General features: G+C 47.6%; 1 protein-coding gene across 11 annotated transcripts; it reads right to left on the bottom strand.

Moving 5' to 3' along the window:
• Nucleotides 1-242: 242 nt before the first annotated feature.
• RTN4 (reticulon 4) lies at nt 243-67,351 on the bottom strand. Of its 11 annotated transcripts, XM_077282687.1 has the most exons (10): nt 66,807-67,343; nt 54,478-54,513; nt 47,568-47,627; nt 44,286-45,557; nt 14,199-14,406; nt 7,113-7,251; nt 4,783-4,852; nt 2,424-2,470; nt 2,240-2,298; nt 243-1,364 (listed from the first exon to the last, which is right to left on the bottom strand). In XM_077282687.1, exons 1-10 carry the CDS (start codon nt 67,177-67,179, stop codon nt 1,322-1,324), a joined length of 2,307 nt encoding a protein of 768 aa, XP_077138802.1. In that variant the 5' UTR covers nt 67,180-67,343; the 3' UTR covers nt 243-1,321. The 11 variants fall into 11 exon arrangements, with proteins under 11 accessions (XP_077138802.1, XP_077138801.1, XP_077138803.1 ...); XM_077282686.1 differs by lacking the exon at nt 54,478-54,513 and having other exon boundaries at nt 44,286-46,391; nt 66,807-67,351; XM_077282688.1 differs by lacking the exon at nt 54,478-54,513.
• Between the last annotated feature and the right edge of the window lie 54,545 nt (nt 67,352-121,896).

Here is a 121,896-nt window from a genome sequence, read left to right as displayed (position 1 = left end):
CGACACGACCAGCGATCTCGCAGCAGGGGCCTGGTCGCTGGTACGTGTCACACATAGCGAGATCGCTACTGAGGTCGCTGTTGCGTCACAAAACTAGTGACTCAGCAGCGATCTCGCTATGTGAGACGGGGCCTTTAGAAGTGATACAATTAGACAGATAACCCACTCAGCCAGGTGAAATGCTGAACGTTCCTGGATGTTTGAACAAAAAAAAAAAAAAAAAAACAAGACATGAGATCCAATAAGTTTAAACAAGTTAAGGTCTACAAGCTTTATTGATACTTGTTTTTCTTTTATTTTTACATACAGTATCACAATGCATTCCATAGACTTGCTTCAGCACATTCCTGCAGCTCGGAAACACTTCACGTTTGTTATTTTATTTTATTTTTTTTTTTATTTGCAATGAGCGACTTTCACCCAAACAAATTTGCAGCGTTCAGCACTCGGTCCACAGAAAGCTGGTCGCTGTAAATGCGTTTGTGGAAAAACTCATCTCCAGAGCATTAAAACGTGGAAGGTCCCAAGCCTGGTATACATGACTACATTGTTCGTTAGACTAGTGTTTCTAGGAGTAGGATGTCCTGTAGGTGTATGTGCTATTGAGCTACACGTTAAGAATGTCATTTATGGTTTGTTTTTTTCCTAAAAATAAAAAATAAGGAAAGCACTGTGGGAGCGACTGACGGAGCCAAGCTCTCTGAACACACTATAGATATTGGCAATTGATAAAACAATAAAATCACAAGGTCGAGCTACCGTCATACCGAACAGAAGCCGTGGTCGTTTCTTTAGGTATGGGGGTTTGCTTTGTGGTGGGTTCAGTGCTGGGAGGGCATAAAATGCAGAGCGCTGTGCACCGGGGCGCCCGATCTACACTGAAGCAAATCTTCACTTGCTATTCATACACAGTGCAAGAACTTGTTAACAGTATGCCCATGAAAGCTCAGTAAGTCTACTTCTGAAGCACAATATACAGCATGCTAGAAAACAAAGACGAGTTCTGTATTAAACGGTGCTTCACACAGGAGAAACAGAAAAATAGTTTCAAACCCTTACATAGCAGCTTACAATACTTAGAATGAAACACATGGCAGTAAAAACAATAGTTTCTTCCTTAAACACTGCGTTGCAAAAAAAAAAAAACACAGGAAAAAGAAAAAATGAATTGGGGAGAACAAAAACAAAAAAAGGATGTGGGAGATTGCACTGCAATGTCAAGGCTGGTCTTCCCTGACCCACCCTGTGTAATCCAAATACACAGCGCCTAAATTCCGAGGCTCCTATTGGCGTCTGCGGCAAACGATTTGTTTAGTAGCGGTTAATCGGTTTTGCGTTTCAGTCCAGGGATTTTAGAGAGAATCCTATAAAGAAGGAAGAATAGGGAAATCAGTGCACACTGGCAACTACTCCTTTAATTTTATAAGCAGCATTCTCTGGAATAAGACATCGGACGGCAGATATCAAGGTATTCAGCTTCATACGACCTCCCTGACCATATAGGCAGCTTAGGAGGGAGATATTACTGACAATGTACGTCAGGCTGCAATAAATGGTGCCTGTTTTGTGGTCTTGTAATTACAGAAAAGGTAATACTCTAAGGCTAGGTTCACATTGCGTTAGGGCAATCCGTTTAGCGCATACGCTAGCGGATTGCGCTAACGCAATGTCCGAAAAGGGATCGTGTTTGACGATCCTGCTAGCGCAGATGCCCGATCTGCTCTAGCGAGGAACGGACCTCGGACGCTGCAAGCAGCGTTCGAGGTCCGTTCAAAAATAACGGGACATCGCTAGCGCATGCCAAAAATGGCATGCGTCAGCGATGAGTTAGCGACCCGTTAGCACATTGCGGTCAATGGGTGCGCTAACGGACCCGTTACATAGCGTTAATTGCGCCATGTAACGGAGTCCGCTAGCGGACACCCATTAACGCAATGTGAACCTAGCCTAATGTATGAAATATGGCTCCAAGTTGATATACGTGCACGACTGAGGCTGCAGCACCGTCATATGAGGCTCGTATAACTGGACCAAAGTGTGTGCCAAAAGCCCCGTACTGATCAGAACAGTAAATGTAGCAATGATGCAGCCTAGAATAATGAAGGTTATACGTCTGCTTATATCGCAGGGCGTGCAGGCTGCTATCAGAATACTGTCACTACTACAGCAGGATAACATTCAAGGTTCTAATTATTTGCACTCCCGATTTTAATCATTTGTATAAAATAAAGATACTTACAGTTCTGATACATTTTTAACATTCTTGTTTATGAGTGCTAGGTAGTGATCAATTTGAGTCTGGAAGAAAAAGGTAAAACAGAGTTTGTTATTTCAGCAAAAGGACAATTCTCCATGGAACAAGATAACTGGAGTGTGAGTGTGGGTGTGTGTATGTATATATAAAAATTATATTGCTCTCTTACCTGATGTCTTTCATAAATTACTGGAATACTGAACAAAGAAATCAGTGCTGCAAAAAAAATAAAATAAAATTAACTGAATGAAAAAACATTTGGCCTTCATTCAGAGTACAGTTTTATGTGCAGGTGAGCAGCTGCCATCGATCATTAAGGGGTAATCCAACAATTGTCTGACAGATGTAGCCAAGCCAAAAGGAACTTGTCACATGCAGATTGCACTGAAGTCTATGGAAAAGGAGTCACTTGCAACAGTAAAATCCAGCTCATTTGGAAACTTTTTTACAGATAGATTAGGTGGGAAGGACCCACATACACATCCGCTGTGTACGGCTACAGCCAATGTCTTCGAGTAGGCTAACTAAAGGTGTATGGGAGCCTTAGCAAACTCTTGTCTGTTCACAACCAAGAAGACAAAGGTGCAAGCAGAAGCCCCTCCGACGCCGCGGGCAGCTGTAACCAAGTGTGCGCACATCCCAGACGTGGAGAGTACAGTGCAGCCTTCACTACACTTATCCAGAAATGCAGTACTGTAGGCATGGCCACCATGTAAAAGGTTAGAACGATTGGATGGCTTCATCTACGCATCTTAAATGGAAACATTTTAAGCAAGAAGAGCTCAGGGAAGAAACTGCATGGGGCCCATCATTCAACATTGCATCACTTAGCGAAACCCTGCCATGACAGACCTAGATATAACTCAATTTTGTGTTTATACAGACGGGGTGTGCTGGCTCACTAATGGCCTTAGGAAGCAAGTGCATGCTCTTGGGTTTTAATGAGCCGTACTTTATTTCACCAATTAACCCTCTGGTGATTAGATCTATCCAGTGTTCGGAAAACTATTGTCACTTGATGTCACACCTATTGGACTTTAGCTTAACACAACACATGCGGCTGCTCATCTGCACACCTGAAGGAAACGCAGGATTGAGCACGATCATCAACACTTCTAAATTACTATTACGGATTTTACTCCGAATAGAAGAAGCACAGCAGCCATGATTCAGGGTGGGAGACAGCCACGTACAGTGAAAAGTACGGACAGCCAGGATTCAGTGTGGGGGCCATCAGGATTCAGTGTGGGGCACAGCCACGTACAGTGCAAAGCACGGACAGCCAGGATTCAGTGTGGGGACCATAAGGATTCAGGGTGGGGCACATGCTGTGAATTCTGCTCTTGGGCTCCCTCCGGTGGTTGTTGGTGGTAGTGCAGTTGTCTTGGGGTTGTAATCTAGGGCAGGTGTTTCTGCTGATTGCAGCTCTACTAGGTATTTAGGTGTGCAGGATCCATGAGTCCTTGCCAGTTGTCCATTGTTCTTGGAGGGATTGCATCTCTCTCTGGCTCCTCATGCCCTGCTGCCAATTCAGCTAAGATAAGTGTCTGGTTTTTTTTTCTCTGTGCACACATGCAGTGTGCTTTGCAATTCAGTGCAAATCATTGTGTTTTTGTCCAGCTTAGACTTTGTTTGGATTTTTCAGTCATGCTGGATTCTCAGGAGATGCAGATATACTTTATGTCTTTAGTTAGATGTAGAATATTTGTATTATCTGCTGTGGATATTTTTAGGATTTTAATACTGACCGCTTAGAATTCTGTCCTATCCTTTTCTATTTAGCTAGAAGTGCCTCTTTTGCTAAATCCTGTTTTTCTGCCTGCGTGTGTCTTTCCTCTTATACTCACAGTCAATATTTGTGGGGGGCTGCCTATCCTTTGGGGTTCTGCTCTGAGGCAAGATAGAATTTCCATCTATAGGGGTATTTAGTCCTCCGGCTGTGTCGAGGTGTCTAGGACGTGTTAGGCACACCCCACGGCTACTTCTAGTTGTGGTGTCAGTTTAGGGTTTGCGGTCAGTACAGGTACCACCTACTCCTGAGAGTCTCTCATGCGGCTCCAAGGTCACCGGATCATAACAGGCACAGCCACGTACAGTGCAAAGCACAGACAGCCAGGATTCAGTGTGGGGACCATCAGAATTCAGTGTAGGGCACAGCCATGTACAGTGCATTAGGATTTTACTGCGATGCCACCAACACTGAAGAAAGAAACCTAGGACAGCACAGATCATGGCGGTGTACGCTGCTATAGAGAGCAAACTTTGCTCAATCTTTATCTATTTCACTTTCATTGCAGACTCCTGCACTACAATATTTATTTTGTACAATTAGAAGTAGACTTTAATAATAAGGTTCAGTGCTAATATCCCCTCACAGCGCTCACAATGCATTAGAAAGCTTGGGATCCCACCCTATTCAGATGAATTGGGAAATGCATTGATACTACGGGGCTGAAGACGAAAATTAAGAAATGGGCTGATGTTTCAACAGTTACAGTCATAGGAAAAATAAAAGCGGTCCTACTCACCAAGGATCAGCAAGGTCAATCCATTAAACAAGGCACCAATATAAGTGAATACCCACATCAACACTGCAAACTGAACAGGAGACAGAGGTTAGTAAACTAATGAGACTGCACCACCATAACACCAAAGTACAATGATAGGAGATTCATTGTGACAAAGGCCAACAAGAGTCCTCAGTAACACTCGCTGCTGATCGGCCAAAAGTATAGTGACCTTTAAGTAAAACTTGAGAACATGATTAAACATGGGAGAGCGTCTGCAGAGTCACTTCCAGAGAGCGGCATAGGCCACGGCTGCATAGGGTTACATGGGATCTGCTAGGAATAGGACTGAAGTCTGCTCACATGCCAACATGTCCTCAGGTTACAGGCCAAGCCAGACGGTCGGCCATGTCACTGCTGCTCGAGTCGCTATCGTCACAGTGAGATTATCCTGTGATATACATTCCTCACTGTCATTAATGCTCCACGTATACATTATGTGAGGTATATGGGCACCTAAACCACCTGAGAAGTATGACCACAAGGACATGGGAAAAGCAGAATCTCAAAATGGTCCGATGAGCAACTGCGAGGTTTACCAGTTTCTCTGGATGCTGCGGATTTCACTCACTCAAAAAATACTGACAGGCGATAGAAGGAGGTAGGGATCTCAACCAAAGGGTGTTTGAGGTTGGGAAATCAGATCGTAAATGGCAGAGACCAACGTCAGCCAAAAAGTCTGTTTGCAGACACTTTAGGTAATCCCTGCATGTTGTGCAACCATGGGGAAAACAATTTTTTTGAGCACGCCGAAGTCACTCGGTTAGCACACAAGCATGCTCTGATAACACTTTATCCCAGCAAACATGTAGGATAATTTGTCCTTGAAGTATTTCAATGACCTTCCATCTTTTTACTGAAGGGATTTCAATGATCATTGTGATTGATGATACTTATTACATCAGTTCCATGATTCTAATGGTTGCCATTTCTTATGTAGTGTTCAAATGGAAAATATAAAAGACTAGCTGAAGAGCCCGGTGTTGTCCGGGCATAGTAACTAACTGTGGTTAGTTGTAACAAATTATAATGATTATCCTCCATCCCATAGTCCCGTGCCCATATACCCATCATACATATCCTCCATCCCACAGTCCCATGCAAATATACCCATCATACATATCCTCCATCCCATAGTCCCGTACCCATACACCCATCAGACATATCCTCCATCCCATAGTCCTGTACCCATATACCCATCATACATATCCTCCATCTAATAGTCCCATACCCATCATACATATCCTCCATCCCATAGTCCCGTACCCATATACCCATCATACATAGCCTCCATCCCATTTAAAGATAAGTAGCAGCCGACAGCACTTCAATGCAGGGGTACACGTTCCAATCTAATGGCCCAATTGGAAAGAAAGCACAGTCGAGTAGAAAAAAGGAACAGCACCCCATCCAGGTGATAGAAGTTAAAGCTTTATTCTGCCATGATGCAACATTTCGACCATTGTAGGTCTTTATCAAGCAAGACCTACAATGGTCGAAACGTTGCATCATGGCAGAATAAAGCTTTAACTTCTATCACCTGGATGGGGTGCTGTTCCTTTTTTCTACTGGACATCCTCCATCCCATAGTCCTGAGCTGGGTGGCGCTGAGCAGGGAATTCCTGGAGATGTGCTGTTATGTAACCTGGCAGTGCGGCTCTGTGTGCAGCCGCTGATAATGTGATTTTCTACGCCAGTAACAATAGAGCGCGGCAGTAATAGAGGGGGCGATTCATTTCTGTCATGTCTGGGGGGGCAGACAATGGCTGGAGCTTGTGTTCCCGGGGATGCTAGATTTCTGCCACCCAGTCAGTGTCAGCAGAGGTGTTCTGGAGTGGGAAAACTGTTGCTCAAAGCAACCAATCACAGCCCAGCTTCTTTTAAAACAGCTCTGGTGAAATAAAAGATGCTTAGTGATTGGGTGGGGTTATGTGGAGTGAGCGTGGAGATATAGAGAATCTATTATATACATATATAGACACACACACACACACATATATTTATTAACAACCTGTCTATGGGACTGCCAGACCAGCCAGCAGTCATGCTCGCCTTCATCCGGTAGTCCAATAGACTGAATGAAGCAAAGGTTGAGAACCTGCCCCTCAGCTTCACAAAAGATGGGGTTCTGCTGAGCCTGGGAATGACCCTTAATTGCTCTGCATCTAGACCGCTCAGTGACAGCACAGGGGCAACAGGAGAAATGTGATTGAACCGCAACGTAAGAAAAAAAAAAAAAAACCCTTTCGATACACATCTATCCACTGACTGACATTATTTGTGACACGTACCTTCAGAGAGTCCACCAAATCCTCCACCAGGAACAGGCGCCTCAGCTCCTTGATCGAGCTGTTGATGTGGGACAGGGCAATATTACAATACTTCTGGACCAGGTCTTCAGACACCGCCACATTGGAATCTAAATAGGCTCTAAAGAAAACCAGTGAAAAGACCAGATCAGTGCCCAAAATCCAAGCACACTTCTCACAGGATAAACAATGACTTAAAAATAACAATTTGACACTGTATATGCACATAGAGCAATCCAGGCTGAGTGGCCAACAGGTGTCGTACATATTAGATGGTCGCCCATCTAGGTACATAATGTATCAGCAGTTTCGACGCGTTTAGGAGAATGAAATAAATACAAATAAATATATATATCTATATATCCAGCAATTCCTGAATTATACCTCACTAGGCTTTTTTTTTTCCATACATAGAATAGCGAAGTGTTCATTGCCTTGGATATCTGGGTAACATGTCCGACTTACTGCGGACTTCCCTACCACCCCGCTGAACTGAAAACACACAACTAGAGATTCTTTTTTTTTTGCCACATATATCAATCATTATTTGTATACAATAGATATAGGACTTCCCAGAGAGCAAAGACTAATGACATCGTGGAGTGCAATGTCCACTGTCACTCAATGTCTTATTGCTTAAAATGCTGCTCAAAAAACAGATTGCAAGTCACAGGATTGGTGCACACAGGAGGCTGGTGGAAGCCCTGGATCAGGGCAACAGGATTCATCGCACACTCTGGGTTTGGGTGATCAACATTTTTTGCTTCCACGGAGAATGAATAAAATCTGCAACGCCATTATGCTGTGACAAAATAAAGTAAATGTTTCGACCCCACCAGGGTCTTGGTCATAATATTATTGTTTGTAGGGCAGGGTTACTCACGGATCTAGTGAGTAAAGTCCACAGAATAGAGTCTATAGGATGCTGGTTCAGGGTGTCTTATGTAAGGTGCTGTATTTCGCAGTTTTTAATGGCGCTCCTGTCACACAAGCCGCTAATACAGGGGCGCGGGAGCACAACTACAAGTGTGGAACTGATCTTCCTATACAGCATAATCTACACATCAATCCCCCAGCTTTAATATAGAAGAAGGACCACTTCTAGTGACAAATGACGGCAGCAGCTTATTTTATTACGGGCATTTTGGTGCTGTGACATACACCACACAGCCAGGCGAGCATCACTCCCACCACCCAACCTCACTTGCAGCAAATGTTATTAACCTGTGGCATACTTACCCCTCTGATCCGCCACCACTACTGCGCCGACACCACTCCGGATCGGTTTCTACTTCCTGGACATGTGACCACTGCTGCCAATCACTGGCTGTAATGTTAGTGAAACACCCAATACCACTATGGTACATGCACACAGAGCTGGTACCGTGTTACCCTGCAGCAAATACACTGAGTATGCGATTTTCTGTGGTGTGGAGCTTGAATCCACACAACGTCAATAAGTTTCCACTATTGTTAATGCATAAAGTGAGTTCTGCAGGATGCCTGCATTAAAATCCATAGTAAAACGCACAGATTTAGTCACAGATTTGTGGTGAATCTGCAGTAAAATCAGCAGCATAGTATCTGCATGTACCAATCCATTACCCCAATGCATAAGTATACTAATAGGTGAAACTATTTCCATCTCAAGCTCTTCTGGTTACCTACTCAAACCTCTACCTAACGCTTGCAAGTCCTGGAGAACTCGGCTGTCATCACAAGAACACAAGATCTGGGAGCAGCTTTTCTGTTGAATCCAGTGAGAAGCTATTAAGTGGTGATCCAACATTACCAGCTTCCCTCTCCGCCATCATCCAGCTCAGCTGTGAAGTAGGTTACCGAAAATAACTGCCCTCTGTAAAACGAGAACACTCCTTGGGACTGCGATCCCTCACACCCTGTGACACACATTCAGTGTAGGAAAGCACGGAGAATTAGCAGAAGACGACCCTGCTCGCAGCTTATGATATGTTCCAAAAGCTCCTGATGCCCACACCAAAACATGTCTGTGGGACCCATCCAAGGACCCAGCACATGTCAAAGGATGTCCTTCTGGGCCGTGCTGGGTGGGTACACGTTAGCCTGACTTCTCCCCATTATACAGTAAAGTGTAGTTTACTGAAAAGGACAGGATTTGAAACAAATAAGTAAAAATAAGATAAAAAAATAAAAGGTTCTTAAAAAAAAAAAAATACATAAATTCACCATGCTGTAAACCTTTAAAATGGGCGTTCATGACAAGCAATTCTAAGCTACGAAGACACACAAAGATGATTTCTCTCGGACATGTGAACACAGCCTGAGTAACACAGGGGTGGCTTCAATGATCTAAATTTTAGTATTAAGGGGAAGAAGAAACAAAAAAAACATTAAAAAACCCACCAAATCACAATGTTCTTTAGACGTTAAAAAGGGGTAATCCGTCAAACGTCCACATCAGAAGATTAGGGGAGCCTATGTCATGTGTTGTCCTATTATGAGGAGGACGGATGAATGTGCCCCAGCAGATGATTTCCATATACGTGATGTGACGGACCCCACTCGGCTCCTGACGCAGAAGGGAGCAGACCCGAGTCGCCCCTTTAGGATATAAGTTCAGCTAAACATTACTAGCACAGTAGGCTGAAATGCCAAAACAGGACTGCAGGGAGGACTACATTGAGCTAATGGGGATATTTTTGGTACAGAGGGGGAAGATGGGTCAAGTTGTAAAGGCATTCCTGTTCTGGTGACCTTGAGGAGTCATGTAGGCTTACCCTAAACTGTGCGGTATGTGGAGCATGTCTGCATAAGGGGAATTCACTAGAGACACTGTGGGGGTAACTAAAAAAAGGGCATCAACGGCAGTGTGCAGTGTCAGCTTCTACACAGATAGGCGAAACCAAAACTTCCATTGCTTAATTGTACCACATGGATCATCTTAAAAAAAGAAGGGGGGGGGGGGAATTAAAAAAAAAAAAAACAACAATTAAATTTTCCTTTATCCACAAACATTGTGCCTGGTAGTAAATGGAAAGTCACTCTACATGGTGTCAGACTGCGCCGCCTATTAATCACCACCAACTCCGACCTAGTAAAAATCAAAATGTAAAGAGTTACTGGCTCATTCATTTGGCAGGAAATTAGATATTTCTTAAGTGGAATTCCAAAAGCAGAGGTTTCAGTAGGGAAAAGGCGAGGGGATGAAAGGCTGACTGAGCGCAGATTCAGTATTTCAGCCTCCACCATTGGGAAACAAGACTACAGAATGGAGACAGTAACTCTGTGGCCTAAATATACTTGTATCATGGCTGCAAGAGGAATAACGGCAGCTGCGGAGCTCGGTCCCACCATGTATAAATATATGGGGGGGGGGGGGGTTCAGGGTACATCAAGTGCCACCTTATGTAACACGAGCAATGCTCTTTGCATAATAAATATTAATAGCAATGGGGAGATTCAGTGTGGGCACAGTAACAAATGCCTTTCACTTTTATGAATACATTACAGTCATGGATAAATCAGATGCTGCATGAAAGTAAAAATTAAAAAAAAAAAAAAAAAAAAAAAAAAAAAAAAACCACTGAATGGAGGAAAATATTCAGAGCACAGCGTGGTCTCCATGACCAGGGACAGACTGCTCCCTCATCACAACCGATGAGTTATGTCATTTACAAGTCACAGAAAGAACAGATAGTTTCCCGTATTATTCAGACAATATTTGACCTCAAGCCTATAATCATAAATTGGCCCCAGGCACGGCTCCATAAGACACCCCACATGGGCGACTCTGCCCTTGGATTAGGGTTAAAGTACAACATCATCCCGGCTTCACTAATATTACACAAAGATGTCTGCAGTGCGATGTCACAGGATGGTATAGGCATCGCAATGCGGCAGACTCATGAAAAAAATGTCTGCGGCAACCAATCACAATGCAGCTTTCATTTCATATTCTGATCTTGAACAATGAAAGCTGTGCTGTGATTGCTTGCTACAGGAAACCTAAAGAGAAGGGTCAGAAATGAAAGTTGCTCTGCGACTGGGAAAGCGTCTAAAAACTGTCCAATTTGTGTGACTCAATGCAAATTTTAACTTTGGCTCAACCGGATGCAACACAACCTAAGGGAAAAAAAGTAATAGGCAATGAATGAGAAATGTTCATTCATTGTCTTCTGCAATGTTGCTCACGTGACCCCTGAAATATGCCATGTAACCCAGGGAGGAAGACCGAGCAATAATTCCCAGACACAACCAATGCTTGCCAGTGGCATTCGTAATCAACACTGGTGAAACTATAGCAAATGGAAAGCAAAATCTCCTCTGATTCTGTCCATTGCATTAACGTTATCATTTACCCTGACCCCAGTTTGTATTAACGTTATCATTTACCCTGACCCCAGTTTGTATTAACGTTATCATTTAGGCCGGTTTCACACTAGCGTTTGCAGGAGCTGCGGACTTCCTCCGTTAAGCCCCGCCCTCGGCCGCACCTCCGCCTCTAGCTCCGCCTACTTCTGCATGCGGCCTGCGTACCTATCTTTAACATTAGGTATGCAGGTTGTGCGGCTGTATGCGGATGTGTCCGCAGGCGTCGTTTTGACGATGCGGAAAAAAAAAAAGAAATTGCTACAAGCTGTGTTCTACGCTGGTCGACGCATCGTCAAAACGACGCCTGCGGAAGAATCCGCATACAGCGGCACGACCTGCGTACCTAATGTTAAAGATAGGTACGCAGGCCGCATGCAGAAGTAGGCGGAGCTAGAGGCGGAGGTGCGGCCGAGGGCGAGGCTTAACGGAGGAAGTCCGCAGCCCTCCGCAGCTTCTGCAAACGCTAATGTGAAACCGGCATAACCCTGACCACCAGTTTGTATTAACGTTATCATTTACCCCGACCCCATCCGGATTGGGTACACCTTGTTGCAGTGCGATGGCCTTTACGCTTTTTATATATATATTTATAGCAGGGCATTTGCGCACGGTTTTTATCTTCGGATCCAGCGTCACCATTTTCCCTGATCCCCTACTGTAGGATCAGAGCCAGATGGCTAATGCTCCTAACAAAGATTACTGCAGGCAACAATAGCAAGTTACAGAGCCGATCATATGGCACTGCAGCAACATCTTCTCTGTCTTCTTAAAGGGTTTGTCCACTACTAGGATAACCCCTTCTTAAACGAAATGTTCAGCCCTGATAAAATAAAGCCTATACTCCCCTCCCGTGCCGTTACAGCGGTGGAATGACCCATGATGCCTAATCAGCGCTGGCGTCACAGTGAACATGAAGAGTAAGTCTATGCTGCAACTGATCCCGGACTTCCTCTTCGTGATCAGCTTTTCCAAAGGCGGAGACCATGACTCCAGCGCTGATTGGGCGCCAGGCATCACATGTTCCACATCACCACAGCCCTGAAGAGAGAGAGTGCCGACATTGCAGAACGGCGCCAGCACGGGAGGGGAGTATAGGCTTTATTATTTTATCAGGGCCAAACAGTTAGTCTAAGAAGGAGTTGTCCTAGTGTTGGAAAACCCCTTTAAAACATCCCGTTATTCCCTTTAATGCAGGAGGAATCTTCATTTATATAGCACAAGCTGCTGACCATTTTGTCCACATACACAGAACCATTCTTTAAGGGGTTTTCCACCTAACCCAAGCACAGGTGGGAAGCTGCTCCTGGAAAGTGCGAGTACTGTATGGCTATTTACATTACTGAAACCACTTTAATACAATTATTCTGTGAGCACAGGGTGTGAGTGTTCTCGGTAGCACATGTCCTATTTACACAGGACAGTATGCTGCCAAGAACGATGATTTTTAAGCAGGCTTAAAAATAATTTCACCTGACGAACGAGCGTTTTACTCGTTCATCGGGTGATTGGCAGGCGGTTTACATAGCCCGAGCGTTCCTGGGATTGCTCGTTTCCCATAATTGACCAGTATAAACGCTCCCTAAGATATCTAAACATTCATCTACATTGCTCAAGGTTAGACCGTCACTGAATAACGGCTTATCTAACAGATAACACATTTATAGCACAATGGGAAACCGTCCACGTGGAAAGTTTAGAAGTTTCCATGCAAAAGTCTATTCTGCCTCATTACTAATAATTATAACCCCGACCACACTATCTGCTTTCAGATGGACCCAGACACCAGAAGTTCTACTTGTGACAGTCGAAAAGCTTTACAGAAGATGCCTTTTCTTAACCAAATATTTAATTGGATATTTACTAATGGAAACAATGTTCTGTGTCCTGCTTGGTGCCTAACAGATTCATAGGCTATGTGCACACGTTCAGGATTTATTGCAGAAAATTCCTGAGAAAAACCTGAAATTTTCTGCAAGAAATCTGCATGCGTTTTTACCACGTTTTTTTCCAGACATTTCCCAATGCATTTTATAGTGGGAAATCCGCAAAAAAAAAAACCGCAAAATTAATGAACATGCTGCGTTTTTTTCCGCAAAAAAAAAAAAAAAAAACATGTGCACAAAAATTGCGGAATTCATTCTAAATGATGGGATGCTTAATATATGCTTTTTTTTGCGGTCTTATAGCGTTTTTATAACGAAAAAAACGTGAAAAATCAAAACGTGTGCAGACAGCCTTAAAGTACCACTGCCACAATGTTTTCAGTATTTTCTTTCTGCTGCAGCAGGAATAAGCTCCAGTGAATGGGACCGGCTGCCTGAAGGGCTGCAATTTAGGGAAACATTAATTGAGCATTTACACTGGCCCAATCTGTCAGATTCTTATGGTAAAGACCCATCACTCGGGATGATCAACCATTTCATTCACAATCCTCAGCCTCTAAACATTTGCCTGTCATCATTTGCCAGTTGCGAGTTAAGAACCAAAGCGCTGCAGGAGATACGTCATTACTAGGACTGGTGGGGGTCCCAGAGGACACCCCCTGTAAGCTGGGCTAATAACATTGGGTAACTGTCTTAGAACAAGTATCACCAAGGGGATTTATAGGCAATTTCTGATTCAGCAGTACAGTGTACGTTGTATTGTACAAGAGCACGGACCATTATGTGAATGGAGAGAAAAAAAGAAATCACGTGATAATGTGACTACACCACTTACTTGAATGGGTGTCCTTCATCGGATTTCTGAATGGCCTGCAGAACCCCTTTGTATATTCTAAAGCTGATGGAGACAGAGAGCAGGCCCAGGGCGATGTATGCAGCCACGCTGACAATGCTGAAGACGGTCAGAGACAGCAGCAGGAAGAGGCTGACACCGAACACTGCTCCCGACTTCTTAATGTCCCGCCAGTACAGGAGGTCAACAACTAAAGAAAAGGAGAACAACAACAACATCTTATTGTTAACATTGTTATTGATCACATTCTTTTCATCTATAGTGTTCACTACATGAAGCCGAGCACATACCAACAGTACATCTATGGCTGCCCCAAAACAAAAAGAAACAAAGGTTTGTTCCCTTTAGAAAGCTTTAGGCTAGGTTCACATTTGCTGTTGAGGCCGCAGTGTTTCATACGCAGCTGCAAACGCATGGCAAAATGCATGATAACGCTGCGTTTTTTTATCATCATCAACTTACGCATGATGGATAAAAAAAAAAAAAAACACAGCGTTTGCGTTGTTTATGTGCATGCGTTTGTTATGAAAAAATGTTTTAAGAATTTCCTTGACATGGGATTTCTGTATATAGACCCTTGTGCAAACGCATATACTTCCGTTCCTACAGACTAATGCGTTGATTTGACGCACTCCCTCCGCATGCGTATGGCGGTGGAAATTTGACCCCAAAAAAACAATTCTAACCTGGTGAGTCAGCCGCACACCGCGAAAATGCGTAAGCGAACGCGGGCGAACACATGCAACTGCGTCTACAATGTTAAAGATAGGAAATAAAGACGCATGCGGACGTATGCGTCAAACGCTGCGGACACATCCGCAAATGTGAAACCGGCCTTACAGATGGTAGCGATCATTATCAAAAGAAACATCAAATATTTACCACTGGAAACCCCACCGCTCGCTCCCATAGTCTCATCTTGGAATGGAAGTGATGTCCTGAAATCTGAGACCACGCGATTGTCAGACTGAAGCTTGGGATTCCCACCACTTCCGGCTGTGACCCAGACCATCAGAGCAGGGGGATTCCAGTGGTACCATTGCTCTTATAATGATCCCTACCCCCTATTAGTTTTCTAGACTAGTAGACGACCCCTTAAAGCAATGCAGCTTATTTACAAGTGCAAGAAAAGGATTGGGAAGGCAGAGTGTAATTGGGCAGAAACAGGGTTAACTGGAAAGAGAATCAAATACAGGCATACGAGTATAATATCCCCTGCAGGATCACAGACGGTGTCAGACAATGGGCTTCATTTGCTTCTAAATATGGTTTAGTTCACAGTAAGATAAACATGGCAAAGACTCATTACACAATAAGGGAACGAGCCAAACATGAAGGACAGCACGTGCTCAGCTCCACCATGTATGAGAAGTTAAGTGGATCCAGGCCTGCTTGTAGAGCCATTAATCCATGCCCCGGTGCTGATCGGCGGTCATTTAACAGCCGGTATTCACTGGCAGACTGCTCATCAGACGGTCACATCAGCCACCATAGTGCTCGGCAGTGCAAGTCTCTTATAAAGCAAAATGAACCACCGAGAACAATGATCATTACATCCAAGGAACGATCGTTTTGCTCGTCCGTCGGGTGATCGGCAGCCGGTTGACACTGCAAGATTTTCAGGAAATGAGCGTTCCTAGGAAAGTAGGTTTATGATAATCTGCCCCTTTACTATCACAGTGGTGACCAATAATCACTATACCACCTTTGTGTTAAAGGACTGGGCAGTGTCATCAAATGAAGGCATGTGCATGATGACATTTTGAAACTGAAAAGGCATGAACAACTACATCTGCTAACTTCCCATCCCCCGCCCCGAGAGACCACCAGCTGGCCAGTAGCACGCCAACATCTGACACTGGACTCTCCCCACTTCTAGCGGATCCCGGTTGTACAGAAGGTGTGACATGTGACCTCTCTGGGCTCTGCTGAACAGCGCTGGACCCACACAATTGAATGGGCTTACACACCGCCATTTATATGCCCCCATACACATTAGGTAAATGTCAGCCAAATCCGTCGGTTTTGATGGGACAGACTGAGCACCCATGTGTCCCCATCTCCTGACTGTCCCCTGATGATGTCAGGAAACAAAGATCAGAGGGTTGGATTTCATTGTTCCGATCGTTTACTTCTCCAGAAGATAATCTGCCACTGGATGATTTTGGCAGCGCCTTACAGTGAATCCATCACCAAATTGCTATTGTATTGGGAGCAACATGAGGTAGGGGCTAAAGACCTGGATTCCAGCGATGTATCACTTGCTGGTCTGTTTGTTGCCATTTTTAGGCTATGTGCACACGTTGTAGAATTGCCGCTGAAATTTCCACCGCAATTCTGCAACTCTCTGCCGCGGGAAACACGCATGCATATTCCCGCTAAACACTAGCGTTTTACAAGCGTAATTAGCTTGCGGAATGCTAGCGTTTTCCAAGCGATCTGTAGCATCACTTGGGAAACTGATTGACAGGTTGGTTACACTTGTCAAACAGTGTTTGATGCTATGCAGCATCAATAGTAAAAAGACAGAATGCGAAAAATTTAAAAAAAAAAGAAAAAAAAGAAATCGTGATATTCTCACCTTCCGGCGTCCTCCTCCTCGCGACGCTCCTGTTCCCAGTAATGACCCCAGATGACGTAGCATCACGCGAGACCGCTACGTCATCACAGGTCACTGTCAAGGCATTACTGGGAACTGGAGCAGCGCGAGGAGCGGGAAGGCTGCGGGGGCCGCCAGAAGGTGAGAATATCACGATTTTTTTTTTTTTTTTTACAGGTATATGGTTCCCAGGGCATGGAGGAGAGTCTCCTCTCCTCCAACCTGGGTACCAAACGTACATTATCCACTTACTTCTCACATGGTGGGCATAGCCACATGCGGGAAGTAAGTGAATCAATGCATTCCTCCTATGTGTGTGGAATCCCCTCGATTCCGCACAAAGAATGAACATGCTGCGTTTTTTCCGGAAAGCGATTCCGCCGTGGAAATAAATGCAGCATGTGCAAAAAAATGCTGAATGTATTAAAAATGATGGGCTCCTTATGTTAGGGTGCGTGTCCACTGTCCAGATTTACGGCGCTTTGGACGGAGCGGAAAACCTGCTCCACCCAAAGCACCGCCCCCTTCTGAACGCGCGGTGATCTCCGCACCCCATGCATAGAGCCCTGTGATTTACCTTGCGGCGACTCGGCAGACATGCTGCGTTCTAAGAAGACGCACCGCATGTCCATAAAAGCAGGGCCGCCGGGTGCGTGTTCGCACGCATAGTGGAGACGGGATTTCATAAAATCCCCCCACTATGCTGTAACATCTGGACGCTGCGAGTTGGACACTGCGGTTGTATGCAGTGTTCAATCTACAGATAATCCGGATGTAAACCGGCCCGTGGACACATACCCTAAGGTTTTTTTTAGCGTTTTTTCGGCGGAAAACAGCCGAAAAAACGCTAATAATCCTGAATGTGTGCACATAGCCTTATACAATCAGTTTCCTCTGCTGCAGATCTAGCGGTGCTCACAATGCTGAGCTCTGTATAACTCCACCCACATGATCGGTTGGCAGCTTTCTGTGCACATTGTGTATTGACAAAGCTGTCAATGTTGGGGGCGGGTTACACAACAGTTGACTAAGAGGCACCAGACACCTAGTCATGTAGTCATAATCTTCTGCTGATAAAATACTGATCTTATTGAAACTGAAACACAGCCTAATAAGTGACATCACTGGAATCAGGGTTTGTGTCTCTACATCATGTTGCTCTTATACTACACGGCAATAACAGGTTGACAGATTCCCTTTAACTTTAATGAAAAACAAATGAGTTAGTAACGTAAAAAGGACCTGTTCTCATAATAAAGCTACAACTTGGCACTAAACACCATCCATCCTCTCCACGGTGCTACTGGTAGGTATATATATATATATATATATATACATACATATACATACATATACATACCATACTGCTTACCCTCCTCTTCCAATGCCACATCCAGTCCTTTTCTAATAGGCAAATTCTCAGCAGATGATCATTACAGTAATGATAGTCATTGGGGATTGCAGCAGTATAATTGTGACTTGTGTAAAGAGAATATTCCTTTGTAGGTATGAGGAAAGGATAACCATGTGGATCCTTTATGCGCATGATGTAGATTACCTCTAGGTCCTAAAACTAATGCAGTCAGGCCAGAGGCAGACATAATCCGACAGGCCGGAAGGGGCTGCCGCCATTTGTTCTTCTGGCTCAGAGCAAATTCTAATGAGGCCGAGGAATAGAACCAGTCTATGGGGAAGCAGGGAATGAATGTCACTAAGAACACATGGCAGCGGGAAAATGACACCATGCTGACTCCGGTAATCATTAATCCACAAATTACTGAGGCCAGGAAAAGTCTGCAGCTCCGAACATAGAAGGCAATGACAATACTCCACTCGCACACAGCGCCTCACCAGCAGCCATTGCTCCACCGACAAAAGAGGTGGTCGGAACAGAATAAACCGTGTGCTATATTAATAATGGAACCAGTTTTATGGCCCTCTGCTTGGGTAGACATCAATACCAGTCCAGGGACAAGTTCTGATGCAACACCGGACATTAATATTAGCAATCATATAACGTCCAAGACCTGATACGTTGGGCACGTGCCACCCACAACCATTTGTGGTACCACTTCACATGACTGCCAGTTAAGGTTGTTATAGGACGTGTGGGGACTGGCCGGGCAGTATCATTGTCGTCACCAAATCTCCCATTCATTCAAGTATATCGACAGCTGGCAACTAAGGTGCCCACTAGTGAAATGGCCGATATGTCATTCAACTATGGGGCATTTTTTTTTTTTTTTCTCTCTTCATTTTTTGTTAGCCAATACTACATTTATTCAATGACTACCACTGCTGGAATATATAAAGGGTATCCACATGGCAATAGTAATGCAGATAGGAAGCAGCACAGAAAGGTGTAGAATATACTGAGCCTCTATGTAATAGCAGTGCTGTCCTCCGACAATCACAAAGTTACCAATCATCCCAGTCAGACGCAAGTAACCCCTCAGAGACCCTCCAAACACCGATCTTATGAGCAAGCGACAAAAATACGAAAGGATCAAAAAGGAGAACTTCTATAAAGCAGCTGCAGCTGGCGACATTCGGTAAGGAGGGATGTAACAGAAGTGGCATCTGCTAGCACTAAAAATAGCCGCCTGCCATGTACAGCTCACGCTGCGGGAACACAGAGCCCACTTTCCACCAGTGTCAGGAATACACTAGAATGTCACACAGATTTTACAGGATCAAAATGCAAAAAAGAAAAAAAAAAAAAAAAAAAAAAGCAAGAAAACAAAACTGGAATAATAGACAAAAGTAGCAGTGCTGCCTACAGGGAATGGAGGAAAAAAAAAAGTGCAAAAGCCAAATCCCCACTAAACATACAGGAGGACGGGAGCGGAGGGTAGAAGGGGCGAATGCACACATGTGAGCACACACAAAGCACTGACCGCTCTTGGAGTCCATCTTGGAGCTGCTCGCCTGCACTGGGACCGTCCACAGCTGACTGACTGGAGCTCCTATTACTTCCTGCTGGAGCTTTCAGGAGGTCACAGTGAACACACCAGTGCCGGCTGTGACACAGCCATGGGCAGAACACACCCCCAGACCCCAGACCAGCCGCATTCACTCCAAGCCAGCGCTGCACTCGCAAGCTGGACACAAGGGGGGGAGGGGACGGGCACAAAAAGCCTGCCAGGACCAGATCATACAGCAGCTCCAGTGAGGGTCTCACAAGTGTGCTACCAGAAGGCAGCCCAACTATGGGGCAGCAGCCAGAGAGCAACATATATATAGCATGGGCACAATACCACCTGTATGCTGCCCTACAGAGCCGGCCATGCCCTAAGGAAGCTCTAGTTCCCTTTGCTGGTTCTTGCATGGTTACTTTATAAGGGAGAAGGAGACGTCTGGCAGCAGCTTATCCATCCGTAGAACAAAGGATTGCCATTGTCTCCCGCAGTACATTGTGGATTAAGATGCTGCCAAAAATTAGATTTGTAGCAAGTATGAGGAAGGCTGAGAGCGTTGTATCCAGATACATACATCTACTGCATTTCTTCTGTTTGAGGAATGGCTGAGGTTCTGCGCACATTTAACCCTTTACATTGCAAAATCCAAAAAGGAAAATCTGCATCCTAGTTGCTTCATATGTACATAACTTGGACACAGAAGAAAAGGAAAGCCTAACAACTGCACAGCAGTACTACCTAACCTAAAGGGCACCCTCTCATCCCTAAACTTTTTGCCAGAAAAGTGAAAACCGAGCAGGAAAAGCTACTAGTCTACACCTAAACCAATTTCTTAGGAAACCAGCAGACAGCCATGATGTAAGTAATTGGCTTCTGTCATCAACAGCTCCCAACACCTGTGAAATGTACACAGAGGAGAAGATTACATGTAGTGGCCCAAATCATGGGTACAAAGAAATAGAATACGGGAAGCACTTGTTTCCCTTGTCGCAATCTTTCCCATGTTTTTGCTTTAAAATATAGATACAAAATCCCGACCATATTTGTAGCCTCTGAATGGCGCAGTAAGCCAGGTTTCATCCCTCTGCAGCTTCTCACGGCAGCACCGCATTCAACCTCTAAGTGAACAAACCTCCACCTGTGGTTTAGCGATAGCACCCCCCCCCCATCCCAAGGTGTAGCGGTAAAGGCCCCCCTCTCACCTGTGGTTTAGCGATAGCGCCCGCCCCCCCCCCCCCCCCATCCCAGGTGTAGCGGTAGAGGTCCCTCCTCTCACCCTCCACCTGTTCTGCAGTAATAGGAGTCTCCCCTCACCCTCCAGCTAAGGTGTAGTGATAGCAGTCCCCCCTCTCTGGCCACCTGAGGTGTAGTGTTACGGGCCACCACCCCCACACCGGAGGTGTAGCAATAGAGGTCCCCCCCCCCTCCTCTATGGTGCAGCACATGGAATTATGGAGGGTAAAATAAAAAAAAAAATTAATATATATATATATATTTTATTTTTTTTTTTTAAATAAATTATGTATTACTTTTAGATAAATGGATATCCCTGTTTTAGTAGTTAATGGGGTTGCAGCAGTGGGACCACGACAATGAGACATTATCTCCTAGCCTTCTTCCTTGAAGGGAACCTGTCACCCCGTTTTTTTCGAGATGAGCTAAAAATAGCGTTAAATAGGGGCAGAGCTGTGCTTTACATTAGTGTATTTTTTGTGCTTTTATTCCCCACCTATGCTGCCGAAATACCTTTGTAAAGTCGCCATTTTGGGCTGTCACTCACGCTGGTCTGGTCATATGGGCGTGGTTTCTCCCCCAGATCTTGCTCATCTTTCCGTTGGTGGCGTAGTGGTGTGCGCATGCCCAACAGGCGAATCCACTGCGCAGCTGAAGGAAAAGAGCGCGATCTGCGCTATTCAGCGGTTTATCGGTGGGCGCGGCCATCTTCCTGAGGCCGCGCGTGCGCAGATGGTAGTGCTCGGCTTCCCGGGGCTTCAGGAAAACGGCCGCCGCGATCTCCATCTGCGCACGCGTGATATCCCGCGGCCATTTTCCTGAAGCCCCGGGAAGCCGAGCACTACCATCTGCGCACGCGCGGCCTCAGAAAGATGGCCGCGCCCACCGATAAACCGCTGAATAGCGCAGATCGCGCTCTTTTCCCTTCAGCTGCGCAGTGGATTCGCCTGTTGGGCATGCGCACACCACTACGCCACCAACGGAAAGATGAGCAAGATCTGGGGGAGAAACAGCGATGTCACCACGCCCATATGACCAGACCAGCGTGAGTGACAGCCCAAAACGGCGACTTTACAAAGGTATTTCGGCAGCATAGGTGGGGAATAAAGGCACAAAAAATACACTAATGTAAAGCTCTGCCCCTATTTAACGCTATTTTTATCTCATCTTGAAAAAACGGGGTGACCGGTTCCCTTTAAGGCCAGCCTGCAAGACATGGAGTGGCTCAGCTGTCTCCAGATTCCCTGTAGTACCGCTAGCATCCAGTAGGGAGGGCCAGGCATGGCTTCTCATTATATAGGAGAACCATTTGTACATCTATGGTTGGCCAGCAAACTCATGTGTAATCCACTGCTCAGGCAGCAACCCTTGAGGGTATGTGCACACGCTGCGGATTTTGCTGCAGATCCGCAGCAGTTTTTCTAAAGTTTACAGTACCATGTAAACCTATGGGAAAAAAAACCGCTGTGCACATGCTGCGGAAAAATCCGTGCAGAAACGCAGCAGATTATTTTCCGCAGCATGTCAATTCTTTCAGCAGATTCCGCAGCGGTTTTCAACATGCACCAATAGGAAAGTGCAGTTGAAAACCCGCAGAGGAATCCGCAGAAGAAACCGCGATGAAATCCGCAGTAGTTTTGCACTGCGGCTTTTCCAAATCCACTGCGGAAAAATCCGCAGCAGATTCCGCAACGTGTGCACATACCCTTATAATGACTACAAAATGCCTGAGCTTTCCAGCACATTACAATCTGCTGTGAGGCATAAAGCACAAATCCCAAGCACACACAGTGTATAGGAATCACAGCGTCACACCACTGTATAAGCCACCTCCTAACCCACAGGATATTAGGACGTGTTCACATCTGTCACTACACAAGTAAACTGTCTAAAGTGGAAAACCCCTTTCATAATTAAAGTTCTACAATACAAAAACTATAGAAAGAATAATCTGTTTACACTGAGTAAATATTAATCTGTAAAACCTTACTGAAATCAAACTCAGAAATAGAGAAGCAGCAGAAGAGAACGTTACAGAAGATCTGCCACAGAAGTCACTGTAGGAAGTGCAAGGCCATGTGTGCACCGCAGTGACGGTATATGGCGCCTCCTCCATATGGGAGTATTAAATCCCAGTTATCTACTCCAGCTCATGTTAGCCGATTGTGAACCATTGGCTTTATGTTTATTACAGAACATGGTAGTAGCCCACAGACTCCAGCTAACATGTCAGGAGCTTCTGAACAATGAAATCCCCATCTCTGTCCGAGCAATTAACACCATTTTGAGGACTAAAATATACCAGGCCTCATTCAGACGTATGCATATGTTCACTAAAACAAAAAACAAAACAAAAAAAAAAAAAAAACACAAAATAATGGTCCGAGTGTCCTGGATCAGAGTTGGTCATTTTTTTTTACCATCAGTGATTTTCAAGGATGGATCAATAAATGACTGTTAATCGCAGCCAGCACATGGACTGTACATGATTTCCACAGAGCCATAGACTTGTATTTTATTTTTTTTATTTTTTTACTTTGCATCTGGGATTATGCTAAAAACCAGACATGGCTCTGATTATTGCACGGACAAAAAGACTAAGAAAAAAAAACAACCAATTAAAAAAAAAAAAGCTAAACATGTGAATAGCAACATAAATTGATATAGGTTTTATCCAGGAAAAAAATCACATGAAATACGGACGCCTGAATGAGCCAGCAGCTATGTTGGCCATCTCTTCCAGAAACGCTCCGGTCTGCATTGTTAATAATATTAAAGTTGCCCGTAAACATTAGCTCTCGATTGACCGTTTGGGCAACGACTGCATCCTCCAACTCTCCCATACACAGGAACAGTCGGCTTGGTTGAGAGCTCCTGTCCTCCTTATCTACCCATCAAATAAATAGGATCAGATATTTAAAGGAGTAACCGCCATTTACATTTTTTTCCCCCCCATAAATCAATAATACACGTGAAAATAAGCAACTTTGCAATATATCTTATCAGATAGATTTGCTTCTTTCTCTGCCAGAATTTAAAAAATTCTCAATTCTGAGGTAAAATCTGTATTCAGTGCAGACACTCCCATTACTGAGAGGAGATGGAGGAGGGGTGGGGGGCAGTCCAAGCCTTGCAGGGGCGCCCATCGGCCTCTAGATCCTCCCTCGACATAGAATCACATCAGCGCCACCAACTCACATCTCCTCACTAATGGACAGTGTCTGCACTGAAGACAGATTTTACCTCAGAATTGAGAATTTTGATAATGACTGATGAATTCTGGCAAAGCAGATTTCTCCTATGAGATATATTACAAAGACACTTATTTTCATGTGTACTATCAATTTATGCAATTAAAAAGGTGATAACTCCTTAAATCCTTATTTCACCCAACATGTGTAGAGTCGAAGGCCCTGTACAGATGATCCTGACAATATCAGCAAATTCAGGGTACTAGGACTCATGTAGACAACCGTATAACTTGGACGAGTGGCGTGCTGTCATTCTGAAGGATGGCAATTGTCCCCATGTTACTCTACGGGGCGGTGCACATGTCAGGGGAACAATATGCTTTCCCTCTCATCCGACTGCTGTCCAGTTTTCACAGTTTAACATTATAGAGGTGAAAGCCATCTTTATCTTGCCACCTCAGGAAAAAAAAAATTTGATCAGTGTGATCAGCATGATTGGACCGATTCTCAGATATGGAGAAAACAGTCGACCGCAGCTGCCCCGAGTGACTAAACGAGAAGGCCCCCCCATATTACATTTTTTTAACCACACACTACATGAGGAGTCCGGTTGAAAAAATTATCACCTACATAGGTGATAACGTGCTTATCAGTGGGGTCCGACTGTTGGGACCTGCAGATGCTCATGTGTGACTTTTTCGTCGTGGACATAGTGCTATGAATTTCTGTGCAGAAACTGACGTGTAACTGCAGAGCCTTAATTCTTTGTGCGCAATTCACTGCAGATTTTACAGCTCATAAGCCGATACATGTGAACATCCCCTTACAATTGAACTAGGGGATCAAAGGCAGAAGGCAAAATCCTAGTGTAGGTCGCTTTAAATTTCTGCTGCACCTTAAAGGTACCATCACACTAAGCGACGCTGCAGCGATACAGACAACAATGCCGATCGCTGCAGCGTCGCTGTTTTGTCGCTGGAGAGCTGTCACACAGACCGCTCTCCAGCGACCAACGATGCCGAGGTCCCCGGGTAACCAGGGTAAACATCGGGTTGCTAAGCGCAGGGCCGCGCTTAGTAACCCGATGTTTACCCTGGTTACCAGTGTAAAATGTAAAAAAACAAATAGTACATACTCACCTTCGCGTCCCCCGGCGTCCGCTTCCTGCACTGACTGAGTGCCGGCCCTAACAGCAGAGCGGTGACGTCACCGCTGTGCTGTGCTTTCACTTTACGGCCAGCGCCCAGTCAGTGCAGGAAGCGGACGGCGGGAGACGCGAAGGTGAGTATGTACTGTTTGTTTTTTTACATTTTACACTGGTAACCAGGGTAAACATCGGGTTACTAAGCGCGGCCCTGCGCTTAGTAACCGATATTTACCCTGGTTACCATTGTAAAACATCGCTGGTATCGTTGCTTTTGCTGTCAAACACAACGATACACGGCGATCTGACGACCAAATAAAGTTCTGAATTTTAATCAACGACCAGCGATATCACAGCAGGATCCTGATCGCTGCTGCGTGTCAAACACAACGATATCGCTATCCAGGACGCTGCAACGTCACGGATCGCTAGCGATATCGTTTAGTGTGACGGTACCTTAAGGCCACGTTCACACATCAGTGTTTGGTCAGTTTTTATCTCAGTATTTACCAAAACCAGGAGTGGAACAATCAGAGGAAAAATAAGTATAATAAATATAGATGTGGTAACTTGTTTCCATCACCCACTCCTGGTTTTGGCTTACAAATACTGAGGTAAAAAAACAAACAAATACTAAACGTGTGACCATGGCTTTAGATTCATTTACATGGGGCGACCGGCCCATCAACAAGCAAGGATCAACCATATACAGGCTAGTGGGTGCTTGTTTGCATGGTAGGATGAAGTGTGATGGGGGACAGAACAAATGTTAGTACAACCATTCTCTCCTTACAGGATCACATCACCGGCAGGACATATCTTCCTTCTACCAGGCGATGAGCTGCAGAGAATGATTATTGTTATGCCGGTATAAACTATCCAATAAACCTAATGAAGAAGCTTTTGCCCATTTGCTGCCTGGGTACTGGCTGGTATGTGTACATGGGCCAATCAGGAATGAGTGCGATCTGATAAACAGTTTTATACTCGAACCAATGTTATTCTATAGCACACGTCAGATTTTTTTTTTCCTTGGACAGAGCCTGTACAGGATGGGGGAGAACCGCAGCATGCCAGCTGTGGAAAGCATCGGCTTGCACTCTGACGACATCTGAGTGCAGTCCAATCTTCGCAGACTGACAATGGAGAAGATGGAGAAAGTCTCTCCATCTTCTCCTCATCCAAGGGAATCAGATCACACTATACTGACACTGATTAAACTCCGATCAGAATGTCATTAGCATAAAGCGTCCAGCGTCCAGATTCTTTCCAATGAGAGAATCTACAGCCATATGCACAAGCCCTAATACTCGGTCACAGACTCCCAGTCCATCTAGATGCACCTTAAGCATTTGTGCTTGATGACTTGATAAGATTAGCAGCTATTGAGGGGGTGGGGGGAATACTGCAGAGTAATGGACCTTTGCACTGCAGACTAATTCCTCCATAAAAATTGCAGTCTAGTCTGATAATCAGGGCAAAAGCAAAGGTTTCTTGATCCCTTGAAAAAAAGCCACCCTTGTGGGGTCATTTTTTTGCACCGTCCACACCCCTTCTCCCCCCCCCCCCCCCCCACACACACACATTATATGCAATAATTACAATCACTCCAAGACTGGATATGTATTGTGCATAGATGAGCAGGCCATCAGTGCAAGGGTTAATTTATAAAGGGCACTGCATATTCTAAGTGAGCATTATCTGTCCTGAGTGACCACATGATGGACACATCCCTGCCAGCAGGGGAGGCAGATTAGTGCCAGCAGGGAGCACATTACCCCAGATGATTCTCATGTAACTTCCAAGAGTCAGCAAAATACAGCGAGCAACTGAGGTACAAACAGTATAAAAGGTGGTGGTAAAATAAATGGTTAAATAAATGGTTAAATAAAAAAAATGGGAAGACGAGAGGGAAAAAAAAAAAAAAAAAAAAAAAGAAGAATTAAATCTGTAAGTCTGGTTGCTGCAAGTAAATGCACATACTCAGAGGCAAAAGCTGATTAACACGTCTTAGACTAAACCTTTCCTAAGGACAACAGTAAAGAAACAAGCAGCTGAGATTTCCTGCACCATTTACAAGGGTAAAAGAAGAAAGAAGGGAAAAAAAAAACCCTACGAACAGAACCTGTACCTTTTTCCCTCCAGGTGCTCAGCTCGCCTGCCATCTCTGATGAAGAATAAGCCCTTGGTTACAATGAGATCTGCAGCATACCCTGCAGCAGAGCCGGCGCAGCCTGCAAGCCTCACACATGGACTGTGGACTGGTGAGCAGGCAGATTACCCTCTGCTCCAGTGCTCAAGGGTCACCTGACTGCCACATGGGCGGGCAGCATGTGATGTAAACAGGAGCCGGCCACCAGGATCACTAGCCAAAATCACAAGGTTCATATGCCCCCTGCTGACAAGTAGTGACTGACTACAATATAGCACCTTCCCAGCTCAGGTCTATGGCCACTTTGGTTAAAGAAGCCCTCCAGCTCCTCCCAACAAAGTTTATATCCTCTTAATATATTGCAGTCATCATATTATATAGCGCTGTGTATTTACAATTGCTCATTTTCCCTTCTACCCAGCTATTTGTTCTCCTTTCTTTGCTCTATGTAGAAACCGGGAGTGTCTTGTCCCTGCATCAATCACCTCCTGACCCAACAGCTACCTCCTCCTTCACCTGCCAGGGACCTTTGCAGTGACTCATGACTCATGCAGGGAAAATTGATCTCCAGTTTCTAGAGCTTTGAAGGTTTCAGCTAGTTTTTAATCACATGATTCCCAATAACAAAAAAAAAAAAAAAAACGACAAATTAAAGGGTAGAAAGGGAAAATGAGCAATTGTAAGTACACAGTGATATATGATTGCAATATATTAAGAGAACAAACACTTTGATCGGAGTGTTTTTCTCTTTTTTTATTAAGTTATCCCCTATCAATTTGAAATCGGAAAATTCAGTGATCACTGAGGGTCTGACCACTAGGACCCCTAGTGATCTCAAGTACATCTGATGTCAAACACATGCACCGCCACTCTATAAGACAGTTGCAGAATACCGTGCTAATGCCGGCAGCCCCATCTACAATGAATGCAGCGGATATGCACACACTGGACCATCATTCTATGCTGATGGGGCTCTGAAGAGCCCCGTTCTCAGGATTGTTGGGCTTCCAATCAATAATTTAGCCCCTACCTTGCCTATTGATAGGCGATAGCCGATTACCTTCATTCAGACCCTCTAAGGTCAAGAGCACCGTAATACTGAAGGTGCACATTAGGATCAAGTCACACAAGCATATTGCAGCCATATTTGTTTCAGGCCAGGAACTGTGTTTGTAATACAGCAAATACGACCATAGTACGGTAATCGGAACCTCACCTTAATGCTGGCGGCATTTACCGGCTAACTGATTATATGCATGTGGGTATCTGACTCTCCCCCTAGAGTGGTCAGCACAGGAAAAAAAATTGATTGGCCCTGTTAAGGTTTCAATATGACCAATCCTTTGAATGCACTGACAGGAGTACACCCTCCTATGGAGTGTAAGCTAAATCCAGCACGTGGTTAATATAATAGGGGTCGGGAGAGGTCAGCCGGCAGCCATTTTAAGGGCTATGACATCCTTTATTCATGATGCACCCAATACTATGGCTCCATATTTATAATATATTTTATTTAAAGGGAACCTGTCATGTTGGAAATGTTATCTGATCTGGAGGCAGAATGTTATAGAACAGGAGGAGCGGATCAGATTGATTTATTGCAAGAGTTTCATTAAAACTTTCAGTTTGCATACGTGAGTCCAGGGTGCGATCCTATTCAGTGATGGACAGCCTTCTGTGTAGGATTCTGCATGCAGATAGCTGTCAGTCACTGGTAGGACCGCCCACTTGACTCGGGTGTATACAAACAGCAGGGATTTCCATAAATAAAATACAAGTTATACTGAATCTTTTCCAATAATCCAATATACGATTCTGCTCAGCTTCTTCACTGCACCATGGTGCCCACAGATGGACCTGCATGCACAATGTGACAGGTTGCCTTTAGAGGCGTAATACAGAGCCCATACACCTATAAATCCACTTATGCTCTACTCATTGCCATGGCAGATGGGTAAGAACTAGAAACCCTCCACACAGTACTAGGAGCAATGGAGAAATCGCCCTACAATCTAGAAGATCCACCACCTTTTGCTGCATGTTTGGACATATTGACTGATATGATTCAAGGCAGATCGTTATAATGCTGTGTGGAGAGACTGCATGGGGCTCTGTGCTACTAAACAGGTGCAGGGGGAGCTACCTTACAGGAAGTGATTTTCTAGGACCTCTAGTGATCAGAGTGTGGTGGTCTGAGGAGCCAGATCTGAATGGAGGTCCAACAAGTGCACATTTTTTTTTGGGGGGGAGGCGTTAGGTTAATGTGAATGAACAACAGGACACTGTTCCAGAGAACAAGCATTAGTAATTGATTTTGGATTCATACCACCAACTGAGTGGATAATTATAACGACCATAGAGCAGAAACCTTTTCATACATGATCTTCAATGTAGCTTTTATAAAACACCAACATTTTATAAGACAAAGACAGTGATCAGATTAAAAAAAAAAATAAATTATGAAAATATATATATTTTTTTTTTTTCCTGCATGGTGTAGTATTCCTTACTGAACTGCAGGTGGCGCTACAGTCACAAATTTCTACACCCGGACTGTACCAGGAGGAGTGGAGATGCTGCAGTTTTTAAAAAATAGGCTCAACCCTTTGCCCACGCCAACTTAAGGAGCTTAGGAAAAAAAATAATAATGATGTCTAAAATTGGCATCTATATATATTTTTTTAAACACTTCCCAAGCAATTTTTCAATTTTGCCTGAACCCTTAACTTTATTTTTTTTTATATTTTTCTGCCAACATGTTCTGCAAATAAACGAGCTCCCTTGTGGCTGAGTGGTTTTGAATAACACCATGTATTAACAAATGGGGGAAGAAAAAAATCCAAGCTTGGTAAAGTGGTGTAAAATAGGCAAATATGCCATTGTTTATAAAAGTTTTGCTTTTAAGGAATTTGTGGTGTTGTAAAAATGACCTGGAAAGACGATTCTCCTGGTCAGTAAGACCCGTAACATTTATATTTTTCCCCCATCAATGGCTCTGTATGAGGACTTGTATTCTCAGTGGACAGCTGACGTTTTATAAAGGTCGTTTGTGGGCACATACAATAAGAAAGTTGTTTTTCTTAGGGAGGTGTGGAGACAGGAAAACTGCAATCCCCATCCTTCAGGTTCCAGCATGGGTTAATAAAGGTTACATTTTGATAAACTGGATTTTAAAGGGTTATAGGAATGGCAAATATGTTTTTTTGTCAATTTCCTTATTTTAAAAGGGAATCTGTCACCCCAAAATTCACCTACAAGCTAAAGGCCCCGTCTCACATAGCGAGATCGCTAGCGAGATCGCTGCTGAGTCACAAGTTTTGTGACGCAACAGCGATCTCCGTAGCGATCTCGCTATGTGTGACACGTACCAGCGATCAGGCCCCTGCTGCGAGATCGCTGGTCGTGTTGGAATGGCCTGGACCTTTTTTTGGTCGTTGAGGTCCCTCTGACATCGCTGAATCGGTGTGTGTGACACCGATCCAGCGATGTCTTCACTGGTAACCAGGGTAAACATCGGGTTACTAAGCGCAGGACCGCGCTTAGTAACCCGATGTTTACCCTGGTTACCAAAAAAACAAACAGTACATACTCGCCTTTCGGTGTCCAGGTCCCTCGCCGTCTGCTTCCTGCTCTGACTGCCGGCCGGAAAGTGAGAGCAGATCACAGCAGTGACGTCACTGCTGCGCTCTGCTCTCAGTGTACAGCGGCACTGTCAGAGCAGGAAGCAGACGGCAAGGGACCTGGACACCGAAAGGCGAGTATGTACTGTTTGGTTTTTTTGGTAACCAGGGTAAACATCGGGTTACTAAGCGCGGCCCTGCGCTTAGTAACCCGATGTTTACCCTGGTTACCGGGTGCTGCAGGGGGACTTCGGCATCGTTGATGACAGTTTCAACGATGCCGAAGTCGTTCCCCTGATCGTTGGTCGCTGGAGAGAGCTGTCTGTGTGACAGCTCCCCAGCGACCACATAGCGACAAAACAGCGACGCTGCAGCGATCAGCATCGTTGTCTGTATCGCTGCAGCGTCGCTGTGTGAGACGGGGCCTTTAGGCCACCGCCATCAGGGGCTTATCTACAGCATTCTGTAATGCTGTAGATAAGCCCCCGATGTATCCTGAAAGATAAGAAAAACAGGTTATATTATACTCACCCAGGGGCGGTCCCGCTGCGGTCCAGTCCGATGGGCGTCGCGGTCCAGCGCCTCCCATCTTCTTACGATGACATCCTCGTTGCTTCCTGCCACAGCACAGGCGTACTTTGTCTGTCCTGTTGAGGGCAAAGTACTGCAGTGAGCAGGTGCCGGTTAAAGGGAACCTATCACCCCGTTTTTTAAAGATTAGATAAAAATAGTGTGAAATGGGGGCAGAGCTGGGCTTTACATTAGTGCCTTTTTGGTGCCTTTATTCCCCCGTTAGGCTGCCGAAATACCTTTGTGAAGTGGCCGTTTTGTCCTGTCACTCAAGTTGGTCAGGTCGGATGGGCATGGTCACAGCGCTGTTTCTCCCCCAGAATCCAGCTCATCATTACGTTGGTGGCGTAGTGGTGTGCGCATGTCCAAAGAGAAGATCCACTGCCCAGGAGATTCAAAACAGCGCGGGCTTCGCTATTTGCCGTTTACCGGTGGGCGCGGCCATCTTTCCTGTGGCCGCGCGTGCGCAGATGGAGCGCTCTGCTGCCCGGGGCTTCAGGAAAATGGCCACCGCGATCTCCATCTGCGCACGCGCGGAATCCCGCGGCCATTTTCCTGAAGCCCCGGGCAGCAGAGCGCTCCATCTGCGCACGCGCGGCCACAGGAAAGATGGCCGCGCCCACCGGTAAACGGCAAATAGCGAAGACCGCGCTGTTTTGAATCTCCTGGGCAGTGGATCTTCTCTTTGGACATGCGCACACCACTACGCCACCAACGTAATGATGAGCCTGATCTGGGGGAGAAACAGCGCTGTGACCACGCCCATCCGACCTGACCAACTTGAGTGACAGGACAAAACGGCCACTTCACAAAGGTATTTCGGCAGCCTAACGGGGGTGTAAAGGCACCAAAAAGGCACTAATGTAAAGCCCAGCTCTGCCCCTATTTCACACTATTTTTATCTAATCTTTAAAAAACGGGGTGATAGGTTCCCTTTAAGGTCAGAGAGGCCCAGAGCCTGCGCACTGCAGTACTTTGCTCTGCCCTCAACAGGACAGAAAGTACACCTGCGCCGGAGCGTGAAGACCAGAAGAGGACGTCATCGTAAGAAGATAGGACCGCCCCTGGGTGAGTATAATATAACTTGTTTTTCTTATCTTTCAGGATACATCGGGGGATTCTCTACAGCATTACAGAATGCTGTAGATAAGCCCCTGATGGCAGTGGTATGTGGTGTATGTATGTATGTGGTGTATGTATGTATGTGGTGTATGTATGTGGTGTATGTATGTATGTATGTATGTATGTATGTATGTATGTATGTATGTATGTATGTATGTATGTATGTATGTATGTATGTATGTATGTATGTATTCTATGGTCTCCCATGAAGTTAGACCATGGCCGTGCCTCCCAGGAGTGCCAGCAGAGCGGCGGTCTGGCTACCATGGTAACACATCAGGGTCCCGCATTTCCATTGATGTCAGAATGGCAGTGGCGATCAGAGCTAGTAAGGGTCAGATGTTAGTTATAAAAGTCTAGTCAGTATATAGCGTATGTGGAGCGAGATCTGCTCCTGAGCCCCCTCCACACTTGTGACTGACCACATGCACCAAGGGGGATAAAGGGAAGCAGTCACTTGATTCTGCTGTCCAAACCTCGGGCACCATGAATCAGAGGCAGGCTGCGCTTTCACAACCAGATAGGTCTCTCTTAAATGGCCTACAATTTTAGAGAAAAAAAAAAACAAAACACAAACACTGGTATGACTAGTATGACATGGCCCCCCAGACAGCTTCTTCCCGCACCCATTAGTTCTCCCCCATGTGTACAGAGCCGGACCCATAAACATAGATCTCCTGCACTTTACTAAACGAATGGCCTGTAGGGGGCGCTGTGAGAACACCAAACAAACCTGGAGCCACGCTCCCTCAGCTGTAGATTAGTTTTGCTTGCTAGCACATATCTTCATTGCGGCTTTAGGCTTAAAAGGGGATAAAGTCCTTCATGCCCCATTTTTTTTAGTTTGTTTTTCCTCCCCTTCTTCCAAGAGCGATAACTTAATTTTTCCACTGAGGTACCTGTATAGTGGCTTGTTTATGAGGGATGAGTAGTAGTTTTCAATGACCCCTTTAAAGTCAACATACAATGTACTAAAAAAAATGGAAGGGGGGGACTCACAGGCTGTAAAATTGTGGAAAGAAATACAATTCAGCCATTGTGTTTTCGTTCTTGTTTCTACAGCATATACACTGCGTGCAGAATTATTAGGCAAGTTGTATTTGGATCACATGATACTTTTTATACATGTTGTCCTACTCCAAGCTGTTCAGGCTTGAGAGCCAACTACCAGTTAAGTAAATCAGGTGATGTGCATCTCTAATGAGCAGGGGTGTTGTCTAATGACATCAACACCCTATATAAAAGGTGTGCTTAATTAAGGTGGGCTTAATTATTAGGCAACTTCCTTTCCTTTGGCAAAATGGGTCAGAAGAGACATTTGACGGGCTCTGAAAAGTCCAAAATTGTGAGATATCTTGCAGAGGGATGCAGCAGTCTTGAAATTGCCAAACTTTTGAAGCGCGATCACCGAACAATCAATCACCGAAACAAGCGTTTCATGGCAAATAGCCAACAGGGTCTCAAGAAGCGTGTTGGGCAGAAAAGGCGCAAAATAACTGCCCAGGAATTGAGGAAAATAAAGCGTGAAGCTGACAAGATGCCATTTGCCACCAGTTTTGCCATATTTCAGAGCTGCAACGTTACTGGAGTATCAAAAAGCACAAGGTGTGCGATACTCAGGGACATGGCCAAGGTAAAGAAGAAACAAGAAACATAAGATAAAACGTCATGACTGGGCCAAGAAACATCTTAAGACTGACATTTCAAAGGTTTTATGGACTGATGAAATGAGTGACTCTTGATGGGCCAGATGGAAGGGCCAGAGGCTGGATCAGTAAAGGGCAGAGAGCTCCACTCCGACTCAGACGCCAGCAAGGTGGAGGTGGGGTACTGGTATGGGCTGGTATCAAAGATGAGCTTGTGGGACCTTTCCGGGTTGAGGATGGAGTGAAGCTCAACTCTCAGACCTACTGCCAGTTTCTGGAAGACAACTTCTTCAAGCAGTGGTACAGGAAGAAGTCAGTATCATTCAAGAACATGATTTTCATGCAGGAGAATGCTCCATCACATGCCTCCAACTACTCCACAGCGTGGCTGGCCAGTAAAGGTCTCAAAGAAGAAAAAATAATGACATGGCCCCCTTGTTCAGCTGATCTGAACCCCATAGAGAACCTGTGGTCCCTCATAAAATGTGAGATCTACAGGGAGGGAAAACAGTCCACCTCTCTGAACAGTGTCTGGGAAGCTGTGGTGGCTGCTGCACGCAATGCTGATCGCAAACAGATCAAGCACCTGACAATCTATGGATAGAGGCTGCCGAGTGTCATCATAAAGAAAGGTGGCTATATTGGTCACTAGTTTTTTAGGGTTTGGTTTTTTCATGTCAGAAATGTTTATTTCTAAATTTTGTGCAGTGATATTAGTTTACCTGGTGAAAATAAACAAGTGAGATGGGAATATATTTGGTTTTTATTAAGTTGCCTAATAATTCTGCACAGTAATAGTTACCTGCACAAACAGACATCCTCCTAAGAGCCAAATCTAAAAAAAACCCACTCCAACTTCCAAAAATATTAAGCTTTGATATTTATGAGTCTTTTGGGTTGATTGAGAACATAGTTGTTGATCAATAAAAATAATCCTCTAAAATACAACTTGCCTAATAATTCTGCACACAATTCTCAAGTCAATTCTCCAGGTCAGAACAATTCGAGATATTTTGGTTAGAGCTTTGTGAGTGCTTAGTTTTTAGTTACACCATTTTGGGGTACATATGACATTTTGAAAGTTAATATTGAATTTTTGGGCAACTGAAAACACAATTTTTACATTTTGATTTTTCTCTTTTCAGAAGCAGAACTACTAAAAATTATTTCTTATATAAATTATACTGCATTATTTTAATGGCGGTTAAAAAAAACACATTAGTTTTTAAAGAATACTTTATTTTACAGCAACCTTCAGAAAACGCGTGCATGGGTGCGTGGAAGAGCACACCGCCAGGACTGCGCACGTTAAATGTCAATCAGAAATTGACAGCAGCATTTAACAGCAGCAAATGGAACACGAATGTGGACATACCAGTACACCCAGTGTCAGGATTGATTAAACCAGGTTTTCATGCTACAAGCTTTCACATGGGTCGTTTTACAGAAGTGCCTCAAGAATGAACATGTTGCTGTTATGGGGGGAAAAAAAACACAACAATGGCAATTTCTGTTGGAGACTAGTGGCTCCACAAGAGAAATTGACATGCTGCGGATCTGAATGAGCTGCAGGTGCAAACAGATGCACAGTGGATAAGGGAATTTGTAGAACTCCCATCCACTATGATGCAACATCTCGCCGCTGCAGTTTTGATGCTGCATATATGCGCAGTGTCAAAACTGCAGCAAATCCTGGTTGTGGGCACATACTCTAATAAAGGGGTTTGCTCAGTAGTGGACAGTCCCTTTAACCTTGCCATGAAAATACAAGCAGAGTTAATGCACTTTATAAAATGAACACCTGGCCTTTAACCTCCATTATTTCTCAGAACCTCATCCCTTCCCTCCCACACTGTCTGCACCCCCAATGCCCCGATACCGGCTGGATCATGCCATGTATACTACTCCACTTACGAGAAGAGGTGGCTGGACCATGCACTTTTCACCTCATGTCGCAGCTTTTTCTTCATACGATTGTTTAGCCCGCTCGTCTAATTTGTTAATTTTTTACATCCAATTTAGTTGGTACATGTCACCTCTGAAATGTATAGTGCTGTAGAATATGCCATAAAGATAGTTATTTTCTGCCCTACCGGTCAGGAGAAAATGTAACACCTGTGTTCCCTATAGGTGAACAAGGCTATTAGTTAGGATGGTCATATAACAGTTCTGCAAGCAAACTATGTGTAAGTTCGCACAATACATTTACATTACGGGTTTTTTTGCACACGATTAAAAACAAAAACGAAAATTCTTTAGCAATGTTCACACCGAGTATTCGGTGAGTTGTTTTTTACCTCAGTATTTGCCAAAACCAGCAGTGGAACAATCAGAGGAAACGTATCAGAAATGTCACCACTTCTGCATTTATCACCCACTCCTGGTTTTGGCTTACAAATACTGAGGTAAAAACCTCCCTAAATGCTCAACGTGTGCACGTGGTCTTAACCCCCTAATGACCGCCAATACGTCTTTTTACTGACCTGAGATATAAGAGACAAGCACCCCCATACAGGTGACAATCCAGCAGCTGTCCGCTGTACACTATAGCTGACAACTTGCTGCATCAGCCACGATCAGTGTTGTCACCGTCCATATCTGTTTAACCCCTTAGATGCTGCTGTCAATAGTGACTAGATCATATAAATGGTTAACAGTGTGGGAGCTTTCTCTATCCCCACCGGCGCCGTGAGATCATAATTGGGTGGTCCTGATGTTTGCCATGGCAAGTCACGGCCAAATAACGGCCTTAAGGTACCTTCACACGAAACAACTTTGTAACGATATCGCTAGCGATCCGTGACGTTGCAGCGTCCTGGCTAGCGATATCGTTTCGTTTGACACGCAGCAGCGATCAGGATCCTGCTGTGATGTCGCTGGTCGCTGAATAAAGTCCAGAACTTTATTTGGTCGTCCGATCGCCGTGTATCGTTGTGTTTGAAAGCAAAAGCAACGATACCAGCGATGTTTTACACTGGTAACCAGGGTAAACATCGGGTTACCAAGCGCAGGGCCGCGCTTAGTAACCCGATGTTTACCCTGGTTACCAGCGTAAAAGTAAAAAAAACAAACAGTACATACTCACCTGCGCGTCCCCCAGCGTCTGCTTCCTGACACTTACTGAGCGCCGGCCCGAAAGTGAAAGCACAGCACAGCGGTGACGTCACCGCTCTGCTGTTAGGGGCCGGCGCTCACACAGTGCAGGAAGCGGACGCCGGGGGACGCGCAGGTGAGTATGTACTGTTTGTTTTTTTTACTTTTACGCTGGTAACCAGGGTAAACATCGGGTTACTAAGCGCGGCCCTGCCCTTAGCAACCCGATGTTTACCCTGGTTACCCGGGGACCTCGGCATCGTTGGTCGCTGGAGAGCGGTCTGTGTGACAGCTCCCCAGCGATCAAATAGCGACGCTGCAGCGATCGGCATCGTTGTCGCTATCGCTGCAGCGTCGCTTCGTGTGAAGGTACCTTTAGAGTCTCCCGGCTACAGCGGTCTGTTCAGAAGTTAGCGACATTTCGGTGGTAAAAATAAACTTTTCATTTCTGTCATGTCACTTTGCATTAACCCCTTCATGACCCAGCCTATTTTGGCCTTAATGACCTCGCCATTTTTTGCAATTCTGACCAGTGTCCCTTTATGAGGTAATAACTCAGGAACGCTTCAACGGATCCTAGCGATTCTGAGATTGTTTTTTCGTGACATATTGGGCTTTATGTTAGTGGTAAATTTAGGTCGATAATTTCTGCGTTTATTTGTGAAAAAAATGGAAATTTGGCAAAAATTTTGAAAATTTCAAATTTTGAATTTTTATTCTGTTAAATCAGAGAGTTATGTGACACAAAATAGTTAATAAATAACATTTCCCACATGTCTACTTTACATCAGCACAATTTTGGAAACTAAATTTTTTTTTGCTAGGAAGTTATAAGGGTTAAAATTTGACCAGTGATCTCATTTTTACAACAAAATTTACAAAATCATTTTTTTAGGGACCACCTCACATTTGAAGTCAGTTTGAGGGGTCTATATGGCTGAAAATACCCAAAAGTGACACCATTCTAAAAACTACACCCCTCAAGGTGCTTAAAACCACATTCAAGAAGTTTGTTAACCCTTCAGGTGTTTCACAGCAGCAGAAGCAACATGGAAGGAAAATATGAACATTTAACTTTTTAGTCACAAAAATGATCTTTTAGCAACAATTTTGTTATTTTCACAAGGGTAAAAGGAGAAACTGGACCATGAACGTTGTTGTCCAATTTGTCCTGAGTACGCTGATACCTCATATGTGGGGGTAAACCACTGTTTGGGCGCACGGCAAGGCTCGGAAGGGAAGGAGCGCCATTTGACTTTAATGGAAAATTAGCTCCAATCATTAGCAGACACCATGTCGCCTTTGGAGAGCCCCTGTGTGCCTAAACACTGGAGCTCCCCCACAAGTGACCCCTTTTGGAAACTAGACCTCCCAAGGAACTAATCTAGATGTGTGGTGAGCACTTTGAACCCCAAAGTGCTTCACAGAAGTTTATAACGCAGAGCCATGAAAATAAAAAATAATTTTTCTTTTCTCAAAAATGATATTTTAGCCCTGAATTTTTTATTTTCCCAAGGGTAGCAGGAGAAATTGGACCCCAAAAGTTGTTGTCCAGTATCTCCTGAGTACGCTAATACCCCATATGTGGGGGTAAACCACTGTTTGGGCACATGCCGGGGCTCGGAAGTGAAGTAGTGACATTTTGAAATGCAGACTTTGATGGAATGCTCTGCGGGCGTCACGTTGCGTTTGCAGAGCCCCTGATGTCCATAAACAGTAAACCCCCCCCACAAGTGACCCCCTTTTGGAAACTAGACCTCCCAAGGAACTAATCTAGATGTGTGTTGAGCACTTTGAACCCCCAAGTGCTTCACAGAAGTTTACAACGCAGAGCTGTGAAAATAAAAAATCATTTTTCTTTCCTCAAAAATGATGTTTTAGCAAGCAATTATTTATTTTCACAAGGCTAAAAGGAGAAATTGGACCCCAATAGTTGTTGCCCAGTTTGTCTCGAGTTTGCTGGTACCCCATATGTGGGGGTAAACCACTATTTGAGCACACGCCGGGGCTCGGAAGGGAAGTAGTGACGTTTTGAAATGCAGACTTTGATGGAATGGTCTGCGGGCGTCACGTTGCATTTGCAGAGACCCTGATGTGTCTAAACAGTAGAAACCCCCCACAAGTGACCCTATTTTGGAAACTAGACCCCCAAAGGAACTTATCTAGATGTGTGGTGAGCACTTTGAACCCCCAAGTGCTTCACAGAAGTTTACAACGCAGAGCCGTGAAAATAAAAAAATCATTTTTATTTCCTCAAAAATGATGTTTTAGCAAGCAATTTTTTATTTTCACAAGGGTAACAGATGAAATTGGACCCCAATAGTTGTTGCCCAGTTTGTCCCGAGTATGCTGGTACTCCGTACGTGGGGGTAAACCACTGTTTGGTTGCACGTTGGGGCTCGGAAGGGAGGGTGCACCATTTGACTTTTGGAACGCAAGATTGGCTGGAATCAATGGTGGCGCCATGTTGCGTTTGGAGACCCCTGATGTGCCTAAACAGTGGAAACCTCTCAATTCTAACTCCAACACTAACCCCAACACACCCCTAACCCTAATCCCAACTCTAGCCATAACCCTAACCCCAACACACCCCTAACCACAACCCTAACCCAACACACCCCTAACCCTAATCCCAACCCTAATTTCAACCCTAACCACAACCCTAACCCCAACACACCCCTAACCATAACCCTAACCACAAGCCTAATCTTAAACCTATTTCCAACCCTAGCCCTAAGGCTATGTGCCCACGTTGTGGATTCGTGTGAGATTTTTCCGCACCATTTTTGAAAAATCCGCAGGTAAAAGGCACTGCGTTTTACCTGCGGATTTACCACAGATTTCCAGTGGTTTTTGTGCGGATTTCACCTGCGGATTCCTATTGAGGAACAGGTGTAAAACGCTGCGGAATCCGCACAGAGAATTGATATGCTGCGTAAAATACAACGCAGCGTTTCTGCGCGGTATTTTCCGCACCATGGGCACAGCGGATTTGTTTTTCCAAAGATTTACATGGAACTGTAAACCTGTTGGAAAACTGCTACGAATCCGCAGCAGCCAATCAGCTGCGGAGCCGCAGCCAAATCCACACCGTGTGCACATAGCCTAATTCTAAGGCTATGTGCACACGCTGCGGAAAACGCTGCGGATCCGCAGCGTTTCCGCAGCTGCGGGTCCACAGCAGTTTCCCTTGAGATTATAGTTCAATGTAAACCTATGGGAAACAAAAAACGCTGTGCACATGCTGCGGAAAAAACTGCACGGAAACAAAGCGGTTTACATTCCGCAGCATGTCACATCTTTCTGCGGATTCCGCAGCGGTTTTACAACTGCTCCAATAGAAAACCGCAGTTGTAAAACCGCAGTGAAATCCGCAGAAAAACCACGTTGAATCCGCGATAAGTCCGCAGCGGTTTTACGCTGCGAATTTATCAAATGCGCTGTGGAAAGATCCACAGAGGACCAGAATACCCTAACCCTAACCCTGGTTCTGAACCTAGTGGGGGAAAAAAAAATATATATATATATATATTTTCTTTATTTTATTGTTGTCCCTAGCTATAAGGGTGATAAAGGGGGGGGTCATTTACATTTTTTTTTATTTTGATCACTGTGATAGGTTTTCACAGTGATCAAAATGTACATTGAACGAATCTGCCGGCCGATTCGGCGGGCGTACTGCGCATGCGCCCGCCATTTTGGAAGATGGCGGCGCCCAGGGAGGAGACGGACCGACACCGGGAGGCTCGGTAAGTATGAGGGGGTAAGGGGGGGAGCTCGGGGGGGTGGATCGGAGCACAGGATGGGGGGATCGGAGGACGGGGGGAGCGGACAGGAGCACGGGGGAGCGGACAGGGGGACGGAGGGGGGTACCGGACAGAACGGAGGACTGGGGAGGAGATCGGGGGGGGGGCAGAACATGATTTCCAGCCATGGCCAATGCTATTGCAGCATCGGCCATGGCTGGATTGCAATATTTCACCATTTTCATAGGTGAAATATTGCAAATTGCTCTGATTGGCTGTTGCACTTTCAACAGCCAATCAGAGCGATCGTAGCCACGTGGGGGCAAAGCCACCCCCCCTGGGCTGAAGTACAACTCCCCCTCTCCCTGCAGATCGGGTGAAATAGGAGTTAACCCTTTCACCCGATCTGCAGGGACGCGATCATTCTGTGACACAGCATATGCGTCACAGGTCGGATTGGCACCGACTTTCATGACGCATACGCTGTGTCACAGGTCGGGAAGGGGTTAATTCCTGAAAATCACCGAAAGGGTTAATAAACTACCAGACAGCAGTTTTCAATATGTCGCTGGTGCAATTTTTAATACAGTATCACCTTTGGAGGTTTTCCAATATATGGGACCCCTGAAGTCACTTCAAACCTGGATAGGTCCCTCAAAAACATTTTGTTAATTTCCTTGAAAAAAAATGAAAAGTTACTGCTACAATTTTAAACCTCCTAAAAGGTATGTGCACACGTAGATGGAACCTCTGCGGATTTTTCCAGCACCTGTTTTGAGAAATCCGCAGGTAAAAAGCACTGCGTTTTACACCTGCGGATTCCTATAATGGAGCAGGCGGAAACGGCTGCGCATGTGCACTGCGGATTTTGTTTTCCATACGTTTACATGGTACTGTAAACTCATGGAAAACCGCTGCGGATCCACAGCAAAATCCGCAGCGTGTGCACATAGCCTAAAAGGATAACAAAATAAAATAACATTTTACAAAAGGTGCTGATGTAAAGCTGACACATGGGAAATGTTATTTATTAATGTTTTTGAAAAAAAAAAAAAAAAAACACATTGGGATCTGTTGAAGCGTTCCACAGTTATTACACCATAAAGTGACCCAGGTTCAAATTTACAAAATTTGGCCCGGTCACTAAAACATTTCAGACATTTTTTCTGTTTTCAAGTAACATGTAATAGCAGGCAGGAAAAAGCTTAAAGGAGCCGCCCAGTGGACTCTTCCTGCAAACCCAATCCTTTGCCATGCCAGTCAGACTAGGTTTCGTAGCCTCGTGTAATGAGGGGACCAGTCTAACCCTGGGGCAGCATGAAAATGTCTGTCAGGTTCCTATTTAATCAGGCAGCCATAACGCAACACTGTCCGTGTTTATAGAGAGCCTTGGGACAAACAACAAGCTCCATCAACATAGACAACTGTTTTCCCTGAAGACCAGCATGAAAATAGAACAAAGTACGAAGAGACCCAGCCCAGTGTTTTACAGGTAGATCAGAAGAGGCCTCCCAAAAAAAAAAAAAAAAAAAGCGACTAAGCACAGAATGACTGTTGAGACCGAGTACAGGGACTTGGTGCTTCATGTATAAACACTTTCTAATCTGCTAGGTTTCCATCTATCTCCACAAGTGATGAGCAAACATGCCCGGACTTGGTGTTATTGAAGCATGCTCATGTGCTAACAGTCTTTGGCATGCTCAAAAATATGTTCAAGTCCCCGCGGCTGCATGTCTCGTGGCTGTTCAATAGCCGCAACACATGCAGGAATTGCCCTTTTGTTAGACAATCCCTGCATATGTTGCAGCTGTTGAATAGCCGTGAGACATGTGGGCGCGAGGACTCGAACATTTTTTAAGCACACCGAAGACACTTGGTTAACACCAGAGAATGCTTGGATAGCACCTTACCCGAGCACGTTTGCTCATCACTAGGGTTGAGCGAAACGGGTCGGCCATTTTCAGAAGTCGCCGACTTTTGGCAAAGTCGGGTTTCATGAAACCCGACCCCTGTGTGGGTTCGGCCATGAGGTCGGCGATCTTCTGAATCTGGTATCGGAATTCCGATACCGAGTTCCGATATGTTTGCGATATCGGTATCGGAATCCACATTTAAGTGTAAAATAAAGAATTAAAATATAAAATATTGATATACTCACCTCTCCGGAGGCCCCTGGACATCGCCGCTGGTAACCGGCAGCCTTCCTTCCTAAGAATGAGCGCGTTCAGGGCCTTAGATGACGTCACGGCTTGTGATTGGTCGCGGCCGCCCATGTGACCGCCACGCGGCCAATCACAAGCCGTGACGTAATTCTCAGGTCCTAAATTCCTAGAATTAGGAATTTAGGACCTGAGAATTACGTCACGGCTTGTGATTGGTCGCGTGGCGGTCACATGAGCGGCACGCGACCAATCAGAAGCCGTGACGTCATGGAAGGCCCTGAACGCGCTCATTTTAAGCAAAGAAGGCTGCCGGTTACCAGAGGTGATGTCCAGGGGCCTCCGGACGGGTGAGTATATCAATATTTTATATTTTAATTCTTTATTTTACACATTAATATGGATCCCAGGGCCTGAAGGAGAGTTTCCTCTCCTTCAGACCTTGGGAACCATAGTATCCCATTGCACTGCATTGGGTTTCGTGTTTCGGCCGACCCCAACTTTTTTATAGGATCGCCCGATTTCGCTCGACCCGACTTTTGAGAAAGTCTGGTTTCGTGAAACCCGACCCGATCCTATAAAAATAAAAGTCGCTCAACCCTACTCATCACTAATCTCCACCCTTCTTGGCCCTATGAAGCCAGAGCTGTGAATCAAAGATGGGGTGGAGATGGAAGGAAAATAAGCAGGTGGGAAGGTGTATATAGATGATTGGCCACACAGTGAAGCACAGAGGAGGGACTTAGCTTGAACAGCCATCCTGTGCCGACAGTCCCTTTAAAAAAGGTATGGTGGAGAGGAAATCTAGAGACACATGCACAGTGTTAGTAAATTATTAACTAAGCCTGTAGACTGGCAGAACATGCAAATCATTACCTGAATTCTGGAATTTGCCAGATGCTGGAGGAACAGTAGCTGGAGAGCCCTCCTTATCTTTACTGCCAACACTGGTTTCTTTTGCCGGTATCAGAGGCTTAGAAACAGGTTTTTCAATGATGAAGGGATCAGACCCTGCTTTGCTGAAGTCCACTATATTATCATAACTTTCTTTTGTTTTCTCCTTCACAAACACGTCTTCCTTCACCTTAGGCTGTTCCTTCAGGATCTTGTCTTCCACCCATTTCGGTGCCTTAATAACTAAGTGTTCATCTCTAGAAGGTGCGGAAATCTCTTTAATAGGCGCAATAGTGGGTGGAATCTCAAAGTCTTTAAAGTTATCATCTGTTTCAAATTCTTCCATTTGGAGATGCTTTTCTGGTTTCGATATCTGGGCAATTGGTTCCTCTGCTACAATATCAGACACTTTCTCAGAGATGTAGGACTCTAGGTATGACTTAACCGGTGAAGGCTCCTTCCATTTTGTATCACTTATCTGTTCCTTTTCTGAGGCAATGTTCTGTTCAGTACCCAACATTGGATTAGCAGCTTCCTTAGAAATCACTTCAGCTTCCCAGAGCTTGTATGAAGGTTCGCTTTGCTCAGACTCCGGGGAGCTTTCATCAAAGTGTGAGGCAAACTGAGAATCAAACTCGCTCTTTAATGCCTTTGAGAAATCAGTAGCCACCTGCTCTGGTATGGTTTCCTTCACGAGGTCACACGCTATGGATATGTATGATGTTTCTAGCTCTTCTACTGATGTCTCCTTTACAGCTTCCACATGGACGGGAACTTGTTCCTGTGCCTTTGAGCTTGCTTTATTGATAGCTTCTTCGTAAGAAGGTGGCTTCTCAGACTCAAACTTTAGTTTTTCTTCATTCACAGGGGTTATGCGCCCAACAGGTGAGACGTCAGGCCGAGGGGCCACAGCATCAAGACCAACAGAAGCAGATGTGAGGGGAGCTTCCATGACAATGTCAGGCAAAACCGGTGAAGAAACCGTATCTGCATCCTCAAACAGTGCCACATTCTGTACTGAAGGACTGACATTTTCTTGTGAAACTTTAGCAGCAGTTTGGACCAAATCAATTTTTGGTTCATAGGAGAGTTTAAGCACACCAATGTCATAAACTTCACTTTCATATGCCTCTTGTACGATATCTGGAGTAAGCCCTTCAGGTTTGCTCGCAGCACTTTCATGGACAACATTAGTCGTGACATAGTCGACGTCTTGGTCAACAAGGAATGGGTTAACCGTTGCAACATTAGAACCTAGACGAGAAGAAGGGACATAAGATTTACGTTCTTCCATTTTTTTCTCATCAGTTATGTTGTCAGACACTTGATTTCCACCAAACGCAAATGGATTTGTCTGCTGTAAAGGAGCAAACATTTCATAATTTGAGGAATCTGATGTTGCCTCAGGCGAGGCTGGAGAAATATCATCTGATATATCTACATCCATTTCTTCATTATATTTTTCTTCTAATTTTATAGTTGGTTCAAAACTCAACACAGCAATGTTGCTTTTAAGGTCTACAGAAGCAGCTTTTGGTGCAAATTTAACATCATGGCCCCCTGTGCTTGCAAAAGGCTTAAAATCCACATACTGTTCATCAACACCTTCTTTGAGATCTGTAAACTCTTCATGAGGTGGCCCAACAGATTTAAGCATTCCTGAAAACATCTCTTTAGCAGACTGGCCAAATAATCTTGTGGGGTCTGCAGAAGCAACTTCAGGAATAAATGTCGGGTGTTCGATAGCATGACCTCTCTCAGAAAAGAAAAGGTCTTCCATTTTGTCTTTGTGGTCGGTGACTTCTGCGAAATAACATTCCCTGCCACTACTCAACTTCTCTACTACAGGGAAATCATCTATGTTTCTTGACATTGAATGTACCGCATCACTAATGGGATCTTTAAGAGCTTCTGGTGTAGTGGAGTCAGCAGAAAACCCGACAAGCTGCTCTTTGGAAGAATTGGCAGAAAGAGGAGGCAAAGAATGAAAGAAAGGAGCAGACTCAAGCAGCAAAGACGGAAGCTTCTCTTGGTCAGCAGGCATAGTACTAGAAGGCTGCTGGAAATCCATTACATCCATTACAATGTCTGTGACAACGAACAGAAGAGGAAAAAAAAGAGTTCAGTAGCAGACAGAAGCAAGTTACGGTATGTCACAGTAATCTCAACAGGCAAGAGAAAAGACCGAGATGATGTCAATGTCTAACGGATCAGCACCAGTCACCACAGATTTTACCAATGAGTTACATCACTGGTTCCTAAACTCCAGTCCTTAGGGCCACCAACACATCATGTCGGGATTTCCTTTGTATTGCACAGGTGAGAGACCCTGTGGCAATTTCTGATGCCTGGATATGGTAATTATTCCATCATCTGTGTAGCACTAGTGGAATCCTGAAAACATGATGATATATTGGGATGCAAGGACTGGAGTTTGGGAAACAGTAAGTTACATAAATGCTCCTTCACTAATCTCCTGGTAAACAATATAACGCGTTATGGATATTTGGAGCCCTTTAGATATTTTTCACATCTATGCAAGTATTCACCCCCCCCCCCCCCCCAATGTTCAATGTACGCAGGCCCTGAGTAACCCAAGTGGGGGAGGTTGTATGGTTTTTTTTGTACCTTCAACTGTATAGAATACTGCAGTATGACTTTTTACAATAGGCCCCTATCACTTATGCATGCATGAGTTTACATATATACATCAGTTGTACGACTCGTGAGTCTAAATTTTTACCATGAAAAAGGTCTGACGTTGTGGTTTTACGGATGTTTTACCATTGGCATATGAACGAACTAAAGCAATGATTGCTAAGGAAGAGTTGTAGGCTAAAATTTGAAAAAAAGATGTTGTGACATATGGGCCCTGAAACCACACCCTGTGAAAGGGGATGTCAACACAACCCATGTCATTATGCCCTACTGGGAAATACAGATGTCATGGGGGAATGGGCCCTGCAGAGACCACACAAGGACAGAAGTCTGCCCAGTTGAGCCCTTCCTATGATAGCAACTCTTGGATGGGGCGTCAGGGGTGTGGTGATCAGACGATTGCCTTTCCTACAAGTGTAGACACTTTATGAAGAGCGGCTTTATAGTATTGAAGGTGACAAAGAGCCGCAGTGTAAGCTGCAACACGTGCATCTGTTCTAAGATCTGTGGTGAGCAGTACACATGGATGTAGTTAGAGAATAGAAAGCTTATCTACACCTTCAGCTATAGAGCAAGAATGTTAGTGGCATGAAGTACAGAACTTGCCTGAAGAGGAGGAGTGCATCAGAGGTACAGATGAAGCAGGAATAGGAAAGAGGTTCACATCTGAAAAACAAATACAAAGACCTCAGAAGAATTACACACAACGCTCCGCAACGAAGAGAGAAAGGATGTAGAATATCACAATCACAATCTAGAAAGTGCATGTCAATCAAAAAAATAAAAATCATGTGACTGCATTTTAATGGGAGTGGGGGAATAAAGCATAGCATACAGCCATATCCTTCCTACCAGAAACACCAAAGTCATGACGGACTCCAATATGGAGGGTCCATTGGGCGCCACAGGTGGTTGTCATGCAAAATTGTGCTGTGGGGATCGTTTTTATAAGTAATAAAAATGCAGTTGTGCAGTCTAATACTAATCTCCCCAATGTTACCTTTACGATGAGGTAGGAATATGCAGTCACACCTGAGTTTTGGGGATTTTGACTCAAACACTTCATACATTCCCAGTCATGAGACACTCACCCCTTCCTGTACATTAATATGTTAGGAATTCTAGATTGCACCATATCCGATCAGAAGTAATGTGAAGAAGCAGGCACAGTCCTTCCCACGCCAAGAGCATTTTGAGCACATGCAAGAGCTGACTTTGCCTTTTATTTTATAGTATGATTTCTATGGTTAATATATTGTAACCTTATATCACAGATCTAATGCTATTGATTTAAGCACTGGTGTGCGGTTTCTCCTGTCCCCAGGACGCTTTTCTCCATGCCTCAGAGCAGCCGAGATTGGCCTGCTGCCACCTTCTTCCGGGACATGACAGCATCCTGAGACTCTCTCGCAGACTGATGGTCGAGAGATTGCAACGAGCACCAATTTCTCATGTACAGCGAGACCTCTTTAAGATGGCCATACAAAACTGCATTGAACAAGGAGCTCCTAAAAGGGCGGTCTCTTCAGAAGATGGCCAATTTGTGCAAATATTACCAAAATTGAAAAACATAGAAAACCAGGTCTGGATAAGAGCGTCATTCTCAAAGACACAGCCATATAGAGTGGTTTCATTTTGTACCTTGCACAACTGAACACAAAAATTGTGTCCAATGCATTTTAACTCCAAGTTGGGGCTCAGTCACATCTAATGATTCCACAGATGTGAAGACATTTAAAAAAAAAATAAAAAATGTCTCCACCTTCTCTATTCTTACAGTCTGACAATTGAGCCACACCCAGATGTCCTCCGAGTTGGGGCCATTTTTTCACAGACCCACTGACTTGCACTGCCGATTTTGATCCGACCCTCAGCATCAGGTAAATCTCAGATTTTTTTTTTTGCGGATCTTTCAGTCCGAAGTAGAAAGGCTATAGAAGAAAAAATAAAAATGCGGACATGTGAATGGCCTCATAGACCATCACAGATACTAGTGCAATCTGAAAAACAGGACTGATGCAAAAATTGGACGCATGAACGAGCCCTGAAATTAATATGGCAGACAATATGCCCGCATATCTGTACCGTGGCGTGTGGATCGCCCACACATTAACACTGTGTATGCTGTAGTAACAGTGCCACACTAACCTTATAGGCATCTGTATAGTGTAGGAAAGTTCAGGATTGCAGAAGTGACACTTTCTACTGGCGCAAAATGCCTTGTGGCAACCAAGGGACAACCAGTAGCCAGTCTACTATAACTTTAGAAAAAAAATTAGTGGGCAAGTGACACTAAGCACATGACAGAAGGAATGCCCCATCTGTAGGACTCCACGTCCGGTACGGTGATTCATCCTTTCCTCATCATGTACAAGCATGAAATACAACAATACTGCAGTTCCCTCTTTCCGTTAGATTTGAGCAGAAGTTTCCAAAACTAAGTACAGAAATGAGACTGTCGCATTTCCACTTCTGCTTTATAAAGGCCACAAGCTGAGCAACAAGGGGAGCTAAACATGAAATAAACCTGTGTGGCCACTTACAAGCAATTTACTTCATCATATGGAGAGCGATCAAGATGGAAATAGAGAACGTATCCAAGTCAATACTTGTCCGGTAATAGGTTTCTAATCAGACACCCAGTCCTGGAGAAAACACTTTGAAAATGTGATTATATGAACATATTGGGAGAGACCCGTCAGTCTGAGAAGCAGGGTGAGAAGAATCCGCATGGACCGGCCTCAGACAGGTCATCTGAGATGCATGGTCCCCATTACGGCTTTTCAAAATAGGTTTTCTCTGGAACACTGCAGTATTTTAGAATATAACAGATGACTGCAATAACACAGCCCGTGTCCAATTCATGCGAGCCGTGGACCTGTCAGCTCACATCTGGCAGGTTTCCTTTAAGGCCAGACTTGGTAGATTTATGGTGTGAAGTCCGCACCATGTTTTCACAGCACAACCCTGTAAAAGTCCCCAAAAATATATACACTTGAGCTACCAGGGAGGCTTTACTTGTAGAATTGTGTATTGGGCCTTGTCCATCCATAAAAATGTTTGCATTTTTGGTAGATATTTGATGTCTCGCAAAGGGCTTCTAAGCCAGGTTTCTCCGCACTGGGACATTGGATATGCACAAAGTATACTTTTTCACATCAGGCCTATACAGCCATATCACTACCATTAGTAAATTCCTCCTGGCAGGTTCCCTTTAAGGACCACCACAGGAGGGTCAAGAACAGAGCAGCAGGGCCCATGTCAGATGGTTGTGGGGAACGTGGTGTAAAAAAGCAGCAAGAAATAAATGGAAATGGCTTAGTAATCGGACAGCTGCCATGGGCCACATTTCACTTGTGATTTATTGTAGATTTGGCCATTTCTTTGCACACAACAGAGGCCATTGTCAGAGATGTTAGAAAGTACAATGGTGTCATCTCATAGGACTAGGGGCGATGTGTGACTGCTGTTACATAATCCGAAAATCACCATATTACACAACTTATACTGAAGGAGATAGCAGAAGTCTCACAAGAAGACAAACTGGACAACCACAGGCAAGAGGACGTGGACTATGGGAACTGGACAACCACGGACAAGAGGACGCAGACTATAGGATGTATTGTGAGGAAAGGCTGGAAACACCCATCATGTCACACAGGACGTCAACTCATTACAACCCCCAACATGGACGCACAGGCAGGAAATGGACGCACAGTTCCTCCACACAATTATTTGGAGGGGGTGAGGGGGACATCGAATGTACGATTAGGAGGAACTCTGGTTGGTAAAGTTATTACGTGGCACTATTACTGACTAAGGGTACGTTCACATTTGCGTTGTGCGCCGCAGCGTCGGCGCCGCAACGCACACGAAAACGCAGCAAAACGCATGCACAACGCTGCGTTTTGCGCCGCATGCGTCCTTTTTTTCATTGATTTTGGACGCAGCAAAAATGCAACTTGCTGCGTCCTCTGCGCCCGGACGCGGGCGCCGCAGGGACGCATGCGGCGCAAAACGCAAGTGCGACGCATGTCCATGTGCCCCCATGTTAAATATAGGGGAGCATGACGCATGCGGCGACGCTGCGGCGCCCGACGCTGCGGCGCCGACCGCAAATGTGAACGTAGCCTTAAGGGAACATCTGCTTAACAATTATTATTTCAGATACTTACTGTCAGGGGCACTTTGTACAATTTGACACCATTATAGTAGAAGGAGGTAAGTGTATGGTAGTATTGTTTCTGGGAAACTAACGGCATTGCAACATTTTTTTTTATTATTATTATTTTTTAACAATTCGCATTCAACATAGATAATGGTGACAGAATTATAGGGTGTTGGGGAGCACAGCAGGAAAACACTGGGGAAAAAAAAAAAAAAAAAAAAAAGCAGCTGAAAGTAATAAAATGGGTAAAGAGGAGTCATGGACTGAAGAAGAATCATGGTGGTCTTGGCTGGCCAAATGGAGAACGTGAGGAGCGAACATCTTGCGAGGCATGGGATGTAACTGTTGGGCATTTTGCCTGCAATTACATAACATTATTACTTATGTCCCATGCGCTTTGTCGCACTAACTTAAAAACTAGCACTCACCGATATTACATACCAATCCCCTCTGGGCTTGTTACAACTCTCTATGGCTGCTCAAAAAAAAAAAAAAAAAAAAAAAAAAAAAACAAAGTATATGCCCCACAAAACCCGATGCCTCAAAAACAGTCAAGTCATGGAAAAAAACAAATGCCAACGGCAAAGATTTGCAGGCATCCATCTACTATATAATTGTCTAAGGGTCACTTCCGTCTGTCTGTCTTTCTGTCACGGATATTCATTGGTCGCAGCCTCTGTCTGTCATGGAAATCCAAGTCGCTGATTGATTGGTCGTGGCAAAACGGCCACGACCAATCAGCGACGGGCACAGTCAGGCGGCAAAATGGCCGCTCCTTCCTCCCCGCAGTCAGTGCCCGCTCCATACTCCCCTCCAGTCAGCGCTCACACAGGGTTAATGGCAGCGGTAACGGACCGCGTTGTGCCGCGGTGTAATGCACTCCGTTACCGCTGCCATTAACCCTGTGTGACCAACTTTTTACTATTGATGCTGCCTATGTGGCATCAATAGTTAAAAGATCTAAGGCTAAAAATAGTAAAACAAAAATAGTTATATACTCACCGTCCATCGGCCCCTCGGATCCAGAATCAGCCTTTCCCGCTCCTCGCATTGCGGTCTCGCGACATGATGACGTAGCGATCTCGCGAGACCGCTACGTCATCAACTCGCGAGACCGCAATGCACTCTTGGGACCGGAGCGCGTGAGGAGCGTCGGTTACCGCTTCGCCTGGATCTGGGGCCAACGGAAGGGGAGTATGTAACTAATTTTTTTACTTTCATTTTTTTTTATGATATGATGCCCACATTGCTATATAATATGTGGGCTGTGCAATGCACCGCATGGCCTGTGCTATACACTCCGTGGCCTGGTATATACTACATGGCCGGCCGCGAACAATCAGCGACAGGCGCAGACCGGCTGCGAATTTTGGCGGAATTTGAACCACGTTTCGCTAATCGGTCGCAGCTGGCCGAATCCTGTGTATTCAATGTATTATTCTAAAATCTTCATAAATAAACTACATACATATTCTAGAATACCCGATGCGTTAGAATCGGGCTGCCATCTAGTTTTTCTTATATTTGTAGCGTGACATAAGAGGACCAGGTAGCTGTGGATGACCAGTCGATACGATGACCAGTGCTCAGAGGTGACCGGACACAGGACATGGTGAACTTTCACCTGTGAGATAACAGGATGCTAGATCCAGGTACAATCACGTCAGTTCAGCTCTCTAGAAATCCGCTATCAGATTCCTCCATATAATGCGATACTAATGATTTCACCAGAACGCACCATTTCTGCATATCAGATTTGCTTTCTTAAATGAAGGAAATTCTAACCAAGGCTTTAAAGGGGGGGTTGAATCAGCAAAATCACAAGCAGGACAAAATTTGTCAGATTGCCAGTAATTACCTCCCACATGTACCAGAACGGCTGTGCCAAATGCACAGCAAATTTATCCAGAAGATTTCAGCCCTTAGATTCTGTAAAGATTACATAAAAAAGGCCATTAATCCTAAAATACAAGCTAAAGACTTCTTATAATACTCAGTTTTTTGGGTTTTTTTTTTTTTCCTCTCTTCATTCTCGTAGTCTATGGTTATTGCCACTACCAGATAAATGCAGTGTGACAATTATCCTTATCCTTTATTATTATTATCCTTTGGAGCCTGTGGCAGGTAAACCACATATATAACGTGCCATCAGCTCCAGTGACTGCACCACATCTGTAGAAACTTATGGTGGACGGCTCGCAGGGTGGGCAGGGGAATCCACGCTGCTCTACAGATGGCCGATTCATATCTATGCTCACATCTGTGTCATGGAGCCTGCATGACCAGCACATTCTTCTGGCAGATCCTCCCACGGTAGCTGTAGATTTAACTGTCAGTTTCCATTGCTAAAGGAATCTGACACTGATGTGAACAGGGCCCTGGTCAACAAGATCCTTTACGATTCCTTGAGATTTATTAAAAACTTATCTGTCAGATGTGAAGAGCATTCTCTTGGGTTGGGGGGGGGGGGGGGGGGGGGGAGATTAGTGACAGGTTGTACCAGTGGTGTTTTCTTTAAACCTACTTCTGTTACTTAACAGGTGGCCGCACATTGAGTCACTGGGATCCCAGTAAAACATAGTAAAAGATCCATTGGTGAGGGTCAAGGGGGCCTTAGTCCTTCACCGAGATAACGTTTGGATCAGATGCTTGTTCGGAAATCTCCCTTGCATAGTCTAACTGATCTGATCAAAGGAAAAGCCTCATCAAATCTGCAGACCCCATGACAAAACCCCGCCAACCCCAATATAAGTCAATAGGGGCTAGTGGTACAAGAACTGCACCACGGTTTGCGCTATGAATGTAAGCCATGAAACAGATTTTAACAGGGACTTAAAGGGAACCCATCACCCCTCCCCCCAGACGTTTAACTAAAAGAGCCACCTTGTGCAGCACTAATGCTGCATTCTGACAAGTTGGCTTTTTAGTTACAAAGGCCTGCACACGCTGAAATAAACAAACACTTATAAAATGTGCCCCTACATACCCTGAAATCGTCCCGGGGGCGGGACTTTCCTCCCTAATTAGACGCAGCACAGCCGTCACTCCGGAGCTGAGCGCGCCGCCTCCTCTTGCTGCATTATCGTCCCCGGCGCCTGCGCTGTAAGGTTGTTTCCAGACATGCGCAGTTGCACTGCCCTTCGTACTTGAAGGGTCCTTCCTGATGGAGGGCTGAAATAGGAGAGGAAGTCTCCTCACCGCATCCCGTTCACTGGTACAAGCTCCAATGGCGTAGCTCCCAGTTCATGAGAAATGTCCTTGTATTTTAGCTTTAATGGCCAATAAAGTGATTGTATTGTAGGACATAATTATGGATGATCAGCAATATTGTCATTATCTCCACTTTACCTTCTCCTCGAAGATATTGTGCTAAAAATGTATGCCCTGGAAACAAAATAGAAGATGCAAGTCAGACAACAGCCAAATGAGGGTGAAAGCAGACACTGAGCCCTAAAGCCGTGATTTAGTATGAACGCCACCGCCCGGCTAATGCATATAATGTCTGTGCGTACGCTGGGAACATGAGAGCGGAGGTGTAGCATTAAACATGAATGTATGAGCCCAGGCGTCAACTACTCCAAAATAGCCCCTACACTCCCCTACTACTGAAGAAGCCCCCTGTGACGATAGCATTTAATCTTAATTTTCCAGACGTAAATTCAGTAGGCTAGGAGACATTATCTTTATATTGACTTGAGTTTGTGTTTATCGTTGGTTGGTCAAGAAACATACTATTGTTCGTATGTGCCTTTATTGTTGACTTTTGAGTTGATGTTTGTTGTACCTTATTGACCGATATCATGGATGACAGGGACGCAAAGTAATTGAAAAATAGATGTTTGTTAATATGTTGGTTACACATTGCAAAAAGGAGAGCTACTTTGTTGTCCTACAAAACAGAAAATGATGAACTATGAAGATTGATTAAATGTTCAAACAATGAGAGTTAAACTCATCCCACCTTCATGATCTGAACCACAGAAGTGGGAATAAAAAGGGATTTTCTAGCCTTCTGAAAGAATCAGAGCCTCATTACAAAATCACAGCCAGGAACACTCTGGAGAACAGCAGCCAGGACATCATGGCTCCATCACGAGGGACACAGATTTGACATTCTACAGGATGCCAGCTTAGGGGTCCACGGCCCCAGCTGAAACAATACAGATCTGATCCATTAACCATCACTGAACCCCTTGATAACTTTGGGGAAGCCAGGATTTGGACCCACCGGTCACCTGAGCCTTAAGGATATGTTTGAAGAATCTAGGTTGGGACAAACAGGCCACCAACCTCACTGCTGTGTCAGCTTCCCAAGCTTGTAGTTACCTCCACTGTTGCTTACAAACGAAAAATAACCCCCGTAAAATGGAATACTTTATTCAATGATGTACTAAAAAACCAAACCCCTATCTAATAGGTCAGTATTGAGGGGGCAATAACCCCGACATTCATAGATAAACACCCTATACTGGAACAATACCAGAGATAAATAATATAAATGCCCTATGGAAGTGATATAGCGTTAGTGGTATACAGTATATAGCTAAAAGGGTGTATGGATGTACGTGCACTACCCCTACCGATCAAGCAAATATTTATTTGCGACCCTAGGGTCTCTTCCTACCTAGGTGCGGGGGTTGGCACCCTAAGAAAAAACGAGAGTGGCGCCCCCGCTCGTAGGATGGCTATCCCTGGTCTCCTATAAACTCCCTATAAGGGATAGAGTGTGAAACAGAAGGCCAGGTGGCTGTCAATAACTTGTAAAAATATGTGATACCACTAATACAGCATACCAGGCCCACACCCCGCAATGTGCTGTAAGGTAGGGATAGATATAGAAACTAAATATCACTTGATATAAGATGATAAACTGAAATCATAGGACAAATAATATCTAATGCACATCTATAATATAACGCTGGGAGCGTCACTCTGTCCGAAGCCTTTATAGACTGCGCAAGCGCAAGCGCCGGCGCAGTCTGGACCCCACAGAGCAACGCTCCCAGGAGATCGCGGTATGCGTAAGCGCTGAACGCACACCGCGATCTCCAACAGAGAAACAGGGACGAGCCAGGAGGCGGAGGGTGAGTATACTTACCTGTCCCGTTCCACCGACGCCATTCCGGGCCATGAATATCCCCCTGCTCCCGGAATCGGCGCCTGCGCAGTCCGCGCTTTCCGGCGCCATTTTCTTGAAGACACATTGCAGTGTGTCTTCAAGAAAATGGCGCCGGAAAGCGCGGACTGCGCAGGCGCCTTTTCCGGCACCAGGAGGACACAGAAAATCTGTTCTCCTGGTGCCGGAAAAGGCGCCTGCGCAGTCCGCGCTTTCCGGTGCCATTTTCTTGAAGACACACTGCAATGTGTCTTCAAGAAAATGGCGCCGGAAAGCGCGGACTGCGCAGGCGCCGATTCCGGGAGCAGGGGGATATTCATGGCCCGGAATGGCGTCGGTGGAACGGGACAGGCAAGTATACTCACCCTCCGCAAGTAACAAATTGCTGTGCCATGAGGCTGTGGCACTTCATGCCACAGCTATTTGTTACTTACGCCACATACGTCTACAGCCACCGCACCCAGCACAGCCACGCACAGCCGCCGCACCGAGCACAGCCGCCGCACCGAGCACAGCCGCCGCACCGAGCACAGCCGAGCACAGCCACGCACAGCCGCCGCACCCAGTACAGCCGCCGCACCAAGCACAGCCACCCACAGCCGCCGCACCCACCACAGCCACCGCACCCAGTACAGCCACGCACAGCCGCCGCACCCAGCACAGCCGCTGCACCCAGCACAGCCGCCCACAGCCACGCACAGTCACCGCACCCAGCACAGCCGCCGCACCCGGCACAGCCACGCACAGCCGCCGCACCCGGCACAGCCACGCACAGCCGCCGCACCCGGCACAGCCACGCACAGCCGCCGCACCCGGCACAGCCACCGCACCCGGCACAGCCACCGCACCCGGCACAGCCACGCACAGCCGCCGCACCCAGCACAGCCACGCACAGCCGCCGCACCCAGCACAGCCACCCACAGCCACGCACAGCCGCCGCACCCAGCACAGCCGCCGCACCCAGCACAGCCGCCGCACCCAGCACAGCCGCCGCACAGCCGCCCACAGCCGCCGCACCCACCACACCCAGCACAGCCGCCGCACCCAGCACAGCCGCCTACAGCCACGCACAGCCGCTGCAACCAGCACAGCCACGCACAGCCGCCCACAGCCACGCACAGGCACCTACAGCCACCGCACCCAGCACAGCCGCCGCACCCAGCACAGCCGCCGCACCCAGCACAGCCGCCGCACCCAGCACAGCCACCGCACCCAGCACAGCCACGCACAGCCGCCGCACCCAGCACAGCCACCGCACCCAGCACAGCCGCCGTACCCAGCACAGCCACCCACAGCCACGCACAGCCGCCGCACCCAGCACAGCCGCCGCACCCAGCACAGCCACGCACAGCCGCCGCACGCAGCACAGCCGCCGCACCCAGCACAGCCACGCACAGCCGCCCACAGCAACGCACAGCCGCCCACAGCAACGCACAGCCGCCTACAGCCACGCACAGCCGCCCACAGCAACGCACAGCCGCCCACAGCAACGCACAGCCGCCCACAGCAACGCACAGCCGCCCACAGCAACGCACAGCCGCCTACAGCCACGCACAGCCGCCGCACCCAGCACAGCCGCCGCACCCAGCACAGCCACGCACAGCCGCCGCACGCAGCACAGCCGCCGCACTCAGCACAGCCGCCGCACCCAGCACAGCCGCGCACAGCCGCCCACAGCAACGCACAGCCGCCGCACCCAGCACAGCCACGCACAGCCGCCCACAGCCACGCACAGCCGCCGCACCCAGCACAGCCACCGCACCCAGCACAGCCGTCCACAGCCGCCGCACCCAGCACAGCCACGCACAGCCGCCTACAGCCACCGCACCCAGCACAGCCGCCGCACCCAGCACAGCCACGCACAGCCGCCCACAGCCACGCACAGCCGCCCACAGCCACGCACAGCCGCCGCACCCAGCACAGCCGTCCACAGCCACCGCACCCAGCACAGCCACGCACAGCCGCCGCACCCAGCACAGCCGTCCACAGCCACCGCACCCAGCACAGCCACGCACAGCCGCCGCACCCAGCACAGCCGTCCACAGCCACCGCACCCAGCACAGCCACGCACAGCCGCCGCACCCAGCACAGCCGCCCACAGCCACGCACAGCCACCCACAGCCACGCACAGCCACCCACAGCCACGCACAGCCACCCACAGCCGCTGCACCTAGCACAGCCGCCCGCACCCAGCACAGCCACGCACAGCCGCCGCACCCAGCACAGCCGCCGCACCCAGCACAGCCGCCGCACCCAGCACAGCCGCCGCACCCAGCACAGCCGCCGCACCCAGCACAGCCGCCGCACCCAGCACAGCCGCCGCACCCAGCACAGCCGCCCAAAGCCACACACAGCCGCCGCACCCAGCAGCGCCACCGCACCCAGCAGCACTCAGCACAGCCGCCCGCACCCAGCACAGCCGCCCGCACCCAGCAGCCGCCCACAGCCACGCAGCCGCTGCACCTAGCACAGCCGCCCGCAGCAACGCACAGCCGCCTACAGCCACGCACAGCCGCCGCACCCAGCACAGCCGCCGCACCCAGCACAGCCACGCACAGCCGCCGCACGCAGCACAGCCGCCGCACTCAGCACAGCCGCCGCACCCAGCACAGCCGCGCACAGCCGCCCACAGCAACGCACAGCCGCCGCACCCAGCACAGCCACGCACAGCCGCCCACAGCCACGCACAGCCGCCGCACCCAGCACAGCCACCGCACCCAGCACAGCCGTCCACAGCCGCCGCACCCAGCACAGCCACGCACAGCCGCCTACAGCCACCGCACCCAGCACAGCCGCCGCACCCAGCACAGCCACGCACAGCCGCCCACAGCCACGCACAGCCGCCCACAGCCACGCACAGCCGCCGCACCCAGCACAGCCGTCCACAGCCACCGCACCCAGCACAGCCACGCACAGCCGCCGCACCCAGCACAGCCGTCCACAGCCACCGCACCCAGCACAGCCACGCACAGCCGCCGCACCCAGCACAGCCGTCCACAGCCACCGCACCCAGCACAGCCACGCACAGCCGCCGCACCCAGCACAGCCGCCCACAGCCACGCACAGCCACCCACAGCCACGCACAGCCACCCACAGCCACGCACAGCCACCCACAGCCGCTGCACCTAGCACAGCCGCCCGCACCCAGCACAGCCACGCACAGCCGCCGCACCCAGCACAGCCGCCGCACCCAGCACAGCCGCCGCACCCAGCACAGCCGCCGCACCCAGCACAGCCGCCGCACCCAGCACAGCCGCCGCACCCAGCACAGCCGCCGCACCCAGCACAGCCGCCCAAAGCCACACACAGCCGCCGCACCCAGCAGCGCCACCGCACCCAGCAGCACTCAGCACAGCCGCCCGCACCCAGCACAGCCGCCCGCACCCAGCAGCCGCCCACAGCCACGCAGCCGCTGCACCTAGCACAGCCGCCCGCACCCAGCACAGCCGCCCACACCCAGCACTGCCACGCACAGCCGCGCCACATACAGCCGCCCGCACCCAGCACAGCCGCCGCACCCAGCACAGCCGCGCACAGCCGCCGCACCCAGCACAGACGCCCACAGCAGCCGCCCAAAGCCACACACAGCCGCCGCACCCAGCAGCGCCACCGCACCCAGCAGCACTCAGCACAGCCGCCCGCACCCAGCACAGCCGCCCACAGCCACGCACAGCCGCTGCACCCAGCACAGCCGCCCGCACCCAGCACAGCCGCCCACACCCAGCACTGCCACGCACAGCCGCGCCACATACAGCCGCCCGCACCCAGCACAGCCGCCCGCACCCAGCACAGCCGCCCGCACCCAGCACAGCCGCCCGCACCCAGCACAGCCGCCCGCACCCAGCACAGCCGCCCGCACCCAGCACAGCCGCCCGCACCCAGCACAGCCGCCCGCACCCAGCACAGCCGCCCGCACTCAGCACAGCCGCCCGCAATGATGGGGGCGCAGGATGGAGCAGCACGTGATAGGATGGGGGCGCAGGATGGGAGCACATGACAGGATGGGGATGCAGGATGGAGCAGCACATGACACGGTGGAGCAGCACATGACAGGATGGGGCGCAGGATGGAGCAGCACATGACAGGATGGGGATGCAGGATGGAGCAGCACATGACACGGTGGAGCAGCACATGACAGGATGGGGGCGCAGGATGGAGCAGCACATGACAGGATGGGAGAGCAAGATGGGAGCAGCACATACCAGGATGGAGACCATACACCAATATAAATGCTCGCCACCCGGGCGTAGAACGGGTTCAATAGCTAGTACAAGGTATAACAAGCATAGTAAAGGGCTGACAAGTATACAGTCATAAGAAATACTCATGCCATAGCAAATACTAATGCCATAAAAAGAAATAACCAGAACAAGCCCCCACCAAATGTACCTGGATATAAATAGATTAATACAATCAGCTCAATAGGGAATGCAGTAAGTAGTAGAGATACATATTAGTAATAGTTATAGTATAATAATAATAATAATAATTTTATTTATATAGCGCCAACATATTCCGCAGCGCTTTACAACTTATAGAGGGGACTTATACAGACAACAGACATTACAGCATAACAGTATACTCATCTGCTGCAATAATCAACCCCAGCCGATCATTCATCCAGTAATAGTGGCTCACAAAGTGAATCGGGGCAAAAAAACTCCGCAGAAAACCTCTCAACTTCTGCGGAGTTTTTTTGCCCCGATTCACTTTGTGAGCCACTATTACTGGATGAATGATCGGCTGGGGTTGATTATTGCAGCAGATGAGTATACTATAACTATTACTAATATGTATCTCTACTACTTACTGCATTCCCTATTGAGCTGATTGTATTAATCTATTTATATCCAGGTACATTTGGTGGGGGCTTGCTCTGGTTATTTCTTTTTATGGCATTAGTATTTGCTATGGCATGAGTATTTCTTATGACTGTATACTTGTCAGCCCTTTACTATGCTGGTTATACCTTGTATGTGCATTAGATATTATTTGTCCTATGATTTCAGTTTATCATCTTATATCAAGTGATATTTAGTTTCTATATCTATCCCTACCTTACAGCACATTGCGGGGTGTGGGCCTGGTATGCTGTATTAGTGGTATCACATATTTTTACAAGTTATTGACAGCCACCTGGCCTTCTGTTTCACACTCTATCCCTTATAGGGAGTTTATAGGAGACCAGGGATAGCCATCGTACGAGCGGGGGCGCCACTCGTTTTTTCTTAGGGTGCCAACCCCCGCACCTAGGTAGGAAGAGACCCTAGGGTCGCAAATAAATATTTGCTTGATCGGTAGGGGTAGTGCACGTACATCCATACACCCTTTTAGCTATATACTGTATACCACTAACGCTATATCACTTCCATAGGGCATTTATATTATTTATCTCTGGTATTGTTCCAGTATAGGGTGTTTATCTATGAATGTCGGGGTTATTGCCCCCTCAATACTGACCTATTAGATAGGGGTTTGGTTTTTTAGTACATCATTGAATAAAGTATTCCATTTTACGGGGGTTATTTTTCGTTTGTAAGCTATTTTGTTCTTCCCTCAGTTACATATTTGTTGTATAGTAAGTACCTCCACTGTTGCCACAGCGTGTTACCCTCGCCCAGTGTGATGAGCCCTGGTCCAAGCAATCTCAGGCCAGCGATCGAGAGCACCCACTGACCCCCCCCCCCCCCCCCATCTCCATACCCCCCATGCAACACCTTAACAGGGCTCAGGACACGCTTGATACCAGGGCTCAGGACTGGCTCGTCTGGCCCAGATGCTCCGCAACATGGGCACACAACTACTGTGGTGCAGACATCAGAAAATGAAGGCCACATGCTCCCCCATGTCTGAAGCAATGTTCCTAGGCAAGAAATGCTGTGTCATACACCAAGTGTTGGAGCACAAACCAGGGGGAAAAAAAACAAACCTGCTTTCAGCACAAAGTTAGCCACAGGCTGCATATTTCAGATCTGTGACATGCATCCTGCACTGAAGATCATTGATGAGGATCACAAAATGGCAGCCAACTCCTCAGGATGTAATTCTGTGTCTAGAAAACATGCTTTGCAAACTAGCATGAAAAACAAAAGTACTGGCAAGTGGCAATGTACCTAGAAAGTTCTGAAAGGTAACCTGTCAGATGGTCCATGCTGACAAGCCATGGGCAGCATAAATCCAGGAACAGATCACCCATAGCAGACATGTGGGTTTTACTCTAAAAGGCTGCAGAAAACACACTTAAAAGATGAGGGCCAGGGACAGGAGACTCAGATTACTAGTGACAGAAGTATGTCTCCATCAATTTATAGCTGACAGAACTGCATCACTGACAGGTCAGTCCCCAGAGGTGTTATAGGGAGAGCCCCGTCACTAGCTGGAGGGGTCATACCTCTGTGACTGTTCTTTTAGTTACCTCGCCCCTGGCTGCCATCTTAAAGTAGATTTTCACATACATAATCAGCAATAACGGAGCCGGTCTCCCATCCCCGTGGGCCAGATAGTATGGATCATTTACTGGTTGTCTTTAATTTTTTTTATTTTTTTTTTATTATCTAGGACAAGAAATGCAATTAATATTAAACTATACACATTACTGATCTCAGCCTCAAAGTTCCAGTTCTCAGGCTTCAGTACTCCCCGATTTCCGGCAGCGGTGCCACGTACAGCCACATAATCACTTGTGCCATACATTTTACCATCACCAGTGTTCTCTGGCAGGGGTATAAGACGCTGGCGGTTCATCTCCTCCAATAATAGTAAGTATATTGGAAATCTCTACCCCCAAACCTTATTTCCTTCTACATCTGTGGGACTATCGGGACAGCAGATTAGGGTGCTGGCTTCAGCAGAGGTTCGTGCATGGGCACCTGAGGTTGCAGCCGTTTCAGGAAAAGCAGAGCAGGAGGTGTAATGGCTTCCGTAACCTGACAATGTAGGCGCCGACCTTTCACAGGGTTTTCTTTGTTCACTCACATAAGTAGAAGGATCTCTGGGAAACTGTATGAAATCTGCACATTAGCCATGATAAAAGGCTTTCTCTAAAGGGATTAATGTCATGTACAGAAACACCCCGGAGTAACCAGAGGACGCCGGGCCACCAAAAGTTCAGCCAGCGTTAGTCATGTGCAGCAAACATTAGGCCGCCTCGTGCCAACTCATTAGCTAAAATGTTTACTTGGAAACTGTATCAGAAGGAATATGGCGGTGAGATGTCATATTCAGTTACAGATGGGCCAAGTGCTGCAATGCCATATATAAGATGTCACCGATGGGCCTATCTCCGGGGACAAGGCAGTCAATGTCTCCAGAAACGTGACACTAGTGCCAAAGTTTAAAGCGGTAATGAGGCCATACTAGCTTCTGTATTGGGTGGTGAGAGGGGCCGGAAACTCAACGTCTAGAAACTCGTGAGCAGGCAACAGGCATCGTGCCCTTGTCCTAATGACAGGTCCACAATACCAACCACTTGCACAAGCGAGGGGGGAGATATTTGTACATGTGACATCACCACCCGTGGCCATAGCGAGTAAGGCCGATCGTTCACCTGCCCTATTGTAGTGACCACAGCCGATATCTAGAGACATTACTTGCCCCGGTCTCCAGAAGCACAATGCCTGATGAACTTGTGACGTTACCGGCCCCCACACACCCTATAGAAGTGATCCTCTCAGTTACATCAGTAGTACGATGTAGCAGAATGAAGAATGGGGGTTGTAGTGGGTGGGGTACAGGGTACTAGCCCACTAATTGACATACAGAAGGTTTATGCTTGCACGAACAAGGGCAGCCATGATAGTGGCCAAATCTGAGATACAGTGGTCCATGGCCATGTGGGATATTTAGTCATTGTGGCCATTGACAAGTCAAAACTGGAGATTACCGTGCTCCATACAAGTGCTAATTTCTTCAAATCTGTCAGTATCTTCCATCGAAATAGATTTCTGATTAGCGACCTGACTGCACATCTAGGCGGGGTACCGAGCGCAGAAGAGCGGCCTTTGGAGTAATAAGAAATGCGCATCTGACAACATGACACGCTAAGCTGTAAGAATCTGGGAGAGACAAGCGCTCATTGTATTTCGGTGTTTGTGCCACCGAGGTCTTGTGATGGTGAGCGCGGCCGCCGCGATGGAGCAGCTGTATTCACATCAGACAAGCTGATCGGCGGAGAAGCTCTGCTGCCAGCTGGACACACGGGCAATATTGTGCTGGGTCAGAGGGGCACACCGAGTCCGCCAAGGCAAACACCCCACAATGTAATCTGGGCCCTATACTACATCAGCATCACAAACATACAAAAAAGGTTTATTCCAACAGCTGTAGGATAGAAAACAAAACCACCTACAGAGGGGACTGGTGAGCAATTTAGGATATTCTTAGCATTTCAAAGTATTATAGGGTTTTACATTTTCGGGAAAGTGGACTCCAAATCCTCTAACATACCTAAAACGGCATGCATCTACACAGCAAGTAATCACGGAGCTCAGAAGCTGTAGATGGCTCACGCTGCTGAGCTCTATGATTGGCTACAGAGGTGACGGACGCCATCAACGTGACGTCACCGCTGCAGCCAGAATGCCGATACCCGAGAAGCAGAGGGGAGTGAAAGTACCCGCTTTGTTATTTTTGAGGGTCCACTTTCCTGAAAGTTGTAAATCCCTCAACCATCACTAGGATGGACATTTCCCAACAATCATTTCTTACTCTCATAGCAGAGGTAATTGCTGAGGTGGAAAAGTCAGTGTCAGGCACCTAACTGGAGTTGTGTCTGCAACGTGAAAGTGGAGGTCTGGAAGCCTCGTTTAGCGCTATAGGACACCCCATGAGAAAGTGGCCTACAGTGCGAGGACCTCAATAAAGAGTGGACTCATAACTTACTAACGAAGTCACCTTTCAAATGGGCCTTAGAGCATAACGAAGACCACACTACCTGTAGAGAGTGACGGGGGTGGTCCTGGTCCCCTCAGGAGCCATCCTGGTTATACAAGGCAGCTGCAGAAACACACAGGACAAGTACCAGAGACCAGTACACCTCAGCGGCCATGTGCCGTCCCACCTGACCCAGGACCCCATGTTGGCTCTGTACAGCTACGTATGGTCTATTTTATAACTATTTGTCCATTTAGAAAAGGTGTTCCGAAGAGTAGTTTTTACCCATCCGAAGAACAGATCACATCCAGATTGACGACTCCACCGACTACTGTGGACCGTCCAATGGAGAATGAACAGAGGTGGCATGTAAGCCTGACCACCGCTCCATGCAAATGCGGGGCAGAATCCCTATTCTAGGGACTGGCTGCACCTCAGCAGTGCAACACCACTCATCTAGAAAAGTTCTTCTTACAGAATAAGGCCCAGTTCAGGGAGTGCCACCTATAGAAAGCTATCCGTCGTCTGAGTGACCGCATGGCGGTGGTTTAGGGTCAATATACTTGACAAGTTCCTCCCAAACATCAGGCCAGTCTCAGGCGCATTGGCTGCTGCCCTTCAGATGAGACAGAACTCCTGCACTCGTACTTTCTATATTAAGAGAAAATATAAAGAACAAAGACAATCAATAGTACAAGAAGCATGCCGGCTACACAGGACTCCAGACATGGCACGTTACTAGAAGGACGATGTGACGCAGATTTCTACTGCATACCCAGTACGCCATGGTGATATCCAGAGGGACATGATTGGGGGGGGGGGGGGGGTGTCGCCTGATACTCCGCACCCCACCCCTCAACACTTCTCCAGCCATGAATTAGGCCTCTCCCAGCAGCTGGCACACATCAGTCCCCACCCCACCATCTATTCTGCACACTCACTGCCCACACTCCACCCGTCAGACCAAAACGCATGAGCAGGCAAGGTAGAAAGCTAGATATAGTGAGTAGACACAGGGTGAGGGGGCAGCACCCTGCATGCCAGTGGGTGGGCACACGGCAGGCTTGTCTACGGCCCTCGCCTCATCTGGAAGAGGTATCTGGTGTCCGCCACATCTGGACTCCTCTGCCCACACAATACAGAACTGGTGGACATGAGCTAATGGGAAGCCATCCGATAAGGTACCCACCCCCCCATAAATAGCTGCAGAACAGTGGACACATACCACATCTTCATCACTGTAGCAGAGCACAATACCAAGCAGGCAGGGGCGAGGGGTTAATGTAAAGAGGTATTATTACAATTTGGACATTATCCTGATCAATGGAATAGGGGATAACTTCCCGATCGATGGGGTCCAACAGCCAGAGACCCCCCTGACCCCGGATTAGAGCTCTGAAGCTCCCTGTGTGACTGGAGCGGTGCTTGATCACAAGCTCTGCAGCTCCATTCATTCCTATGGGAGTGGCTGCACCTGTAAATGCATTGTGTCTGGTATTGTAGGATGGGGCAATACCAGGCACAGCCTGCAGACAAGGGTGGCGCTGTTCCTTAGAAGAAAGCAGCCATTTTCCCCTCTACTCCTGGCAGTGGCAGGTGAGGCTGGCATGGTGACTCAGCCCCTCTGGGGATGGCATATAATGGGCTACATACACACATGCTCGGGCATCTGACCTTCACAGGATCTTACCCACTGAGCCGGCCTTGGAGGGGGCGCTGCGCGGTGCGGCCGGCCGCTCCTCCTCCTCGGGGGCGCTGGGGATGAGGGGCGCGGGGGGCAGGTCGCTGCCGATGCTGCTGGGCTCCTCTTCCTCGGGTGACGGCTCCAGGCTGTCGGAGTAGCTCTTCCGCTCCTCTTCATCCTCCGCCACCGCGGGCTTCCCGGGGAAGGAGACCTTGAAGGTGGGATGAGCCAGCTGCCCCGCTCCCCCGGTCAGGTCCAGCACGTCGTCCATGTCATCCCAGGGCTGCACCCGGTGCTTGGCCTCCTCCGCTCCTCGGTGCTGGTCCGAGTCATTCCCAAAGCTGCTAGATGATGTTACAAACGAGGACTGGTCCTCCATGGCGGCTGCGGGACGGATACGACCGGCTGGACAATGCGAGCTGCCGGCTACGGAGAAGTGCGCCACCCGTGTGTGAGCGGCAGGGGGACCGGAGCGATAACAATACAGAGGGGGGAGGAGGAGGCGCCAGCCACGCCCTGGTGACTCACACTCTGCCCGGAGCCTCAACATGGCGGGGATGCTGCGGCCCCACCCAGGCTGCCAGGAGCCAACCAGCCGCGGCACTGGGCGGGACTACACGCTCTTGACTGACGACCTGTTCTACCAATAGAAAGCTAAGAGGGTGGGGCCTCAGGGCTTACCTAGCCAATGAAGAAACGAGTTCGCGCAAGGATGGTGGTTGTCATGGTAACAGACAGGACCCGCTGCTCCTCATTGCTGCTGCCGGACGCGCAGACATTCCGCAACTGAGGGGAGGCTGTGCCGGTGTCTCCATGTTCAGGGAGGGTGATGGCGCCGTAAGCCCCGGCTGCCAAGTGTCCAGTCATCATCCCGTGACACAGGCCTTCTCCCAGGCCCTGACCATGGGGCACAGGGACCAGTGTGCCCGGAACATAAGGACCGGGGATATCCTAATGTCAAATTGTGTGTCAGCACATGAACTGTGAAGTCTACCATAAGAGCGGGCATATCGTGACTGAGCGGCTGCTGGAGGCGTCTGGCCCCGGTAATGGCTGGGGGTCCGCACTGTGGGGTCCGGCGATCAGTGGAACCTGTCAGAAGGTTTTACCCCTGGAAACCAATTGTGTAACCCACTGAAAGATCAGCAGGGTGGTCCCGGTGTGACCCCAAAGTGCGGCCTCAGCAGCGGGAAATGGCATTGTGGTGTGAGGCTGTACCGACAGCTCCTCAGTCCCCGGTATTCCGGATAGCAGCCCCCTCCCCGGCTGACTGACAGCTCCTCAGCCCCGGTATTCCGGATAGCAGCCCCCTCCCCGGCTGACTGACAGCTCCTCAGCCCCGGTAGTACGGACAGCAGCCCCCTCCCCGGCTGACTGACAGGTCCCTGTATTCCAGATAGCAGCCCCCTCCCCGGCTGACTGACAGCTCCTCAGCCCCCTGTATCCCGGACAGCAGCCCCCTCCCCGGCTGACTGACAGCTCCTCAGCCCCCGTATCCCGGATAGCAGCCCCCTCCCCGGCTGACTGACAGGTCCCTGTATTCCAGATAGCAGCCCCCTCCCCGGCTGACTGACAGCTCCTCAGCCCCCGTATCCCGGATAGCAACCCCCTCCCCGGCTGACTGACAGGTCCCTGTATTCCAGATAGCAGCCCCCTCCCCGGCTGACTGACAGCTCCTCAGCCCCCATATCCCGGATAGCAGCCCCCTCCCCGGCTGACTGACAGCTCCTCAGCCCCGTATTCCGGATAGCAGCCCCCTCCCTGACTGACTGACAGCTCCTCAGCCCCCTGTATCCCGGATAGCAGCCCCCTCCCCGGCTGACTGACAGCTCCTCAGCCCCCGTATTCCGGATAGCAGCCCCCTCCCCGGCTGACTGACAGCTCCTCAGCCCCCGTATTCCGGATAGCAGCCCCCTCCCCGGCTGACTGACAGCTCCTCAGCCCCCGGATAGCAGCCCCCTCCCCGGCTGACTGACTGCTCCTCAGCCCCCGTATCCCGGATAGCAGCCCCCTCCCCAGCTGACTGACAGCTCCTCAGCCCCCTGTATCCCGGATAGCAGCCCCCTCCCCAGCTGACTGACAGCTCCTCATCCCCCGTATCCCGGATAGCAGCCCCCTCCCCGGCTGACTGACAGGTCCCTGTATTCCAGATAGCAGCCCCCTCCCCGGCTGACTGACAGCTCCCCATCCCCCGTATCCCGGATAGCAGCCCCCTCCCCGGCTGACTGACAGCTCCTCAGCCCCGTATTCCGGATAGCAGCCCCCTCCCCGACTGACTGACAGCTCCTCAGCCCCCGTATTCCGGATAGCAGCCCCCTCCCCGGCTGACTGACAGCTCCTCAGCCCCCGGATAGCAGCCCCCTCCCCGGCTGACTGACAGCTCCTCAGCCCCCGTATCCCGGATAGCAGCCCCCTCCCCAGCTGACTGACAGCTCCTCAGCCCCCTGTATCCCGGATAGCAGCCCCCTCCCCAGCTGACTGACAGCTCCTCATCCCCCGTATCCCGGATAGCAGCCCCCTCCCCGGCTGACTGACAGGTCCCTGTATTCCAGATAGCAGCCCCCTCCCCGGCTGACTGACAGCTCCTCATCCCCCGTATCCCGGATAGCAGCCTGTCATGACTCTCAATGGCGAGAGAACATAGCCCAGCATATATGAGAACTAGCTCTTGGAAGATGGAAACTATACTGATCATGAACTAAACCTGCCGCACAACTAGAAGTGGCCGGGTAGCATGCCTACGTTTTTTATCCCTAGATGCCCAGCGCCAGCCGGAGAACTACCTAATCCTAGCAGAGGAAAAGACAGTCCTGGCTCACCTCTAGAGAAATTTCCCCAAAAGGCAGACAGAGGCCCCCACATATATTGGCGGTGATTTTAGATGAAATGACAAACGTAGTATGAAAATAGGTTTAGCAAAATCGAGGTCCGCTTACTAGATAGCAGGAAGACAGAAAGGGCACTTTCATGGTCAGCAGAAAAACCCTATCAAAACACCATCCAGAAATTACTTTAAGACTCTAGCATTAACTCATAACACCAGAGTGGCAATTTCCGATCACAAGAGCTTTCCAGACACAGTAACGAAACAGCAGCTGTGAACAGGAACAAAAATGCAAAAACACACAAGGACAAAAGTCCAACTTAACTGGGAGTTGTCTGGTAGCAGGAACATGCACAGAAAGGCTTCTGATTACATTGTTGACCGGCATGAAACTGACAGAGGAGCAAGGTTATATAGCGACTCCCACATCCTGATAGGAGCAGGTGAACAGAGGGGATGATGCACACAAGTTCAATTCCACAAGTGGCCACCGGGGGAGCCCAGAATCCAATTTCACAACAGTACCCCCCCCTCAAGGAGGGGGCACCGAACCCTCACCAGAACCACCAGGGCGATCAGGATGAGCCCTATGAAAGGCACGGACCAGATCGGAGGCATGAACATCAGAGGCAGTGACCCAAGAATTATCCTCCTGACCGTATCCCTTCCATTTGACCAGATACTGGAGTTTCCGTCTGGAAACACGAGAGTCTAAGATCTTTTCCACAACGTACTCCAACTCACCCTCAACCAACACCGGAGCAGGAGGCTCAACGGAAGGCACAACCGGTACCTCATACCTGCGCAACAATGACCGATGAAAAACATTATGAATCGAAAAGGATGCAGGGAGGTCCAAACGGAAGGACACAGGGTTAAGAATCTCCAATATCTTGTACGGGCCGATGAACCGAGGCTTAAACTTAGGAGAAGAAACCCTCATAGGGACAAAACGAGAAGACAACCACACCAAGTCCCCAACACAAAGCCGAGGACCAACACGACGACGGCGGTTGGCAAAAAGCTGAGTCTTCTCCTGGGACAACTTCAAATTGTCCACCACCTGCCCCCAAATCTGATGCAACCTCTCCACCACAGCATCCACTCCAGGACAATCCGAAGATTCCACTTGACCGGAGGAAAATCGAGGATGAAACCCCGAATTACAGAAAAACGGGGACACCAAGGTGGCAGAGCTGGCCCGATTATTGAGGGCGAACTCCGCCAAAGGCAAAAAAGCAACCCAATCATCCTGATCCGCAGACACAAAACACCTCAAATATGTCTCCAAGGTCTGATTAGTCCGCTCGGTCTGGCCATTAGTCTGAGGATGGAAAGCAGACGAAAAAGACAAATCTATGCCCATCCTAGCACAGAATGCCCGCCAAAATCTAGACACGAATTGGGTCCCTCTGTCAGAAACGATATTCTCCGGAATACCATGCAAACGAACAACATTTTGAAAAAACAGAGGAACCAACTCGGAAGAAGAAGGCAACTTAGGCAAGGGAACCAGATGGACCATCTTAGAGAAACGGTCACACACCACCCAGATGACAGACATCTTCTGAGAAACAGGCAGATCCGAAATAAAATCCATCGAGATGTGCGTCCAAGGCCTCTTCGGGATAGGCAAGGGTAACAACAATCCACTAGCCCGAGAACAACAAGGCTTGGCCCGAGCACAAACGTCACAAGACTGCACAAAGCCTCGCACATCTCGTGACAGGGAAGGCCACCAGAAGGACCTTGCCACCAAATCCCTGGTACCAAAGATTCCAGGATGACCTGCCAACGCAGAAGAATGAACCTCAGAGATGACTCTACTGGTCCAATCATCAGGAACAAACAGTCTACCAGGTGGGCAACGATCAGGTCTATCCGCCTGAAACTCCTGCAAGGCCCGCCGCAGGTCTGGAGAAACGGCAGACAATATCACTCCATCTTTAAGGATACCTGTGGGCTCAGAATTACCAGGGGAGTCAGGCTCAAAACTCCTAGAAAGGGCATCCGCCTTAACATTCTTAGAACCCGGTAGGTACGACACCACAAAATTAAACCGAGAGAAAAACAACGACCAGCGCGCCTGTCTAGGATTCAGGCGCCTGGCAGACTCAAGGTAAATTAAATTTTTGTGGTCAGTCAATACCACCACCTGATGTCTGGCCCCCTCAAGCCAGTGACGCCACTCCTCAAAAGCCCACTTCATGGCCAAAAGCTCCCGATTCCCAATATCATAATTCCGCTCGGCGGGCGAAAATTTACGGGAAAAAAAAGCACAAGGTCTCATCACGGAGCAGTCGGAACTTCTCTGCGACAACACCGCCCCAGCTCCGATTTCAGAAGCGTCGACCTCAACCTGAAAAGGAAGAGCAACATCAGGCTGACGCAACACTGGGGCGGAAGAAAAGCTGCGCTTGAGCTCCCGAAAGGCCTCCACAGCATCAGGGGACCAATCAGCAACATCAGCACCCTTCTTAGTCAAATCAGTCAATGGTTTTACAACATCAGAAAAACCAGCAATAAATCGACGATAAAAGTTAGCAAAGCCCAAAAATTTCTGAAGACTCTTAAGAGAAGAGGGTTGCGTCCAATCACCAATAGCCTGAACCTTGACAGGATCCATCTCGATGGAAGAGGGGGAAAAAATGTATCCCAAGAAGGAAATCTTTTGAACCCCAAAAACACACTTAGAACCCTTCACACACAAGGAATTAGACCGCAAAACCTGAAAAACCCTCCTGACCTGCTGGACATGAGAGTCCCAGTCATCCGAAAAAATCAGAATATCATCCAGATACACAATCATAAATTTATCCAAATAATCGCGGAAAATGTCATGCATAAAGGACTGGAAGACTGAAGGGGCATTAGAAAGACCAAAAGGCATCACCAAATACTCAAAATGGCCCTCGGGCGTATTAAATGCGGTTTTCCACTCATCCCCCTGCTTGATTCGCACCAAATTATACGCCCCACGGAGATCAATCTTAGAGAACCACTTGGCCCCCTTTATACGAGCAAACAAATCAGTAAGCAGTGGTAACGGATATTGATATTTAACCGTGATTTTATTCAAAAGTCGATAATCAATACACGGCCTCAAAGAGCCGTCTTTCTTAGACACAAAGAAAAAACCGGCTCCTAAGGGAGATGACGAAGGACGAATATGTCCCTTTTCCAAGGACTCCTTTATATATTCTCGCATAGCAGCGTGTTCAGGCACAGACAGATTAAATAAACGACCCTTAGGGTATTTACTACCCGGGATCAAGTCTATGGCACAATCGCACTCCCGGTGCGGAGGTAGTGAACCAACCTTGGGTTCTTCAAAAACGTCACGAAAGTCAGACAAGAATTCAGGAATCTCAGAGGGAATAGATGATGAAATGGAAACCAAAGGTACGTCCCCATGAGTTCCTTTACATCCCCAGCTTAACACAGACATAGCTCTCCAGTCGAGGACTGGGTTATGAGATTGCAGCCATGGCAATCCCAGCACCAAAACATCATGCAGATTATACAGCACCAGAAAGCGAATAACCTCCTGGTGATCCGGATTAACACGCATAGTCACTTGTGTCCAGTATTGTGGTTTATTACTAGCCAATGGGGTGGAGTCAATCCCTTTCAGAGGTATCGGAGCCTCCAATGGCTCCAAATCATACCCACAGCGTTTGGCAAAGGACCAATCCATAAGACTCAAAGCAGCGCCAGAGTCGACATAGGCGTCCGCGGTAATAGATGACAAAGAACAAATCAGGGTCACAGATAGAATAAACTTAGACTGTAAAGTGCTAATTGAAACAGACTTGTCAGGCTTCTTAGTACGCTTAAAGCATGCTGATATAACATGAGTTGAATCACCACAATAGAAGCACAACCCATTTTTACGTCTAAAATTCTGCCGCTCGCTTCTGGACAGAATTCTATCACATTGCATATTTTCTGGCGTCTTCTCAGTAGACACCGCCAAATGGTGCACAGGTTTGCGCTCCCGCAGACGCCTATCGATCTGAATAGCCATCGTCATGGACTCATTCAGACCCGCAGGCACAGGGAACCCCACCATAACATCCTTAATGGCATCAGAGAGACCTTCTCTGAAAATCGCCGCAAGGGCGCACTCATTCCACTGAGTAAGCACAGACCATTTGCGGAATTTTTGGCAGTATATTTCAGCTTCATCTTGCCCCTGAGACAAGGACATCAGGGCCTTTTCCGCCTGAAGCTCTAAATGAGGTTCCTCATAAAGCAACCCCAAGGCCAGAAAAAACGCATCCACATTGAGCAACGCAGGATCCCCTGGTGCCAATGCAAAAGCCCAGTCTTGAGGGTCGCCCCGGAGCAAGGAAATTACAATCCTGACCTGCTGTGCAGGGTCTCCGGCAGAGCGAGACTTCAGGGACAAAAACAATTTGCAATTATTTTTAAAATTTTGAAAGTGAGATCTATTCCCCGAGAAGAACTCAGGCAAAGGAATTCTAGGCTCAGACATAGGTGCATGAACAACAAAATCTTGCAATTTTTGTACCTTTGTGGCGAGATTATTCAAACCTGTAGCTACACTCTGAAGATCCATTTGAAACAGGTGAACACAGAGCCATTCAAGGATTAGAAGGAGAAAAATAGAGGAAGGCTGCAGTATAGGCAGACTAGCAAGTGATTCAATTAAGAGCACACTCAGAACTAGAGGAAAAAAAAAAAAAAAAAAAAAATTGTAGCAGACTTCTTTTTTCTCTCCTTTCTCAGCCAGTAATTTAACCCTTTTTTGGGCCGGTCAAACTGTCATGATTCTCAATGGCGAGAGAACATAGCCCAGCATATATGAGAACTAGCTCTTGGAAGATGGAAACTATACTGACCATGAACTAAACCTGCCGCACAACTAGAAGTGGCCGGGTAGCATGCCTACGTTTTTTATCCCTAGATGCCCAGCGCCAGCCGGAGAACTACCTAATCCTAGCAGAGGAAAAGACAGTCCTGGCTCACCTCTAGAGAAATTTCCCCAAAAGGCAGACAGAGGCCCCCACATATATTGGCGGTGATTTTAGATGAAATGACAAACGTAGTATGAAAATAGGTTTAGCAAAATCGAGGTCCGCTTACTAGATAGCAGGAAGACAGAAAGGGCACTTTCATGGTCAGCAGAAAAACCCTATCAAAACACCATCCAGAAATTACTTTAAGACTCTAGCATTAACTCATAACACCAGAGTGGCAATTTCCGATCACAAGAGCTTTCCAGACACAGTAACGAAACAGCAGCTGTGAACAGGAACAAAAATGCAAAAACACACAAGGACAAAAGTCCAACTTAACTGGGAGTTGTCTGGTAGCAGGAACATGCACAGAAAGGCTTCTGATTACATTGTTGACCGGCATGAAACTGACAGAGGAGCAAGGTTATATAGCGACTCCCACATCCTGATAGGAGCAGGTGAACAGAGGGGATGATGCACACAAGTTCAATTCCACAAGTGGCCACCGGGGGAGCCCAGAATCCAATTTCACAACAGCAGCCCCCTCCCCGGCTGACTGACAGCTCCTCAGCACCCTGTATCCCGGATAGCAGCCCCCTCCCCAGCTGACTGACAGCTCCTCAGCCCCCTGTATCCCGGACAGCAGCCCCCTCTCCGGCTGACTGACAGCTCCTCAGCCCCCATATCCCGGATAGCAGCCCCCTCCCCGGCTGACTTACAGCTCCTCAGCCCCATATTCCGGATAGCAGCCCCCGACTGACTGACAGCTCCTCAGCCCCCTGTATCCCGGACAGCAGCCCCCTCCCCGGCTGACTGACAGCTCCTCAGCCCCCATATTCTGGATAGCAGCCCCCTCCCCGGCTGACTGACAGCTCCTCAGCCCCCGTATTCCGGATAGCAGCCCCCTCCCCAGCTGACTGACAGCTCCTCATCCCCCGTATCCCAGATAGCAGCCCCCTCCCCGGCTGACTGACAGGTCCCTGTATTCCAGATAGCAGCCACCTCCCCGGCTTACTGACAGCTCCTCATCCCCCGTATCCCGGATAGCAGCCCCCTCCCCGGCTGACTGACAGCTCCTCAGCACCCTGTATCCCGGATAGCAGCCCCCTCCCCAGCTGACTGACAGCTCCTCAGCCCCCATATCCCGGATAGCAGCCCCCTCCCCGGCTGACTGACAGCTCCTCATTCCCGTATTCCGGATAGCAGCCCCCGACTGACTGACAGCTCCTCAGCCCCCTGTATCCCGGACAGCATCCCCCTCCCCGGCTGACTGACAGCTCCTTAGCCCCCGTATTCTGGATAGCAGCCCCCTCCCCGGCTGACTGACAGCTCCTCAGCCCCTGTATTCCGGATAGCAGCCCCCTCCCCGGCTGACTGACAGCTCCTCAGCCCCCGGATAGCAGCCCCCTCCCCGGCTGACTGACAGCTCCTCATCCCCCGTATCCCGGATAGCAGCCCCCTCCCCGGCTGACTGACAGCTCCTCAGCCCCCGTATCCCGGATAGCAGCCCCCTCCCCGGCTGACTGACAGCTCCTCAGCCCCGTATTCCGGATAGCAGCCCCCTCCCCGACTGACTGACAGCTCCTCAGCCCCCTGTATCCCGGACAGCAGCCCCCTCCCGGGCTGACTGACAGCTCCTCAGCCCCGTATTCCGGATAGCAGCCCCCTCCCCAGCTGACTGACAGCTCCTCAGCCCCCGTATCCCGGATAGCAGCCCCCTCCCCGGCTGACTGACAGGTCCCTGTATTCCAGATAGCCGCCCCTTCCCCGGCTGACTGACCGCTCCTCAGCCCCCGTATTCCGGATAGCAGCCCCCTCCCCGGCTGACTGACAGCTCCTCAGCCCCCGTATCCCGGATAGCAGCCCCCTCCCCGGCTGACTGACAGCTCCTCAGCCCCATATTCCGGATAGCAGCCCCCTCCCCGACTGACTGACAGCTCCTCAGCCCCCTGTATCCCGGACAGCAGCCCCCTCCCGGGCTGACTGACAGCTCCTCAGCCCCGTATTCCGGATAGCAGCCCCCTCCCCAGCTGACTGACAGCTCCTCAGCCCCCGTATCCCGGATAGCAGCCCCCTCCCCGGCTGACTGACAGGTCCCTGTATTCCAGATAGCCGCCCCTTCCCCGGCTGACTGACAGCTCCTCAGCCACCGTATTCCGGATAGCAGCCCCCTCCCCGGCTGACTGACAGCTCCTCAGCCCCCGGATAGCAGCCCCCTCCCCGGCTGACTGACAGCTCCTCAGCCCCCGTATCCCGGATAGCAGCCCCCTCCCCAGCTGACTGACAGGTCCCTGTATTCCAGATAGCAGCCCCCTCCCCGGCTGACTGACAGCTCCTCATCCCCCGTATCCCGGATAGCAGCCCCCTCCCCGGCTGACTGACAGGTCCCTGTATTCCGGATAACAGCCCCCTCCCCGGCTGACTGACAGCTCCTCAGCCCCCATATCCCGGATAGCAGCCCCCTCCCCGGCTGACTGACAGCTCCTCAGCCCCATATTCCGGATAGCAGCCCCCGACTGACTGACAGCTCCTCAGCCCCCTGTATCCCGGACAGCAGCCCCCTCCCCGGCTGACTGACAGCTCCTCAGCCCCCATATTCCGGATAGCAGCCCCCTCCCCGGCTGACTGACAGCTCCTCAGCCCCCGTATTCCGGATAGCAGCCCCCTCCCCAGCTGACTGACAGCTCCTCATCCCCCGTATCCCAGATAGCAGCCCCCTCCCCGGCTGACTGACAGGTCCCTGTATTCCAGATAGCAGCCCCCTCCCCGGCTTATTGACAGCTCCTCATCCCCCGTATCCCGGATAGCAGCCCCCTCCCCGGCTGACTGACAGCTCCTCAGCACCCTGTATCCCGGATAGCAGCCCCCTCCCCAGCTGACTGACAGCTCCTCAGCCCCCATATCCCGGATAGCAGCCCCCTCCCCGGCTGACTGACAGCTCCTCATTCCCGTATTCCGGATAGCAGCCCCCGACTGACTGACAGCTCCTCAGCCCCCTGTATCCCGGACAGCAGCCCCCTCCCCGGCTGACTGACAGCTCCTTAGCCCCCGTATTCTGGATAGCAGCCCCCTCCCCGGCTGACTGACAGCTCCTCAGCCCCTGTATTCCGGATAGCAGCCCCCTCCCCGGCTGACTGACAGCTCCTCAGCCCCCGGATAGCAGCCCCCTCCCCGGCTGACTGACAGCTCCTCATCCCCCGTATCCCGGATAGCAGCCCCCTCCCCGGCTGACTGACAGCTCCTCAGCCCCCGTATCCCGGATAGCAGCCCCCTCCCCGGCTGACTGACAGCTCCTCAGCCCCGTATTCCGGATAGCAGCCCCCTTCCCGACTGACTGACAGCTCCTCAGCCCCCTGTATCCCGGACAGCAGCCCCCTCCTGGGCTGACTGACAGCTCCTCAGCCCCGTATTCCGGATAGCAGCCCCCTCCCCAACTGACTGACAGCTCCTCAGCCCCCGTATCCCGGATAGCAGCCCCCTCCCCGGCTGACTGACAGGTCCCTGTATTCCAGATAGCCTCCCCTTCCCCGGCTGACTGACAGCTCCTCAGCCCCCGTATTCCGGATAGCAGCCCCCTCCCCGGCTGACTGACAGCTCCTCAGCCCCCGGATAGCAGCCCCCTCCCCGGCTGACTGACAGCTCCTCAGCCCCCGTATCCCGGATAGCAGCCCCCTCCCCAGCTGACTGACAGCTCCTCATCCCCCGTATCCCGGATAGCAGCCCCCTCCCCGGCTGACTGACAGGTCCCTGTATTCCAGATAGCAGCCCCCTCCCCGGCTGACTGACAGCTCCTCATCCCCCGTATCCCGGATAGCAGCCCCCTCCCCGGCTGACTGACAGGTCCCTGTATTCCGGATAACAGCCCCCTCCCCGGCTGACTGACAGCTCCTCAGCCCCCTGTATCCCGGATAGCAGCCCCCTCCCCAGCTGACTGACAGCTCCTCAGCCCCCTGTATCCCGGATAGCAGCCCCCTCCCCAGCTGACTGACAGTTCCTCATCCCCCGTATCCCGGATAGCAGCCCCCTCCCCGGCTGACTGACAGGTCCCTTTATTCCAGATAGCAGCCCCCTCCTCAGCTGACTGACAGCTCCTCATCCCCCGTATCCCGGATAGCAGCCCCCTCCCCGGCTGACTGACAGGTCCCTGTATTCCAGATAACAGCCCCCTCCCCGGCTGACTGACAGCTCCTCAGCCCCCATATTCCGGATAGCAGCCCCCTCCCCAGCTGACTGACAGCTCCTCAGCCCCCTGTATTCCGGATAGCAGCCCCCTCCCCGGCTGACTGACAGCTCCTCAGCCCCCGTATCCCGGATAGCAGCCCCCTCCCCGGCTGACTGACAGGCCCCCGTATCCCGGATAGCAGCCCCCTCCCCAGCTGACTGACAGCTCCTCAGCCCCCTTTATCCCGGATAGCAGCCCCCTCCCTAGCTGACTGACAGCACCTCATCCCCCGTATCCCGGATAGCAGCCCCCTCCCCGGCTGACTGACAGGTCCCTGTATTCCGGATAACAGCCCCCTCCCTGGCTGACTGACAGCTCCTCAGCCCCCATATTCCGGATAGCAGCCCCCTCCCCAGCTGACTGACAGCTCCTCAGCCCCCTGTATTCCGGATAGCAGCCCCCTCCCCGGCTGACTGACAGCTCCTCAGCCCCCGTATCCCGGATAGCAGCCCCCTCCCCGGCTGACTGACAGGCCCCCGTATCCCGGATAGCAGCCCCCTCCCCAGCTGACTGACAGCTCCTCAGCCCCCTTTATCCCGGATAGCAGCCCCCTCCCCGGCTGACTGACAGGTCCCTGTATTCCGGATAGCAGCACCCTCCCCGGCAGACTGACAAGTCATTGCTCTGGTACATCAGCATCTATCTATCTATCTATCTATCTATCTATCTATCTATCTATCTATCTATCATCTATCTATCTATCTATCTATCTCTTTTGCTAATACAATGAAATTGTCCCCTGCACATTCACTTAAAGGGGTTGTCTGGCCCTAGAGTACAAGTCTGCAGTCCTTCTATGTGAACCTGCACATCCTCCGCGTTATGAGGATTCTCTGGTGTCAGGAGCTGGTGGTGACCACAAGTGCGTGATTTGCATACTTCCGGCCACATTCTGACTAGACGTGTCTGGCCTTGCTCTATCCACTTTTATTGAGTGAGGCTGGGCACTCCTAGTCGGCACGTGACTGCATGTAGGCAAAGCACATATTCACCATCACTCATCTGCTGGCACCAGAGAATCCTCGCAGTGCGCACTGTGCACACTAGGAGGATTCACACGTCTGCAATCACAGAGTTGTAGCCTAAGGCCAGAGAACACCTTTGAGAATGGCACCCCTATTAACCAATCTTAAATGTGTTGTCTGCTACCACAATGAATGTGCTCATGGTGGTCTTACAAGGTTCCTCTACAGTTTCTGTTCCAGCGATTAGCCTGACCCTGGCACCCCAACATGTAGCTGATTTTATGGTAAAAGTTCATGTAGAACATTTAGATAAATGAACGTCTAAAAAAAAATACTGGTACAGTTTACAATGGGATTCACTCGTAGAGGGGTGGACCCCCTGTAGGATGACCATACCCCCTGACGGGTTGTCTTCTCGGGGAATACAGACTTCACCTGTGGTATGCAATTATAGCATGTGACGCTGTATGTAAACGCATTGTTTGCCTGGAAATATATTCATCTCTTAATGCTTAAGGAAAGACAGAATGAAGAAGTGTCTGCTCTGGGTCCGAGGCTTAGACATATTGCTGATTAATGAATACAGTGCATATCACCATTGACCGTTTTTAGGACTTTCTTATCCATGTGGTTTTCTTTAAAAAAAAATATCATCTTGTCCCGTGATGTAGAAAGCAGAAGCAAACATAAGATTAGTGATGGGAGGTCATAAAATCCGGAGTATAAAGCTTGTAACGAGAGCGCATTACATGATTATAGGGTTCGGGGCCTTACTGATCTCAGGATGCGGCCGTTGGGTATATCAGTGTCTCTGGGCCTGGAAATGCTGTCCTCAGGCTACAGTGACTCATTATAAACAGACATTTCCTGCATGTTGTAAACCCTTTGTTCTCTCCCACGTGGATCACCGTCACGAGTGATTGACACACGGACAGTCATTCATTCTTTGTAGGAGAATAGAGTTAGTAAAAGTCAGTTGTGGAGCAGGTGATGACTCCGAGCTCTGATATCAGCCGGCCGCTATGGAAAGAATGCCAGTGCTATCATACGGATGGAATGAGCCGACATGTATGCTGGCTGTATACTGTGCGTGCACCGCGCAGGTTATAAATAAGCGGGATGAGCTTTTCTATTAGACAGACCCAGGCTATGCGCTGTGTTAGAGGATACAATGGGATGGTTTTCATCCACCAATGCCCTCCGTTAGCTATTGAGAATGATTTTCTGGAGGCCCACCGATGTGCATAAAACTCAGTGGACATCTTGCATGTTTTATTATTTTTTTAACCAGACTATATTCTTTAGGTTATTAACTTCTCTACATGACACACAGAATTTTGGAAAAAAAACAAAAACATTTTGAAGTACCCTACTTCATACAGCAAAAATGCCGGCATGCCAGACTTGGGATAGTGAATAAAGCTGTGGCCTTTGTCACTGATATATGTGCGACATTCGGCGAACTTGTCACAGCGTTCGGCTAAGTGCGGTCACCGGTCAGATTAATAATACTACCTGCAGATTAACCCCATATCTGCATGGTTAATAGCTTTTTTTCTGGTGACGAGTTTCCTTTAAACCTGTGCGCCTTTCTCAAGCCATGAATCCTTCGATTCCAGATTAAAGAGATTCTGTCAGCACAGAATGACTGTTCAAACCAAGTACAGTCGATGGGTGCATCATGGTGGGGCCAAAGATTTACCTAGACCTTTACCCCTGCTTGTTTTTCCTCTATCTCCACCCCTTTCTGCTTTGATTGATAGTTCGGGATTGATAGGCCAGAGAAAGGCAGTGATAGATGGAAAACAATCAGGTGGGAAGATGCACTTAAATGTTTGGCCCCGCCATAGTACACCAAGCACCTGTACTTGGGTTGAACAGTCATCCTGTGCTGACAGAGACCCGTTAAACGTGCAGCATTTAAACACCCTGCGTGGAGTATTTACTGTTGAGATTACAATATATATAAAACCCGTTAACTCTTGCTCTGCCTCCTGTGCGTCGTTGCATCCTGTGTACTTGCTAGTACCTTACACTTGCACTTGTTTGCTTCCAGTCGTCGGGGCAGTGCTGGGGATCGCTACACAGTGAGTGCACTGTAATCACACCCAACGCTCCTTCACTGATATCCTATCAGCTGTGTGTGTGCAGTACGGTGTGTCGGTCACGTCAGTGGTGGGGGTGATTACAGTGCACTCACTGTGGAGTGAGCCCCAGCACTGCCCCGATGACTTGAAGCAAATGTGCAAGTGTAAGGTACTAGCAAGTACGTGGGATGCAGTGACGCACAGGAGGCAGAGCAAGAGTTAACGGGTTTTATATATATTGTTATCTCAACAGTGAATACTCCATGCAGGGAGTAAGGGGGTGTAAACATACAGGCCCACAAAGTGTATATTACAATAAAGTAAATACAACGGGTGAAATAACGGGTTAACTTATCAGTCTCTGGTTCCTGGACGATGGTGGCTGAAAAATCCCACAATGGCACCATAGAAGGCCTGAGAAATCTCTGGAGGAAAGTGTAGCACTGTCTCTGTACGGTGACAAAGTATCCTGTCTTCTTTCACATGGTCTTGTGATCCTGGAACGGGGTGCTGAACGGGATAAGGTCTGCTGCATGGCTGAGGAAGCACAAAGTCCCGGACAGGAGGCCGCAGTCTCACTGTTGCGAACTGCGTGCAACGCCGGATCAGCGTCACCGAGGGAGTCCGAAGATGTCAGACGTACCAACCGATCAGTGCTACTAAGGTCGGAGGACAACGGGGAGTTAGTCTCGGAGAATGCACAGTCTGTGTGCGCAGGGGATGGAACGCTGGACAACGGGCCTGTCAATTGGCGTTGGTCAGTGGAGAGGGAGTCAAGCTTCTTCTGTAGTGCACACTGGGTATCCGCCAAAAGCCCTGTTTCCGTGAGTGCAGTCCCTCTTATATCACACCCAGCAGTCAGGTGTAAAGGTCTGCTCCGGTCAGAAAGTGTTTCCCCCGGCAACAATGGTGACAGCCCCGATAGTTCCGGCCGGACACGCAAGAGAGACCACTATTCAGGTCCATCTTCCTACACAAGGAGGATATAACCTTGTCTTCTCCCTGCAGCTGCACTCCCAGTTAAAATGCTGCACGTTTAAAGGGTCTCTGTGAGCACAGAATGACTGTTCATACCAAGTATAGGCGTAAGGAGCATCATGGGGGGCCAAACATTTATATACACCTTCCCACCTGCTTGTTTCCCATGTATCTCCACCCTTCCCTGGCCCTATGAAGACCGAGCTGTCAATCAATGAAGAGAAGGGTGAAGATAGAGGGAAAACAAGCAAGTGGGAAGGTGTATATAAATGATTGCCCCCCCATGAAGCGGAGGGACTTAGTTTGAACAGTCAGGATTGTAATGTGTGTTGGGGTCTCTCCCGGTGGCAGATTTCTGATGAAGGAGGGATCAAGCATGTAGGCATTTGCAAAGCTTGTGTATGGGGATGTGGGGAGAGATAGTGTGTGGCCATCAGATATCTATGGCTATGGCTTGTTTCACCGCATTTATACTGATGTTGCGGGGATGGGCATTATGATTGTGGTGTAACATAGGGGCCCAGAGTAAGCTTCAACCTGCCAGTCAGCAGATAAGTGGTTAAATTAAAATAGCTCTCATTCTACCACTATTCTCCAGCATGTTAAGTCAGCATGCAACCTACAATAGCTATCATTGTCGGAAAGCATTCTGCCTTTCGTGCTTATTGTGAATGAGGCCATTATGTCATGCAGGGTAGGACCGAGCTGTGCAAATCAGCTTTATAACCAGAGAAGACATTGCATCTGTTCAAAGAAGTCCCAAAGGTTTCCTACTGCAGAAACACAAAGAGGATGTATTTGAGGCAGATTCATTTTAGTAGCAGGTCGTCACTGCCAGTATTTAAGGAATGAGGTCAACGCTTGTTCTGGAGGGTCGCATGATTCAGCAGGATGACAATCCGCTCTCGCTGTCATATTCAGAAGTGTAGACATTACTGAACGTGGCCACGGTGTCCACAGAACAGCAGCATTGTAGTCACTGGCATCCTACCCATACCCAGATAAACGCCACACTGTGCCCACAACCCTGGCTGGCAGAGGTGTATTAAGGGTCCAGGGAACCTTTGTCCCCTGGGGGCCCAGATCCCGTCTATCTGCATGTGCTCGTGGCTGCGCTGTGTTGACTCACAGAAATCTCGCACATCAATTTCGTCAGCTGAAAGTTTATGGCCAAATGGAGAATCCTTGACACAGCCCAAAACCACAGCGGCCGTTAGCATCTGCTGTTTTGTGATAGTTTCTCCAGCAATCACATGATTCTGCATCTGAAATAGCTGTTGTCAACAGATCAAGTGTTCAGCTTGTGCTTTTAGTTTATTCCCGCTGCTTCCATGAGTAATCCATTTTTGGGATTTTTGGGGGGAAATCCATCATACAGCTCCAGAGATTTGCACCTTTTTAGTTAGTGCTAATTATTCTTCTCTTTGCCAAGGGGGCATTGCTCATAGGATTCCCTGAGGGCGTGTCTTTAGGCTTTTCTGTATAATTACCAATAAGCCACGCCACCTTGGAAAAGACCATGAAAATAACTAAATAAAAAGGACCATAATCTGGAAGAGGGGAGCTCAGAAGGTAGGCTCCCTCCTCACACGGCACATGCCAGAGATAACTATATAAACACATACTAGATGGTGGCCCGATTCTAACGCATCGGGTATTCTAGAATATGTATGTAGTTTACTTATGAAGATTCCAGAATAATGCAATGAATACACAGGATTTGTCCGGCCGGGCGCGACCAATCAGTGAAGAGTGGTTCAAATCCCGTGCCAATTCGTGGCCGGACTGCGTCTGTCGCTGAATGTTCGTGGCCGGCCGTAGTATATAGCACAGCCACGTAGTATATAGCACAGCGACGTAGTATATAGCACAGCCTACGTAGTATATAGCACAGCGACGTAGTATATAACACAGTCCACGCAGTATATAACACACCCCACGTAGTATATAGCATAGCGATGTAGTATATAACACAGCCCATGCAGTATATAACACAGCCCACGCAGTATATAACGCAGCCCACGTAGTATATTGCACAGCCACACAGTATATAACACAGCCCACGTAGTATATAGCACTGCGACGTAGTGTATAACAGCCCACGCAGTATATAACACAGCCCATGCAGTATATAACACAGCCCACATAGTATATAACACAGCCCACGTAGTATATAGCACAGTGACGTAGTATATAACACAGCCCACACAGTATATAACACAGCCCACGTAGTATATAACAGCCCACGTAGTACATAGCAGTGTGGGCACCATATCCCTGTTAAAAAAAAAACAATTAAAATAAAAAATACTTATATACTCACCTTCCGGCGGCCCCCAGATCGAGCCCAGGCCTTTAGCGATGCTCCTCGTGACGCTCCGTTCCCAGTAATGTCTTGCGGCAATAACCCGTGATCATGTAGTTATTCCATGGCAAAGAACTAATATCCATCTCCTCTCCTCTCTTCACACAGGTATGCAGTGAATATCCCCAGCTCTCCCTGGATCCTGAATGCTCTGTATCTTGCAATGATTTTCTGTGTGTCAGCTAGCACCCTGAATGGTATGCAGTGAATATCCCCAGCTCTCCCTGGATCCTGAATGCTCTGTATCTTGCAATGATTTTCTGTGTGTCAGCTAGCACCCTGAATGGTATGCCGTGAATATCCCCAGCTCTCCCTGGACCCTGAATGCTCTGTATCTTGCAATGATTTTCTGTGTGTCAGCTAGCACCCTGAATGGTATGCCGTGAATATCCCCAGCTCTCCCTGGACCCTGAATGCTCTGTATCTTGCAATGATTTTCTGTGTGTCAGCTAGCACCCTGAATGGTATGCAGTGAATATCCCCAGCTCTCCCTGGATCCTGAATGCTCTGTATCTTGCAATGATTTTCTGTGTGTCAGCTAGCACCCTGAATGGTAATTTCATGTCATTCAACTCCTGTGCTAGAATTCATCATCAGTTACATGGTTTACAGTACTCACTGTTGTAGCTCCAGGGGGGTCTCTGTAGATGCTTATCGCAGAAGAGGTGTTAGTATAGAGATGTTATCAGGACTGCATCTTTGATCATCTATCCACACCAGGATGTGTTGAGCAGCTGTCCCTAATTTATAACTAACCAGCTCCCATAATCCCGCTGTCCTCTCCCTGCACTGGGGGCCTATTCATTTAGATTCATTCTTAGGGGTGCACGCATGTGTGGGGTCGCACGCATTCAGCAAAGCATCGCATTAGCTAAACATCAAGTTATGGCAGTTATTCCATGGCAGTTAGTCAGGGCAGGAGTCAGGTAACCCACACTCTGCTCTCCCTTCTATCCATGTGCTTTATTCCTATCCTCCTGTGTTCCCTTGCAATCCATGTCCACTGCCCAATCCCCCCTCCATCACAACTCATATACATCAGCCCCTCTCTCCTTCCCTCTCCCATGTACAGCTCCCATGCACTTCTCACCTTCCTGAAAAACCTCAGTCCATCTTGCCAAAACACACTGCACAAAAAACTTCTTACAATTCCAAAAACTTCTTGCTTTTTATCTTCCTACTCCTACTGATTTCGGGAGACATCTCCCCCAACCCTAGTCCACCATCCCACAACCTCAACTGCTACCCTACCTCACATCAAAACCATTCTAACTTTATTAATATTACTTGCACTCCCTCATCTCTTTCTTTTAATTGTGCCCTTTGGAATCCACGGTCTGTATGTAACAAGCTAACAAGCTTCCTTTCCTACACAACTACTTTCTGAATAACTCTCTAAATCTATTGGCCCTCACTGAAACCTGGATCCAGGATTCTGACACGGTCTCCCCTGCTGCCATTTCCCATGGTGGCCTTCAATTCTCCCATTCCCCGAGACCCACAAACAGACCTGGTGGTGGAGTTGGCATACTCCTCTCCCCACAATGCACCTTCCAGGTCATCCCACCAACTCCATCATTCTCATTCCCTTCTTTTGAAGTCCACACCATCAGGCTCTTCCGTCCTCTCTCCCTCAGAATAGCGGTCATATACCGGCCCCCAGGATCACCCACCCACTTTCTGGACCATTTCTCTGCCTGGCTGCCGCACTTCATGTCCTCAGAACTCTCAACCCTTATCCTAGGAGACTTCAACATCCCCATAAACAACCCTACTTCTACATCTGCATCTCAGCTTCTATCACTAACCACTTCGCTTGGCCTCTCACAGCTCTCAACCTCTGAGACACACAAGGACGGTAACACCCTTGACCTGGTCTTTGTCCGGCTGTGTTCAATCTCCCACCTAAATAACTCACCGCTTCCCCTCTCTGACCACAACATTCTCTCCTTCATGCTCACAAATCCTCGCTCACCCCAGCAACCTCCTACCTACCATTCAGTCAGAAATCTACAAGCCATAAACCCTCATACACTTTCAGACTCCTTACACTCATCACTGTCCCCAATCTCCTCTTTTTCCTGTCCTGATCTGGCGGTACATCACTACAATGACACTCTTAGAAGCACCCTAGACCAAGTAGCTCCCCTCACCCTTAGAACCTCCAAACACAGAGTAAAACAGCCCTGGCTCACATCGCAAACCCGATTTCTCCAGCGATGCTCTAGGAGTGCTAAACACTTATGGAGGAAAACTCGCACACCAGAAGACTTCATACACTTCAAATTTATGTTAAAAACCTATAACTCTGCCCTTCACATCGCCAAACAGACCTACTTCACCACTCTGATCTCCTAACTATCCAACAACCCCAAGAAACTTTTTTACACCTTTCACTCCCTCCTCAGGCCAAAAGCTCAAGCCCCTATCACAGACATTTGTGCTGATGACCTGGCCTCCCACTTTATAGAGAAAATAGACAATATCCGTCAGAAAATCCGCTCCCAGACACCAAGTTCAGCAACTCTCATCCCTCCCTGCATCTCCCCTGGCTCACTCTCCACATTTGATCCCATCACAGAAGAAGAAGTCTCCAGGCTCCTCTCTTCTTCTCGTCCAACTACATGCTCTACTGACCCCATTCCCTCTCATCTCCTCCAGTCTCTCTCTCCAGTCGTCACTACTCACCTAACTACAATCTTTAATCTCTCACTCTCCCCAGGCATTTCCCGTTCTCCTTCAAACACTCTATCATTACTCCGTTACTTAAGAAACCCACCCTCGACCCATCCTGCACAAACAACTACAGACCGGTCTCCAATCTCCCCTTCATCTCTAAACTCTTGGAGCACCTAGTCTACTCCCGCCTTACCCGTTACCTCTCCATTCACTCCCTCCTAGACCCTTCACAGTCCGGCTTCCGCCCCCTACACTCGACAGAAACTGCACTCATCAAAGTGACCAACAACCTTCTGACAGCAAAATGTAACGGTGACCACTCTCTGCTCATTCTTCTCGATCTTTCGGCAGCTTTCGACACTGTTGACCACCCTCTCTTACTCTCTAGGCTCCAGTCGCGTGTCATTAAGGACACTGCTCTCTCTTGGTTCTCCTCCTATCTTTCTGACCGTTCCTTCAGTGTTCTGTTCTCTGGCTCCACTTCATCTCCTCGTCCTCTCAATGTCGGGGTACCCCAGGGCTCAATCCTTGGCCCCCTTCTCTTCTCCCTCTACACGGCCCCAATTGGACAGACCATCAGCAAATTTGGCTTTCAGTACCATCTTTATGCCGACGACACACAACTACAGTTAGGTCCATATACAGTATATTTGGACAGAAACAACATTTTTCCAATTTTGGTTATAAACATTACCACAATGAATTTTAAACAAAACAATTCAGATGCAGTTGAAGTTCAGACTTTCAGCTTTCATTTGAGGGTATCCACATTAAAATTGGATGAAGAGTTTAGGAGTTTCAACTCCTTAACATGTGCCACCCTGTTTTTAAAGGGACCAAAAGTAATTGGACAATTGACTCCAAGGCTATTTCATGGGCAGGTGTGGGCAATCCCTTCGTTATGTCATTCTCAATTAAGCAGATAAAGGGCCTGGAGTTGATTTGAGGTGTGGTGTTTGCATTTGGAAGGTTTTGCTCTGAAGTAAACATGCGGTCAAAGGAGCTCTCCTTGCAGGTGAATCAAGCCATCCTTAAGCTGCGAAAACTTAATATATATGGACCTAACTGTATATACGTCATCCCCTGGCCTTACTCCTGCTGTACTACAGAACACCACTGACTGTCTGTCTGCAGTCTCTGACATCATGTCCGCTCTCTATCTGAAACTCAACCTCTCCAAAACTGAACTTCTTCTGCTCCCACCATCTACTAACCTCCCTAAACCTGACGTTTCCCTCTCCGTGGGTGGCAACATAATAACACCCCGGCAGCAGGCGCGCTGTCTGGATGTTATGTTTGACTCCGATCTCTCCTTCACATCCCATATACAATCTCTTGCCCGCTCATGCCGCTTACACCTAAAGAACATCTCTAGAATCCGCCCTTTTCTCACTATAGAAACAACAAAAACCCTCACTGTTGCCCTGATCCACTCCCGCCTGGACTACTGCAACGCTCTATTAATTGGCCTCCCCCTCACTCGACTTTCCCCTCTCCAGTCTATCCTTAATGCAGCAGCCAGGGTCGTCTATCTAGCTAATCGTTACTCAAACGCGTCCGCTCTTCGCCAGTCATTACACTGGCTGCCCATTCATTACAGGATACAATTCAAAGTACTTGTTCTCACCCACAAAGCTCTCCACAGTGCAGCACCCCCTTACATCTCCTCCCTCATTTCTGTCTATCGGCCTAACCGACCTCTGCGCTCTGCAAATGACTTTCGACTAACCTCTGCACTAATCCGTACCTCCCACTCCCGACTACAAGACTTCTCCCGTGCTGCCCCAATCCTCTGGAATGCTCTACCCCAAGAAATTAGGACCATCCACAATTTGCATAGTTTTAGGCGCTCCCTCAAAACACATTTGTTCAGAGCGGCCTATCATGTTCCCTAATCAGTTATTTTGTTTGTGTGTAGCCCATTCACTACTTCCATCTATCCCTCACTCCCTGAAGATGGCTGGACCATCATTGTAAATACATTTTTGTAAATACACACCTGTACTTTGTATTTCCCCACCTCATTGTAGATTGTAAGCTCTCACGAGCAGGGTCGTCTTGTGCTGCTTTAATTATTGTATTGTTAACATTGTTACTTATGACTGTTGTGTTTGAAGCTGTTAAACTGTAAAGCGCTGCGGAATATGTTGGCGCTATTTAAATAAAGATTATTATTATTTATTATGATTATTGACTGCTACGTCATCTGGGGTCATTGCCGCAATGCATTCTTGGGACCAGAGCGTCGCGAGGAGCGGGAAAGGCTGCCGCGGACGCCGGAAGGTGAGAATATAATGTTGTTGTTTTTTAATTATTTTTAACATTATATGTTTTTACTATTGATGCTGCATAGGCAGCATCTATAGTAAAAAGTGAAGCGGTGTTTAAATCCCACCCCAATATCGCTGATTGGTCGCGGCGACCCGGGATTTCCGCAACAGACAGACAGATGGAAGTTACAGACAAACATACGGAAGTACCCCTTAGACAATTATATATATATAGATATACATATATACAGCTGTTTGGTAGACATTATCATATAACATGTAATTTACTGATAAAAATCTCTTCTTTTTCCATAGTAAATCAGTGAGCTACCTCAGTCAGTGATTGGCTTTTCTGTAGGATCATATATACTAAGCTGTCAGTCAATCACTGATAGAACCGCCCAGCTGACAGTCAATCACTGGTAGGACCACCCAGCTGACAATCACTGATTGGACTGCCCAGCTGTCATTCACTGATAGGAATGCCCAGCTGTCAGTCACTGATAGGACCACCCAACTGTCAGTCAATCACTGATAGGAACGCCCAGCTGACAGTCACTGATAGGACCACCAGCTGACAGTTAATCACTGATAGAATATTTTGGCCAAGATATGCAAGCTCACAACCCTGTATTTTTGGAGGATTTTTAGTCCTTTTTTGTGGCTTCGCTATTTAGTTTAGTGTTAGGACTCGCAAGAGTGAGGACTCTTTGTTGTGAATTTGGTTTCTGGGCTCCCCCGGTGGTCACTGGTGGTACTGAACTTGTGTGCTTCATCGCCTCTGTTCACCTGTTTCCATCAGGATGTGGGAGTTGTCTATTTAGCCTTGCTCCTCAGTCATTTCTATGCCGGCCAACAATGTTACCAGAAGCCTTTCTGTTGCATGTTCCTGCTCCTAGACTACTATCAGCTAAGTTGGACTTGTAGTCCTAAGTTTGTTTTGCATTTTTGTTCCAGTTCTCTGTGTTTGAATATTTCTGAGGCTGGAAGCTCTTGTGAGCTGAAATTGCCACTCTGGTGTCATGAGTTGATATTAGAGTCTTAAAGTAATTTCAGGATGGTGTTTTGAAAGGGTTTTCAGCTGACTGTGTAGTTCCCTTTTCTGTCTTCCTACTATCTAGTAAGCGGACCTCAATTTGCTAAACCTTTCTTCATACTTCGTATGTCAATTTCCTCTAAAATCACCGACATTATATGTGGGGGCTACTGTCTGCCTTTTGGGGAAAATTTCTCTAGAGGTAAGCCAGGTCTGTATTTTCCTCTGCTAGGGTCAGTCAGTTCTCCGGCTGGCGCTGGGCGTCTAGGGATAAAACGTAGGCACGCTACCCGGCCACTGTTAGTTGTGCGGTAGGTTTAGCTCACAGTCAGCTCGAGTTCCCATCTTCCAAGAGCTAGTCCTTTTGTATGCTTTACTACGGTCTCTTGCCATTGAGAACCATGACAACTCTTGTCTTGGGTTGTGAGCTTGCATATCTTGGCCAAAATATCGACCAATACCTCATATATTATGTACACTGCTCAAAAAAATAAAGGGAACACTTAAATAACAATATAATTCCAAGTAAATCAAACTTCTGAGAAATCAAACTGTCCACTTAGGAAGCAACACTGTTTGACAATTAATTTCACATGCTGTTGTGCAAATGGAATAGACAAGAGATGGAAATTATTGGCAATTATCAAGACACACTCAATAAAGGAGTGGTTCTGCAGGTCAGGACCACAGACCACATCTCAGTGCCAATGCTTTCTGGTGATGTTTTGGTCACTTTTGAATGTTGGTTGTGCTTTCACACTCGTAGTAGCATGAGACGGACTCTACAACCCACACAAGTGGCTCAGATAGTGCAGCTCATCCAGAATGGCACATCAATGCGAGCTGTGGCAAGAAAGTTTGCTGTGTCTGTCAGCGTAGTGTCCAGAGGCTGGAGGCGCTACCAGGAGACAGGCCAGAACACCAGGAGATGTGGAGGGGGCCGTAGGAGGGCAACAACCCAGCAGCAGGACCGCTACCTCAGCCTTTGTGCAAGGAGGAACAGGAGGAGCACTGCCAGAACCCTGCAAAATGACCTCCAGCAGGCTAGAAATGTGCATGTGTCTGCACAAACGGTTAGAAACTGACTCCATGAGGATTGTCTGAGTGCCCGACGTCCACAGATGGGGGTTGTGCTCACAGCCCAACACCGTGCAGGACGCTTGGCATTTGCCACAGAACAGGATTGGCCAATTCGCCACTGGCGCCCTGTGCTCTTCACAGATGAAAGCAGGTTCACACTGAGCACATGTGACAGACGTGACAGAGTCTGGAGACGCCGTGGAGAGTGACCTGCTGCCTGCAACATCCTTAAGCATGACCGGTTTGGCAGTGGGTCAGTAATGGTGTGGGGTGGCATTTCTTTGGAGGGCCGCACAGTCCTTCATGTGCTTGCCTGACTGCCATTAGGTACTGAGATGAAATCCTCAGACCCCTTGTGAGACCAAATACTGGTGCGGTTGGCCCTGGGTTCCTCCTAATGCAGGACAATGCCAGACTTCATGTGGCTGGAGTGTGTCAGCAATTCCTGCAAGATGAAGGCATTGAAGCTATGGACTGGCCCGCCCGTTCCCCGTACCCGAATCCGATTGAACACATCTGGGACATCATGTCTCACACCATCCACCAACGTCACGTTGCACCACAGACTGTCCAGGAGTTGGCGGATGCTTTAGTCCAGGTCTGGGAGGAGATCCCTCGAGATCATCCGCCGCCTCATCAGGAGCATTCCCAGGAGTTGTAGGGAGGTCATGCAGGCACTTGGTGACCACACACACAACTGAGCATCATTTCCTTGTCTTGAGGCATTTCCACTGAAGTTGGATCAGCCTGTAATTTGATTTTCCACTTTGATTTTGCATATCATTCCAAATTCAGACCTCCATGGGACATTAATTTTGATTTACATTGATAATTTTTATGTTTTATTCTTCTCAACATATTCCACTATGGAATGAATAAAGATTTGCAACTTGGAATATTGAATTCAGTGATATCTAGGATGTGGGATTTTAGTGTTCCCTTTATTTTTTTGAGCAGTGTATATATTTTTCTGCAGCTTCTTTCCAAGAGAAAAGGTTTTGCTGCTGAAAAAAAAGTTGAAAAAATTATTTGTGTGAACTTACCCTTAAACGGACTTCTGGGAGAAGTCTGTGTTCGGAGTTTAGCACCAGACACTAAATGTCTGGTATGAACCTGAAACTTCGGGTTCGCTCATCTCTGATCAGGAGGAGATGCTATTATTTTAAGATCCTACACACTTGTGATTCTTAGGGTACTGTCACACAGTGGCACTTTGGTCGCTACGACGGCACCATCCGTGACGTTCCAGCGATATACATACGATCTCGCTGTGTCTGACACGCTACTGCGATCAGGGACCCCGCTGAGAATCGTACGTCGTAGCAGATCGTTTGAAACTTTCTTTCGTCGTCAAGTGTCCCGCTGTGGCGGCATGATCGCATCGTGTAACAAAGATGTGCACGATATTCTCCACCTGGGTGTGCTGATTCCACATCGCAAATACGTCATGAAATTATCGCTCCAGCGCCGTGCATTGCAAAGTGTGACCGCAGTCTACGACGCTGGAGCGTCACGGATCGTGCCGTCGTAGTGACCAAAGTGCCACTGTGTGACAGTACCCTTATGCGGATGTGCAATTTGAGCCATCATGGATCCACAAAAGGATTAGCCCCATTGTCATGTACTGGACCAATCTGTGGCCTTTTATTTGCCATTAATGCAAATGAGTAGCAGTCAACTTATTTACACAGGGATTTTTTTTTCCTGCAGCAATGTGAAGATTTTCTATTGCATTTAAAAGAAGTTGCAAGTCCCCAGTCAGGTGTGATGCGAACTTCAAATCTGCAGCTAAATGCATGGCAAATCTGACATGTGGGTATAAGGCATTTTAGGCCACATTCACACAGCAGTATTTTAGATCAGTATTTGTAAGTCAAAGCCGAAAGTCGGTGAAAAATACAGAAGTGGTGACGTGTTTCTTTTATACTTTTTCTTTGATTGTTCCTTTCCTGATTTTTTACAAATAACTGATGTGAAATACTGACCAAAATACTACTGTGAGAATGTAGAGTAGTGACCACCAATACGTCTTTTTACTGACCACACATATCAGAAAATAGCATCTCCCCACTGGTGACAATGCCGCAGCTGTGGACTGTACACTATAGCTGACACCTTGCATTATCTGCATTGATTGGTGATGGCACCAACCATGGCTTTTTTAACCCCTTAGATGCTGCTGTCAATAATGACTATGACATCAAACAGAGTGTGGCTTCTCCCACTTTTACCCCATCAGTACCCCGAGACCATGATTGTGTTGTCCTGATGTTTGCCATGGCAATTCATGAGCAAATAGTGGCCTTAGGGTACCGTCTCACATAACGATTTACCAACGATCACGACCAGCGATACGACCTGGCCGTGATCGTTGGTAAGTGGTTGTGTGGTCGCTGGTGAGCTGTCACACAGTCAGCTCTCCAGCGGCCAACGATGCCGAAGGCCTCAGGTAACCAGGGTAAACATCGGGTTACTAAGCGCAGGGCCACGCTTAGTAACCCGATGTTTACCCTGGTTACCAGCGTAAAAGTAAAAAAAAAAAAACAGTACATACTTACATTCCGGTGTCTGTCCCCCGGTGTTCTGCTTCTCTCCACTGTGTCTGTGCCAGCCGGAAAGCACAGCGGTGACGTCACCGCTGTGCTCGCTTTCCGGCCGGCCGGCGCTCACAGTGCAGAGAAGCAGAACGCCGGGGGACAGACACCGGAATGTAAGTATGTACTGTTTGTTTTTTTTTACTTTTACGCTGGTAACCACGGTAAACATCGGGTTACTAAGCGCGGCCCTGCGCTTAGTAACCCGATGTTTACCCTGGTTACAAGCGAACACATCGCTGGATCGCTGTCACACACAACGATCCAGCGATGACAGCGGGAGATCCAGCGACGAAAGAAAGTTCCAAACGATCTGCTACGACGTACGATTCTCAGCGGGATCCCTGATCGCTGCTGCGTGTCAGACACTGCGATATCGTATGGATATCGCTGGAACGTCACGGATCGTACCGTCGTAGCGACAAAAGTGCCACTGTGTGACGGTACCCTTAGAGTCTCCGGGCTATAGTAACCTGTCCAGAAGCTAGCGATAGTTAGGTGGTAAAAATAACATTTGTCTTCATGTCATGCCACTTTCTATTAATTCCTGAAAAGCACCCGAATGGTTAATAAACTATCCGACAGCAGTTTTGAATACGTTGAGGGGTGCGGTTTTTAAAATGGTGTCACTTTTGGGGGTTTACGACATTTAGGTACACCAAAGTCACTCCAAAACTGAACAGGTCCCTAAAAAAGTAAGTTTTGTAAATTTGCTTGAAAAATTGCTGCTACAGTTTTAAATCTTCTTACATCCTAACAAAATAAAAGGATATTTAAAAAATGGTGCTGATGTAAAGCAGACACGTGGGAAATGTTATTTAATGACAATTTTATGTGGTATGACTGGCTGGATTAAAGGGAAATCATTCAAAATTTGAAAATTGCTAATTTTTAGAATTTTTTTACGAATTTCTGATTTTTTTAATAACTAAACGCAGAAAATATCGACTTAAATCTACTGTTATCATAAAGTACAATGTGTCATGAAAAAACAGTCAAAATCAATTAGATCTGTTGAAGCGTTCAAGAGTTATTACCACATCATGTGACACTGGTCCGATTTGAAAAATTTGGCCCGGTCACTAAGGGGTTAAAGTGAAAGTTTAGATTTTGGACATTTTTATCTTCACAACAAATATAGCCTTTTCACCATTTTTATGTAGTTTTTTTTCCAACTTTTGACATTTTGCAGGTGTTTACTCGACAATGTGGACATGGTTTCTATTATTCTGATGGTTTTGTTTAATTCATTGAAGTGTCACCTTTTTTTGTGCAGTGGTACTTCTGTGCCTTTAGTGGCGTACACAAACTTTTTTCTTTTCACAGTTAGAGACTAACGTGCAGCATTTCAATGTTTATTGCAAGGATCATGCAGGATTTTACTCTAAAAAAAAATTAAAACAAAGCAAAATAAGCATCTTTCAATTTGCGCCTAATTAATGGTGCATTATTTTAATGAACTTGGTGCAAGTCCAGTGAAAACAGAAAGACAAGACATCAAAAACACTGAAAGGGAATCTGACAGCTGATGCATACTACTCGATTCACAGGCAGCATGTATCAGACAATGGCTGTATAAACCCAGCCGGGTATGTATCACTCTGAAACGCTGCGGCATTTTACAGAAATACAGACGCATGGGAGACTAGTCAGACAGATGGGACCTTGGCAGCTTCTCCCCCCTCTGCCCTGGAGTGACAGGTCTCTACCTATACTCACACACAGACCTGTCACTCCAATGCCCCAGGCACAGAGAAGTCGCCAGGGACCCATCTGTCCAACGAGTTTCTCGTGCGGTTTGGTCCCGGCATCTTTTATAGTATGTTTTTTTTTGTTTTTTTTTAATGAAACGCCACAACATTTCCAACATACCTGGCTGGGATCATACAGCCAGTGTCTGATACATGCTACCCGTGGATAGCATCATGTATCAGCTGTCAGGTTCATTTATAAAAAAAAAGTGTAAATGATGTTTGGACCTTTGTCTTGTGATTGCATTACATAATCCGCCTGCCCGTATATATCGTTCCTTGCACGGTATGGGTGATGCATTATCGGTGATCATGTGCAGGGTATGGATGGGGAGCTGCTCCTGCCACCTCCTCACACCCTTGGAATCCGTCCCGCTCATCATTATCGTTCCTCTTTGATGACGGACGGATCAGACCTTGATCAAAGCGTAAACAGGAAATGATTCCACACCCAACATTATATCCCGGCATAAGCAATATGAATTAAATATTATAATTATAAGTGCGGATTATGGACGACCTGTTCTCCTACATATGTTCATTCTCTGAGTGTAGAAAGCCTACAACAACATCAGAAAGTGTAATACCGACACAACCAGTTTCTACCGTTACACTACACCCTGGAAATGAAAGAAGCTCCTCCAAAACCCCGAGTTCCCATTGTGATTATTCATCCAGTCGTTCAGACCTGATTATGTCCGAGCCTTTGCTTAGCAACAGGCGCTGCAGGGATCCGAGGACACAGACGGATCTGCACCCTCCTGTGGGGATCCAGATGTGCTCGCTGGGGGTCTGATGAGGGGACATGCACCAGCACACAGAGGAAGATTTTCATAGATATCAGAGCTGAAGTTTGATATTTACTTGAGTTTCTTTAGTTTTTCTTAAGAGGATTCCATGCTATCCAAGTAAACAGCTTAGTCACCATTTTCACGTATCGCTCCTTTGCATTTAATATAAAACACTTTCAGCTGCATCACGTCTAATATAGTGTACTTAATTACGGTATATGTACAAAATGTCAAACCTGGGGTTTGTATGTCGGGGAGACCGGACAAAAACTAAGGGTACCGTCACACAGTACCATTTACATCGCTACGACGGCACGATTCGTGTCGTCGCAGCGTCGTATGAGTATCGCTCCAGCGTCGTAGACTGCGGTCACACGTTGCAATACACGGCGCTGGAGCGATAATTTCATGACGTATTTGCGATGTAGAAGCCGTTGGTTACTGTGCGCACATCGTATACAACCTGTGTCACACGATGCAATCATGCCGCCACAGCGGGACACTAGACGACGAAAGAAAGTTTCAAACGATCTGCTACGACGTACGATTCTCAGCGGGGATCCGGATCGCAGTAGCGTGTCAGACACAACGATATTGTAACGATATCGCTAGAACGTCACGAATCGTGCCGTCGTAGCGATGAAAATGGCACTGTGTGACGGTACCCATACTGATAAGTCTGCTTCATATCACTTGTCTTATCTACTGCTTTATTCCTATGTCCTGTTGTGCATAAATATGTGATTCTTCAGATTTTGTCTTAAGGTACCTTCACACTAAACGACTTTGCAACGATAACGATAGCGATCCGTGACGTTGCAGCGTCCTGGATAGCGATATCGTTGTGTTTGACACGCAGCAGCGATCTGGATCCTGCTGTGATATCGCTGGTCGTTGCTGAAAGTTCAGAACTTTATTTGGTCGTCAGATCGGCATGTATCGTCGTGTTTGACAGCAAAAGCAACGATGCCAGCAATGTTTTACAATGGTAACCAGGGTAAATTTCGGGTTACTAAGCGCGGCCCTGTGCTTAGTAACCCGATATTTACCCTGGTTACCATTGTAAATGCGGAGCGCCCCCACACCGCCGCAGGGCCGAGGGGTACCCGGAGCCGGGCCTCTGGGATCTCAGTCCTGGGGTTGTCACGGTGGCTAGACCCGGTCCGTGGCCCTGTCTGTCAGTGGGGGACGTCCGGTGCAAATGAGTGATGTTATAGCGGTGGTGTAGCGGTGCAGTCGTGGGGTGCAGGTCGCGGTAAATAACGAGGACACCAGGTTGCAGTCTCTTTACCTCTTTACTGGAGATCTCTGAGTCCTCAGTCCAGAACACGGTTCACCAGGCTGCGCAAGTCCGGCCGGTCCAATGGCACCTCCAGAGTTCTCTTCACAGGTGGAAATCAGTGCCTTCCTTCTTAGCGCTGTGTGTTGTAGTCCTTCCCTGCTGTGCTCACGGAAAGTACCCCACAACTGTTGTGTCTGTTTCTTAAGTTCCCTCACAACTCGATTAACTGGTCTTCTGCTAATCTTCCGTCCCTTCCTGATATTACAGTAAGAACGGCACCCGTTTGTCAGGTAGGCCTGGAGTTCTTCCGGGACCCTAGAGACGCCCCTCTCTGTTATGACCCCAATGGCGAGGGTCTCAGAGGAACGTGGAAGTCTGCAGAATACAAAAATCCAGCTCATAGGGCAGTGGTAACTGGGTTGACCATATATCTACTCCTAACGCCAACACTAGAAGTAGCCGGGGATCATTCCTACGTTGATTCTAGATGACACGCGCCAGCCGGAGAATCTAGCTACCCCTAGTAGAGGAAAACAAAGACCTTTCTTGCCTCCAGAGAAGGGGACCCCAAAGCTGGATAGAAGCCCCCCACAAATAATAACGGTGAGGTAAGAGGAAATGACAAACACAGAAATGAACCAGGTTTAGCACAGAGAGGCCCGCTTACTGATAGCAGAATAAAGAAAGGTAACTTATATGGTCAACAAAAACCCTATCAAAATCCACACTGGAAATTCAAGAACCCCCGAACCGTCTAACGGTCCGGGGGGAGAACACCAGCCCCCTAGAGCTTCCAGCAAAGGTCAGGATATAAATTTGGAACAAGCTGGACAAAATTACAAAACCAAAACAAATAGCAAAAAGCAAAAAGCAGACTTAGCTGATATAACTGGAACCAGGATCAGTAGACAAGAGCACAGCAGACTAGCTCTGATAACTACGTTGCCAGGCATTGAACTGAAGGTCCAGGGAGCTTATATAGCAACACCCCTAACTAACGACCCAGGTGCGGATAAAAGGAATGACAGAAAAACCAGAGTCAAAAAACTAGTAACCACTAGAGGGAGCAAAAAGCAAATTCACAACAGTACCCCCCCCCCCTTAGTGAGGGGTCACCGAACCCTCACCACGACCACCAGGGCGATCAGGATGAGCGGCATGAAAGGCACGAACTAAATCGGCCGCATGAACATCAGAGGCGACCACCCAGGAATTATCCTCCTGACCATAGCCCTTCCACTTGACCAGGTACTGAAGCCTCCGCCTGGAGAGGCGAGAATCCAAGATCTTCTCCACCACGTACTCCAACTCGCCCTCAACCAACACCGGAGCAGGAGGCTCAGCAGAAGGAACTGCAGGCACAATGTACCGCCGCAACAAGGACCTATGAAATACATTGTGAATAGCAAACGACACAGGAAGATCCAGACGAAAAGATACAGGATTAAGGATTTCCAATATCTTGTAAGGCCCAATAAAACGAGGTTTAAATTTGGGAGAGGAGACCTTCATAGGAACAAAGCGGGAAGAAAGCCATACCAAATCCCCAACGCGTAGTCGGGGACCCACACCGCGGCGGCGGTTGGCAAAGCGCTGAGCCCTCTCCTGTGACAACTTCAAGTTGTCCACCACATGATTCCAGATCCGCTGCAACCTATCCACCACAGAATCCACCCCAGGACAGTCAGAAGGCTCCACATGACCCGAAGAAAAGCGAGGATGGAAACCAGAGTTGCAGAAAAAAGGCGAAACCAAGGTGGCGGAACTAGCCCGATTATTAAGGGCAAACTCAGCCAACGGCAAGAATGACACCCAATCGTCCTGATCAGCTGAGACAAAACACCTCAAATAAGCCTCCAAAGTCTGATTGGTTCGCTCCGTCTGTCCATTAGTCTGAGGATGGAAAGCAGACGAAAACGACAAATCAATGCCCATCCTACTACAAAAGGATCGCCAGAACCTGGAAACGAACTGGGATCCTCTGTCTGACACAATATTCTCAGGGATGCCGTGCAAACGAACCACGTTCTGGAAAAACACAGGAACCAGATCGGAAGAGGAAGGCAGCTTAGGCAAAGGAACCAAATGGACCATCTTGGAGAAGCGATCACATATCACCCAGATAACGGACATGCCCTGAGATAGCGGAAGATCAGAAATGAAATCCATGGAGATATGTGTCCAAGGTCTCTTCGGGACAGGCAAGGGCAAGAGCAAACCGCTGGCACGAGAACAGCAAGGCTTAGCTCGAGCACAAGTCCCACAGGACTGCACAAATGACCGCACATCCCTTGACAAGGAAGGCCACCAAAAGGACCTGGCCACCAGATCTCTGGTGCCAAAAATTCCCGGGTGACCTGCCAACACCGAGGAATGAACCTCGGAAATGACTCTGCTGGTCCACTTATCCGGGACAAACAGTCTGTCAGGTGGACAAGACTCAGGCCTATCAGCCTGAAATCTCTGCAACACACGTCGCAGATCCGGAGAAATAGCTGACAAGATAACTCCATCTTTAAGAATACCAACAGGATCAGCGACTCCAGGAGCATCAGGCACAAAGCTCCTAGAAAGAGCATCGGCCTTCACATTCTTTGAACCTGGTAAATACGAGACAACAAAATCAAAGCGGGAGAAAAACAATGACCAGCGGGCCTGTCTTGGATTAAGGCGTTTAGCAGACTCGAGATACATCAGATTTTTGTGATCAGTCAAGACCACCACACGATGCTTAGCACCCTCGAGCCAATGACGCCACTCCTCAAATGCCCATTTCATGGCCAACAACTCCCGATTGCCCACATCATAATTTCGCTCGGCAGGCGAAAACTTCCTAGAGAAAAAGGCACAAGGTTTCATAACAGAGCAACCAGGGCCTCTCTGCGACAAAACGGCCCCTGCTCCAATCTCTGAAGCATCCACCTCAACCTGAAAGGGAAGTGAGACATCGGGCTGGCACAAAACCGGCGCCGAAGTAAACCGGCGTTTCAACTCCTGGAAAGCCTCCACGGCAGCAGGAGCCCAGTTAGCTACATCGGAGCCCTTCTTGGTCATATCCGTCAAAGGTTTCACAATGCTAGAAAAATTAGCGATAAAACGACGGTAGAAGTTAGCGAAACCCAAGAACTTCTAAAGACTCTTAACTGACGAGGGCTGAGTCCAATCAAGAATAGCTCGGACCTTGACTGGGTCCATCTCCACAGCAGAAGGGGAAAAAATGAACCCCAAAAAGGGAACCTTCTGTACACCAAAGAGACACTTTGAGCCCTTGACAAACAAAGAATTTTCACGCAAAATTTTAAAGACCAACCTGACCTGCTCCACATGCGAATCCCAATTATCAGAAAAAACCAAAATATCATCCAGATAAACAATCAAAAATTTATCCAGATACTTCCGGAAAATGTCATGCATAAAGGACTGAAAAACTGAAGGCGCATTGGAGAGCCCAAAAGGCATCACCAAGTACTCAAAATGACCTTCGGGCGTATTGAATGCGGTTTTCCATTCATCACCTTGCTTAATGCGCACAAGGTTGTACGCACCACGAAGGTCTATCTTGGTGAACCACTTGGCACCTTTAATCCGGGCAAACAAGTCAGACAACAGCGGTAAAGGATACTGAAATTTGACAGTGATCTTATTTAAAAGCCGATAATCAATACAAGGTCTCAAAGATCCGTCCTTTTTTGCCACAAAAAAGAATCCCGCACCAAGAGGGGAAGAAGACGGACGAATATGTCCTTTCTCCAGAGACTCCTTGATATATGAACGCATAGCGGTATGTTCAGGTACCGACAGATTAAACAGTCTTCCCTTAGGAAATTTACTGCCTGGGATCAAATCTATAGCACAGTCACAGTCCCTATGAGGAGGCAGTGCACTGGACTCAGACTCACTGAAGACATCCTGATAATCAGACAAATACTCCGGAACTTCCGAAGGCGTAGAAGAAGCAATAGACACAGGCAGGGAATCCCCATGAATACCACGACAGCCCCAACTTGAGACTGACATAGCCTTCCAGTCCAGGACTGGATTATGGGTCTGTAACCATGGCAGCCCTAAAACAACCAAATCATGCATTTTATGTAAAACCAGGAAACGTATCACCTCGCGGTGTTCAGGAGTCATGCACATGGTAACCTGTGTCCAATACTGCGGTTTATTTGCTGCCAATGGCGTAGCATCAATACCCCTAAGAGGAATAGGATTTTCTAATGGTTCAAGAGTAAAACCACAGTGCTTAGCAAATGACAGATCCATAAGACTCAGGGCAGCACCTGAATCTACAAACGCCATGACAGGATAAGACGACAGTGAGCAAATCAAAGTTACAGACAGAATAAATTTAGGTTGCAAATTACCAACGGTGACAGGACTAACAACCTTAGCTATACGTTTAGAGCATGCTGAGATAACATGTGTAGAATCACCACAGTAGTAGCACAAGCCATTCCGGCGTCTATGAATTTTCCGCTCATTTCTAGTCAGGATTCTATCACATTGCATTAAATCAGGTGTCTGTTCAGACAACACCATGAGGGAATTTGCGGTTTTTCTATCACATTGCACCGAATTAGGTGTCTGTTCAGACAACACCATGAGGGAATTTGCGGTTTTGCGCTCCCGCAACCGCCGGTCAATTTGAATAGCCAGTGCCATAGTATCATTCAGACCTGTGGGAATGGGAAAACCCACCATAACATTCTTAATGGCTTCAGAAAGGCCATTTCTAAAATTAGCGGCCAGTGCACACTCGTTCCAATGTGTCAGCACGGACCATTTCCGAAATTTTTGGCAATACACTTCAGCCTCGTCCTGCCCCTGAGACATAGCCAGCAAGGCCTTTTCTGCCTGAATCTCAAGATTGGGTTCCTCATAAAGTAAACCGAGCGCCAGAAAAAACGCATCAATATCAGCCAATGCCGGATCTCCTGGCGCCAGCGAAAAAGCCCAATCCTGAGGGTCGCCCCGTAAGAACGAAATAACAATTTTTACTTGCTGAGCAGAGTCTCCAGATGAACAGGGTCTCAGGGACAAAAACAATTTACAATTATTCATGAAATTCCTAAACTTAAACCTGTCTCCGGAAAACAGTTCAGGAATCGGTATTTTAGGTTCTGACCTAGGATTTCTGATAACATAGTCTTGTATGCCCTGCACACGAGTAGCCAGCTGGTCCACACTTGTAATCAAGGTCTGGACATTCATGTCTGCAGCAAGCATAGCCACTCTGAGGTAAAGGGGAAGAAGAAAAAAAAAAAAAAAAAAAAAACTCAGAATCTTCTTTCTTATAATCCCTCTTCTGCAATGCATTAAACATTTAATACTGGCCTGGCAAACTGTTATGACCCCAATGGCGAGGGTCTCAGAGGAACGTGGAAGTCTGCAGAATACAAAAATCCAGCTCATAGGGCAGTGGTAACTGGGTTGACCATATATCTACTCCTAACGCCAACACTAGAAGTAGCCGGGGATCATTCCTACGTTGATTCTAGATGACACGCGCCAGCCGGAGAATCTAGCTACCCCTAGTAGAGGAAAACAAAGACCTTTCTTGCCTCCAGAGAAGGGGACCCCAAAGCTGGATAGAAGCCCCCCACAAATAATAACGGTGAGGTAAGAGGAAATGACAAACACAGAAATGAACCAGGTTTAGCACAGAGAGGCCCGCTTACTGATAGCAGAATAAAGAAAGGTAACTTATATGGTCAACAAAAACCCTATCAAAATCCACACTGGAAATTCAAGAACCCCCGAACCGTCTAACGGTCCGGGGGGAGAACACCAGCCCCCTAGAGCTTCCAGCAAAGGTCAGGATATAAATTTGGAACAAGCTGGACAAAATTACAAAACCAAAACAAATAGCAAAAAGCAAAAAGCAGACTTAGCTGATATAACTGGAACCAGGATCAGTAGACAAGAGCACAGCAGACTAGCTCTGATAACTACGTTGCCAGGCATTGAACTGAAGGTCCAGGGAGCTTATATAGCAACACCCCTAACTAACGACCCAGGTGCGGATAAAAGGAATGACAGAAAAACCAGAGTCAAAAAACTAGTAACCACTAGAGGGAGCAAAAAGCAAATTCACAACACCTCTCCCGCAATTGCCCCCCAAGACTTCATAGGTGATATGTGGTAGACAGCCCGCCTGAGACTGACTGTCCTGCCGCTGTTTGGAGTATGGCTTAAAGCTGTATATTATTCCACTCCCTCGGCGTTCCGGCCACCGGTAATGCGCCTCAGCAAGGTGCTGCCTCTTTCAACAAAACCCCTGCTGGTATTCTCCTTCTGCTTGATCTCGTTTCTCACTCAGCACAATCTATCTTGCTTCTAGTCCTTTCTTAGGGCACCGCCGCTATTCTGAGCAGGCACGGTCCCGTTACGTTCTTTCCAATGCCAAGCCTCTGCCAGGATCCCACCCCTGGCAGAGACCCTACTGTCTCTTCCTCCACAACACCCTCTCTCTCTAGGTGTTGCTTCGTTCAATCCAGTCAGCGTTCTGTCTAACTTCCTGCCTGACCCCCAGTTTACCCACTATGGTGGGGAGTGGCCTAATGAATAGCACCCTTAGCTCCCCCCGGAGGCCCAGCTGTGAAACATATTGGTGTCTGTGATACCTGATTGGAGGAACTCCTTCAGTGCCATCGAACGCACCATGGCTCCCCTTAGTGGCGGAGCCACAGTACTGCAACGACCAGGACTCTGGGGCGCTGCACTCCCCCCTGGTTAAACACAGTACTCCGGGACTGGGAAGAAAAACAACAATACAGATTAGCAAAAAGACATACAATTTTGTTGAGTGTAAAACAATAAGTATACTTGAACAGGCTTCCCTTTATGGGAGGTGAGGACACTTTAACGTTACAAACATAGTCAACATTGTAAATTACAGGCTATACATAACTCCTGCTACCCAACCGGGTATTCTACTTAGTGCAAACTCTGGACCAATAAATTAACATTGCCTTTAAGAAACATACACTCTTAGTTTACCAAAGGCCTTCCTATAATCACATTACAGGGCAAGGTAACTTCACATTCTCCTACTTTTGAACCTGCAGGACCGCCTGTCCCTATGGCACCAGACCTACTGCCTCTCCTTTCTTTTACAGGACCGCCCCGTTCAGCCAGGGCCTACTGCCTTTCACTACTATACATAGTATAGACATAACATTCCTTTCAATTTGAGAACATGGAGCCTACTCTGCTTGGCTCCTATAAGGACTCACTCTCTAACCCCTACGGGTTCACTTTCTGTCCTTAGTAACAAGTACCTTTCTATGGGGACGCAGGGTTTACCTTCTATCCTCACCTTCATTATTACTTTCTTACGTTTCTAGTTATGCAGAACTCTAGTCTATCTCAACAGGCTTTCTGCATCTTTCCTTTTGAAGAACATTATTCAAGTTTCACATTTCAAACATATTAAACACATATAACTTTTCATGTAAAACGGTTACATTTCTTTCAGAGCATCATCATAACATTACTGTTCGGAAACAGTATCACTTTTCAAGTTCAATTCCACACATCCCCTTTAAGAAGGGATCAAGTCTTTCTGAGGTAGCTCGTCTTCTCAGCCTACCAGTTCATGCAACGGTTCCGGAATGGCATCTTCGCAAAGTGTCTTTAACTAAAACCAGTAGGAAGCACCTTTAAGAAGGTGCAAACTATTTACAGGAAAGTTTGAATCATGCACAGTCCATGATCACTGCAGTTTGTGTAACTTTGTGCAAAAACTTCTGGAAAACAACAATAGTGACCCCGGGTCAACAAAGGGGTCACCTTTTAAAGTTTACCCTGGACGGGTTTAGCAGCAACAGGAACAAAAGAACAAACAGTAACTATTTACATTTTTCATAAAAGAGCATTGATACTTTACTGTTGTGAAGCGGAAGGTGGTCTCCTGTCCGGCCTCACCAGGCCAACAGATCGCACTGGTGAGCCAGGACGCCGTTCCGGTCCCAACAGTGATAAAATCCCTCGCCGGGAGATCCTTCTTGTCGGCAGGTGTACACGTCCCTCCGGGGCACGGTGAGATTGGGCTGTTTGCGGTTCCGCAGGGCCGGGCTCCGCTGTCCTCCCCTCGGGGTCACCTTTTCCCGGTGCTTCAGCAGCAGCCTGAAAGGCAGTGCACCGCTGCACGCCTCGTGCCATCCAGCCAGCTTCTCCCGTAGCCCTCCTCCATCGGGTATATGTCACCGCATCGCCCGGTTCCAGGTCGCGATCGAACCTCCCGCAGCAAGGTTCCACCTCCTCCCGGTCTACGCGGACTTGCACCGGTTCCCCGATCTCTTGGATCACTCCTCTTCCACACTGAGGGTTAAAGGCCACTACTACACCCCAGTGTGAGGGCGGGATTTCCGGAGCGCTAATCACATCAATCTGTTCCGCAGGCTGGGGTCGGCTCCTCCATGCGGCCATCAACCGCCGCAGATGTTCAGCATCGGGTAGAATCTTTAAGTCCGGCGTCTGTGACGTACCTCCAACCACGGTCGGGTGGGTAGCGACAGGGGACACGGGGGCCAGATGGATCTCCGTGGGCTGGCCCAGCCGTGAAAGTACGCGGGCATCTGCCCTCAGCCGGCGGGCTAGCTGTCGAGCCTCGGCTGCAGCCGCACATTCCGCAGACAGCGGCAAAGGGGGCCGACCCATCGGTGGCCCTGCCAATGTCAGACCCTGCAGCGTTGGTGTTTCTGAGGCTGCCCCGGGTTGTGCAGCCTCAAGCCGGGCCGGGTCAGCTCCGCGTGGTACTCCTGGTGTCGCCATCTTTATTTGTCCTCCAATGTCCTCTTTTCGCGGTCTCTTTCGTGGGCGGCCCCGTCCCCATGGTCTCCACCCTCCAACCAGGATCAGGAGGCGGACCTCGGCTGTTGACGGGCACGTCCTCAGGACACAGAAATACTTAGACTGGGCGGCCATTGCTGTTCGCGCTCTCCAGCTTGCCTACGCCCACTTCACGCCCCTCTTCTCTCCCTGCGCTCTCCTCAGCGCTGCAATGGCGGCGGATTTTGGCGGCAACTGGCGCAGCACAGTCTTTTCAATAAAGTACAGTTCAAACACAACAAATCACAGTTCCAAGGCACACATGACCTGATTCTTCAGGCTTAAGTAGATCCTGTTCGTGACGCCAAGTTGCGGAGCGCCCCCACACCGCCGCAGGGCCGAGGGGTACCCGGAGCCGGGCCTCTGGGATCTCAGTCCTGGGGTTGTCACGGTGGCTAGACCCGGTCCGTGGCCCTGTCTGTCAGTGGGGGACGTCCGGTGCAAATGAGTGATGTTATAGCGGTGGTGTAGCGGTGCAGTCGTGGGGTGCAGGTCGCGGTAAATAACGAGGACACCAGGTTGCAGTCTCTTTACCTCTTTACTGGAGATCTCTGAGTCCTCAGTCCAGAACACGGTTCACCAGGCTGCGCAAGTCCGGCCGGTCCAATGGCACCTCCAGAGTTCTCTTCACAGGTGGAAATCAGTGCCTTCCTTCTTAGCGCTGTGTGTTGTAGTCCTTCCCTGCTGTGCTCACGGAAAGTACCCCACAACTGTTGTGTCTGTTTCTTAAGTTCCCTCACAACTCGATTAACTGGTCTTCTGCTAATCTTCCGTCCCTTCCTGATATTACAGTAAGAACGGCACCCGTTTGTCAGGTAGGCCTGGAGTTCTTCCGGGACCCTAGAGACGCCCCTCTCCCGCAATTGCCCCCCAAGACTTCATAGGTGATATGTGGTAGACAGCCCGCCTGAGACTGACTGTCCTGCCGCTGTTTGGAGTATGGCTTAAAGCTGTATATTATTCCACTCCCTCGGCGTTCCGGCCACCGGTAATGCGCCTCAGCAAGGTGCTGCCTCTTTCAACAAAACCCCTGCTGGTATTCTCCTTCTGCTTGATCTCGTTTCTCACTCAGCACAATCTATCTCGCTTCTAGTCCTTTCTTAGGGCACCGCCGCTATTCTGAGCAGGCACGGTCCCGTTACGTTCTTTCCAATGCCAAGCCTCTGCCAGGATCCCACCCCTGGCAGAGACCCTACTGTCTCTTCCTCCACAACACCCTCTCTCTCTAGGTGTTGCTTCGTTCAATCCAGTCAGCGTTCTGTCTAACTTCCTGCCTGACCCCCAGTTTACCCACTATGGTGGGGAGTGGCCTAATGAATAGCACCCTTAGCTCCCCCCGGAGGCCCAGCTGTGAAACATATTGGTGTCTGTGATACCTGATTGGAGGAACTCCTTCAGTGCCATCGAACGCACCATGGCTCCCCTTAGTGGCGGAGCCACAGTACTGCAACGACCAGGACTCTGGGGCGCTGCATAAAAGTTAAAAAAAAACACTACCTACTCACCCTCTGATGTCTGTCACGTCCCCCGGCGTCCGCGCTGCTGCTCAGAGCTTCCTGCACTGAATGTGTCAGTGCCGGCCGTAAAGCAAAGCACAGCGGTGACGTCACCGCTGTGCTCTGCCGGCTCTGACACCTGACACATTCAGTGCAGGGAAGCGGACGCGACAGACACCGAAATGTAAGTATGTAGTGTTTGTTTTTTTACATTTACACTGGTAGCCAGGGTAAACATCGGGTTCCTCAGCGCGGCCCTGCGCTTAGTAACCCGATGTTTACCCTGGTTACCCGGGGACTTCGGCATCGTTGGTCGCTGGAGAGCTGTCTGTGTGACAGCTCTCCAGCGACCACACAGCGACGCTGCAGCGATCGGCATCGCTGTCGATATCGCTGCAGTGTCGCTTAGTGTGAAGGTACCTTTACACTATGCCTGATGAAGAGATCTGAGTAGTCTCGAAAGATGCTTTTTATTATCATCTTTTCAATTAGCCATTTAAAACCAACTGAGGTCTCTCAAATATTAATGTAAAAGAAAACTCTTTGCAAATTTAGCCGTTTTATGGCTACATCTCCTATGCAGGGCCTTTGTAATCAATGTTTACAGATGTCAACCAATCCCTGCAGTCATTTTCCGCTCTATCTGCTCCAACTTCTTGCTGATTTAGGCTACGTTCACATTTGCGGTGTGCGCCGCAGCGTCGCCGCCGCAACGCACAGCGCAAATGTGAACACATGCACAACGCTGCTTTTTGCGCCGCATGCGTCCTTTTTTCCATTGATTTTGGACGCAGCAAAAATGCAACTTGCTGCGTCCTCTGCGCCCCGACGCGGGCGCCGCAGGGACGCATGCGGCGCAAAAAGCAAGTGCACCGCATGTCCATGCGCCCCCATGTTAAATATAGGGGCGCATGACGCATGCGGCGCCGCTGCGGCGCCCGACGCTGCGGCGCTGACCGCAAATGTGAACGTAGCCTTACGGAATTTAAATGTAAAAAAAGCTAGAAGACAAATCTGCAACTTTTTGCTTCTATGGGGAACACAAACTTTGCTGAAAAGTTATCGGGATCATACGAACCAGGTCCATGGCGTGTATTTCTAAAGTGAACTGCCACCAAGATCAGCATTTTAGTCGAGGTGAACTGCATATTTTTCATGCGTTGGCCAATTCTGACAAAATATATACTTAAATTGCACCCAATGAACTTACGGTAATTTTTCCATTGTTTCTAGGAAAGGCCCAAAAAGTTCCCAATACTGTGACGTCCATATGACTGTATGACAAGCTCTTTATGTGCGTTCTCTCTTACAATGAATGGATCATGCATGTGTGCAAGGTAGCCATCAGGAGGAGTTTTTCAAGCTATTAGGGCTTGTTCACATGCTGAAAAGTGGGTTTTTCTTGTTTAAAAAACGCAGCTGTAAAGTACGAGCAAAAGAAATGTAATTCCCAAAATGTCATCCACATGCTGCTTTATATTTTTGTCACACTATCAAACCATCAACATGGTTTTCAATCTTGCAGCGTTTTTTTTTACCAAATTAAATATACCATATATATATATATACACTCACCGGCCACTTTATTAGGTACACCATGCTAGTAATGGGTTGGACCCCCTTTTGCCTTCAGAACTGCCTCAATTCTTCGTGGCATAGATTCAACAAGGTGCTGGAAGCATTCCTCAGAGATTTTGGTCCATATTGACATGATGGCATCACACAGTTGCCGCAGATTTGTCGGCTGCACATCCCAAAGATGCTCCATACAAGGCAGGATGGATCCATGCTTTCATGTTGTTTACGCCAAATTCTGACCCTACCACCATGGTGTTGCCTTTCTATCAGCTCGAACCAGTCTGCCCATTCTCCTCTGACCTCTGGCATCAACAAGGCATTTCCGCCCACAGAACTGCCGCTCACTGGATTTTTTTTCTTTTTCGGACCATTCTCTGTAAACCCTAGAGATGGTTGTGCGTGAAAATCCCAGTAGATCAGCAGTTTCTGAAATACTCAGACCAGCCCTTCTGGCACCAACAACCATGCCACGTTCAAAGGCACTCAAATCACCTTTCTTCCCCATACTGATGCTCGGTTTGAACTGCAGGAGATTGTCTTGACCATGTCTACATGCCTAAATGCACTGAGTTGCCGCCATGTGATTGGCTGATTAGAAATTAAGTGTTAACAAGAAGTTGGACAGGTGTACCTAATAAAGTGGCCAGTGAGTGTATATATATATATATATATATATATATATATATATATATATATATATATATATTTATAAACACATCTAAAGCGCATGACAAATATGTGTGATGTACTCAGCATTTTTCCTGCCAGTACTCTGCTTTTTTCATACTGAAAAAATGCTGCAAACAATCAACTTACCCTTAATATTCAAATATATTTCCACTCACTGCTGACAGATTAAACAATCGGTATTGGTTGTATATCTTGTCATTATATAATGCATAGGCTTTACATAAAAGTATGAAATCCCTTAAAGGGAATCTGCCATCACCAGAAATGCTATTTATCTACAGATATAGGGTTAAAACCCCATGTAATAATAATAATAATAATTTTATTTATATAGCGCCAACATATTCTGCAGCGCTTTACAACTGGGACTTGTACAGACAATAGACATTACAGCATAACAGAAATCACAGTTCAAAACAGATACCACGAGGAATGAGGGCCCTGCTCGCAAGCTTACAACCTATGAGGAAGAGGGGAGACACGAGAGGTGGATGTAACCAGGTTTAATCATGTGTAATCTCTGTGTAACAGCTCTCCCCGAGTCACCGAGGCGGTGCAGGGGAGTGATTACCGCTCAGTATACTGAGTGCGGCTGTCTTCACGCCCAGGCACTTGGAGTGACAGCCGGCCTGCAGTATGTGTGTATGTGCAGAGCGAACTGTCACTCAAAGTCACAATATACTGAGCGGTGGAGTTAATCACTCCTTGCACTTTCACTTATCTGCCTACATAGGGTTTTAACGCTATTTACCTGCAGATATCCTTTAGTAGTTACATGGTGAGACATAACATGCCCCATCAATATGTTCCATAATGTTATATTAACGAGTGGCAGATTTCACACAAAACTTTTGAGCTGGAGGAAAAAACTGGAAACATGGGATCCAATGATACACAACATATTGATAATCCTTGGGATAGCTCATCAATATCAGATCTGTGGGGGTCCGGCGCACCCACCAATTTGCTATTACACTGCACCTGCCGGATGTAGAAGCTTTGAATGGAGCTGTAAAGCAGAACTTCATCCGATGTGTAGCAGCTCTGTACAGAGTGTTTATATCCAGCAGCCATTAAAGCAAGTTACCGCTGATTGGTGGGGTGCCGGGATCTTGGCATCTGGTTTATGCTGCTCAAACCACTGGCAGTGAGAATTAGATCCTGGCTGTGGCTGCACCATTGTAATCTGGTATATTTAAAAGCTCAAGAGAGTTTCAGATCAGATATACTTTAAAGCTCCCAGCACTGCTAGATGTCATTCACAGGTCTATCCCATAGCGAGAGACGTGTCAGTGAGCGCTAGCAGTGCTGGGAAGAGCCGGCCAGGGGTGGTTCAGAGATAAATATACCTGGCTGCAATCAGTGGTTTGGGCAGCATGAATCAGATGACAGGTTCTTCTTAAGATAAACAGCCCAATCCTCCTCCTTTGGCTGCATTCACACAAGACAGTCTTCATAATACAGGCAAAGCAAATCCATGACTATTTTAGACCTCCTTTCCCAGTTTTATGGCCTGGGAGTGCCAGTATCATGTTTATACAGTGATTGAATCTATGTATAGAACATTTAATCAGTCAGGTCAGTACAGATACATTTGTATGTAGATGCCTGAGTTCATATACGGTATATACATAGGCAGCAAATAAATTATATGGAAAACCAGGTGCGGTGTTCAAAGTTGTACTTAAATGGGTGTGCTGGGCTGGAAGAACGAGAACAGTAGGCACATTTCCTCCAGTTATTATTCACTGTCTTATATTAAATGAATATATTTGTACTAGTATGTTTTAAAGACTATGTACACTTTTTTTTATATTGTTTATTTTCTTCAAAAACTTAAAGCCAAACAAATTTCCAGTCTACATTTTAAATTTTCTTCCATTTTGCTGCTGCGGATTATAAATCCTTTATCTAGCTGATATGTTTTGCAAAAATGTTACAAATCTGTCAGAGCTCCTGCTCAGCTCTGGCAGATCTCTCTCTGCTCTCCCCTCCGTTTACTCAGTGTTAGAGATAGCAGAAGGAAGAGGATTATATGCAGAGCTGAAAATGGAGATGGGGAAAGAGCGTCCCCGGGACAGCAGAGAATACAGGCTATAGACAAGGAGCAAAGCACTCGAAGAGGAAACAAGTGCCTGGGAGCTGCGCTGATGCATGAAGGCAGTACCCTGGATACTCACAGACATCACATCCAGCATATATTACGGGGAGGGACACTCCCAGAAAAAAATCCTACTTCACTAGCTTGGCTGTGTTGCTATTTTTTTAATTGAAAAAGGCAATAAGGAGAAATTGTTATTTGACACAATTCCCAGCACATTATAACACATATAAATCCCTGTACACACTTATATCTATTTGCCCACAGTAATCTTAGCAAAGTTACATAAAGACCAACGTTATCTACTAATTAGGGCTGAATTCCAGTTCAATCAGCACAAACGCAGCCAATCTTTGTTTGAATGGCGTGGCGGACTCCTACGCAGTCCATTACGTTGCATACACATAGTGAATCCTCTGCCAGATATGGGAATATACATTCATTTTGGGCATTTGCCAATTCCCCTCCACCTAAATAAACTAGCTCTTAATATATTGCAATCATCATATTATTCAGCACTGTGTACTTACAATTGCTCATTTTGCCTTTCTACCCTGTAGAAATCACTTCCCTCTTCAACTCCTGAGTCCTGACCCAGCTGCTCCCTCCTCCCCCAGCTGGGGACTTTTGCAGTGACTCATGACTCATACAGGGGAAATTAATCTCCTGTTTCTACATAGAGCTTAAACAGCTTCTGGTCATGTCAAAGACCTACTGGAAAAGAGATTAATTAGTTGGGTAGAAAGGCAAAATTAGCAATTTTAAGTACACAGTGCCAGATAATATGATGACTTCAATATATTAAGAGGATACAAACTTTGATAGGAGGAGTGCTCCTTTTACCATTGCCCTATTTACCATAATTTGCTCTGTAAGTCATTCCATAGGCTCAGTCTCAGCAGACACGGGTTGCAGCCTACATTGCACTGCTGTCTCCGCTTCCTTTTTCTGGCAGTGTTTCCAGCTACTGAATTCTGTGCTTCTTTAATGTCTTCTGTCCAACTGAATCAGAGCTGTTAAACCTTCTGCAGAGAAGCAGGAAGCCGCTGCAGTCACAGCCCGGGCCACTCCAATGAAGTCATAGTTTGGCCACAGACTGCTATTTGCAATCCAGGCCTGCTTTTCCACTGTGGTAGAAACCTTGAGCTGTTTTGTTCAACGCCATAGAGACAATTCCCTGATGACCAGGCCAAATGTTTCATCTCCGAGGCTACCTTCCTGAGGCCTCCTATTGATGGCTTCCTTTTATCATAGATACATAGCTAAGGAATTAGTTTATAAATCATTGTATATGGCTGTCAGGATATATATAGGTAAATGAAAGATGACGCAGTACCGTAGAGGAAAGGGTGCTAATCCAGGGACTTCAATCAAATCCACATGTAGGTAAAAATGGCAGCACTAAGATTATCCTGGACCTTTTTTTTTACTATGGGCCTAAAAACTAACAGACACATAGTTGTTAACTACCTTCCTGTTTTACACGGCGCGAGCACCGAGCGGCCACCGATGGCTCCTGCCAGTGATTCAGCTGCTCAACGTCAACAGAGCAGCTCTTCCTCTTCTGGGCCGACTGTCAATCAGCATGAGCTCGGCAGTGACGCTCCGTCAAGAGTACAGCAAAAGAGAAGCCATCGGCTGTTCATGTGACATCACTGGAAGCCGTTGAATCACGGTCTGTGACCGCTTTGTGCAGGCAGGGATCGGCACCGGGCACAACAGGCAGGTAGGTAGCAACGGCCTTCTTGTTAGTTTTTAGGCCTACTGTAAACAAAATAGTCCTGGATAAACCCTTTAAAGGGACCTTTCTCCAGGTTTGTCCCGTATGAGGTAAGGCCAGTACTTTTCAGCCCTGATATACAGCATTCTAATATGCTCTATCTATGCCCCCAATCCAGTCTGCAAAACAAGAAAAAGACATTTTGTAATACCAATACCTACAGGGCGGTCCCGTCCGATGAGTGATGCTGGTCCGGTGCCTCCTCTCTTCTTGTAATGTCATCCTCTTCTCTGTTTCGTGTAGATGACGAATCCATCTGACTGTTTTCGATTAAATATTTGGTATTGGTGACTGCATGTACACCACATCAGAGAGGTCTTATATTCATCTGGGGTGAGTTCTCGATTTTAATATATTTATGCACTTGGGAATACTGATTATTCACTTTAGTAGCTTTATGTACTTCATACACATTATCTTTAGAAGATTTGCACCTTTTTCATATTTTTTAATGGTATTATATCATCATGCAGCATTGTATTTATTTCTTACCTGTATTATGCAACGAAAACACTGATTTTTTTTTTAACCTTTGCTCTAAATATCACTTATGCAATTGTTGCCACTCCTGTCCTATTTAAACGCACTTGCAACACCATATGATGGCTTGAGAAAGGTTGCTGTAACCATACTGCTAAATAAAGGCTAAAGGAGCATTTTTTATTTTTTACATCAATGTATATACCTATACAGTATGAGTCAAGAAATATTTGGACAGTGGTACAAGTTTTGACATTTTAGCTGTTTTCCAAAACATATTCAAGATGCAATTATATAATCAAAATGAGCTTAAAGTGAGTGCAGACTCTCAGCTTTAATTTGAGGGTATTCACATCCTAATTGGAATACTGGTTTAGTAATTACAGCTAATTAACCTAAAAGTTGTAAAATTCATGGGGATAGACAGAATATACCAGCCGCCAAGAGGCAGTGATTGGGATAAGAATATTCTACAAAGGGAGAGTAAATGGATATTTCGGTTACAAACCACCACACCGCAGGGTCTTAACCCCTTCATGACCCAGCCTATTTTGGCCTTAATGACCTTGCCATTTTTTGCAATTCTGACCAGTGTCCCTTTATGAGGTAATAACTCAGGAACGCTTCAACGGATCCTTGCGGTTCTGAGATTGTTTTTTCGTGACATATTGGGCTTCATGTTAGTGGTAAATTTAGGTCGATAATTTCTGAGTTTATTTGGGAAAAAAACGGAAATTTGGCGAAAATTTTGAAAATTTCGCAATTTTCACATTTTGAATTTTTATTCTGTTAAACCAGAGAGTTATGTGACACAAAATAGTTAATAAATAACATTTCCCACATGTCTACTTTACATCAGCACAATTTTGGAAAGAAATTTTTTTTTTGCTAGGAAGTTATAAGGGTTAAAATTTGACCAGTGATTTCTCATTTTTACAACAAAATTTACCAAACCATTTTTTTTAGGGACCACCTCACATTTGAAGTCAGTTTGAGGGTTCTATATGGCTGAAAATACCCAAAAGTGACACCATTCTAAAAACTGCACCCCTCAAGGTGCTCAAAACCACATTCAAGAAGTTTATTAACCCTTCAGGTGTTTCACAACAGCAGAAGCAACATGGAAGGAAAAAGTGAACATTTAACTTTTTAGTCACAAAAATGATCTTTTAGCAACAATTTTTTTATTTTCCCAAGGGTAAAAGGAGAAACTGGACCACAAAAGTTGTTGTCCAATTTGTCCTGAGTACGTTGATACCTCATATGTGGGGGTAAACCACTGTTTGTGGGCACGGCAGGGCTCGGAAGCGAAGGAGCGCCATTTGACTTTTTCAATGAAAAATTGGCTCCAATCTTTAGCGGACACCATGTCGCGTTTGGAGAGCCCCCGTGTGCCTAAACATTGGAGCTCCCCCACAAGTGACCCCATTTTAGAAACTAGACGCCCCAAGGAACTTATCTAGATGCATAGTGAGCACTTTAATCCCCCAGGTGCTTCACAAATTGATCCGTAAAAATGAAAAAGTACTTTTTTTTCACAAAAAAATTTTTTACCCTCAATTTTTTCATTTTCACATGGGCAACAGGATAAAATGGATCCTAAAATTTGTTGGGCAATTTCTCCTGAGTACGCCGATACCTCATATGTGGGGGTAAACCACTGTTTGGGTGCACGGCAAGGCTCAGAAGGGAAGGCGCGCCATTTGACTTTTTGAATGAAAAATTATCTCCATCGTTAGCGGACACCATGTCGTGTTTGGAGAGACCCTGTGTGCCTAAACATTGAAGCTCCCCCACATGTGACCCCATTTTGGAAACTAGACCCCCCAAGGAACTTATCTAGATGCATAGTGAGCACTTTAAACTCTCAGGTGCTTCACAAATTGATCCGTAAAAAATGAAAAAGTACTTTTTTTTCACAAAAAAATTTTTTTAGCCTCAATTTTTTCATTTTCACATGGGCAACAGGATAAAATGGATCCTAAAATTTGTTGGGCAATTTCTCTTGAGTACGCCGATACCTCATATGTGGGGGTAAACCACTGTTTGGGTGCACGGCAAGGCTTGGAAGGGAAGGCGCGCCATTTGACTTTTTCAATGGAAAATTAGCTCCAATCGTTAGTGGACACCATGTTGCGTTCGGAGAGCCCCTGTGTGCCTAAACATTAGAGCTCCCCTACAAGTGATTCCATTTTGGAAACTAGACCCCCCCAAGGAACTAATCTAGATGTATAGTGAGCACTTAAAACCCCCAGGTGCTTCACAGAAGTTTATAACGCAGAGCCATGAAAATAAAACAATATTTTTCTTTCCTCAAAAATGATTTTTAGCCCGGAGTTTTTTATCTTCCCAAGGATAATAGGAGAAATTGGACCCCAAATGTTGTTGTCCAGTTTGTCCTGAGTACGATGATACCCCATATGTGGGGGTAAACCACTGTTTGGGCGCACGGCAGGGCTCGGAAGGGAAGGCACGCCATTTGGCTTTTTGAATGGAAAATTAGCTCCAATCATTAGCGGACACCATGTCGCGTTTGGAGAGCCCCTGTGTGCCTAAACATTGGAGCTCCCACACAAGTGACCCCATTTTGGAAACTAGACCTCCCAAGGAACTAATCTAGATGTGTGGTGAGCACTTTGAACCCTCAAGTGCTTCACAGAAGTTTATAACGCAGAGCCATGAAAATATAAAATTATTTTTCTTTCCTCAAAAATTATTTTTTAACCCACAATTTTTTATTTTCCCAAGGGTAACAGGAGAAATTGGACCCCAAAAGTCGTTGTGCAGTTTCTCCTGAGTACGCTGATACCCCATATGTGGGGGTAAACCACTGTTTTGGCACACGTCGGGGAGCGGAAGGGAAGTAGTGACGTTTTGAAATGCAGACTTTAATGAAATTCTCTGCGGGCGTCACGTTGCGTTTGCAGAGCCCCTGATGTGCCTAAACAGTAGGAACTCCCCACAATTGACCCCACTTTGGAAACTAGACCCCCAAGGGAACTTATCTAGATGTGTGGTGAGCACTTTGAACCCCCAAGTGCTTCACAGAAGTTTATAACGCAGAGACGTGAAAATAAAAAATGTGTTTTCTTTCCTCAAAAATATTTTTTTAGCCCAGAATTTTTTAATTTTCCCAAGGGTAACAGGAAAAATTTGACCCCAAAAGTTGTTGTCCAGTTTCTCATGAGTACGCTGATACCCCATATGTGGGGGTAAACCACTGTTTGGGCACATGGCGGGGCTCGGAAGGGAAGTAGTGACGATTTGGAATGCAGACTTTGATGGAATGGTCTGCGGGAATCATGTTATGTTTGCAGAGCCCCTGATGTGCCTAAACAGTAGAAACCCCCCACAAGTGACCCCATTTTGGAAACTAGACCCCCCAAGGAACTTATCTAGATGTGTGGTGAGCACGTTCAACCCCCAAGTGCTTCACAGAAGTTTACAACGCAGAGCCGTGAAAATAAAAAATCATTTTTCTTTCCTCAAAAAAGATGTTTTAGCAAGCAATTGTTTATTTTCACAAGGGTAACAGGAGAAATTGGACCCCAATATTTGTTGCCCAGTTTGTTGTGAGTACGCTGGTACCCCATATGTGGGGATAAACCACTGTTTGGGCGCACGTCAGGGCTCGGAAGGGAAGTAGTGACATTTGAAATGCAGACTTTGATGGAATGGTCTGCGGGCGTCACGTTGCATTTGCAGAGCCCCTGATGTGCCTAAACAGTAGAAACACCCCACAAGTGACCCCATTTTGGAAACTAGACCCCAAAAGGATCTTATCTAGATGTGTGGTGAGCACTTTCAACCCCCAAGTGTTTCACATAAGTTTATAACGTAGAGCCGTGAAAATAAAAAATAATTGTTCTTTCCTCAAAATTATGTTTTAGCAAGTAATTTTTTATTTTTGCAAGGGTAACAGGAGAAATTGGACCCCAATAGTTGTTGCCCAGTTTGTCCTGAGTACGCTGGTATCCCATATGTGGGGGTAAACCACTGTTTGGGCGCACGTCGGGGCTTGGAAGGGAGGGCGCACCATTTGACTTTTTGAACGCAAGATTGGCTGGAATCATTGGTGGCGCCATGTTGCGTTTGGAGACCCCTGATGTGCCTAAACAGTGGAAACCCCTCAATTCTAACTTCAACACTAACCCCAACACACCCCTAACCCTAATCCCAACTGTAGCCATAACCCTAATCACAACCCTAACCCCAACACACCCCTAACCACAACCCTAACCCCAACACACCCGTAACCCTAAATCCAACCCTAATCCTAACCCTAATCCCAACCCTACCCACAACTGTAACCCCAACACAACCCTAACCCTATCCTTAACCCTAACCACAAGCCTAATCTTAACCCTATTTCCAACCCTAGCCCTAATTCCAACCCTAAGGGTACCGTCTCACATAACGATTTACCAACGATCACGACCAGCGATACGACCTGGCCGTGATCGTTGGAAAGTCATTGTGTGGTCGCTGGGGAGCTGTCACACAGACCGCTCTCCAGCGACCAACGATGCCAAGGTCCCGGGTAACCAGGGTAAACATCGGGTTACTAAGCGCAGGGCCGCGCTTAGTAACCCGATGTTTACCGTGGTTACCAGCGTAAAAGTAAAAAAAAAAAACCGTACATACTCACATTTTGGTGTCCTTCAGGTCCCTTGCCGTCTGCTTCCCGCTCTGACTGAGCGCCGCCGTACAGTGAGAGCACAGCACAGCAGTGACGTCACCGCTGCGCTCTGCTCTCACTTGCCGGCCGGCAGACAGTCAGAGCGGGAAGCAGACGGCAAGGGACCTGAAGGACACCGAAATGTGAGTATGTACGTTTTTTGTTTTTTTTTACTTTTACGCTGGTAACCACGGTAAACATCGAGTTACTAAGCGCGGCCCTGCGCTTAGTAACCCGATGTTTACCCTGGTTACAAGTGAACGCATCGCTGGATAGCTGTCACACACAACGATCCAGCGATGACAGCGGGAGATCCAGCGACGAAAGAAAGTTCCAAAAGATCTGCTACGACGTACGATTCTCAGCAGGGTCCCTGATCGCTGCTGCGTGTCAGACACAGCGATATCGTATGGATATCCCTGGAACGTCACAGATCGTACCGTCGTAGCGATCAAAGTGCCACTGTGAGACGGTACCCTAACTCTAATTCCAACCCTAACCCTAAGGCTATGTGCCCACTTTGCGGATTCGTGTGAGATTTTTCCGCACCATTTTTGAAAAATCCGCAGGTAAAAGGCACTGCGTTTTACCTACGGATTTACAGCGGATTTCCAGTGTTTTTTTGTGCGGATTTCACCTGCGGATTCCTATTGAGGAACAGGTGTAAAACGCTGCGGAATCCGCACAAAATTGACATGCTGCGGAAAATACACAGCGTTTCCGCACGGTATTTTCCGCACCATGGGCACAGCAGATTTGGTTTTCCATAGGTGTACATGGTACTGTAAACCTGATGGAAAACTGCTACGAATTCGCAGCGGCCAATCCGCTGCGGATCCGCGGCCAATCCGGTGCGGATCCGCTGCGGATCCGCGGCCGATCCGCTGCGGATTCGCAGCCAAATCCGCACTGTGTGCACATGCCCTAACCCTACCCCTAACCCTAACCCTACCCCTAATTCTAACCCTAATTCTAACCCTAGTTCTAACCCTAACCCTAGCAGAAAAAAAAAATATATATTTTATTTATTTTTATTATTGTCCCTATGGGGGTGATAAAGGGGGGTCATTTACTTTTTTTTCATTTTGATCACTGCGATAGGCTATATCGCAGTGATCAAAATACTTCTGAAATGAATCTGCCAGCCGGCAGACTCTGCGGGCGCAGTGCGCATGCGCCCGCCATATTGGAAGATGGCGGCGCCCATGGAGAAGCCGGACGGACATCGGGAGGCCCGGTAAGAATGAAGGGGGGGTGATCGGATCACGGGGGGGGGACCGGAGCACAGGGGGGGGGGACCGGAGCACAGGGAGGGGGCACTGGAGCACGGGGGCAGCGGACAGGAGGACGGAGGAGCGGACAGAACGAATTAGGGGGGCGGACCGCGCACCGGAGCACTGGGGGGGCGATCGGTGGGGTGGGGTGGGGGCAGATTAGGTTTTCCAGCCATGGCCGATGATATTGCAGCATCGGCCATGGCTGGATTGTAATATTTCACCTTTTTTTGGGTGAAATATTACAAATCGCTCTGATTGGCAGTTTCACTTTCAAC

This window comes from Ranitomeya variabilis, chromosome 2, assembly GCF_051348905.1.
Source record: "Ranitomeya variabilis isolate aRanVar5 chromosome 2, aRanVar5.hap1, whole genome shotgun sequence".
NCBI lineage: Eukaryota > Metazoa > Chordata > Amphibia > Anura > Dendrobatidae > Ranitomeya > Ranitomeya variabilis.
This window is presented reverse-complemented; position numbering and strand designations above follow the sequence as displayed.

Bases quoted from the DNA above. Each gene is read 5' to 3' on its own strand.
- RTN4 (XM_077282686.1), bottom strand. From the start codon at position 67,350: ATGTTGAGGCTCCGGGCAGAGTGTGAGTCACCAGGGCGTGGCTGGCGC. The intron at 47,628-66,806 runs GTAAGATCCTGT...TTTGTTTTTCAG, and splicing joins CTCCAAGGCCGGCTCAGTGG to ATGTGAACCTCTTTCCTATT. The intron at 4,853-7,112 runs GTACGTGTCACA...TCTCCTGTTCAG, and splicing joins ATTTGGTGGACTCTCTGAAG to TTTGCAGTGTTGATGTGGGT.